Source organism: Spea bombifrons, chromosome 8 (genome assembly GCF_027358695.1).
Source record: "Spea bombifrons isolate aSpeBom1 chromosome 8, aSpeBom1.2.pri, whole genome shotgun sequence".
Classification (NCBI taxonomy): Eukaryota; Metazoa; Chordata; class Amphibia; order Anura; family Pelobatidae; genus Spea; species Spea bombifrons.
This window is the reverse complement of record NC_071094.1, coordinates 33,927,290-34,071,468: the sequence shown is the minus strand read 5'-3', so window position 1 is coordinate 34,071,468 and position 144,179 is coordinate 33,927,290. Positions and strand designations below refer to the sequence as shown.

Genomic DNA, 144,179 nt, shown 5'->3' with positions numbered 1-144,179 from the left:
ATTAATTTCAGTGGAGATACAAAAAATGGAGATGTATTAATAATAATAATCATAATAAAAAAAGAATCACGCAGGATATTTTTTTTTTGGCGGTCCAGTCTAAATGCCTACGTCCGATTTGGAGAGAAATCAACAAGTGCCAACAAGTTGTATTTTTTTTTGAGAATGCAGTGGGACTTCAGCCCAAAGAAACACCCCAGCCTGGCAGAGCGCCGCAATACGCTACTTATTGTCCACTTATTATCATCTTGTTTTTAGTAAAAAATAAATACATTAAAACGTATACCCTCAGTACACCTTCCTTTTGGCATTGGGAGTTTATTAACATGTTTATTTATACCATAGCCTATAGGAAGCCTATGAGCATCTACTTTTGGGGAAGTCATATTTTCCCCATACAAGTTCAGAATTCTGTTCAAAGCCCACTTTGCAAATTAAATGTCAGCCAGGTATATATTGTGCACAATAAAAGGTAATTATCACCTCTACGGATAAGTGTATTTCATATATATGAGTACAGTATATATTGAAAATAAATAGGGAATGGGAAAATCATAGCGCACTGCCCCAAATTAGGGCCAACATAGAAAAAAAAAAAAAGTAGAGTTACATAAGCTTTCCAGACCTCAGAAGTCTCTTCCTCGGACAAAAGATTGTTTTCTTTGTTGGCGCAATAAATTGTAACGACTTTCACTAAAAAGACTTAATTTTATGAAGCTGATAATGAGGAGATTGTTTTAACAATAAAGAAACACCAACAGTGGTAGAGGTTAATACAGTGAGGGGCCTTAAACATACATGGCATAATCCTGAATCTAAAACGAGACCAACGACTGATTAAGGTCCAGGTCTTTACATCGCGAAAAACAGGCGGACTAGATGGACCTTTCTTCCACACGGATCTAATGGCTAAATGGGTTTCAATGAGAACGAAGTACTGGAATACTATCCCATACTTTACGGAGAACCATCATCTTCACAGCTTTTATCTAAATGCATGTTTTAAAACTAATAATTGCATGGGTTTTACCCCCCAAAAAGCTGGGATCTGCAGCAAAACCCAGATAACAGTTTCCTGTTTCTAAACTCTTTCTATTCCTCGACTCATCTTTACAAAGGGAGCAGCAACTTAATCAAAGCAAGGAGGAATCACGCGATTCATGTGAATGAGAATTTAAGACAGCTGCTCCTATGGTTTTAAAATATATGGCGGTCATGAAAAAAACGTAACATTGGTTAACTTAAAAGGTGATTAAAAGATATGTTACTCATTCTTTACTTTGCATAGCAGATTATTTTCTAGTGTTTGCTGGGTGATCTAGTTACAGCTACACTGTATAATAAAAATCAGAGACTGTAAAGATAAAACAAATATCACATATGTTATCATATGATACCCATTGTACAGTGCTACGGAATTTGATGGTGCTATATATATAAAACAATAAATAATAACACAAGAATCGCAGAATCATCATTCCTAGTACTGTAGTGTTGAATGTCCAATCCTTTTCCAGAAATAATCCTAACCATGAAAAACTCTACTTCATCCATAATTTTGGCGGGATCACTTATGTGACGCAAAGTCAGCCACTGTTGCCATAGAAACTAAAAAAGCTTCTTAAAAGTTCTTTCAGCAGACTAAAGCATGCAATCAATGTTTTGTCTAAGTGGAACAGCACCTTTAAAGCTGTATAGAAATGTACAGAATTGCCTCTATAGACCTCGAAAGGCTTCTAGAGATCACACCGCGCACTGTCAGCACTAACTGGATTTATCGGAATCACCTGATCTGTAGTTTGAATAAATATTGCGCCGCAGTCACCTTGTCCCAGACACTCGTTCAATAAATAAACCTGCAAAAGCTAAATGTGCAGATTCCACGACGCTGTGAAAATGTGTTAAATACGGGCTAAACCACGTAATTCTACGCAGCCCAGGGATAGCCACGCGGTGATTTTCATCCCTTTGGAGGGTGCTGGCTGAACAGCGCTTCGCTCTACGATCTAGAACAATGCAGGTACTTCGAATCCATTACTGGCTATTTTTAGTTGCGACGGCGCATGGTGAAAAGCTGACATACCCAAGGTCATTGGGAACGAAACACCGAACTTCCCTTTTGGATATCCCACATTAAAGCTTAGCAGTTCTTCTTTACAGAGAAACACATATATAATTATGCCACAGCCGATAGATTCATGAAACCGCTAAGTGAAAAGTTTTTGGCATTTCGCGATTTATTCATACTTTACTGGAGTCACCACACAAGGATCCGTTATTGGGTACCTCACTATAGAAGAATGCATATTCAAGTACTGCGTGTGCTTCAATATGCATTGAAAGAGCTTACCCGACGCAGGAGCTGCGGATTCCCTCCTCCTGCCTACTATTCTTGCCACCGATTGGATGCTTGAAGAAGCCAATCAGCGATAGGAACGCGTTCCTACTGATTTTATTGGGAATGCTCGATTTCCAGAGCCAGCGCTGGAGCTGACTTGGGGGCTGTATCAGGTGCGGAGAGAAATGCGTTCAGCTGAATGCAGAAGGGGGGATTCTGCAGATCCAAAATGGACAACACGGCTATGCGTTAAAGCATAGAAGATGCCTGGAGTGTTCCTTTAATATATACTGTAGTTTGCAGAGCTTGTCAGCTAGTAACAATAATGCTTCACATTGCACTGCACAATAACATTTAACACTCACTGTTTTCAATAATTTTAAAGGTGAATTCATCTAATTAATTACGTGTTTTAGGCACCAATATATTACTGGGCCGCTGGCTGGTCTTGGGCTAAAAAGTTACCTGCCCTCCGCTGTAAGTACACATCATGAGTGTATGAGATATTATCGGGGGGGAAACAGATTGAAGAACACCGTCCTACAGTATGCCACACTGCATAAGGAACACAGTGTTAGGTCAAGATAAAAAAGGTTTTGTTTCCACCCAAACACTGGAGTCATAAATCCAGGTCTTTTTGAGTCCGGCGTTTTACAATGAGCTCCATTCTTAAGTAGGCTGCCAGTTGTTGTAGGTGAACCCAGCAATTATCTGACATGGCGTGCTAATTGCTGTGCTCCGATTCAATAACAAATTCTCAATAAAGCGAGTGATTGGCAACCATACACTCATTAAGTGTCGGCGCTTGTAGTGACTGTGAGCAGTGTTCTCAGGATACTAGACATGTATTAGTTGTGTCTTAGTTGTCGGAGCATCCCGACTACACAGCCCTTGAAACATATTCTGAAACTTCCCGAGCAGAGTAACTTTGCCCTCGAACGCATTATTAAAGGGCCAGCCCACTCCTCAAAGTGAATTACATCTTACTTCATATAGGAGGGCATGGATGCCAATCAGTTTATTGTGTGCAAATCCACGCATGCATTAGCTGGAGTTAGAAAATGGGACCTCGTTCTCATTTTTCTTCCCACGTCTCTACATGGAATGCACTTAAATACTTAAGAAGTCAGGAGTTAAAACTGCAGCTCACCCGCAAACACCTGCTTTTCTAAACAAACTCCACATTGTGTTTATGTTCTTTTGATAAAAGCAAAGTCTGTTTTTTTGGGGGGGTAACTGCATTAATTTCAGTAAATAAGGTTAACGTCACTTACAACAGACAGCGGGGCTGAAATTCCAAAAGCCAATGTGGAGCGTTACCCTTCTGTCTGCTCTCAGCCTGCCCGTCTATTGCACTGATTGTAGTAATCATTAAAAGCTTTATAAGCACCTTTGAACCTGGTCGATGTTATACACAGTAAGTAGTAATTTCTTCCACTATTCAGCCGGAGCCCAACGCCAGAGGTATTTAATGACAAAGTTATCAAGGCTCAAATTTCCTCCTTATAAAACATGTTAGGGCGTATTTTCTCTCGCTAAATACATTTTTTTTGCATTAGTTGCTTTAATATTTATGCTTCTGCTAGGGTACAAAACATGTACTAGGCATTTAGAAATGACCATAATGGCCTCCGGCTTCATTTAAAAGTTCTGATCACATGAGAAAAATAGAGAACTCCTTCCAGAAGAACAGAATGGAATCATTTGAGGTTAATTACAGCAAAACAAAGTGGGTCTTTTAGAGTAAGTAAAGTGCAGTCACGATACAGCAACCAATGAAGTCTTCTTCTGAACGCACCTCTTTTGACCAGAACTGAACTTTAAAAATAACCCCCGATATGTCTGCTATAGTCTATTTTTTTGTCTGATACTTGGGCAGTTATATTTATTTGAAAATAACATTTGCACAGAAAGGGTAAGAATAGGGGACAGTGCAAAGCTCTGGAAACCATACTTTTTCAGGACTTTTTCTGTAATCTGCTGTAATATTTGACTTTATGAATATTAATAAAGCAGCTGGTGTGTATATATTGTGTATATATTACACAGGTGGTTCTCATGGTACGGCACCACAGAATATGCTGGGGAAAAGTAACACAACTAAAATGATCACTGCGTAAAAAACATAAGCGCCCAAAACTTCACATGTTCCACCAAATCTATTATAGACTTAACAAAGAAGTCCATGTGGTTGATCTGCATTCTACAAAACGTACCTGCTCCGTTGGCCAGAGGAAAGCCGCAGTTTCACCTCCGTGACGGGATATGCCTAGGCAGCCATGAAGTGGGTTTCCAGGGGTTATTTCTTTGAGACAACACTTCTCTGCCATCATATCGCGTTGTGTTGAATGCCATGTGTCAGCATTCAGGTTGGAGCAATCAGGCAATTCATCTTGATGGACAGACTTCTGCGGGGACAAAAGAAGCAACAGAGCTGGAAATACATTTAGCTTTCGGTCCAACGTAAAATGTGCTCAGCTAAAAAATATTTTCTAAAAGAGAAAAGTCCCCGATCTGAGGTGTCTCTCAGCACTGTGTGGGATCCTAAAGGTGGTAAGAGATTCCACAAATACCCCACATCTTCTGGGGGCAGACACTGACATAATGCCCTTGCAAACAGGAAGGACTGGTTTGAGTTGGTAACTGCTATAAATACAGAAAAAAGTCTATGTTCTACCCTAGAAAGCATACTTACTAATGAATGTCCAATATATGGGTGGTGTTGTGGCATCATGGGGCATCCCACCCACAGAATGCCCTGCCTCATCCCCTAGCATTCACAGTGCTGAATTTAGCTATCCACGTTAAGCTGCTAGCGGTCCATGCAACGTACATTGACATGCATTCTTCATTTGTGGGGCTGTATGGGACACCATGTTGTCCCTTTAACTGTGGTCAATTACCATCATATTATTATATATGTTATGATTAATATAAGGAACAACAATTAAAATAGACACAAACAAGGTTCTGCAGATGGCAATCCTCACCCTATGAGTGTTTAAACTCCACATGTAAGTCCCAATATAACATCACAATACTAATAACCGCAGATCACCATGATGCCTAAACTCTCTAACTCCAGCTGCTGTAGGAAACTGCCCCCCAACATGCAATCTTAGACTCCAGGCTGGATGTGCATCATACCAACTGTATCTACCAGCTGCCTATAATGTGAATCTTAGCAATCAAACATCAGTCCATGTTACGATTACTGCTAAACCAGTACTTTCTGTGTTTTTCTTTCTATAATTTATACCAGCCATTCCCATACTGCTTCGCAGAAGCATTCAGGAACCAAGCCCAATTTAGTTAATCTGCCCCATTTCATTTTAATGGCTGGAATACGGTTTCATTGCAGTCATTAGACTGTTCCAATGAATTATTTACAATAAGACATTTAGAAGACCATTCCTATTTGAAAGCATTAAAACTTTGATACTGTGCCCTGCCTACTTCCAATCACTACAGCTCAATCTTCCTGGAAATAAATACATAGGATTTTCAATAGCCCGTGCAGCTGTCATTTGGTTATACAGTGTGCAGGCCAGGTAATAATTCATACCAAGTCACATCGAACCTGCTGTAAGCCGTTGGTCTCTCTGGCAGCTCTCACCTCCCTGCAGACAGAACCTAAAACAAGTGCAGCAGAAAAGCACGTGGTCTGTATCTGTTTCTACCGGAAGTAGGGGGGGCACTTAAAGCAAAACCATCCTAAAATCAATTTAATACAAAACCCAGCTAAACACGTGCAGCATAGTTTACAAACCAGACGTTTGCTTTCCTTTTTTATTTTCTTATTACAACGAGTCATTATAACCAGATTAATGCCACAATCAGATATACAACAGGAAGTGTGGGACATGTTTCCGGGTAAGCAGGGTTTTAAGGGATTCTATAATGGCCCTGGCACCCACTATGGAAGAATATACATTAAAGTACTCTGTGAGCAAGCATGACCCCCTGTGAATACTTTAATATGCATTCTTCCCAGAAAACGTAAAGCTCTTACCTGATATAGAAGAGGCAGCCATGTTGCAGCAGCTGTACCTCCTCCTCCATGATCCAACTGTTTTTACTGCTGATTGGAAAGTGATCTTATTGAGGCAGCACTTTTTGGGCCTGTCCAAAGGGGTCTGAACAGAGCTGCATGGAGAGTTAACTGAGCCAGGCTGGAGCTGAGAGCATCACATGCAGAGAAATGTGTTTGGGGAAGAGATCTCCTGCATGGCATTTAGATGGGGGGATGGGCAAATACATGTGTAAATTCCCCCAAGCATTTGCCAAACAGACCACCCAAAAATGTAAAGGGGTCATGTAGCTTTTATATGCATTACAATAGTTGGAGTTTCCTTTAAAGCTGGGTGGCCCAAGCTTACCCCTTACCTTGTAGCACCGGGGCAGATGCCCCTCTTGCCCTATGGCAGTTCCAGCCCTACAAATCCTCGCTGTTAATCGAGCTGTGATATATTAATGCAAATAAACAACTTAACGTGTAATGAGTCAACTCCATTCAGTGAGTGTGAGTCAGAAAACAAAAATTAGAGGGGCAAAATTACAGGCCAGAAAAAAGAAAGGTAAACAACATGTAAACACATATAAATGGGGACCAATGCAGGTTACTGCATAAACAGCTGCGAAATGCCTAAAAAGCTAAGTTATTGTTGTTAACAGTGGATAAATGTTTTGTGTGGAGCTTCCTGTTTAATAGATAGGAATACCGGATTTATGTACACGTTTCACTGGATCCAATTTATAATTGCATTTTTTATTTGTCCGATAACAGATGTTTGACTTTTTGTTTGCATATCCTGATCATCCTTCTAGTCACTGCCAAGGTTTAGTGTAGGAATGTACACATCTCACCATATGTTCCTTATACTAGATTTCCACAGAACTTAGTACTTAAAAAGGCTAACTTAACAATAGAAACTTAGAATTTGACAGCAGATAAGAACCATTTGGCCCATCTAGTCTGCCAAAGACTCAAACTTCAATCAGTCCTCATCTTAGATTCAGGATAGTCATATGACTATTCCATGCATGTTTAAATTCCCCTTACTGTGTTAACCTCTACCACGTCTACTTGGAGGCCGTTCTATCTATCCACCACTATCTCAGTAAAATAAAACCTCTTTACATTACATTTACATCTAGGTAGAGATGGCCATCTAGTTAATACCTTAATGCGCATGTCATTTTTCAAACAGATGTTATTCAAACGTGATAGGGGTTCCTAAATAAATATTAAAAGTTCTATTTTTTAGAAGAATAGGGACCACATCTTTAAACCTTTCAGTGCAAACCACATGTCCGTTACATATATATTTTGGGGCAAGTAGAAGGCAGTGGCATCAGTACAGGGGTCACAGCTGCACATGGCCCATGCCTCTTGCTGTGGCGACCCAAGCGACCACTTGTTCCTGTCTCCCTGTGCCAGTTCAAAATAGATTAGAAAGAGCCCTTCCAACTTAGATAGGTCAGAAGGGCCCTTTTCTAAACTAATTTGAATTGGCACAGGAACGTATCAGGGTCACATTACGTCACGTGACCCCACGGTGAAACGGCTCCTGCTCACACCAGGCCTTAAATTAGGTATCTGAGATAGAAGATACCATGTACACACAGAAAACCAGTTTTAAGTCTTATAATAAATAGAATATGGGTTAAAAAAAAACAAGCCGATGATGGAGATATAAATTTGCTTGCAGCCAAGTAAATATTAATTCAAATTGATGCAGAAGATGGCAAGCAAAAGTATAATATTTCTCAGCAAATATAAACAGGCAAACATTCTGTAAGAGTCAGTGTCTGCATCTACACATTTTGAAGCAAGTAGTAGCAGGGAGCACAGCTGCAGAAGCCTGAGCTCTTTTGAAATGTATTAGGGTTAATTCATTGAAATAAGAAGATTCATCCACAATTTTATATATGCTTGTTTAGGTACTCATTATACGACCACAAGTATGTAGACACCCCTCCTAATTATTAATTCGGGGAGTTTTAACCATACCCACTAGACAATTGGACCAAAAACGATTCAAACTAATTTTTCGGTTCATTTTTTGCCCATTGCTGTTTTTGTTTAAAGAATTCTGTGTCCTGCCCATTCGTTTCACATGAAAATCAGGGGTTTTTGTAAATTTGGAAATTAGTTGCTTGGCACTCATTCCCTCTCGCACTCTCCCTTCCATTGGCATGCTACCCTGATCATAGAATTGGGTTGGGGCAAAGGGCTCTGCTTTGTTTCATACAGAAGCCATAGAATTGGGGGTCAAGAATCCTGGGAATAGCCTAAGTTAAAAAAAAGCAAAAGTTATACCTGTTTTCTTCCAGCTACTTTATGGATTGCAGCTGGCATTAATAAATTATTTATTGCTCATTTTGTGCTGTTGACATTTTGAGAGGCCATTATCCATCCTGAACAAGGACAGAAAGCCTATGGTACCTTTTTTTATTTATGCTGTTTGTGGAATTCTTTTTTACTGAGAGACATTAATTGGATTGGGGTAAATATCTGATGGATTTAAAGCATTACGACCTTTACCAAGAATTTCTTGAGTCTAAGAAATCTACGAAGTGTGTCAACTGTGAAAAACAAATCGTTCCTACTACTTCTCTACCTAGTACCTTTTTCATTTTAAAAGCATTCCAGTTATGGGTCATCAGTTTACCCCAAGAAGGAGAAAGGAACTTTCCTAATGCTCAACATGGTATGCAGCTGATGTTAATTAATTAGTGATACATTTGCTCTGTCAGTTAGGCATTCCTTTACACTACTGTGTTGAATTCAATCCATTCATGTTATTGTTTTTAATCTTACATGTATAATTTAACAGGGGTAAGTAAACTCGCTCACTACAGTCAACCGCCACACGTATCTCTGTATTATTAGCGTTAATTTATAGTATGATCATTTTGTTGGTATTTTAATATTTGTATTTCTTACCCAAGAGGTCAGCCCACAATCCCACAATCCTACATCCACCACTGGAAAGTTCAGTCTTTAGGGACCCAGCAACACTGGCATTTCCAATGAGCGCCAGCTGTAACCCTCATCCAAAAACAAACACATGTGGTGAGTGCCCAGGTGTACTGAACCTGCGGGCTTCTTAAAAGTTTGTAAGGCGTCCTTGCATCCTCAGCCTTAAGGCCAGAGGATGAAGCTTTTTCTCTTACAGGTACCCATGTAAGCCAAAAATGATGATGATGACGTACAGTTTGGTTATGCAGCAGAACTATGATCCAAACCACACAACCAAGTCCACCTCTAAATAGCTCAAAAAGAACTAATTGAGATTTTGTAGTGGCATATCCAAAGTCCTGACTTGAATCCAATTGAGGTGCTGTGACTTTAAAGTGGCATTTAATGCTCAAAAACCCTCCAATGTAGCTTAATTTTTTAAAAAAATCCTCCACAGGGGTATAAGAGACTCAGTGCCAGTTATCACAAACATTTGACTGCAGTTATTGCTGCCAAGGGAGACGTAACCAGTTATTAGGTTTAGGGGACAATTACTTTTCTTTCAGAAATTGGGAATATGGCAAACACTTTTTTACAGCACTGTAGAAGCCTGTGCACCATGGAAGAGGTGAGAGGGACACTGACACATTCTCAGAGGTGGGAGCTCAGTGGGGTTGTGTAATGCAATGTAATGTGACCCTCCAATAATAGTGTGCAACTCACTCTGTGTGTAAGCAGCTATGACGATAGGCAAGGTCCGTGTTTCATAGTGAGTGCGCGTAACTGTGTGTTTTAGAGTTAGGATATGTTAGTTACTGTACAAGTGTGAAGGTGCCAGTTAGTAGCCCTGCTCTTCCAAGCTTACAATCTAGACGGAGGTAGTTGTGGCTAATCTTTACCACCCCTGCTATTGTAAAATAAAGTTCTCATATTGCACAGGTACATGCTGGTCTGTAACTACTACTACCTGTCATATATTCTTTCCAATTAATGGGTAACTAACATTTGCCTCCCACCAGCCAACAAAGGTAGGCAAATGGGATGAGGTAAGGCTGTATTGGGGTGGGAGAGGGTAAAGGTGGGGAGGATATTTTGCCCCCTCCCTGGAAAAAATCCTGTGGCTGCCCATGATGACTGAGTTTAAGAAAGATGATGTCTGGACTCTGGAGCGTTACATGCGCAGATGAGGTTACGTGTGCATTCTCAAGTGCAGAGCAAGAGCAAATCTGTACCATTTGAGAAACCAGCAGGTAAAGATAGTACTAAAGAGTGCCAGAAGTTCTAAAGTTACTCATCAGCGGGCCAATTAGAACATTACAGACAGGTTAAATCCTTTAAGCCAGTATTGTGTGGGAAAGAGGTGTGGTTTTACTTGGATGGCTTCCACAGAGAAACACAACTCGTTGGAGTATAAATAGTATTGATATCACTATCCCAGGTGTCTTGAACACCTGGTGTAATTCTCCCTCACCTTAATCCCAAGCAATATAGAGCTGCCCTGTGTTTTTTCCAATAGTTACAGGTTCTTGGTTTTGTGTTGTGTGCAGACAAACAATTTCAAACGGTTAGGAAAGCAACAGGTTTTATTCTTATTTCAAGCAATCATATCAACCCTTAAAACACTAAACAAATCCCAAAGCAAAATAGTCACTTTTATTGATCTATTTAAAAAAAGGGAAAATAATAATAATAATATTATATAATAATAAATGAGCACATCTTAAATTCATACGGTAATAATAAATAAAATCACATAAAACAAATCAGCAAATGCTAGTAGTAGTGAAATTCTAAATCGACTGCATTCAGCATTCATGTCTGCAATGACTTCCTAAAAATATGCAACGTTAGTCAAAGACACCTGGTAGTCAGATGTTCAATGCCAATTATTTTAAATGATTTTAAATGTCCTCAACACCTCTGACACATTGTGATCGGCTGGGAGAAAGATCTTAATAGACGTTAAAATACATATAAAAAAATTAGGAAATCCATTAATGTTATGATGACATCATCAAGAGTGGACTTTAGATATAAGAGAGAAGTACAGAGTTTATGAAAAACCTAAGGGCTTTTCTAGTCATGTTAAACTACTTTACAATAAAGAGCAGTGCCGAATTTATAGTATTTCAAAATTTGAATCATGGTTGAACAAACATACAGTAAACATATGGTGAAAAACTCTGGTCCTTTGGGTATGAATTACCCCAGGTCAAGAAGGTGTTAAAGTGAATATCTCCAAAACAATTACACCAAATGAAAAACAAAAAGCAGATGCTGTAGATAGCTTTGAAATGTGAATTTTATTTATTTCAATCAATTTTAAGGTCCTTCTTTAATATAACCATATTCTTTTAAATTAAAATCATGAGTTGGCCCATACACAGCCCTGAATGATAATCACAGAATGTTCAGAGACAGATGTCTTAAAGTCGTACCAGTAAGAATGAACTCCGCATTCTAGTCACAACTTATCCCGAAACAAGAGAAACAGCGCCACCTATGTGTGGGTGTTGAATACAGATATCACACTCGAAAAAAGTATTTACCAGTATAAAGAAATGCAAATATTTATAATTTAATATGTTGTTGATAATGCTACTGCAGAACATGTTAAAATATGCACCTATCTAATTATCTGTCTATATAGTTACAAGGGTATGTAACGGTATTCTAATTACCTACGGTTCACTGCTTATGACGCAACCACTGGGTATTCTATTTTCTGACATAATACCTAATACTTCCATGTTTCTAGATATTTTACTGTATTGCTATATTATTGATGACCCATACTTTATTTGGTGAAAAGAACATTCTCTGACTTGAAAGCTAAGAAAAGAAAATACTTTATCATTTCCATATATAAAAAGGCAGGTACTATTGTTATCACTATATTATTTTAATGTATACTGCAATGGACACAGCACTCTACATACATTCAAAGGGTCCGACAAAACTAGAACTGACAAACTACTAACAGAAAAAACATAAAACAAGAAAAGGAACCATGACAATTACACTTACTGGAATTACTATTCCAGTTCATAATTTTAAACCAATCAAGGCCAGGTAGAAATGAATGTTTTACTGCAGTTCTCATCTATAAGCGTTTCTATGAGTATCCTTAGAACCTTAAGAACAATGTAACTACAGGGGCAGATCAAGTTCTGTGTCATTTCCATCATTTGGTTTTGTGCCATATGGGTTATTTTGGCTCCTTTGCTGCTGAAACAGCATTTATGAGTTGTTTTATTGTAAGTGAAGGTAGGTCACCTGCAGAAGTCCTCTATTCTACTCTTGAAGTATTATATTGTCACTAAAGATCCATTCTTGTTCATATCATACAAAACAAATTTGAGATGCTCAACTAAGAATGGATAACAGCTTCATAGCCTGTCCTATGGTGAGTCCCTGACAGTATCTCAAGTCTTAGTTTTCTTGTGCCATTACAGAGAAAAAGCCTCCATCAACATATCAGTCTGATCCTGACCCAAGCGCAGTCCGGAACCAAAACGTGAGGCTAATTTCCCCTGCACAACCAACAAACCCAGACATACGTTTCAGCCTCCACAGGTCTAGTCAGTGGGGTAGGGTTGGTATCCCTCTAGGTCCACGTTTTGGTTGAACATTGGTTGAGCATTGAGTTGGACCTCCTTGCTCTCTTGTGCCTACAGGGATACCAATCATACTCCACTGGCAAGGTCAATGCTTATCGACATTCTGTTTTTACGAACGGTTGTTTATTGATACCATGCTTATTGAACAATAAATATTCAATAAAAAAAGACTATGTCTGGGGTTGTTGGTCCTCTTGTGAAGGAGAAATGACCTCACATTTTGAGGCTCCACTTGAGGCAGCGTCAGACTGATATGTTGGTAGAAAGTTTTTCTCTGTATCAGCACAAAATAGCTAAAGCTTGAGATGCTCCCAAGCAGGGACGTGCCATAGGACCAAATTTATTAATGCCTACTAAATATATTTTTCCTTTGATAATAAATATTTTTGGAATAACATTTATCTTCTAATACAATAAGTGTCTGTCAATATTTCACCCCACTAAATTAAATTTGGAACTTGTGCTTTCACTTGCTGGTATTGACTTATACCAAGCTGAGGGAACACTTATATGTCTCATTCATTTTCAATGCCAAATGCACAACATTTTGATCAAACTATGTAACCGCATTATAATACTAATTTTAACAATAATCGCCCTGTAATTCTGTTATACTCATTCCTGTATTTTCACAATACAAACAAGACACTTTGCATTGCAGTTTTCAGCATAAGCTGATTTGTTTACACACAAAAAAAGACTTTGTTACATCTATGGATACAAACAAAATGGTTTCAACATATAATGAAAAAAACAGTGATGCAGCCTGTTTTTACACCATTGTCGACAAAAATAAATGTAGCACTTACCAACCATATGGTGATTGAGCATGTAGAAGCCTCTATCACAATGCAGACAATCGGACTTATATAACAGCCGGATTTCTGGTATCCAGGATGCTGGATTGGGCTAAAAGTGAAGATGGAGGTCTGGTAGTTCTCAGAGATTGAACTTTCATAATACAGAACAGAAGCGTGTCAACTTGAGAGTTATTGGGAACTTGACAGTCCCATATAAAACAGCACAGAGCGGCTTTATACCAAAACAAGCGTGTATCATTTGTGCTACAAAACAGATGCGTCCAGTGTGAACCTCTGGAGCTGATCTTGAACCAACATCTGTGATGCTTGGCCAGCCTATGAGATCCTCCATGATATTGTTTAATATAAGTTTGCTATAGTTTGCGTGCTCCTTTGGTGCCGCATTCTGTGCACAAGGCAGCAGAAGCCAGACTACGATACCGAGTTCCCTCACGGAGAACTCGGACAAATTCCAACCCCCCCCCATGGGAGGGTCGGATCTTGAGTCTCACCCCGAAGAGTGAGACTCCTTGCTGGCCTTCTTGAAGAGAGGAAAGGGCCAGAAGGCTCCAATCCTCCTCCAGCAAAGTCCAGACTTCACTGCCACTTAAAAAGAAAAACAGTGTCCAAAAACGTGGTTACAAAACGTGTGCCATAGAGTAGTGGGGGCCAAGCCGTGAATTTCAAAACCGTGAATTCAAAAGAGGGGTAAATTAATCGGCACTCGTGTAAAACGAAGTGAATTATATAAATTAAAGAAAAATAATTTAAGGACAAGCCATTTCTGGCCTGCCGGATTCAAAAATAAAATCTTAACCCCAAGACCAGAAGGTTCATAGGGGAAAAGGTAGTACTGGAAGGCTGCCAGTGAGAACGTGCGCTCACCGTGTGCAGTGGCGTGCAATACCACACACGGTGACTCCAGCATTGCTGCCGGGGCAATTCCACCTCAGGCTCCATTGCTTTCCCAAACCCTAAGGCCAGAGGACCAGTGTCATCCCTCCCCACCACAAGAGGGACTACACCTGGTCTTAGCCAAAAGGCCGAGTTTGCTATTCTAATGGAGATTGTATTTTGTAAATTATAACACAAGTGGGCCAACCCCCCCCCCCCCCCCCCAAAGGCTGGCTGGTGTTAATTTCTGCATTGTTTAATAAGTTAAGGTGGGTAAAGTTGTTGGAAAACCCTGCCACTTAAACTTATGTGGTAGTAGAAGCATTATTAAACACTCATCTACAGACACCAGACAAGCCAGAAGGCTTGTTTTTCCCTCAGAAATCTCATGGTGCTGCCACAACCGCAAGGGATTCTGGGTAGGCGCATACAAATAAGGTTAACAATAATCACCTTTGCCTCTATATCCACTTTATACATGGATCCCTTGAAAGTAATTGCCCGCTGTACAGGACAGCCTTTAGATAAAACTCGGGTAGGAGGTGCAATAGCCAGATCACCACTCCTGGACAGCTGTTAACCTTATTTGCAGGAACCTACCCAGACTCCCTTGTGGTTGTGGCAGCACCACGAGATTTCTGAGGGAAGAACAAGCCTTCTGTCTTGTCTGGTGTCTGTAGATGAGTGTAATGCTTCTACCCCTTAAATTTAAGGGGAACGGTTTTCCATCACCTTTACCCACCATAACTTATGTAATGGTATTTTTGGCTACCCCAAGCCACAAATATTGAGCTTGCATCACAACCTCATGCTGATAAGCCCTGTTAAGGGTGAAATAGCCAGGTTCTATGATTACTTGATTTAATAATAAAAAAAAAGGGGTTTTTGTATTTGAAGTTCACAGCAGTTCAAGGGGGACTGCTGGGTCCTGGTCTTCTGGCAGAATCTGGATGGTCCCTCACAGAAGTTCAAGGGGGACTGCTGGGCCCTGGCCTTCTGGTAGGATCCGGGAGGTCCCCCACAGCAGTTCAAGGGGAAACTGGCCATGGCTTTCTGGCAGGATCCGAGTGGTTCACCCAAAGCAGTTCAAGGGGGAACCGCTGGGCCCTGGCCTTCTGGCAGGATCCAGATGGTCCCCCACAGCAGTTTAAAGAGGAACTGCTGGGCCCTGGAAAAGAAAAAAAAAAAAAGAAGCTGTCCATGAGTGGTGATCTGGCTATTGCACCTCTTCCCAAGTATTACCTAAAGGCTGTGCTGTACAGCGGGCAATTACTTTCAAGGGATCCATGTATAAAGTGGATAGAGAGGTAAAAGGTGATAATTGTTAACCTTATTTGCATGCACCTACCCAGAATCCCTTGTGTTCGTAGCAGCACCATGAGATTTCTGGCTTGTCTGGTGTCTGTAGATGAGTGTTTACTAATACTTCTGCTACCCCTTAAATGCATTGTTTTGAAAATGCTCCATAAGAGTAAAAGTGCATCCAGACATGGATATTTTGCATTCCGAGCAGGGATGTTAAGGAATAGTTTTGTTTAATTTTTGTAAATGTGATTAGACATGCTAGCCTCTAAGGGATGAGCCTCAGCTTACTCAGAGATTTCAGTGACAGTATTGAGGGGACAATCAATACCCACTCTTCACTCACCTGGTCCCCTCTTGAACCTGCATAAGCTTGGTTAACCTGCTGACACTTGTGTTCTATGCAAGTAGACCACTGGATGCTCTGTGTATGGTGTTATTGTGTCAGGCATTTTTCACAACATTGCTTTGGCAGATAAGTATATCAATGTACCTCAGACATACCTCCACTTTTTATTTTTCACCCCTCACTTAAAAAATCCCAAGCTGTCAACTGGAGCTGGAACACTCTCACGTGTAACACTTGCATGTGTGATTTTTAGTACAACATAGTTGGACCTGGCTTCCTAAAGACTTGGCTTTTTTCAGTGGGCAGCATGCATTTCAGCCATTAACCCTACTTGGAAGACATCAGTGGGTCCCTTTTTAAGTGGAGGGGGGGGATATCTGGCCCTCCTTGGTTGAAAGTGGCTATTTATTCCCTTATGGAAAATGAAGACTGAGGGCCTGATTTCTACTGTAGCCCTGCCATTTCAGGTACCCCGGGCTTAAATGAAAAAAAATATTTGTCATTGCGTCTTAGTTTTTTGTAGTTAACACCAAATGAGTACCTGCGAGAGAGGGAAAGTTTGGTCCTATAGCCTTAAGGCCGGCTAGATTGAGGAACCTGGGGTACTCTTCAGGGTGCTTGAAACGTGGCTTTGTTTTTGTGCAAGGACAATTTCCTACTGCCTGGGTTGGTAAGACAAAGGGGCGTAAATACTGTATATATAATTTGGAGAAAGGAGATGCTCCAGCCATCCTTAAGGTTAGCTGAGAAGGGAAGGAAAGGGCTGCAAATCTGAATGCAAGGAGTGAAGACCAAGGAGTAAAAAAATTGGCATATGGGCGCAGTTGTGGTGCAACACCTTTTTTTCCATACAATGAGAGGAATCAAAAGGTACCTAAGGCCGTTTGAAATCCAAAGTTATTATGCTACTTAATGTATCTAACCAACAGAGGGCAGCATTCTGTCCGAACATATAGTAGCCATATATGCTAGTGTGCTTGTTAGAATATTCTTTGTCTTGAATATCTAAGCTTCTCCAGTGATCAAACAGCAATCAAGACCACAGCTTCAAAGTCTATTAATTAGGTTTATTCGATGACAAATTATCAATTCATACAATACCAATGCTGGAACAAATGTTGATAAAAGGTACTGTAGGCTTAGTATCTTGGTGAGATGAAGATGAGAGCGTGGAAAGAGACCTTTTCCTTGTAGTCATGCCAATTTATACCCCTTTACATTTGGTTAGGGTATACGTAACGGAATCCTATTGGAACAGTAATATGATACACCGGCATTCCACAGAAGACCCTCTAAACTACGTCACTTAATTGATACCATATGTTCCTAGCACTCGAGTTGCATTCAGGCCTAAAATGTGCAGAACAAAATAAGTGTAAAAATGATTTCTTACAGTGCTCATTTGCATTTATTCAAATAAAATATATTCCCATGATCCTTTCGTGTAATAGTTGCTGGCACTGTAACCCCTGACGGCGAACCTGCGGATTTCCGCTTCAGTCAACTCCTTCGATGCTGTGAAGATAAGGTAGGCTAGATGGGGAAGGGACCGGGGAGATTAGTAGATTATTCGTGTGTGTGTCTTCGTCTTCGCCTACGTATTCTCTTCTACGATTCTTCGGAACGAACAAAAAAAAACTGGCTCTTCGTGTTCGTTTTCATGTTCGCCTGAATACAAATGCACATGCGTATGAGCATTATTGCAAAAAGGTTTTTTAGGTACCACAAGATGATTTACCAACCATTACCATATTTTTGTATTTAAGTTTATTATACAAAACTGATTATGATCAAACAGACATCAACCTGTTTTAGCAGAAATACATAGATCAGTAATATTGGTACAGATAGTCAGTACTGCGACGCAGCGCAGGGCAATACACGTTACAGTACGACTTCAGTTTACGGAAAGCTCAGTAGAAGTAGTGTACAATTAAGATTTCCATAAGCAGATGCTCACTGGGGGTAAGATCCTTGGTGTAGTCTGTTCTACTTTCTTGACTAACCAAGCGTGTATTTTAGAAGACTTGAGTGCTTCTCACTAAGTCAAATGGCAGTTTAGACTTGCCATATGGATTGCAAAGTTACCATGAAAATGCATGTCACAAAAAAGAGGCAGCAACGTTAGCAGTTAAGGTTTTAATGAATTAAAATATAAAAATAACCTTGTTAAAAAGTCTCTGTAGCCTAATGGCTAAGGTGTTGAATTTGGTGTCTTGAGTTTAGTTTTTTTTGCTAAAGGTTATGTTTATACCTAAAATGATTAATATGTTTGTTGCATTGATTTTTTTTTCCTAAATGTCATTGTTAAATAGCAGAAAAAGAAACATGTCACCTTAGACATAAAAACTGATTTGACACCGTAACTGCACAAATTTCATTAGTCATTCTTTTTAAGTTTTTGAGCCTCTTTAGATTCACAATGAAGCTCTTCTCTCGTGTAGAGCAAATATGCTGCAGAGAATTATTGGTTTTGATGCTGCTACCTCCCACACATGCCCTACGACGTTTCAACTTGGGAACCTGAATATAAGTAGGGAAGCACTTTTCGTGTTTGTCTTCGCGGGGCAGGGGGGGGGGTTGGTGGCACATTTGATCTTTGCTTTCCATGAATATTCACCCGTTCCTGTGTTCGGTTCGGGCGAATATTTGTGTACATTCTTCGTGTTCATTTTTTTTCTTAGTTTGGTTGATGCCAGAGGAGGCCCCTGCCTCCCCCTACTTTAATTACTTCTATGTTGCCAGGTCCAGACAGACTTTGGTTAAGATGTGTAAAGAACAGGTTGCTGCATTATGCTAGTGATATCATTAAGGTCTGGTTTATTTTGTAGTATTCAGTAGACTTGTGCATTGGTTAGATACATTAAGTAGCATAATAACTTTGGATTTCAAGCATATGGAACAATGCTACTCAATGTATCTAACCAATAGAGGGCAGCATTCTGTCCGAACATATATTAGCCATATGTGGCAGTGTTTGCATTTGCATTTATTCAAATAAAATATATTCCCATGATCCTTTCGTCTAACAGTTTAATAAAAAAAAAAAAAATAAATAGAAAAAAAGAGTTTGCAAGTTTGACAACATTAATGTCCGCGAGTGCAGACATTTAACTGTTGCAGCGGGGAGACCAGCGGATCATGGGAATATATTTTATTTACATAATAAAATATGGCTAATATATCTTCGGACAGAATGCTGCCCTCTGTTGGTTAGATACATTGAGTAGCATACTATTCTGCCCAAGAATATATTAGCCATATATGGTAGTGTGCTCATTGGCGACCAATAGAGTTGCTCATACGGACATTTAAACTCCTGGCGCCAGAGCTGCTGCGGTACGCGTTAACCCCGTATTAACCCCTTAACCGGAAAAACGAAGAAAAAACTAAGAATGTCCACGAGTATTCGCCCGAAGAGAAGACGGGAACGGGCGAATATTTGTGGAATACAAAGATTTTTTTTTGCCAAAGACGAGCACGAAGACGAAGAGCCCACTGGTGCCCAAGTCTAGTATTCAGTTGTGAAAAAATGACCTTCTAATTCAAATCTGAAATGCAGTTGGAATGGCGCTGTCAGCAAAAACATATCACTGGTTGTGTTTTGGCAAAAGAATGTTTCAGCACCAGAACCCCTTTCTATGTATTTCCTGAGTGTATAAAAGGTTTTCACAAGCCCACCTTAACTTAAATAGTGTTACAATTTCTAGGTTGTAAGCTCCTTTGAGCAGGGCCCTCCTCACCTGTTGTTTCTGTAAGTCAAATTGTTATGTTATACAGAATTCTGTATTAGCAGTGTTTAAATGGCTATTAGTAAAATGCTCATGGTTTAGATATGAGTACCTGTGAGAGGAAGGAAGCTTGGTCATCTGGCCTTAAGGTAAGAGCACCAGCACCCAGAGCCGTAGCTAGCTCCTTTTGCACCCGAGGCAAGAATGGAAAATTGTGCCCCCAGCTATTTTTACAGAGGCTATTTTATTTACACGGCCCTTACACACACCTGCCCATAAACAAACATATACACATACACTGCCCTAATACATAGCTGCCACACGCGCTGCCTTTACACACACCTGCCCATAAATACATACACACACCTGCCCTTACATGCACCTGCCCATACATGCACCTGCCCATTAACACGCATATACACATACACTACCTTAGCAAACACCTGCCCATAAACCCACATTTACACAAATACCCCACTTACACACCACTGCCCATATACACACTGCCCATGAACACGCATAAACACACAACTGCCCACACACTGCCTTTACACACACCAGCCCATAAATACATGCACACACCTGCCCTTACATGCACCTGCCCATACACACACCTGCCCATATACACTGTCTTTACACACATCTGCCCTTAAACACACATATACACATACACTGCCCTTACACACGACTGCCCATACACACTGCCTTTACACACACCTGTCAATGAACACGCATAAACACATACACTGCCCTTATACGTGACTGCCCATACACACTGCCTTTACACATACCTGCCCATTAACACACATAGACACATACACTGCCTTTACACACACCTGCCCATTAACACGCATATACACACACTGCTTTTACACACATCTGCCCATAAACACACATTTACACATACAATGCCCATACACACGACTGCCCACACACACTGCCTTTACATTCACCAGTCCTGCAGGCTGCAGCTGTTGATCGGCCACTGTGCGCCCCCTCGCAGCGGCACCCAAGGCGAGTGCCTCTCTTGTCTCACCTTTCCTACAGCCCTGCCAGCACCTTTTGGCTCTTTTGTTTTTCGTCTGTCACTAGCCCCAGCCTTATTGAGCTGATCACCAGCACATAAACGCTTTATGATGCCAGCCGATAGGCGGGTGCCTTAAAATGGCAATCTATTCTTTGTTTCTTTTTTGCTTCATATACTGTGAATCTGTATTAAGTATGTTTGTTTGTTTGTTTGTTTTTTTACTTAAAACCTTTATTTAACTAAAAGATTTTTAAGCACTGAAAATGGCCACAGTGGGCCTGAATCCCCTGAAGACTTTGCTTTTTGGTAGGGGAGTCACGGTACCCTTTTACAGAGAGCCCCGTTCTCTAAATGACTTTAGTCAAAAGATCTGGTCTTCTGTAGGCCTTCAGGCCTAGGAGAGACGAAAATGGGTTGTGTAGCTTTTTGGGGACTACAACCCCCCAAGGATGAAGAGAGGGGGAGGATCCAGTTCCCATTATGGCAATTAATGGAGATTTTGGGCGCTGTTGTCACTGTTTTTATTCTTTAGTGCTGACCTCAGAAAATGTATTGCCCTGTGCTCATGTAGAGGAAGCGGATCATTCACCAAAAATAGGACAATTCTTCCTGCTTTCAGACTGTGATAGATAATGAGTAGGTTGGGTTAGCCATTTATCGCAACTAAATAAAATTGGGAAGGTGGGGTAACCAGCAAATGCTTTTTTTTTTTTACTTTATCCCCATCAAAATACTGTCTGGATAGCAAGTCTGTGTATTACATGCAAGGACTTTTTGCTGTCACACTCAGAAATCTTTTTTATTATTCTTATAATCCCTGTAGAAATGGAGGAAGTATATCTGACCTTTTTCATCCTGTACATTAAAACTATGCTATGTCTGCCAAGTGGAATACTCTGAGATATGTTCGCATATGCTACTAATACTATTATAATCCATATGTGTGCTTTGAAATGAAACATTTGCGGCCCCTTTTTTATATTTACCTTCCTTATAGATTATGCTCTTGCAAGAGCTGTGTCCTCTTCTCTGTCTGTCTGTTAATGTTATTGTCAAATTGTATATTGTCGATATTAATATTGCAGTTTGCTTTCTCTTCACATTCGTAACAGCGCAACAGTATCCAATGGTGCTTTATAAATAAAATGTGGTGTCATTTGTGATCTGTGTGCCTTTAGTTCTCAGCATAATTATAAAACTAATGGAAAGGATGAAAGTTGAAAGTTCTGGATGTGTATATGAATTAAAACTTAAAAACCCAACAATTTTAAGAAACAAAGTTCTTTATTTAAATGCGTTATTGATTATTCCAATTCAGCAAGACACAGCATCATTACATGGAGTTAATCTTTTCCCCTTGTGTACAGGTTTATCACTTCTCTATATCTGTGTCCATGCAGGGTAAGTACCAAGCCTCAGACGGCTTTCGGCATCATTCCGATTCTGTATTTGAATCTGGAATATGGCCTGCGTACCACAATTACCTATATACAGTATGGCCTTTTAAAGTAGAAATGAATAAACTCATACTGTGCATAATTACCACCCGAAAACATTATGTCAATGGCTTGCAATTTTGTCCCAAAAAAACAGGTCTATTATGTAATTTATGCCCATCAGTCTACAGATTAAAAAATAAATAAGATGCAAATTAGACAAATTTGTGGCAGGTGGAATAGCTGAATCAATGCAAACGCATACTGTGCCATTTTGTTTTGGTAATAACACAATTCGTGTCATGAAGTTGACACGTGATCACAAGTAATGAGCCCAGCATCAGATCACTGGAGGCATAGTGTTACGTTTAATGTCATGTGTCTCTGTAATGATGCCGTTTACAGCATCGCTAGTCAAGAGGCATGAGATTACTTAGCCAAATGGGCCGTTTTTAGGTTTGCTGTAGCAGTCTTGCATAAAATCACACAAACAATCCTTCAAAGCGCCACATGTCCATAGCACTTAATTCAAATATATATATATATATATATATATATAATAGACTAAGTCTCCAGAACCACTGCAGGATTTGGATGTATTGCGCATAATACAGCTCAGGACTCAGCATCATAATGAATCTTTTATTAGTGGTCTGGGTTATCATATGCAATCCCACAGAAAAGACGCTTGATTGAATCAATACCTTTCACGAATGATACAGAAGTGTGGTTATGATTTATATTATTGACTAAGGAATCTGACAGCTAACTTCACATAAATCTATGTCTCTAGTTTTGGATGCCTAACACTTTAAAGGGCAAGAAATAGAATTCTTTCTCTCGGTAACTCACTGTTGTGTAAGAGCAGGAACCAGCAGACCCCCACCCACATGTGTTTAGAATAAAAATAAAACTTAGAAGTAAATCTCCCCTAAGTAGACAGATGGAACATCCTGAAGACAATCGCGTGGAGTACTTGATGAATATGTAAGAGTCCATTCCGAAACATGTGCTAATTGCCTTACACAGAACAGGAGATGTTTTTCTAAAATAAAATACATTTTCTGACATTACTGATGGTCGGTGTCAGAGTTTCCACTGTTTGATAAGCATGTCTAGAAAAGGAGTCATTTGTTGATTTGTACAGCCTCTCACAAAGTAAATCACATTAATGTTGAAATGTCTCCATGTACAATAATTACATTTAATGCAAAGGCTTCTGCAAAGGCAACTGATAAATGTCCTTAGCTTCAAGGAGTAGATGAAGCTTAAATCTTTTGGACTAGGCCAACTATATATATGTTTCTTCTTTTCATCTTTAAAATGTCATAGTACACTTCAACTAGTGGGTTAAGGTCGAAGAATCTACTACCGCCATTTTTCTACATTCTCTATGTAATCAGCGGTCGAGTTGTCTGTCTCCGCTTTGTGGTTAGCATGTTTGGCGCGGAGAATTTTGCGTTGCTCTTGGCGCTTCCGTCTGGCTTCCTGGTGTTCTTTTTGTCTCATAAATTGATATCTTTGTAAGAAAAGGTCTTTTGCATATTCGTACAATTCCATGTCTAAAAAGTTCAGTGTCTCGATGCGCTTTTGTGTCTCATCGTCGATCTCTACACTCGATGCCCTTGTACTGTTAAACTGGGTGAATGGCGAGATAAAGTTCATGTTGAATGTCTTTTCAAAGAGATACTGGGTCTTCCTTTGGAATTCTGTTAGCCCAAAGAAAGCCATACGTTTAAGGTTTTCTTTGGCGCTGTCTAGGAGAACCTTGTTCCTCTGATCCTCTGGCATCACTGATAAATTATAACATCCAACCAAACTAAGGTCAGACAGCATACGGACTTGTCTGTTGTTGGCCAAGTTATAAGGGCAATCCATGAATTCCTTTAGAGAGCAGCCAGACCAATCATCTCCTGTGTAACAACTTGGAAGTTCATCAGATGTTGGTGACCTCCCATCACACACATGCAAAGAAGCCTTCCAGGTCGCCCCTCTTTGTACATGCCGCCACTCGCTTAAGTATCGAGATACAGGATCACGGAGGATGGTGATGTAGTAAAAGTTCCTAGAAGAAAAAAAATTCAGTGTGATTTATATGCTCTATTGTCTAGGGCAACAGGGAACAAGATCAGAAAATGCCAGTTGGTGATTATATGCTCAAAATACAGAAGACAATAGTAAATAGTAAAATGCTAATATATTTCTATCTTATTATGCCGAAGTAAGCAACACTTCAGGTGTGCAGGTTTAATTAGACGCCATTATTTATTGTATAACCGAATATCTGGCTGCATCTAAAGCAAGCAGTCGGTACTAAGTAGAATGTTTTATGCCTGGTCCTGTGTGCTATGCTTTCTCTTGAAATATGATCATACCCCACCTTGTATTATTAAAACAAATAGGGAGCTTATTTTTATAAGCAACACTAAGTGGTGTCTGTAAATCACATTCAGTATTTATGGAATCCCATAACAATAATTAGCATTATCCCACTTTATATGCATAGTGTCATCAGTGTACAATAAGGCACAATTAAATAATACTTATCATTAGTAACTAATACTAACTAAAAAGTACAGTTTCTGATAAAATTAGCCTTTAATAATAATTTCAATATTAATGTTAGTGTTAATTGCATTTCTTGAAAAATAGTTTTTGAAAGTTATCAATTACAAGATGAATTATGAATGTGCTGAACAATATCCCCATTTTGCGCAAGAGACCACCTTTTTACATGTGAATATTAGTAAATAACATTAGTATCTATAAGACTCCACGTAGTCGAGATACCCAACGCGCATGGGTAATGCTTTGCTAACGCCTGACCACTAGATGTCACCATTGAACTTTCTTTCCATCTCTAATTTACAATTCGTTCACCTATCCGGCACAGTATTGAGTGGTTCTTTGTGCACCATAAGCACATTCAGTTTTTATTAAAAATGCAGGATAGGGTTATCAAGTTATAACTGGAACACCACACTTTGCGCTGTCTAAATGCATTAGGAAGGTTCCGGGCATCATTAATCTTTAAGCGCGAGGTCAAAACCCAAACCATTATTTCTAAGACAGAGCATAATTAAAATAATAATCTTCTGCTTAAGCAAGAACAGCAGGAATGCGAAACCAGGCTTGGTATGGATATTGAAATAATCTTATCGAGTTGGTAATTTTTTTTGATCTGGATTTTGACACATTGTTTTTCACTGAAAATGCCACAGTGGAGGCGGGTCCCTGAAGACTGCCTTTTGGCCACCAACCCTCCTTAAAAACTTTAGTGGCTCTCTTCTCCGTGGGGGGCTAGATGATCGGGCTCTCGCTTGGTTTTAGTTGGGAAGGGAATTGGGGGGGTCTGAATGCTTTGCTTAGGCACCCCAAAAACCGGAAGCCGCCTGAAAATATTCACAATTAATACAACACACGCCCTTTTTGAACTTACTGTGTAGCAGCCATACACTGAGCCTGCTGTAAAATGGAATGTGTTGAATTAAAACTGTTTTGTGGAGCACTATAAAGAATATGAATTCTAAACCCATTGTCTATAAAGCAACAAAGAAGTACAACATTGCCATAATAATGATTTGTGAGAGTTCGAGCTGCGATCCATCTTTATAAAATCCCCACTAGATGTCCCCGCTCGGCTGGAAATGCAGCACAAATGGCTCGTTATACTAATATTTTTTTGCAGTGTGGCACGGAGTGGTGTAGTTTCCCAGCACTGACTCTCAGCACGTCACATTCATTAACCTATGGCACGGAAGAATATTTGTCTATACGTAATGCAAAAGGAGAAAAAGTTTATTTTTCTACCAATTCATTCAGGTTTCTCATTAATCTAATTTTTCTTAGCTGGGGAAAATATAGACAAAAACTACTTTTGAAATGATAAATCATGTTGTCATTATTTAAAGGCTTGATTAATGCCGTCTTTCCAGAACAAGTTTAATAAATTCATTTATCAAAACTACTTGTAACTAATGGCACTATTGTGCTTACAGTTAATAAATGATATTACCTCACTAAACCTGATTTTGGCGGAAAAAGGGTTATAACTAATTATTCTATAGTAAGTTAAAGGAACATTCCAGCCATCATATGTACCGTACTTTAATACATATGATGGCTGCATGGTTCCTTTAAAGGTCCGTGGTACCAGTACACATTGGCCCAATGGACGTTATAAAACACTTTGAATTTCATTAAGAAAATATATCCCGCGACCCATGTTCTCTGACAGGAAGTTACTCATAAGGAAATCAACATAATAGCTAATAAAATCCACTATGCGTCCGTATTGAATAAAACTTGCTGCTAAGCTGCACCTAGCATGTGAGATTTATGTCTTTGTGTGCATGGAAGTCATGCGCAGACTCAAGCTGACTGGGATTTGTTCATTACCCTTCAAGTCTGTACATTATACAATGTCAGTCTGGAGCCGGTGCTTTTAAGTGAAATTTATGGCATTCTCAATGCAAATAATTTTATGGTCAGACAGATACGCAAAAATGACTATACTGGGGTAAGAATAGAAATAGAGAACCTGACGTCAGATTGACGCCTTTTTTGTTCTGCCTCTTGCAGTGTTTTTTTCATCTGTTCTATTCTTACCTCCCTCTTTGGCAATTTCCTTTGCCCTTTTTTTTCCACCTCACGTCTCACTTCTGACATCTTTTCCTCACTTTTTTCTATCTTCTTTCCTTTTTTCTTGTTTGTCTTTTACTATTCTTTCCCAACCCACACATATACACACCCACACACATATATACACATACACACACATACATATACACACTTATATAAAAATACACATGTGTACACACAAACACACACACATACGTATATATATATATATATACACACACACACACACACACACACACACACACACACAGGACATACCACATCATGCTCTACCGCTGATACTGCATGCCAAGAAGTCATTTCCAGACACACAGTGTCAGTGAGGAGGCTGACTGCCGCACGCTGCGGGACCTTTGCGGGCAGGTCAGAGATATGGCCCATTGGCACACCAGGGACCTGTGCCCAATGTGCTCAGCTATTAATACAGCCCCGACCCAAACCTTAAATCAGTCCTTGGTCTCCTCTCACATTCAGGATGGTTTTTATTACCCTACACGTTTCAATTCTCTCACCGGTTATAGTGATGAGAGGCTGATCCACTTGTGTAACACACGCTTAGTAAAGTAAAACTAAATCCTACATTACATTTAATTCTTTGACCCGCCAGTGTTAGACTCATCCTTTGAAATAAACTTCTCTCCTGTACTTTGTTAAAATTACTTTTATGAGTAGACTTCAGCATGCACTATGACAGAAAAAAAGTAATGATTATTTTTCAATATATTTATTCCCCTTCAGGTAAGTTATCTCTAATATTTGGCTTAAAGGGACTATTTTACATCATTGAAAGATGCTTATGCATAAGACCCTATGTATTTACACTGCATTAGTGCACAATGCAAATACGAGTTTCGAAATCAACTTGCAAAATTTTAAAAGTAAAAAAGAACAAACTGACAATTCCCTTTTTATTTTGGGTTGGTTCATTAGGTTGTTTTATTTGGATGAGGGATCACGTTGAATTGAATGTTAATCTTATATGGAAGTGTTTTAACACACTAACTCAGCAGATTGAATTGGTCGTTAATTCAACTGCTGAGTGATAAACAGAGTTAAATATGACAATTTAGACTCATTCCTGCCAAGTTTTAAGTCTGCAATGAACATGCCTGGCTTTTCCGACACAATTTGGCAGGGCTGTTTTCCTTAATTTAGCTGTTATATCCCGAAAATTAAACAACTAGATCGCGAAAAATGGTCTCATGCTATTTGGTAGCCAATATCCCGGGAGCACGAGAATATATCCTATTATTTTGCTTAACTTTATTGAGAACTGCTTTGGAGTGGTGCCTGCGGATTCTATGGAAATCACATCAATGCACTAATTGCTATAGTGCTGGTATTGCTAATTAGGGAGTAAGTACATATTCGCTTTCCTTATTTCCGAATAAGAGGACACCCAGAACCTGCTTCCTTCTTTCAAGCTCACAAGGCAATGGGGCAACCTCCTCCTAAAGACAAAATTAAGTATATACAGATATATATATATATGTCTGTATGTCATATCGGAGCCTCTGTCCCCTCCGTAGTGACGATGACATTCTGGAACATTCAGGAACAGTGAATTTCAAAAGCCTTTATCCTCAAACACTTAATGACAGTCCCCGTTTAAGGGTTCTAGTTTATCCTGAGCGAGAAACCCTAAATAACAACCACTTTTAGGAAAACTAAGACCTTGTGGTTTATGGATAAAATGATATTCTGGCACAAAGTTGAAAGGGGATCGTGTCACCATAGCATCCTATGGAATGAAACCATCACATCGGTGTTTATGTCTCCAGGATTATAATTTCAAACTCTATGCCAGAATCACATTGTATACATTAGTTGAAGGGGAAACGAGGGATGGTTGATGGGCCCTGAAAAGCTGCTCCTTTACCCAAGGCCATGTCTGTGGTCCATAGACCATAAGAGCAAATAACGCCACCGCACAACAAGAAGGCAGAACAGCCCCCTCTTATAACGCTACCATAAAGAATGTCATATAATATATTTTAATAGTTTGTACTCTGCAAGTTTAGAAGGCAGTAAACATGCTCTAGTTGCGACCATCACTCAATGAGTTAAAAAGTAAAGAGGGGAATAAACATGTTTAATGACAGGTTTGCTTTAAAATAAAACAGTAAATGTTGACATCTCTCCAGCAGTTCATTAAATGCCACCGAAAGGCCACCTTAGAGGGAGCAAAGCCAAAACTCCGCTATATGGTCAAGGCCAGCAAAACCTTACATTCTAAGGTCAGAATACCAATCGATGCAGAGTTAATGTAAGAAGGGAAAGAAATGCCTTTGCCAAGATCAATAATGCATATACTTTATCACAGCGTGTCCGAGTATTTAAACTTTTTCACTGGAAAGTCAGATAAGCGAAGCTCAGCACAGTTTTGATCAGTCAGGGGGATGAGGAGGGTTACGATACAAAGCTGTCTCAGTTCCGCTACCATTTTCTTAAAAGTTCCGCTAGTGAAACATTGCGTGGTAGCTGTGCTGTCCAACCACCATGTGCAGGGTCGGAATGTGATAAGGCTATATTTAGAGGTAAACAAGATTATATAATTTTTTTCAATGATGAATGCCATTTTTATAGAATTCTTATTATTGATTGGCTGGACGATCAAACAGACAAATGAATACTTTAAATCACAAGCCACCTGGCAATATGGATTTGGGTTCAAGACACTCCAGCTAAAGTGTGCCAATTTTATGGAAACGTATATCGCATCTTTAGATTGTGAAAGCTAAATTTCTAGCAAAGGTTTTATTTAGTGATTTGGTGAGCACAGTCTATGTGTACATATGTGCTTCTATCTTAAATGGATTATTCAGGATGTATAATAAACTGTATGTTTACATTAATTTTCTACATCTCTAAGGTTCATGACTCCAAAGATAACATAATAATAGACTGAAAAAAAGGACTTAATTTTAAAACTTATAGCCATAGTGATGCTGTATGCCAGGATGATAAAAACACTTCAAATTTGTATCAAAATTCCACTTTTTTATACGTAATCCCCAAGTTTGTTAAATGCTAAGAGATATTACCTTATCATTGATACATTACCACTGACACATATGGAAAGCTTTGAAAAGATTGTCACCGACACTGTACATTTATAGTAGAGAGGTTTATGTCATTTGCTACATGTCTGATGGAATAAGTGCCGAGACCGATTACAGTGTTTAAACTGGCTTCATGTAGTTGGATGGATTATATCAGAGAGTAATGTATCCGCACAAACATGTGGCTAAGCAAATGCTTTTGTTCTTTTGTCAACCTGCTTTCAAGGCCTCCAATGCTCTTCGGTCTCAGTTAATGGCATCTGCCCATAATTATGCTAACTTTGTTATGAATGGAGGACTGAAACTATAGTAAGAGACCCTACATGAAGCACGTTGTGTTCTCTGAGAGCTCGGATTCATTTGCCCTTTCCTACAAACATTCCCCACCTCTCCAGTTCCCTGTCCAAGTAATTAGCGAGTGCGCTTCTGGCGTTTTGCAAGAGGCTTACTAGACATCTTTAAACGTTTGCATGCAGGAGGGGCTTGGCATAATCTACTTGGCTGTATGTGAGGACATGCGAGGTATGGTGGTATGAAGCCAATGGACCTATTTAGATGGACAGCTGTTTCATTAAAGACTGGATAAATTATTTTGTGGTGTTCCTCATTGCAGGCTCATGTTCCCCACAGAAACAATTTAACCTTTTCATCTCAATCAAGCACATGATCTGTGATTGGAGCCATGGGATTTCAATGCACATTGCGTAGCTAAAAAAAGTGATGATGTTTCAAGACAGTGTGTAAACAGGGACATCTGGCTTTATCCTTATGCGGGTGCTCTTGGCTTAGCATCCAGCTGCAAAATAAGGGTGTTAAAGTGAACATGTTGCCATTTACCAACATTTAAAAATTAATATTTGAGTTGGGTTGGCATGTCAGCTATTAGACTATAACTCTCATCATGCTAAGTTAGCAAACACAAAATAAACTGACTTCCAATCTCAACCTTGTACATTAATAATTAATAGCTTTTCAAGAAAAGGAAAGTATCATGCTCTGTTTGACAATTACCAAACCAGCTAATTTCCCATTATTTAAATAATGATTTAATAGTACCCAGAAATTGCATTATTCCACTAAAAATGTCAGGAAAATAAGCAATGATAACAGATGATACGCAAAAACAGCAATAGCCCTAAACTCAAAGAACCCTTGGCTGACACCCAGGTTAAAGGCTTTCCCTGAGTTGATTCACCAAATACCACGGTGATACCAGTATATAATGTATGTCCCTCAATATAACGCACAATTACATATAATAATTACAAAATATTTAAATAAAACGAACCTTAAAAATGTTAATGGCACTAAGACTACACAATATTGACTAACTATCACAGCAATTGGATTATTATAATAAATTGCAATAGTAAAACTCAATGACTGATATAAATCACACAACTGTCTCCCCAGACATGAAGATTGAGGTGTTAGGAATAGTTAAAAGAAATAATCTAAAATTAACAATTAGAAAATTAAAAAAGCCTAATGCCCATACCCTGCATCCGTGAAGAAACCATTAATTCCTTCAACCGTCCAGATCTCCACATAACCCTGGTTACAATCAAATCATCCTCACCCAAATAGTTCTGTCTCATTCCCTTCAACCTGCTAATAGATTATAAGCTTGCAAGACCAGGGCCATCTTCTCCTTCTATATTAGTTTTGCATTGCATGTGTCACCCTTACTGTTGATTTTGTATATTGTGAATCTTCATTTTATTGTTAATTGTCGCTCTTGCCCATTGTAATATCTCTACAGAATTTGTATTAATAGAATGGACAGGAATTCCATAATCCATTAGATAACAGGAGGTAGGTTAAATGTTAGAATCGGAAAACAGCAGCGAGGCTGTCAAATTGGCATATGGTGCCTGAATCTGTACATTCATCTCTGCAAGGAACGGAATCACCAAATTACTACTCTTCCAATATGACATTTCTTTGGTATATCTAGCCATTATCAGTGGCATCTACCTTGGGGTAGGTGAGGGACAAAGAATGCATGTTTACCCCTTCATTTCGAATTGTTTGTTTCATTGAAACACGCCGTTCTGTTCCTTTGTAATAGAAGTAAAGTCATCACAGCTGCACTTTGTCACACAAAAAGCTAAAACACTGCAGACTTTATTTGCAAAGGAATCGCTTGAAATTTGCATTAAAATTAGCTTAGTAAGATGACTATGTCCGGCTTAAACTGCTTGGAGCTTAGTGTGAATCTGTGGAGAATACACTGGAGAAACAGATCTGGAGCCATCAGATCAGACCGTACTCTACTGAGCTCCGGTATCTCATAATTAATACGCTCTTGCCTAATAACACCATTTGTTAATATACCCAGAGGAAATTTTCAGTGTCAGGATGAACTTGATCACTTTACTGCTGTTTTGCAAGGTCAAGCATTCATATACAGAGGTAAATTAATGAGAAATAAGAAAAAAATAAGGAAAAAATGCATTCAATGTGTATAATCACATCTCCTCTTGGGATGCTTATGGAAACTGTATACTGAAGGGCTGCATTAAGACCATGGTTGCCCTAAGGAACACATATTTTATAACTGTCTCTAATTAAGGGGGCAGTCTAATCTTTGTCCTTAATGACCTACCCTTTAAAATTAACTTTCGATGTCTATTTCTCAGTATTTGATAAACAAGAAGGGTCATTATTTAGATAGCTGGGAGTTTCCCAGGTCCTGGACATCTCACGTGTGGAAGAGGATCCAGACTAAGAGTGAGCAGGGTTTAACATTCACCCACTCCTCATCCACAAGACCTTAGAGGGGTTGCAATAGAGGTCCAGCAATTAGTTGGCATACCAATGTCTAGAATGCTGCTCCTAAGATATAAAAAGTATAACTTCTAAAGAGTTTGAGCTTTTTGGTTTACCAATGCTTACCAAGGTTTGCAAACCTACATGGAAACGTATCAATCAACAGAAGTTTTAATCAACCTACATTATAAATTGTGACGGGAACAACCTGTAACCCGACAGGGTATACCCGCCAGACGATCCTTCCTTCTCCCCATGGCCACCAGGAACACGAAGCTTCCACTGTCAGGAAGGACTAGCAACGGTGACAGCAGGAACCATAGCTCTTCGGAACCTCGGTGGCACTGTAGTATACAGATGTATAGCAATACAGTGCTTTACCGCCCTGACAAGGGCAGCACCGAGCCCTTTTGCCTTCAGGGCACTCCCGCAAGGGAGTAACCCCTTTTAAGCTTCACTGCCTCAAAAAAAACAGTGATCCAAAACATGGTGTCAAAAACAAAATCCAAAAGGTGATCGTGGCCTCGCAGTGGGTCGAAGGAACCGTGAAAATCCAAAACCAAACTAATAGGCACACGTGTTACACACATTGTGATAATATAAATTAAATAAACAGGGGTCGGCCATTCAAAAACAATGCCACAAACCCAAGCCCTGATGGGTCAAGGGAAAGGACGTGCATAGAGAGCCGCCTAACGTGACCATGCACAGTGTCCTAAAACGTGATTACAAAAACGTGTGCCAAAGAATCGTGGGGGCCAAGCCGTGAATTTCAAAAGCCGTGAAATTAATACGCACTCGTGTAAAAACGATGTGAATTATATAAATTAAAGAAAAATAATTTAAGGACAAGCCATTGCTGGCCTGCCGGATTCAAAAATAAAATCTTAACCCCAAGACCAGAAGGTTCATAGGGGAAAAGGTAGTGCTGGAAGGCCGCCAGTGAGAACGTGCGCTCACCGTGTGCAGTGGCGTGCAATACCACACACAGTGACTCCAGCATTGCTGCCGGGGCAATTCCACCTCAGGCTCCATTTCTTTCCCGAACCCTAAGGCCAGAGGACCAGTGTCATCCCCCCCACCACAAGGGGAACTACACTTGATCTTAGCCAAAAGGCCGAGAAGCAACATGGCAACTCCAGCATATGTGGCAAATCAGCACTAAGGACAGAGGATCAATGTTTCCCTCTTCTTCTTCTTTTTCTTGTGAGCCAAAAGGACAGCAGCACCAAGCCTTAATCCAATAACAAGATAAGAGTCACATTGAGGTACAACAGGAACTATCTTTATTGAGGAAGCAATCACCACCAGCCTCTTTCGAGACCAAGTTGTTAGGTCCCTTCCTCAGGCATTAAATGCCTGAGGAAGGGACCTAACAACTTGGTCTCGAAAGCTTGCAATCAAACTCTCAGTTAGCCAATAAATGGTATCATTTTAACTATAAGGAAACAAGCAATGCCACAAAATAATTCAGGAACTGAGAACTCCACTGTTGTAGAAGTAATAACAAGGCATCAACTCAATCATGGGTAACCAGTGTGCCAGCATGCAATGGTAGATAGGTGAATTCCTTTTCTAGGTCTAGAATTCCTTTTCCCAAACAGTTACATTGTATTACAAGAAGAATTGGCTAGATTTGGATGAAGACCAGAGAAGAAATGCCTAAAATAGAGTCAGACAAACAAGTACAATCTGCCCATTGAAAATGCCATTTATCCAAAAAACAAGCAAGAGGCTTTCCAAAACGAGACAAAGAGAAATTAGCTTGCCCAAAACTAACGTTTAATGGTGGAGAACAGTATACTGCCGTTGGAGTTTGTTTTCCCCTAACCTGCAAATGGTTAAAAATAAAAAGTATTCTATACTGTAATGGGCTTCTACTTTCATTCATGTAATGTATACAGAGCTTGTAAATGGAGCTGCCAGGTAATCAGCCAAATGGCTTTACAAAGCTGCAGCCTGGGCATTTTATCTGGCGCTGGAAGAACTTGGTACATATTCCAGCTGCTTTTGATAAATAGAGAAGGTTGGCTGGGATACGCATCCCAGAGTACTGCCCGAAATCATTTATTCGGGAAATCTGCTGCCATGAACTGATTTGCATTTAATGTATGGCTCGCCAGATTTGGTACAGGTCTTTTGCTAAACGGCTAAGACGGATATTTCTTTATAGCTGGAATGCGTTTAAAACATGTTTTAAATTGCCAACATGATGAAGAACACACTCCATTATTTTGTAATTGATTTATTTCTATGAATCATCTATACTTATTATCAGTGTAAAGCTCCTTTTCACTAACCTTGATTCAGGCCATATGCTAAAAACACATAAATTCCAGAGGCCCTGGCTGTAAATTAGGAAGAGCTTTGGAGACATTGATTAAAGCAGGAAGAATCGAGAGAATTAATGCGAGTAAAGTCAGTGTATCCTTTATCTCTGTCACATTCACTAAATGCTCCCCTAAATAACTGTATTTAGACTACTATACACGGGTAGAAAATATACGGCTGTCTGGATTTTACACTCCAAAACCCCTCATTCAACATCCTTCTCTCTAACTGGTGCACCATAACCACCCCAGGCTGTTACTGTACATGATCCTTAGTAGGATCGACAACTTAGGGTTCCCTGACTATCATGCCTGCCTACTAATGGAGTGCTGCCTGGGAATCATGGGAGCTGTAGGTTGACAGTAGCTAGAAACCGTTACCTATTCCTTGATATCCAACTTTTTGTAGACATGATACATCAACCAAAAAGGATATTAAGAAAAAACATATTACTTATATTAACAGATAAAAAATGAGATGTTAGTAGCTACCATCTGCATTCTATGTAAAAGACATTATATATATATATATATATATATATATATATATATATATATATACATGTATATTAATATATATCAGATTTTTTATGCAAATGTTAATAGCCCACCCCTGGCCTGCTTTGCCTGTTGGGAAATCAAAATGCACCTGCCGTTTCAATGCATCTATCTATGCAATACAGTAAGACATCAGCAATTTTCATTTCCAGTAATGTCTTTGAGTCGCTACAATGAAGACAAGTACAGTATTGATTGATTTATTGCCATGGGTTTTTATTTATTTCACCGCATTGTGGGGTAACCGGGCTCGTCGAGTCGCATGCACGCTGAGATCTGAAGGATCGAGCTCCATAACTGAGGGTCTGCAGAGGTGGAACCATGGTAGTTTTTCATTTTCTAAAGTCCACTCACCCTGTTCCAAGAATCTTAATGCCTCATTGACTCATAAAACAGTACATGAGATTTCATTTTTCTACACACGGTGATATATTAGGGAGACAATTTATTTTGTCAGATGAAAGTTTGCCTAGCAGAAAATGAAGGAAAAATAAATCCCATACACATCTGTCTGTCTATCTAGGAACAGACTACGGATCATACGTACACCAAGTTTTACTCTTACCGCCTTCCACCCTGTTGTGCTTATGTTTCACTCACAGCAGCATTATAGTTATTTTTATTTTAAGGGATGTTTTATTTCATTTGTAACAAATTTTGGAACTTTATTTTGTCAATTATTATTTATTTTCCCCACCACATACACACTAAAAGCAGTCTGAAAAAGAAATGTGAGGGAGTTTGGCTATCTTTAATATTCATTTGAACACTACTATATTTATTGTATATTTAGCTATGGCTGATTTTTCCCATTTATTCCTTTAAGACGCAAAGGAGCCTGAGGGGTATTTTTTGGAGTCCCCAAGTTAGGTCTACGTGGGTGCTACCAGGACCATTCCTTTGCACTTTTTTGTTTTTCCTGACTCTACCAGTCCACAGTTGGCTGGTGATGGCCAGATTTTTATCATACCAACCATGGGCTGGAGCTGTAATGGCACCATTTTTGTTTATGCATGTGCGTTACCAGCTTGATTGAGTTAAGATGTACACACTGGAAACGACTTCAGCGGTTCTGCTCTTCAGAAAAGAAACAAGAAGATCCAGCCCTCCCTTTGTTCTGCCATATGCCTTCAGGGAGTGTTGCCCCAAAAGAAGAAAGATGGGGACCCAGTGTTCCTCACAGTCACCTGGAACTCTTTATTCATAGCTGAAGTAAAGCAAATTAAATCACATCTATACCTTACTGGAACTCAAACACTTGGATATCATACCTCTCGCGCTTTTACAATATAAAGTAAATAACTTGGGAAACAACTACACAGTATGACTTGATACTTTTTGAAGATCTATGGCTCATCCCAGCTTACTCACTAAAATCTTTGTGTAACTATTCAGATCTTTGAGTTTTCACACGGCCTTTTATGATTTAACTTAAGACTTCATTAAGCTTAAATGCTTGGTTACTAAAGTAAAGCCAGAACTCTTAATTTTACCATTCTTATTTTCTAGTGGCAAGAATGACATCATTTACAAGGGCATAACAAGGCTGTTTATGGAAACATGGAGCACATTAGATTGGTAAAGCGTTGATACAAAAATCCAAATGTATGTCAAACATACTGTGATGATACAATGATAATATTTATATATGAGGGTTCCTTAAATAATTTAATTGCAACTGATTCAACTAAAACAATCTACAATGCTCAAAATCAGTCTGTTTGCTATGCTTGAGAATATGTGATTCCGTTAGAATCTTGACTACTTTCTATCGATCTTTTCCTTAAGGTCTACGTTCCATTCTATAATTACTAGCATTAGTCACTGGTGTCCGAAAAGGAATTAGTCTATCACAAGCCTACATATTATGGCAGAAGCTGCACATAAGGTAGTACATGTTAATGGTTTAGATAATAATTTATCTAGAAAATCCACTTGTTCCCAGACTAGCAGTTAGTCAATTATATTTTAATAATAAATGAAAGTGGACACTTTGGTTCCACTTAAAAAGAAAAACAACATGCCCGCCTCATCTTTTCTCAAAAATGGTCTGCATGGACTAATTATGAAGACACAATCATTATCAAATGCACAACAAGTACATGCTTTCTAAACAATGTGGAAATAAATTTTACGGGCGAGCAGCACATACTTGCTAAATACATTTCTTATTGATATGAATAGACCCCGACCACCAGTGAGATATTCTGGCCTAGGCTGACAGCTGGAGCCCCTCTGCTGCATTACGGAAAGCCAATTGCCCCCTCTGGCGACCAGGCTCTGGGTATTATAACTGGTCTAGGGACCAGATAAAAGGAAGAACACTGACCAGACTGCCACTACCGCATGACCTCAAAAAGCGAATCGCCACACTATGATGTCATATCCTTGTGCTCGGAAGGATTGAGGTGTGGTTGGGGTGGCTGCCCTGGGTTTAGGTTTAGCTGCCTAAGGATTAATCTTAGGTAACTGCCAACCGCTGTCTCCTTCATCACTATGAAAGAAGTTCAGTTTACTGCAAAGGAATGAAAACACCCTTTATAGATGGATCCTGCAAGAGCGTAAATGGAATAGGATTATAATGGAAGGCTTTGGAAATTGATGATTAGGAAATGAAAGTCCAAGGTCAGATGGTAAATAAGATCACGGAATTGTTTGGTTTTTAAGTGTCTCCGTCCCACCTAATGTAACATACTTTACGAGATATTTCTCTGAACAGCCAATTAAAGTCAATGCAATTGCCCATTTGTAATATTAATGGAAACACTAGGATGCCTTGTGCATGAATCTGAATCAGAAAATACTGAATACCGAAGGATCTGTAATTGCAGCGACACATTATTTATCACCAGTAAAAACATTTTAAACAATGTTATTTTTTACATGAAGCAATGTAAGTAAAAAGGTAACTTATTGCATTAGCTTTCTTTTAACAGTTTGGCTCTCACCAGCAGGTGAGTTTCCCGAAACGAAACGTATTGCAATAACTTAATAGAAACACAATTTATGGAACATAAATGAAAAGCCGATTATACAAAATTCTAATAAATACTTACTGATTTGGGTTTATTCCCTAAAAAAGGGTTGAAAAAATGGAAACTACCATAAAAATATATAATTTGATAGCAGATAAGAAGAAGTCGCTCCATCTAGTCTGTCTGTGTTTTTCTTGCTCAAACCAGTCCTTGTTCTCATCTTAGTTTCTGCTGGGAGGCTGTTCTACGTATTTACCACTCTCTCAATAAATTTACAGCTATTATGAAGGATGAACAATTGTTGAGGGGACTTTCTCTTCATATAAACCCATATTATCCTAATAATAGTATATTGGGCCTGTGTGATACAGGTAGAAGCAGAAAACACATGCATGGATTAAATAATTGATAATGCATTTCAAAGTAATACAAAAGCTAAAAGGTTGGCTTTTTTTTACTCAATGTGTCTTTTGAGAGATTATAAATGATATCCGCCATGTGTACGGAAAATGATTATCATCTTCCACAAACAGAAAGTCAAAATAAAAAATTGTATGGTGAAAAAAATGTTTACTTTTCCGCCTTTCACGTTATTATCAGACATTACTTTCAGTAATTCAATGAAGCAAATAGTATTTCTCTATTGTAAACATGTATTCAATGAAGAAATCTGCAGAATGAGCCAAAGTACAAATGCAATATGAAGAACATAATCAAGAGGTCTGGGGCGAAAAAAAAGCATTTCCAAAATCTGCGCTTTTACCTTCAGCCCCGTCGACAGAAGAAAAGAGATTTAAAAAGAAATCAGGTTATCAACAAGACAGGCCGTGTTTTAAAAATGGCAGCTGGAATCAGAAATCATAGCACCGTGACCTAGAGGGCCGGGAAAGCAGGTAAGCCCACCACCAACCCCCATAGTAGCAATGGGTCCACTAGACCAATGGAGACCCAAAGACCATGAGTGCCCAGGTAGCAGGCCACAAGGATCAACAATGGGCCACATGACAGATCAGGGACACCAAATGCCTCTGCTTGCCTGGGCTCCATATACAAGTACCGGTTGTACCCCCTGATACTTACACCTTGTTTACATCCCAGTCCCAGGGTCTCTGGGTGAATGGGTAGATTGTTAGGGTCACATAGACTGGATGTGACCAATTCATATTCCGTTTGGATGATATTTGAGCACCCCATTGATCTTTTCCTAACCAACATATTACCAATTTAGTAAGTTGTCCAGAGCTAACCCTCTCCTGGGGTGGGCAGGATTGAGCATGACCAAACACCGCTCTCCTGCCCAAAGAATCAGGATAGTCCCAAGGGTGAAACCCAACAAGTCCCCCGCTAAGTATTGCACAATGGAAATCCCCTGCTTGAATACAGGTGACTTAGTTCTGAATATCAACTCCTTAAAGAATGAGTATGACTGACACACATACACCTTAACCAAAGAAATATTTATATTAGTTATAGACACTAATAATCAACATTATAGGCCTGCTGCTAATCAATGAGTGCCAGTATTATCATACCTAGAACATAACAATGGTATACCATTTATAATCTAATTAATAAACGTACTTGGTAAACACCAGAAAACTCCCGGTTGTGTAATGTTTATATAGCTAAATCTATCCATAAAAGTACAAAATGTAAAAAGTGTATGCAAATTAACAATATGATTATCACAATAATCTTTTCAGACTGATTATTCCTCGGTGCGTGGTGGTGCGTACACAATAAGGAGTGCACAATCTCGTCCCATGGCACACGGCATAATCATTTCAGCTACTGCTTATTGTACTTAATTCACAGAGATAATATAATCAGAGAGCAGGTCTCAAGTGAACACCATGAGACATGCCTTTCCCACTGATCCTACCTAAATAATGAAATGGGGATTCCAATTTAATTGAACTGGATACTCAACATATAATAACCGAGACAATACATTTGAAATTGAGCACTTTGACATATAAAATTAATTTAGACAAATAATTCCTAATTATCAGTGAGAATATCTCAAGGCTTAGGGGCATCAACCCATAAGGCCAGCAGTAAAGACAAACAGTCTGCATTGGTTCATTAAACCAAAACTAGAGATTTTAAAGGCATATTATACATTTATAGTTGTTCTCTTCATTGGATGAAGAAAAAAGACAAGTACCTTAACCTTGCAAAAACTAATTCTAATATGAAGAATGGAAGTATTTTTCAGTCTTCTCCCCAGTGTAGTATAATTTGGCCAAGGAGGTCCTTGTTGTTAACATCCCCTATGCACACTTAACATAGAAATATAGAATCCAACGTTGGATAAGAACCATTTGGCCCATCTAGCCTGCTTCATTTTTCTGTATGTTAATGTAATGACTCTAGCCTTAATCAGTCCTGAATCTTAGATTCAACAGCCATATGCCCAGCCCATGTATGTTCAATGTATTAATCTACCGTTTCTCTTGTGAGGCTGTTCCACTTATCTACCATACAGTGACGTAGTACTTCCTTACATTAGATCGAAGCCTCTGACCCCCTAAACTATAACCTCTTTTTCTAACATCTCTCCTCCTTTGAAATAAGCTTCCTTCCTACACGTTGTTAAATTCCTTTAAAGTATTTAAATGTTTCTCCCCTCTCTCTCTTCTTTACTCCAAACTATATATATATAGAGATCCCATTGTCTATCTGCAAACCCAGAGTCCCATCCCATTAATCTATAGTATCCCCCGCTCATCTCAACTCGCCATTCTATGATGTCATATACAAGGTTCTTGCTAGACTAAAACTAAAAAGGCACGACTGTCGGAGAGCCAGATGAGATCACATTGGTTGAAGAGAAATGGGTCCTGAACAGCTGCCACTTTTTGCCCTATGGACCTGGATATGGACATGAAAATATTACGCTAATAAATGACTCTTTGTGAGCCATCAACACTTACTGAACAGTTAGTTTAAGTGATTAATGGTCATTAAAAAGAGGATGTCCTATTTTATTGTGCCCCTGAATGCCAGCGTCACGGCACCGCTCCATGCATACCATTCTCCGGCTAATGTCTGATATCTCTATACAACACAAATCATTACAGCTTCAAGACAGGAGGCATTAAAGGAAGCTGCATAATATTCTCATGTCTGATTATCTTTATAATGTAAACAACTCTGATCCAATCTTACTAGTAAGGATTATTCCGCTTAAAAATGTGCGTGACATTTTAATTATCACATAGAAGTCTTGCTGCAAGCGCCGAGACAGATGGTGTCCTGAATTTTATAGCCTTGCCAGCACTTCTGAGGCAAAATTTACTGTTTACTCATCAGTAAGCTTTCAGGTCTCACACATCTTTTTTTTTTTTAGTTTAGCTTTTTGGGTGACTGAGTCACAGCAGTTACAGATAATCAACTCTGATAATAAAAGGAAATCTATTAAATCTCATTACTTGTGTGAAAGGGAAAAGAAGAGTTTGATTCAGCAGGAAACATGATCTGTACGTCTCGTTTCGCTGAACGGCACATCGGGGGTAATGTACAAGGAGCAAAAGCGGAGTAATTAGCAGGAACATTCCATTGGTCGCTTTGGTGATTGCACCAATTACACCAGTTTGCATCACAATTGCACTTTATTCATAATCCACATTGTGAAGAAGCGGTGCAGAGATCAAATCATGTGACTGAGCATCACGGCTTGTATCTATATATGAATTGGATTATGGCTATGGATTGATAAATAAGCTTTATACACGTTGCCTATGTATATACCTGGGAACTCTCGGGGTTCGGCCTGGAGAACTCCGGAAGAAGTGCCGCTTCTCCAGTTGTCTTGGTCAACACGCGAATCCTCAGGGTCACGGCAGACACAAATCTTAACTTTCCCTTTTTAACCAAATTTCTCAATCTGGGACCCAAAACCTGCAAGTGCCCAGGTAGCAGGCCACAGGGGTAAATGAAGATGTCCATAAAAAAGGTTGCCCTGACTTAATGAAGTACAAGCAGGAGTTTGGATGAATTAGGTATTAGGTCTTCCAGTAAACTACTACAGATAGCGCCTTCACTTCCCTGTTTACTCTTGTGTGTTGGTAGATGGAAACAAGTAAGTGCTGCGGAATCAGAATAAGAATAATAATAATAAGTGCCTGCATTATCTTTTTTGATTATTAAATGTATGCCTTTCCATTTCTGCCTTCTTCGCGGTCTAGATCTGAACAAACGCCTGGATGCGCAAAGCGATAAATGAAATGCCGCAGCCCACTTAAAACTGGAAACCAGTGATGTCACTAGTGATGTCATTTAGTGGGCAGCACCAAGGTAATTATGAGGGAGCTTTCTTTATGAGATATGACTGGGGTGGCTGCAATGCAAGAAACAGCTAATAAAAAGTAACAGCAAAGCAGATCTATATTACAGAGCCTAGCAGGATAGCCTGGACTACGTTCACTCTGCCCACATCTGCACAAAAATATTATGTGCCTAAAACATCCTGTAAATTGTCTCTGCAAAATGTATATTTATGTAAATTTCCCATAACTGCGACAACTAAACCAGGGGTTTGCGTGTTGGTTAAAGCTTTATCTCGTGTGGGGTCATATTTCCAAACGCAGTCTTGGCTAATTTTTTATACTCTGTCATCGAAAGAAGGTTTTTCCTTCCCTGGAATGTTCAGTAAAATCAATAACGTGCGTGAATAAATGGGTCACGAAAGCAGCTTTTATCTAATTATGTAGATCCAAGTGTTGCTGGGATGGCATTAACACAGGCGTCTAGTACAAGATGCCACATATCAAGGATAAAACACATGCACAGATGGCTGAAGTTCTGCACGCTCTGATATACTGCGTACCGCGTGATGTAAAACCTTGGCTCTTAAGTCTGTCTTAACACTAAGCCCTGTGTAGCCTTCACTTGCTTGCAGACATCTTGCACAGGTAGAGGAATCCTTGATTGTGTGTATGCATGAAAGGGATTACATCTGTAATTCTGGTGCTAGAAGTAGCATAACTGTCAATATGGGAATGGCAAAAAATGCTGAAAGGTGTAGGCTCCTTTGCTGTAGAAGACATCCCTCAACACAACATGTCGGGGTAATATTTACTCATTTTACACAAAGAACTTTGATACAGGTAACCAGGAATGGAAGGACCAGTGTAGCAAATTATAGCAGTCCATCCAGATCCAAACATTTGGCTGATGTGTAGCTAATGAATGAATAAGAACCGGTTAAATATAGTGAGAGAACATAGGCAAGCAAGGGGTAGTCATAAGGCCACCCGGCGAACATAAGACAAGGCCTTGGATCAAAAATATGTTGAGGTCTTATCACTGGTAAAATGAATGAACATACTGGATAAACCAAAATGCCCCTTATCTGCTCTTAAATCCTGTTTCTATGATGTTTCTATCAATATGGGTATTAATGGTCTCCATAGTGCCCTTAAAACAGATCTGTACTTTACGCAACCCCTACATTTTTTTGTTCAGTTCATGATCAAAACCAATGTGCATAGAATGAGAGCATACATATTAAAATGGACGCTGCATCCCTATTTTAATGTTAAATGCTTATTGGAGTCCATTTTGCTGCATGCAAATAGGTGCAAGTATTTTTTAGTTATTGGTGTCCATTGATATATTTTCTCGTCTCCTCCAGCCGCCTCTATTGAAAGCAGGGAGCGTTTGTCAGTAAATGTCTTACATGCTCAGAAGAACTCACATTTTTGTCAGTTTGAGTTGTGGCAGCCACTCACATATATGATGTTTAGCATACTTTTCAGAATTATTTCAGATTTCAGCCTATTTAAGGGTGCTTTGAGGGAGATGGACGAAACATCAAATGGATTAGATAATGCTAGTTGTGCCACATTGACCTCAGCTTCCCCTAGGTAAACTTTTAAACTAAATACATCCAGAACAATGACTCTGAGAATACATTAAGAACAAACTATGAAGTCATTCTGTTAAAATAATTTACTTATACCAAATGACACCGTGGGCAGTTTGTATCATTCCAACAGTATTTAGCTAAACTGCAGTAAAGAATATTATTAAAGTTCACATTCAACACATTCCAATATAATTAACAACGTGTTACAAATTCTTATTTCACAGTCATAACTCGGAATATACAGCTCACTAATTGCTTTAACAATGGCAAAGAGGTGTCTGTTATTTTCACCAAAAAATGCTCCCCCCCCCCAATCACACTGCTCTGGAGATCTGTCACTTTATCCCTTCACAAGTACCAAAGATGAAAATTTTAGCATGGATATAAAAGCTTAATATTTTAAACAAGTTACAATCAGCTTCAAGTTGTAATCTGAGCCATTCGTCTTTTTTTATATTGTCGTAAATATCTCAAACGACACATTTAATGAAGGTTGAACGTGTTTAGGGGGGGTTAGGAGGGAGCGTTTGAATACATTTTTTTTTATACTTGCTAGTTATGGACAGAATACAATAAGCACATTTACAACACAGTTTAGAGAATTTAATGTTATATACAAGTATATGAAAAAAAACCCATCAATACTCCAATAACCATCATTTGTTTTCAACCCCTTTAGGAGCAAGGCTGTTTTACATGTTTTTACACAATTTTTTTTTTTTTGCTTATGCTACGTCTTTATTCAACTGTGATTTCCCATTAACTCTTTTAGTTTACCCCTAGAAATAATATTCGTTTTTTTCTATACCTTAGATGTTAGGGTTAGGTTACAGTTACTGTATGCAGAAAAGACTGAAAATGCTGACAGAATGGCTATATGAAAAATAATAATAATAATAAATACTACAGTTACTGTACAGCGTTAGTGATAAGGATGATCATAAGGTTAGGTCACTCGGTATTGATCGGTGAGACTGATCAATGATCAGTGACCTAAAGAGTCATTAAGTCATTAATCAGTTATCGCACATCATATGACATATTCCAAGTCATAGCCATATAGATCTAACATATGTAACGAGGAGCTTCTTAATGAGAGATAGCAGTGAGAGCCCAACATTTCGGTTACCCCACCGGGGAGGGGTACAACTGCTACCGTAAATATTTCTGAGATGTTAAACTTTATATATAATCAGAATGTTACTATATATATATTCATATTTAATCACCATTAGATCTTTCAGGGTCCACAGGAATGAGCAATGCCTTTCGACGCAATCCAGCAGTCAGAGTGTTAAGGACTTTGTCAATTTCTCGCAAACATAGCTGTGAGACAGGTCAAGCTCCCTATCAACATTGTGCAACCACAGAGTATTACAGCCACATGTCCTATTACTGTCTTCCGAGATTGCGTCCTTAGCCGCAGCTGCGGGCGCCTCCTAATGGAATTACATAATAACGGTATGTCATCTAAATCGGGACAAATTGGATTTACTTGTCAAGTGCCATGAAGTCAAAATGAACAGAATATCAAATATGTTATCGATAGTAAACTACAAGCGGCGTGCTTAGCATTTGCCGATGCCTCGGTGCACTTTGCCAACAAACTTCTGGTGAGTGACAATGTTTTACAAACTGGTAACATATCGTCAAGATGTATTCACAAAGGCTTAGAAGCAATACACAAAACTCGTGAGAAGACGTCTGGATCCTCTGAAAGTAAGTCAATAACACTCTCATGAATGAAAGACTTAATCCAATAAATGGAGCGGTAAATTACGGCTGAAATTCTACTTTTTTTGACACACGGGAAATATTTTGTTCTTTGGAAAAGTCCAAACTGCAGATTGTCAGCCAAGAACTCTACCTTTCGGTTTGACTTCACAATATAAAGTGTTTTATTGCCTGTCAGATATAACTCTGGATTCCAAATCACATACCACAACAATAAATACTTCATGAAGACGTACGCAGAGCCTCTGGCCCAGTCTCGATTGGGGTAAGAAAGGAAATGATTTTGTGGCAAATCGATCTGACCGTTATTAAGGACTATAATAACTACATGCGCGCAATGCTGGGGGCTTAGCCATAAGGCAGAAACGGGAAAAGGGTTAAATTATGATCACAATACAGCGAAGCGTGACTGTTTGAGTGACCTCTAGTCACCCTGTAGGTAACCCGATATATAATGAGATTCTTATATACACATTGATGGATAATGTATAATGACCTAGTGGAAGCAGAGGGATTATATGAACATGAACAGTCCATAATTCAACCCACTCTACAAATAGGACTGTCAAAAACTGATGAAAGATAAAGGTGTAGACTTTTTTTCTTATTTATTAAGGTGCTCTTTCCTCCTCCTGGCACCCCTTTTTCATTTCATCATGGTGGTTTGGTGAGGCCATCTATCAATGTGGTGCTCTGCATGGAGGATTCACAAGACAAGGTATTCTTATTAAAAGAGAACTGTTAGCAAAATGCATGATTATATAAATAAACTTATAAAAACGGTGATTGGAGAATGTACCTGTATTATACATAACAGATAATGGAAATGATAAAACCGATCAAAGTAATGTCCCCCCCTGTAGTGTGCGCATGGAGTGCCCGCCGCTGGAGGTGCAGGGTCGTTTGGGGAGATCATGGATCAACCCACCAACGTGCCCCCTGCTTTTTGTGGAAGGTGATTGAATTGGGCTGTTAGAATAAGTAGTAAGAAGCAAGAAGATTATTTTGGGACAAGGATATCTGCCCCACGTGACACTGAGCTCGTGTTCCTTGACCTTAAAAACAAATCTGTCTAATAATGTACAACAAAACATAACGGTTATAGGTTAATATGATAAATACATCAGATGACGCATAACACACAGGTCTACTTTATGCAAACTTCAAAGGGAATATTTTAATGTTTTACAGATCAGGCAATCTCCAATGGCAACTTAGGACAGGCGGCTATTTAAAAGTGTATTTGCAAAAAAAAATAAATCAAGAGAATCAGATGACCCCTGGTGTAATCCAGAGTAATATATTCACAAAGCAACAGATTACATAAAAAGATTCAAATGTAGCAATTAGGCCAATAAACGATTTGATGCTACATACAGTCCTATTAGTATTCTCTACAGAATCAATTGCGGCTACAGAAAAAGCTCATTTGGAGACAAGTGGAACCCGGCCCTCAAGTTCCCTGGCATTTCTTTTGAACTCCTTTTGTCCTCTATCCCTCTGCCCCTTTCAATTACGGCGACAGCTGACTTCTTTTCTGAACAGTGACAATGCTGACTGACCTTTAAAAGCCTCGGGGAGATATCATCAGTTTTATTATTGTTTTGTATGCATATGATTAACACAGTAAGGCCACGCTTTCAAAAGAGACTTTCCGTGGCTGCACAATAGCTTCTCATGTAATTTAATGTCTCCTTTTTGACAATCGAGAGGCCAACAATGTATTCATTTACGGTGATCTTTGGATCGCTGTGCTGCCTGGGCACATGCCATTAAACATACAAAGGATAGACAAATGGATAAAGCCCTCTGAATATCTGACTTGATCTATTTAGGACTGCTGTTTACAAAAATATATTATTTACAAGTAAAAATAGAAGCATAGATAATTGTGCTATAAGAAACCATTGTCCTGCACACAAATTATCCGCCTAAATACTCCTATCTTGTAACCGCGCTTTACAACCATACTTAATGCTAAAAATAATGTGTTCTGCACAACAGCTCTATACACGTGCCAAGTTTTAATTATCAATTAAGAAACTCTGTTACCAAAAAAAAATCATAGTTTTATCTTTCTCTATATAGATGAAGGATGGAAGGCATTTACATAAATCCAGTACATGCCACATGCCTGAAAGCGCCAGAGCTCATTTTACATCGCAGTCTAATACTGGTGATATGTACTGGTCTGTTCTGGCTCCTGATATTACTATCCGAAATGGGGTATTTGCCTACGGCAACACCTGATGATGTCACAAATGGGGTGAAGCCAACAAAAGTTAAATCTACACATTCGTTTGCAGTTCTGATGAAATAACTTATAATTAGTTTTTATGTTCTACATCCGAGGTGTCAAGTTCAAGGCTCGAGGGATGAAATTGTGCCAGAGTTGATGGATTTTTTTTTTAATTAACGTGTAATGGAACTATCAACATTGGAAGCGTGGCAAGCGTTATCCCGAAAACATTGTGTGACTGCGGCCCTGGAGAGCTAGCGTTTGACACCCCTGAAAGATCTGCGAAAACAACAGAGTCTCTTTAACTGAAACAAGTCATCTATGATGACAGAGGCTTAACTCCGGATAGTCTGAACTCTTTATATGTAAATTAAGAGTCCTCTGACCTGCAGTCTTACCCAATGTCCTCCAGCGGTTCTTTACACCGTGAACAAATTCACTAAACGTCTTGGCGGTAGAATTGATAATAAACATACATCGGTGATATTTATATTATGTATCATGTTTATGATCACAAGACATCCTTGGCACTTTCAGTCCAGTGGCCGCCTGATGGCGTGGGTGCGGGCGATGGCTGGATGTGTGCGGCTGCACGCTACGTTTTTTTTCTTATCCATAGGCTGCACACTATGTTTCTTAATCATATAGCGTGTAGCTGGGCATATCCAGCAGCTGCACTAGATCTGCCTCTGGAGTGGCAAATCAGGTGAATATCGAGCGCCGGCAGCCAGCTGTCCACCAGGCATTTGCCCGGTGTGCCAGAAGGCTAGTCCGGACCTGCTATGTTTCCAAACTTACACACAATGATTATCATGCAATGTAGATACGATGATATTGCTCCTTTAATTGCTGATGCTTGTAGAAAATGTATACTACAGAGCTGCATTAAAATCAGTCCCCATGATAGTACTTTTTCTATAAAAATGTCCCTAGTTAATAGAGCAATCCAGTCAACCTAAATACATCTCCGGGAAAAGGGAGAATGCGATCAACGTATTCTTCTCCTCTCACGGAACACGACAAAGGGCACTGCAGTCTATGAATTACCAGACCCTTATTCCGAATGCATTGGAGTTTCCTTCCCAGAAAATTGTAGCTCCATTAAATTAACTTTACAGCACGCGAATTAGTGTGTGGGTACTGCGAGGTTTGAAATGCTGCAATCAAGCCATAATGACTTAGATTTGATTTGTTACACTGGAGCAGATAATATGCTTCACAGATCAGAATCTATTGACATTCTTTGTTTATGCAGTTGTTATGATGAATTGTGGATTACTTGGCACCGCGGGACAAATATTCCAAAGCAAAAGAAAACCTCTCTTGAAATATTGGCCTGGGATTGCTTTTCATATTTCCTGCTAAGAGTTTGGCTTCTGAAAGTCAGCGGCCAATCATCAATCCTACATATTTCCACACGCATAATGCATAATATAAGTCACCGCTGACCATATCACGTTTTTATCACTATGTAAAAAAAAAACACAAAGCAACACGCTGGAATCCTCAAGTGCCCTACACAACATCTATCGTATTCGCTCAATCCAAGCTGGAAGGCCAGTGGATTACAACTCCCGTCAGCCTGAGCTTGCCATGCTCTATTTGGTGTTGAGGATGAAACCGTGCCCTGAGCTACTATATTAATGTCTTTTTTTCCCATTATTGTAGTGAAGAGTTAAATAATTCATCCCATTCAGCCAATGGTGTCTTTAGGAATGGTCAAAGGAGACAGCTGCCCCAGGCCTAGGGTTACCATGTTGGCCCGCTGCATCTGCTCCTGTGGGCCTCTTCAACAGCTGTCAGGGGCATACGAAGGTTGCATGAAAGTCTTCATCCTTGCGGGACCGTCTACTGATATCAGCGGGACCGCATGTAACGCCAGCAGGACCCCTTACCAGCATCCCGCAAGGGCGGGCTACGGATAGCCGGAGCCATAAAGTTCCCAGGTATGAGTACCCCGGCAAGCCCTCAGGTGCCTTAATCTGGCCTTGTTGCTGGTGCTTCCAACTCTTCTCTAAAATATAACTTGAAAGAATTGATGGGGGTTACATATAAAAAGTTAGTTTGGAAATAGCCTTAGCAACATAGCAACCAATGGAAAGGCCCAGTTAGCAGAATAATTATATTGGCTGCTACTGTGATATCACTTTTCATCTTTTTGGCATTACCCTTTCGCAGTGGAAATCCTTAAACAGTCACATATCGTGCAATAAGACCAACCATACTGCACACGCACCCTGATATGCTAATATTTTCACCGTCAGTGCATTATTGACGTGTTTTGTTTAAGTAGCTGATATGCTCACAATAACCAATTCTATCATTTAATGAGCCATAATCAACGTGTGGGCAACACAATGATTTTCCTTTAACAAAAAAACTACTTTGATATAAAAAAAGATTATTTTTGGTCCGAAAAACCTCAGATTTGTGTCAATTACATGACATGGTAAGTGTTTGGTTAATTAACTGCAATTAGACTAAGCCTAGCAATTGTTCATTCTTCAGCTGACAGTAATTGAGCAGCAACAAGTCACATTAAGGTAAAAAAATAAATAAATAAAAATAAAATAAATAGACTTATATTACCAAATGGCTCCGGGTGGCATGTCGCATAATTGATAATCATTCTGTTGAACCATTTTCTTGAGAAAGGTCTGGTGACGAGAAGAAGCTCTTCTTCAAAGGAATGTTAATGTTTAAAAATGAAGACATATGCTATGATATCTCATTTTCACACCAACAGACTGCACGGGCGTATTTTTGGCTTAGAGATAAGTTTCTATTGGAATTTGACTTATTTCATGGACTTATTTCATCGCCAGCATGAATTTAATTTTAAAATGGAGAGAATTACATGCAAAAAAGCCACAGAAATCAGAATAGATTTAAGTAATCAACACCACATATCACATAACAAATGGAGATGTAAGATTCAGTGAAACCCTTTGCTTAGTCTACATATATACAGGGGATACGGTATCGAGGTCCATTAGTATTAAAGCGAAGAAGCGGATGTACTACCATACACCTCAAGTGTCCTGTTTTCCATAGGACAGTCCAAATTTTCAGGCATTGGGGGTAGTGGGCCAGTTGAAGAGATCCTTTGATCTTCCCTAACTTGCCCAGTGAGCTTTGTGCTGGGATATGACATCATGTCCTGGCATTCAACTTTACTACCTCACAAGAGGTAAAGCGGGTGCCATGGCCCACTTATAGCCACTTACACCAAAGGTGCCACAATTTGGATGCCTGAAATATTTGGAGGTATGCACTACTATATAAGTTATTGGGGTCCCCATACCCCCAAATCTATGTGTCTCTCTTTCCTCTACTGAAGTCCACTTTTTCTATCTGCGTATAAGAAGATCATAACTATGAATGCTCATTCTAGAGGGTGTAGCCCATCCAGGACTCAAGAAAATCAGTGTATCTTGAAGGCCTAACATTGTTATTTACGATAATAGAACACAGCGTATGTGATGAATACAAAGGCATTAGCCCAAATACTATGGGCAGATTCAGATTTTGTTCATGTACATTCTATAGCATTTCAACTTTTGTAGGAAACTGTATCCTTTCCCACTCAAAACGAAACACAAAGACAAATAAATGGGTCAATGAACGACAAGCCAGTCCACCCGGCCATAAACTAGCAAAGGTATATCGATAAGGAAATTCCAGATGATGGTCCTGGTTACGTGGGTCTGATTAATGTAACTGAGAACGGAGGATTCCTGTAATCCTTACTCTGGAATTGTCAGCCAATTCCCACCAAATACTGTCTTTAATACCTTTGCATTCTGGTTTCAAGGTCATTTTTAAAGCATCTTGGAAGGTGGCTATTTGATCAGTTAGGAGAGAAAGCTCCCGGGAGATGGATTCAAATTGGTGAGCTATTAACAACCCTTCAACTCAAATGAATTCCTCTACAGGCACTGTAAACAAGAGAATATAGGGAGAAGGGGACCAGAAAAAGCAATATACCAGGGACGGACAAGGAGCGCATTTAGAAATTGCTTTCATTTTAACTTATCTCGGTGCCGCGGAACGCTTGACATACACAGGCCAGGCTGAAATGCTCAATGAATTGGGTTTTCAGGAATTGTAACAGGAGATCTATAAAAAAAAAAACCTGGAAATTAATCTGCTTACTTTCCGGTCTTTAGCTGCACAAGATGACTAGAAGGACATAGGAGTCTATCATATAACATACTGAGCGATGTAAGTGGCTCCTAGGAAATCAAGATACTTGTAGATAAAATAACAACATTCAGATTTTAAAAGTATGTAGAATGAAGTATACAAACATACAAAAAACATCCTAATTCTTTGCAATTAGAACTATCAAGGGAAAACAGGTGCCAGTTTGTTTGAACTACATAGGCCATATCTCACACCCACTGTTTTGGGGTTTAAATATGAATTTTTAGATGTATATAAATACCTGTGAACGTCTAGGCTCCGGCTCCTAGGGATTGATGATGTAGGTGGGCGGGGATAGCCCAGAGTTCTTTAAAATTGTATTGGGGTGGGCGGGGAAATGGGTGGGGAGTGGGCGTGCCTAAATGATGCGATGCAGAGATTCCGCGCTGCGACTCAGAGAAGCGGCGCTTCACCCGGAGACTTCCTAGGTATGCTTATATATAGTGGAATCTTCAAATTCCATGCATTATACAACTCGGACCTTTTTGCAGGAAAAGCTTGCTGGGGATAGCCCTCCATATTTTATACGTAAATTAGTCAAATTAAATGTTTGACCTCTACTCACAGTTTATGAATAAACCCCAGAACGGCAATCTTAAAACAGACGTTTTATTTGACTCCCCTTTTTTTAAGACCGAGCGGGCCATCTGCTCTGTCTCTGAATATGTAAAATATTTAGCGCTGATCAATTACCTAGAAACCTTTATTTCATGTTAATCAGCAGAGTCACATTAAAGAAAATATTTTTGGACGCGTAGACCTTTACAGGTTTTTTTTTTTTTCACAGCTTCCTAATTTCACGAGGATTAAGTGTCGCTATTACTTTGCTACAGACAAGGCAGGGGAAGAGGAAATGCTGCAGACATTAATCTTACGCGGGTCTCACCGTCCTGTGGATCTGGCAATTACTGCAAACAACACAGAATGGAGCTCAATAGCAAGTGAGTGAAAAATTGGATCTGACAGCACTAATTGAGCCCAAAGTCCCATTTACTGAAAATGATCTGGTATAATTAAAAATTCACAACTGGGGACTAGTTGTGGCGAACACTATACGTTAAGGGTTCCCTGAAATACTCCAGCAAGAGTCTCTCTGAATTGAAGGCTCGCAGACAAAACACTCTGCTCTTGAATGACAGCCTGACTCCTCTTTTCGCCATCTCGGCTGAGTGGCACTTGTCTGAGAGCATCGACTTTAAACGTGTCAATAACTAAATGCGTCTATTTTAAAACTCGCAGGGAGCGTAACAATGGAATGGCTACCCTTGAAGAATACTTGATTGACACGAGCCAGTGATTTACCGGCCAATTGCTTTTCACAACTCAATAGAGAGAGACCGCCATTGTTAATTTAACCCATTCAGCAATACTGGATTGGGCCATACACCAGCAGTATATGTAAAATACATAGCCTACCTGTATAGGTTAACAGAAATAAAAATAGCTGTAGTTAAAATGTTGTAATTTTACATTCATTTTATAGAAACGGAGGATAAAATGATAAGGCTATTTGTTTCTGATTTACAAATCAGATATAGAAATATAAATAAATAGATGTGAACGCTTTCGATCCAATGGATTCTGTTAAATTAAATCCTGTGTTCTCGAGAATTTCAAGGGAGCTGCTTTTTAATCTCTCTCTGTCTGAAGGACACAGAAACCAGATAAGTGACAATACACCTCATGCTCTTCGCGCTCAAGATATGAAGGTCCAAAGCTTGTAACACCGCGCGCTCCTACGACTTTATTTCCCCGTATACCGAATCTTATTTCCCCATATACCGAATACTTGTGAGACTACCCGCTTGCTTAGGCTGATTATACCCATTCAATAAGTGGGGGGTTGAACACACAGAAAACATCTGTTCATAAAGAAATTGTGATATTAGGGATGAAACCAGCCTTAATATTGACTTTCATATAAGTATTTAATTAATTAAATAGTGTGTTGGATAATTCAGCGATAATTAAAACATAATTCAGTATCACCGTTCTGTATTTCAACAAACTATTCACAGTGTAATAAATCCAAAGTTGGTTTGAATATTCTTTGGCGGGAGCAGGACAATTAGCTTTTTGCATTTTGCCACTTATCGCCACTGAACTTGAATTTACTGATGTAAAAGTCTTTTATTTGAAAGCAAATATCCAAAACCGTGACCCTGATGAAAATGTATGTAGCTTTAATGTATGGCTTGAAGTATGCTAAAATGTATTGTTAAAGACCCTTTAACACTGTGTGCTTGGAACCATCAGAAAGTCCATGACATGAGGGCAAAGATGAATAAGTGAACTTCTAGTGAACTTATCACTGTGCTTGCGTAAGAATATTAACGTTGATATTTGTTTGCAATAGACAATTACGATTGCAATATTAAAGATCACATAGGTACCAAATAACACACAACAGAGCAGCTGGGATAGGTAGGTTACGGGTCTGCAACTGTAGTGGGCTACATACCCCTTTTGGGTTAATCGTATCATTTTTTTAACCACAAAAGACAGTTAAAGGGGGATAAAAATGTTATAAAAAGCGATGGGGTTGTCCCTGACATAGAAAGTCTTGGTACCGCAGGCAAAAAGGAATGAATTCTTTTCGATCTATAACGTGGAGCTTCGTGCACCATTTCTATTCTAGAAGGATTCAGCTTTTGCATAGTGGGAAATTTACGAGGCTGAGTTGTTGTCATGCGTGTCCGAACTATAATTCTCATCTGAAGGATGATGCTTTGCTGTACAGCTCTGCCGAGTTAGCGTTCTGTCGATTTAATGCTCCATCGACATTGAGCTGGTCTGCCATGTTCTACTTCACATAGAAAGCGGATTTAAAAAGAGAAGATACAAATCTGGAATGCTTCTAGATTTTACCATAGATATCATTGTATATAGGATTTTTGGGATACATTGGAAAGGTTCATACACAGCAAAATAGTGGAATGCGTATTTTCTTTACTAGTGCAGTCTCGAGGCGTTTGCAGCAATGCTTAAACTAATAGATATTTCCAGCTTCAGCACAAGCAGGCAGCGAAGAACGTGATACAGAAGTGTAAGCGAGTAGCATCTGTATGCATTAAGATGTTTTGGGGCCCATGAAAAATGGACTACAATTTGTATTTTATTTAATTGGGGGTTAGGGGTGGGGGTAGTCAGGGCCGGCCTTTGGGGTGTGCGACCTGTGCGACCGCACAGGGCGCCACACTCCAGGGGGCGCCGCCGCGGGGTCCGCCGCCGCCAGCAGCGTACCCAGCAGGGGGGGGGCGGTCCGCACCCCTCCAGGTCATCAGGGGGGCACCCGGCACCCCTCCAGAGACGGACAGTAATGTCCGCCGCTGGAGGAGCAGGCTCACAAGGGAGCGGTATCGGAGGTCTTTAACAGACCTCCGGCTCCCTTGAGTGATTTTAAGCCGGTTCAAGGATCTCCCTTGAACCCGGCTTAAAATCGCTCAAGGGAGCCGGAGGTCTGTTAAAGACCTCCGATATCGCTCCCTTGTGATCCGCGCGGCAACAGCTTCTGTGCGCCAGGGTTTGTTGTGAGATCCCGGCGCACAGCACTGAAGCCGCGCCCACAGCTGTCCGTGCCCTCTGACCCGGAAGAAGACAGAGAGGACAGAAGAACTGAAGAAGAGGAGCGAAGAGGAGGAAAATAAGCTGTAAGGAGAAAAGAGGAAAGGTAGGAAAGCATTCAGTGAGAGTGGATTGGTATGTGTGGATTAGTATGGGTGGATTGGTATATGTGTGCATGAGTATATGTGTGGATTGGTATATATGTGTGTGGATTGGTATATATGTGTGTGGATTGGTATATATGTGTGGATTGGTATATATGTGTGTGTGGATTGGTATATATGTGTGGATTGGTATATATGTGTGAATTGGTATATATGTGTGGATTTGTATATGTGTGGATTGGTATGTGTGTGGATTAGTATGTGTGGATTGGTATATATGTGTGGATTAGTGTATATGTGTGGATTGGTATACGTGTGGGTTGGTATACGTGTGGATTGGTATACGTGTGGATTGGTATACGTGTGGATTGGTATACGTGTGGGTTGGTATACGTGTGGATTGGTATGTGTGTGGATTGGTATACGTGTGGATTGGTGTATGTGTGGATTGGTATATGTGTGGATTAGTATATGTGTGGATTGGTAAGTGTGTGAGAGTGATGGGTGTTATGCTGTACCATTTCCAATGTCTTTTTCATGTTCTAATTATGCTCTAAAAGTACATCATAACTCCCATCACTCTATACTGTTCCATACAGTGGCAGAGCTGGGAGGCAGAGGTCTTGCACCCCCACCGCAGGACTCCTGAAAGGTAAGTGAACTTCAAAGAGGGAAAGGGTAGATAGTTAGGAGGGGGTAGATAGGGAGAAGGGAGTGAGGCAGGGGAAAGGGGGTAGATAGGGAGAAGGGAGTGAGAAGGGGTAGATAGGGCAATCATACTCCTATCATGCCAAGTCTGCGAGTACATCCTGGAATCTGGGTATGCCTGGGCATGATAGGAATGTGATTGCTGTTAATTATATATATATATATATATATATATATAATATTGTTATTTAATTGTTTTGTCCTATTTTGGTGTGTTACTTACTTTAAATAAAAGTGTTAGATTTCTTTATGGTGTGGGGGGGTCATATTCGGTTTTGGCCAGGTAAATGCTGCACTTTCGGTTTCAGTCCAGAAATCGTTTCGGTGCATCCCTACTACTAAGCCAGACAGTGAAGTGGTAGGCCTACACCACATCAATGTTTGGCGTAGTATATAGTGATTGGGGTTTTGTTACAAGTTTTTATTCCTTTCTTTTTTTGGGATGGGGGGGCGCCAGAGGAGTAGTCCGCACAGGGCGCCAGAACACCTAAGGCCGGCTCTGGGGGTAGTGCTCCTTTTGATGTGGACCGCTCCAAAAAGCCAGCGCACTTAAGCTTCCAGCTACATTCCCTGCATTTGGAGCAAATCAGCAGATATTCCATGGAAACCAATGTTTTTCTATGCATGGGGGTTTTGCCAAACTTAGCATTTAGCTGCCCTTGAAATTAAGACTCTTAAAATATGTTGGTGGCCGTACTTATATAAGCTAATATATTATTGCTATGTGCAGGGCCACAGGATGTACATTCAAGTTTCACTGAAGCATATCAGCCTTATTGGACTGAAGCCATTCTGTGAGCACTGAAAAAGATTGCTGAATGCACAAACACCGTATCGTGCACTTTTGGGGACCTGATATATGTCGTACAGGACACTTTGAATATTCCTCTAGCTGACAAGTGCGACATGAGAACCCCAGTCAGAGGGCAGCATCCATCTCTTCAGCCCCTTAACCTCACATCTCAGCACCTTACCTGATCCATAGGAGGCCCTCCTGTAGGCTTCTAAGTAGTCCTTCAACACTAACACATTCTCACCAACAATAAATTGCATAATACCTTAATACCATAAGTAGATGACCTGTATGAATGAATGACTGAATGAGTGAATGAATGAATGGTATCATGTACCGAACATTGGTAACTCTTCCCAGATGGGGTGTGGACCAGATTCACTGGGCAGAAGACAGACAACTCTAGGGAGGTGATATTTATCCAAAGGATATTCCCACGCCAACTTGCTACATTGAAAACAGACCAATCTCTTCTCTAGGGTATGAGTTTCGTTGGCAGGCTGCTTCCTTCCTTCTATGGCCAATAGGATCAGCAGTGAATGGGTTACATAAAACAATTTAACAAGACACTATTAATTGGAATCTAAATGTGTACATGCATAAAAATTAATCACTCCAGATATCAGATATGAAGAGCACTTCTCTCTTCTGCCATGAGAACAACTTCCAAATTGATCAAGTACTTTATAATTCTTAAGCTGGCTTCTTCCCAAAATTTGCCTAGGTGCTTTTTTGTTAATTAATGATTTATCAAAGATGTGGGGAGAAAAAAATCTTTGCATAGAACACTGGGGATGATATCTAATGACTTTTAAATATGAAATATTAAGTTACATCTTTTGGCCAATGTTAAAACCAACATCAATTCTAGTCTGCTTATTCATGAACAGTCACCATGAACAAAGGAAAGACATAAATTTTTAGATATTTAAGGGTTCTTCTTACTAACCATTTTCAGACGCAAAAGCTGCAATAACATTCCATACAGTCTACAAATCCGTTCTATGAGCATGCACTCATCATAATGTGAATTGTATTTCAGTACTTCAAGTAGTTTCAAAGCTGCTCAATACAGAGAATCATATAGGCTTCGGAACCTCAGAGGTCTTTTCTTCAGATAAAAATTCCAATACTTTGAGGTAAAATTCAGATGATTGCAGAATAAAACTAAAGTAGTTTGAGTACCTTAACATGCATTCTTTGAAAACATTTTAAAAAGTAACCTAGGGAGAAGCTGCAGCTCCCCATCTCCATCATGGTTTGACACTGACTAGCCATGTGGTGGGAATCTTGTTCGCATTCACGAGTTGAAAAGGGTAAAAACATATATGGGGATTTAACAGAAATACATTGGCGGGGGGACTGGAGTGCATGTAACGCCTGGAGTGTCCCTTTAATGTAAGGAAGTTTTACTTCCTTGAGAGGGTGGTAGATGGGTGAAACAGACCCCCTAGAGAATGGGTAGAGATTAATACAGTGAGGGAATTCAAACATGCCTTGACGGGCCATAAGGCTATTCTGAATTTAAGACAAGACCAAGGAGCAACTAAGTTTTAAGTCTTTACAACAGGAATAGTGGGCAGACGGAGTGAATTGTTCCTTTATGCCATCAAATTCTATGCTTTATGTCCAAAACAGTTACACAAAAAAACAAAAAAGCTGAAGCTAAAGATTATGTAAATAAATCCATTTAATGATGGTGGAAGCTGTATAAAGGGCAGGATGAACTGAGTACACGTCGGAGAGTTCTCATTTTATCTCTTAGAAGTGACTAAAGCTATCCAGAGACTAAAGGCTTGTGACTATACGGCCTTATGGTCAACGTGTCCCTCGGCACTTCTAAAACTTTGTTTATTAATACCATGAACAGCTGTAGGTACATTTTGGGGAGAACCTCTCTCTTTTTCACTCCATAAACATTACTTATAAGTTTATGACTACAAAGCACTAAGGTCCCTATGAAGGAAGGACTGTCGTTAACTAAGCAGCAGTATCTGTGCATCGTTTTATTACGGCTTAGCGCCGCTGACATACGAAAGGACTTTTACATCCTGAGCTGTTCAGATAGCGCTTCAGTCTCACTTTAATCATTAGTTTGATTTTGATGATCTGTATCTCTGGGATTCTGTGCATTTTTATCTTGGCTGCAGTCAACTTTTCCTTCAAAAACAACCGTGCCGCAATGTAACCTCATATGTCTGGGCTTGATAAAAATCCAATTAATAATTAGCATAATTTAGTCATGGCTTCCTTATTCCCAAATTAACAGAAAGCAATACTATTTGTACATATATATATATATATATATATATATATATATATATATATATATATACTCACATCCATAGACAAATACAGAAGGCTTAATAACGGAAACCTTAAAAGAATTTGACTGCATACATATAATATCAAGGATAATCGAGAAAGATGTACCTGACCGCCTTCCTGTTATTCTTAGTATCTTTTTAATCAAAAGGTAGGACACACTTGTTCTTAAAAAAATAAATAAAGAAACTTTCTTCCAGTACTGTATATAACTTATTTTTTTCCCAGTGTGCCGTTAAGCTGTGTGAGACAGGCTAATCACACACTCCTATCATCTCTGGCAGAAAATAATTAAAACTAAAAATACCAGGGAGTGGGTGTTTGCATCTTTTAACAAAACTTTAGAAGATATGAGAATTATGAGAATTTTTTTTTTATACTAAAGTGCAGAATATAAGGAAGTAAAAATACACAAATATATTAATAACTCATGATCAGAAATGTTTAACAAGTGTGTACATATATATATATATATATATATATATATATATAGTGCATATAAGTACATAGTTGTTCCAGTACCATTCCAGTATTCAATATAGCAATACATAGAATTGACTCCTCTATTTCCTAAGCTGATAGGACTTCTCCTGTTACACGTTTGGTTTATAAACGGTTCTCAACATTTTCACATACCTTTAATGCACTTTTTTCATATAAGACGGCACACAATTCCCCAGTTCTACCAGGGCAAATAGTAAGAGGTATAGGAACGAATGAGAAACAAGTCAATGGAAACCATTATAGGCCAAGTACGTTATTGCGTTATAATATACGGTATATCTATATATATATATATATATATATATATATATATATATATATATATATATATAAATGTTCTAAAGACAAAACACTTTTCAGAGATTCCCAGACATGACGAGAAACCCACTACAGCCAGTCCTTTCTACGTACTTAAACACAGCAGCTATTTCTGTATCAAGGTGGCAATCTGCTCCCAAGGGTGCGGGTATCCCTGTTTATTTATCACATGTCAAAAATGACCTCAGCAGTCTTCTTGGCAAACTTTCCTCATGACAGTAACACGGTTTGTTATTCTATTCCCAGATGCCCCTTTTCATTAAAATTACCCCAAATTGTGTAGTGAACGGGGTACTTGTGTTGACCGGGTACCTGTAGCCATATTCAGGTCTAGAGAAAAAACACTGCTCCTGAAAAGAAGTTACTTGTCAATTCAACATCACATAAAACAAATTGGTTATACTTTGGTCATCTGTAATGTTGGCTGATGCAGTATGCCAAGCGAGGAACCAGATAATAGCAACGTGATTCTAGCTTCCCAGGAAGACTTATTACCCGCTAAAAATGAAATGTCAGCCTTTTCTGTCTTCTCCCCTCTAAAAGTCACTCAACAGCATCACTCTCTTCGCGTCAAAAAATAAATTAACAATTCTGCTTAAATGAGTAATAATATCCAATAAAAATCGGATTCTATTTCCATCGGTGGGGTCATTAATCCATAAAAAAAAAAGTCAATGGAAATTTGATTATTTACAACTAATTAAAACATGACCTTTTGACCAGCTCAGAAACGTCATTTTTAATATGATCAACATTATTAGTTTTTACCCCCAGAATGCTGACGAGCTCGTAACGATGTTGCCTTCAGCGAATCAATACCAACGGCGCTATTAAACAGCATGCATGGTGAAAATTGCTTGCTACCACTCAGGTAGACTCTAAGTCACACGAAAGGGCGCATAATTGAATCTTGCACCTAATTACATTTCAATCTATAGACTTACATTTGAAATCATGACCGGCTTATGCAGCCCCCATACTGTGATAATGCAGGTAAAAGACCAGAATTTAGTTTAAACCTGCTGGGGTTTTTTTTTTTCCTGGTGGTGCGCTGGAAAAATCCATTTGCGCATTTACCCCTACAACTAAACTGATTTGTAAATCACAAATGCACATTTAACTTATTTGTACATCTTTCAAGGCACGGAAAAGAAAAAAAAAATACTATATACATAATTGTAATAATATGGGTACATATATGCTACAAAATAGTTTATTGTAACATGATAGCGGGATATCGTTTATTTAAATATATATCAATGTAAATAAATGTATATACAGTGTGGCTGTGTTCCTGACATTGTTAAAGACGGAATACATGATACAAACTTTCAACCACACTTTTTCAAGAAGAATGTGAAAAAATGCATAATACAAAGATAAAAGAGGCTTTTCCTAAAAGAGGTCTTCCTTTCGGCAATGGAGGGGCGGCAGGGTTGGATACCTCCATGCTAACAGGTATTTTCTGTATCTTTGTATTAGACACTCACACCGATCAGATCCCTATACTTACCATGCTATTCTGTACATACCATGAACTGCGTGAATGTGCTGGGAAGCCACGTGTAAGTAGACATTGACATGCCACCTACTGTCTAATGCCCCAATGCATCGAGACAGCATGATCATTAACTCCTTCACACAGGCTGCATGGCAAACGGATTGCATTATGCTGGGATGCTAACATGGGCTGTTCTGTAAGAGTCATTCATTTAAAGCTCTCGGTGATGACTATCAGAGGAAGATTAATAATCCTGCTGCCTCTTTGCATGGTTGGCTGGCCCAGAAAAGCTAAATCAGCAGATATGTGTCTTATGCTGTAGGTGAGCTCCGTCTCATCATCGAGCAGATCTTTCTCAGCACGACTATCAGGGCTATCAGTTCCTCTGCAATGGTTTTTTTTTTTGCTAACTCTTTAGGTACCATGAACAGGACAAGCGGGTTCTGGAATATTCTATGATACTCTGTGTTTGCTGGATAACCATTATTACAGTCAATGCCAACCTCCTGGTTAACAAACCGAGTTTCCAAATCCTCAGTATGCTAGTTAAAATACCCCCCCCCATTCTGCCTTTATACAAATTGCTACTAATCAAAATGTAATATCACATGAGCAATACACTAAGAGGTGCTATTCACTAAAAAGGGGATTTAAACAAACCACTAAGAGTTTTTTTCCTGCAATATGGTCTGAGCTGGCTTGTAATGTACATAACTAATTGGGGGGGGGGGCGACTTCTTGAAAGTTACTTCCAGGGGTAAATTGTGATGAACAAAAATTGATATTCAAAGGCTTTGTCATGGAGATCAGTTTCTAACATGGCCATCGCATTGATTTAAATATACATTCATGTGCCTCCAACTCAACCCTTCATGCAGAAGAACACCATTGGGGTAGGTACTTCATAATACAAAGTGGCGGTGAAATGTTCATTAGCGAATACATCTATGAAAAAAGAAGCTAAAACATAATAAAGCAGCTACAGGAACCTGCAGATACTTATATACATTAAAATAACCCCGAAAGCATCCCTGTCTGGGCCCTTAATCCCCCCATGCACCTCCTCTGATGCCCCTCTTTCCCTGGAGCTCAGACAGCTTGCTACGTATGGGTATATGTGGGTTTGGATGTATTTAATGTTCATACATAAACAAGTAGCTTGCAGTACAATATTTTACAATTTTATGTACAAATCCTCATGTTATGCATAAAGCTGTAAAAAACGTAAAAGCTTTTATAAACATCTATAGTATAGAATTGTAATTGCCACCAATTACTCTTGAAGTGAAGTATTAAAATCTATGCCGGTATTGTTACTCGCTACTGTCAGTTTGAGATCTGTGTCTGCATTAAAGAATGAGATCATACCTTAAATTTGTTTTATTAATCATCTTAATTCCGCAGCAGTGCTGCATCAGTCACAAAGGGTTCTAAATGTATTAAAAATGAAGTTTTACACCATTCTTTAGTGCTTGTGATCTTTCTTTTTTGTTGCCCCAGTAAAACCTGATTTATTGAATCTTCTACAACATTAAACAACATAGAAAGCAAATGTCTCTGGGGAACAAATCTGTCTTGTTTCAGATCAATGTGATTTTTTACTAGCAAGCAAAAAATAAGTTACCCGATAACCGTTATATGCCTTTTAAATATATATATATATATATTTTTAAATAATAAATAGGATACACATTTGGCTCAAGTCACCTATTGCTGTAACTGGACCCTGGACCCTTTCAATGGAATTTGTGCGGTGATGTTTTCATGTATGGAACACATAAGGTTTGGAGGTTTGGCCCCAAATTCAGGCTTTGAGGAGTTATTGGACGAGTTCCAAGACTGTTAGCAAGCGCCTAAGTGCAACTCCAACGTAGACTTGCTCATGCTGATTGATTTCATCCTGGTGCATTTTTTAATTAATCTATACTAATGAACTGACTTGGCCTATGATTATGTCAAACCGGTAGTCATACAATAGAAGCCGCTGCCATTTAAAACAAGCAGATTTGGTCCTTTTCCACCACTTAGGTTTCCATGCTCCACTTAGGGCTAGTACCCACTAAGGGTATTAAGGTTTGACCCAGAGTCTCCAGGTGAAGCCCTGCTTCCCAGGGTCTCTTAGGGGGGTTCTTTTTCCTCTGGGCAATGGAGCAGTGTTTGGTCGCACCCACTCTACTCACTAAATGGTGTCTGGAACTAGCTTCAACCATACATGCTGATGTCCCTGTCCCTTTACAAACCCACTCCCCCAATAGAGGAAGAGCGGGTTAGCATAGTCTAAGAAGTTCCCAGATACGGTCAGGGCGCTCAGCACATAAATCAAATTATTTTTCCAAAGAATATACTAAATTGGTTCATTCATTAGACCCATAATTTCAACTATTAAATTAACTGGCTGATCAGTCCAGTAAAAATGGTATGACCCACTGTTTGGGGTTTACTTGGTCTATCTATCAAATATGCATTATTTGGTAACAGCACAACTGGATTAATCAGGCGATTAGTCTCCATTAGATAATCTTCTTGTACCTTTTAATTGAGAAGATGCTATGATCTCAGCACATTTTCTTGCTGTGATTCTAGCATAAGACAAATAATCTTCTAACATGTTGACTGCCAGTTGTTCTTCCTGATCCCACCACTGTTCTGCTCCACGATAAAGATGTGGAACCTTTTCCTTTTTGTCATTTCTTGGTCATGTTAATTAATTATAAAGCGTGTGCTTAAATTACAAGATAATGAATGTTTGTGATACAGCTTCTTCTGGATGTCAAATCACTTTTCGACAGACATCAGACAAGCATACTGTCTGGGATTCCCATGACATCAGGGTAGAAACACAACACAAGGAGATTTGCTCAAGCTTGAAATTATTATTTTAATGGGCTGGGAGCGAGCATGTTCATGTAAAAAAAAAAATCAGGGCAAAAAAACGATTTGGAGCTGCTTTGCTCTGTGTTCACAAGAAGTTCTTGAAAGGTAACCCACAATTATTTTTCAGAAAACATTTTGTTCTGCTTACAATTTCTCTACTGCTGGTTTAATTAGAATGATGTTCATTAAAATCTGATTGAAGACAATATGGAGCATGAATAGTTTTGTGTTGGGCTTGATACCTTAGTGAGAAAGCATAAATAAGGGGGCAGTTTGTTAGCATTTAGAACATTTAAACAATGCTAGTTATTGTATACAACTTAAATTATAAACAGGGAAATAAGCTAAAAACTCCTAATACATCAAAGGAAGATACAGCAGCATCTCCTATGGGACATCTTTATTGGGGCGTAGTTACAATCAAGTGGGGGCTTGGCCAGAGGCAAGGTCAAGGGAAGGACTTACCTTTCCATCTATTGATGTATTGAACCAGAACATAAGGATATGACATCATATCCAGGCACGTAGTCACAGGGATGCCACGGGGGAGCTGTCTATTTCACATGGTACATTTATTTCACTCTAACAGGGCCATGATCCTATCTGGATCATGGGCCCACATGGACCCACTCCCCTCCAAAAATGCTGTGTGTCCACAGACGTCAGCGGGACCTCCTCCCCGCATCCCACAAGGAGGAGCTCTGGATAGCTGGAGCGAGACGGTTCCGATGATCCCCACTTCCAGCAAAAGTAGGACAGTTTTGCGAGACAGAGCCTGGAAATCATCTATTGTAGTCACATAGGACTAGTAAAATTGGGATTTCTATTCACAAAGTTGCAGGGCCAAATTAAGACAATTTTACAAAATCAGGGCCCTCATGCTTTGCATTGTTGTAATGTATTCAGAACACAGAGGCAGCAATCAACATGTTTAACATCATAACGAGTGCTCTGGTTGGTATTGTAGATAGGCTAAATTGGGATGTATGGTGGGCTTGTTGGAGGGAGGTATATTGTCTGTTTATTGCTGTGCTGGGCCGTTAGTAACCAGCACGCCTCTGCTCTTAACGCTACAAGATAGATTTGGCTTCTGTGAACTAACAAGGTTAAGACAAGACTGGTATTTTTTGGCAATCCTTTCAGCGTCACGCTGAGATGAAACACTAGCTTATGAGTCTCATTATACTCTGACTGCAGTAGTGACCTTCACCATGCAGTAAAGGAAATTCAGGATTTACTGCTAGCATCGATAGAGTGATGAAGCCGCTCAGGGGAAGGGCATCTAACTTTTACCCAGTCCAACAGCTCATGTACCCAGAACAACGATGGGACCGTGAGTGGCATTTGACCCCATCCCACAATTATCTATACTGTTTTAGATTAGTGCACATTTTTTCCCAAAAATAGTTTTTTGTGTACACTATACAAAAACGCATTCCTAAGTGTAGAATCAAAAAAGGAACACAAATATAGCTAAATATGTTGAATTGTGGTATATGATATGTCATGTTCGTATCGGCAAATTCCCAGGGTAGGCTACCTAGAGAGTTCCATTTTATGGGGGAGTGGCTGGATGTAGGGGGTGGGGCTAGCCACAGACATCCTTTAGTGGGGAAAACTGGATGCGGAGGAGGGGAAAATGGGTGTAGAAGAGGTGTGGTCAAATGCCACTATTCATTATGGAGAAACAAGAAACAGACCCAGAGATCTAGGGAAGCAGGGCTTCACCAGGAGACTCCAGGTTGACCCGGAAGAGTTGCCAGTTATGACTATTTATATGACAAGTCCACGTTAACATATTGCAAGCAGAGGGCAAATCTAGTACTTCCATCTCCCAATACACATTATGTGAGGTTACATAGGGAATCCACGCTCTTACAAACACAATAAAATCATATAAATCGTGCAATCACAGGTGGCCCTCCACCACCCACGGGGCAATACTCCTGGGTTTATTAAAAGGGATCAACAACTTTGTCAGTTCTTATTATTGGAAATTCCCTCCCCCCACACACCCCAAGGAATGATGCACAAGATGCTTATTTTAAAATCAATGTCCATTTCATGACATGCTGAGATATCTGGCCAAAATGTGGTCAATATTAAATTCCAAGACGTCATTATGGGATTATGTCTGTGCTATGGAATTCTTTCTCCTGCTATTAAAAATGTATCCAGTAAAAAAAACTCGTGTTACTACAGTTTACCAGCAAATACGGAAGCCAAGTCAATTTAACATAAACAGAAAACAGGTTAACAATTCTATTTTTTTAATAAAACAATTTCATTAAATGAATCAGTCGGTCAATAGATATCTGTGTTGCAGTAGAGGTATCCAAATGTTAGCTCCACCAAGCGACCCAAAAAAATGCACTAGAAAAATGGCGGATGAAAAAAATGTATTTAATTTACTGAAGATAAACTCTAGAACTGTTTATAGAATTCTTAAAATAAGAATAAAATAAGGATCAGCTCCCCAAATCCAAATAATGAATAAGACATCAGCATCACAGGCAGCTACAGGAGGGACTGGTAAGACACAGCCATTAATTAACTCAATCCCAAGGTATGAGATTTCATTGAGAAGCAGGTGTACTTTTCATGTGTAATTGTATATTATAATATTATACATCTGAGTCAATAAAAATGTATATCCGAAAACTTTCTCCTGGGTCTGCATTTCCATCTCTTCATTCTTTTGGTTTAAATGGAATATAATGTTTACAATGGAGTGGGTCTAAGAAAATACGCATGGACTATGAGTGCATAAAAGTTACAAGGGTTCGATTCAATAACCCGTCTAACGCTAACCTGGTGTTAACGGTGCTGAAAAATGCACAATTTGCAATTCAACTACCTTTCTGCAATTAAATCTAAACTACAACCACTAGAAAGACTACATAGAGATCGGTAGGAACTAACTTCATCTAAGTAATTGGGTCTGCAAGATATTAACAGACCTTAAAATTTTCGATTTTAGAATTTCTACGCAAAACAACAAGTAAGCCTAGAAACTTTTAGACAGAGCTAAACTCATTTAACGCATCTTAGAGGTGTAAAGCAAGGTATACTGCACATGCACCTTTCAATATTAGATTCTTAACATATGTGGCAGCACTGAAATGGTTACATTTTACCTGTAGTAGAATCATTTTTCCGCCTTCATCTGGCCCTGCACAATGCATCATTTAATGAGTGTGAAAAGAGATGCGTTGATTTTACTATACATTATACAGGGCCAGCCTAGCTCTTCCTGCAGCAGAAGCTCACTGACCCTTCATATTGAATAGCGACCGTTATAGTGATTGGTATAGAGGAGCCACCTATACATGATGTATTGGTTTGTCACACACTATGCACTGGAACAAACCCTGAGCAAATTGTTGATGTTCTTCCAACAAATGCTGATAAACCCTTATAGATTAGAACAAAGAGACTGTCTCTTTAAAAAACATTCCATTGGGCTCAAGAATGGTCGACGTGAACAAAAAGAGACAGACCATTCACGTGTGTCTCATATATGACTTTCCGGCAAGCAAGTATTTTTGTTTCCAAAAAGCAATGTTTATTCAATGCTAATTTGAGCAGATGAAAGAGAGGAAGGATAAAGTAAAATGAAACGGCTGGAACGGCACCTCCCCATCGCTAACCACGGCCAACATATTCAGAAAGAGAATGTTAAAAAAAAAAGTACAAAATGACTTATTTATGCTGAACGGGGACGCAGCAATAGAGCTTATCAAACTGAAACGCTTTGATGTAAACCCAGAAATTAATTTTGCAGCCAAAATTGTTAAAAAGAGAGCGGCTCGTTCTGGTTTGCAAGGTGCTTTCCAACAGAACCTGCCCAAAGCAATAAAACAAAAATATATGAAGTCGTCTTTTACGGCAGAAGTGTTTTCTGTGAGTACCGTTTTACAGGTCTTCGCGGCGATGACTTACACAGAACATCCAATGAGTAGCACAATTTATAGTTTATGTTCAACGTGCAATAAACCTGAATTGGATTTTTTTTTCAAAAAAAGGCAAAACCTTAATAGTTCAAGTTTTATAAGAACTGTTGCGATGCATTTTTTTTTAATACTCACATAAAACTGGTAAATTATGTTTATGCAGCTCTGACTTCTAACCATTAAAAGGAGATTTTGTGTTTCCTAAAGTTTAAAATTATCTGACTCTGCTACTATATTTTTCTTCATGGAACCAAAGAGAAAACTAGATTTAAAGAAATATCAATGTTCAAAAAAATGTAATTGTAACCTCAAAAGAATATTCCTCTCTCGTTGTTGCATAATGGGTGACCTCATCATAAAGCAGAAATCCATTTAAGGTCTGTAAGAGGACCTTACAGGGCAAATCTTTACCCCATGAATAGCGCATATAACAAGAAGCCGCTTGCTACAATTCTAAGTGACGTGGTTCTATCATAAACAAAGAAGTTGTCATATTTTTTACACTGTTGCACCATTTTGGATAGGTGAATAGGTCACTTGGGTTATTTCCAACCCAACACACGTGCTTTTTTAACCCATATAACTATGCAACATTGACTTTAGATGTGTGGTCCATATGCTCCACATTTTCTAGGAGGTATGACCTGGATGTAAAATTTACATACAAGAAGTCGCTGGAAGAAACAGATCCTACCAAAATCTCTAGGGTGGCTGTATATCTAGAAAGGCTACAGGGGTGAAATGTATCTCCAACCACCCTGTCCCATTCCATTTGCAAACAATACATGTCAAAAATAAAAATACATACATAAAACATCAATTCCATATTCAAGAATAGCCAGGAATTCACAGCAATGTTGTTGTATAGATCTCCTCTTTCATCTCAACATAGGAGTCAGCAAGGGTCAGACCCAACATACATGACGTGTTGGTATCCACCACAGATGAGAAGATGCGGGAGATGGATAGAAGGTAGGCGCTCAACAGTAAACATACTGAGAATGACTGCATACAGGGTGCACTTGGGACAATCCATTAATAAATAGTCTTCAAAATTTGACATCATAATATACATTTAGAAGTCACGCATCAAGCCACAATAGAAGAACGTGAGGGGAAAAAACTGTTTTTTAGAGTCTAAAGCAATTTGTAATTTTTACTTTGCAGACCCCATAGAAGTACTAGAACTATTTATAAATAGAGAGCATTCTTCCGGGTGCGCTAATGCCTGTTTATTTGTGAGCACGGAAAAATACATTTCTGGACATTTTGTGAAAAAATATTTTAACGCTGCATGTGAAAATGATGGCAATTTATAGCAAGAAGCAAGAAAAGTATTTGCACAGATGCTTCTTTTTACTCATCAGTTGTGAAGATTTACTTACCAAATGTTAAATAATATCATCATTGCATCACACCGTGGATATATATATCATATGAATGTACAAATTAACGTGTCTTTTAAATGAAGGTTTTCTGTAGCACATATACATATGATAGCTGAGAGCATTAAGATTTCGCAATCATTGATAAAAGAGCTTAATAAGAGGCTGCGTTTTGCAACATTTTGCTTTTTTTTCACAGACCCTCTTAATTTTTGATTGGATAAAGTATTTATTTCTCCATCCAAACCGAGACAAATTATTCTCCATCCATTCTAAGAAAACTTGCGGGACATTTGTGTTGCTATTGCCACTTGTGAGGCTGTCTGAGCTGGACATAATCAATAACAACCAACGGGAGTGATTCCCATTTAGCCCCCCTACAGTTTTAACTGTGTTAACGACCATTTGGTGAGGTCAATTAAGCTTAGCCACGCTAATTACTCACTAAAGTCAATCATGTTGCACTCCAAACAACAGATCATCATTCTATATCCTCACACAATCATATTATTGTACACATATTTTTTGTATTTATTGGGAATTTCCACTTCAGTTACAATAAAAAAAAATAAACAAAGGTAACAAATGATCGTACTTGTCATTACAATAACTATAGAAAAAAGTTTCATGCCAGTTAAAACATACCGATACTTGAGCAGATCTAACATTACATGGATGGCATTGTGATGTCATAAACCTGCCCACATTATGGGGGCGTTGGCATGATGTCACCTTCTCGAATCTTCTTTCCTCATGCAGTCATCTCTTCCTCCTTCAGTAAATTCTCTATGGGGACTACAGTAACCTCACTATACTTTTTTGCAGCAGCCAATAAACTCAGTTTTCTGTTACATCATAGTTCACATTTTAATAATAAATAATACCCATCACGCTTTTACATCATTTTCGTTATTGTCCTATGTTTGTATAGAATATTTATGGATTTTTTGTTGCAGAAGTCACAAAAATAGTAACTTTACATTGTCTATGTTTCATGAAAGACCCTCTTCTATTTCTGAAGCTTGTTCTTCGTACCTGAAAGCCTCTTGGTGATCAGAATACAGCTCAGATTATGTCACAGGTGACACGGGCTGCAATGTAACCATGTAAATATTCCTATTTATATTTCTTATTAGTAGGAAAACGGTACACCTCCTTGTGACAAATATTTCAAATGCTACTTTAAACCAGACGATATTTCATAGTCGTTTTAAGGAACAAAAAAAGAAGAATAAAACCTTTGATACAGGCAGATCTAAGAAAGACCATTACAGAATTACTGTCCTTGCTGGCAAGGATACATCAACAGGTGCCACGCTTCTTCCTGACATTTTCTGCTATTCTAGAATTGGCCTTTTTATACTGTGCCTTCAACTGACTCTAATCAGATATGAACTCTGCAAAAAGATAAAAGCGCCCAACATCTTCTGTATCAAGACTTCGGTAATAAGCACAACACAAGGAAACATGTATTAAATGGCAACCGAAAGCAGAGCTACAGTATTTGTGTAATGAGTTCTGTCACTTACTGGACCTTTTCTTTCCTCCTCGGTAGACCTTAAGACCATCAATCTATTTTTAGCTGCCTTCAGGCAAAAATTGTCTTACCGATGAATTCCTTGTTCAACAATAGCTGAAAATTGTCCGCTAACCTTTGTATTGTCAGATTGAGAAAATAAAGGGGGGGGGGGGGTCACCTATAGATCATCACTTTGTCAAACCACTAAGCGGTATTAAGTATTGCTTACGGTTCACAAGACAGTTTAATAAAGGGTCAAATCATCAAACCTGGCCTCGAGACTAGGTCATAGAGGTCCTAATCACTGACCTTCTATGCAATAATTTCCACGTTACTGAACACTGCTTATCTTTTTATTTTATAGAGATGGCTTGGCTGGCAGCCACCCCCCAGTGGATCCACATTCAGTGTCTCATCCCCAGAAACGTACGTTGTGGGTTTTTTTAAATGACTGTTATGGACCGCGGCATTTCACATCTGTAACCAATGCCCAGCGGTCTATAGTGATGCTAACAATCACACAGTATAGGAAGAGATAGTTCAGCGTTAGGTGAAGACCAAGCAGCCCGTCTTCCACGCAGGCCCCGGAACATAGACAGAAACAATCTACAAAGTACAGAAATACCTCAAACAGATTATGGTTGTTCCTGGTGCATCAAGATTTAACGCACGGCACAGCGTACACAAAGTATGAAGACATTTATTTTAATTCGACAGGGTATAAGAGCTGAATTCCGCAAGGGTTTCAATAAGCTTCCAAGTTAATTGTCTTTACTCCATGCCAAATGCTCAGGTCTATTCTTGTTATTCTAGCCGCATTGATAAGCAATCTCTGAGGTTGTGTGGATCCCTGGGCAAATGTAAATTTTCGGGGCATCTTTACCCACCCTTAGGGCAGCTATAGCAATACTCAATAACCCCGTGAATATGTGTTTACAGCATTATCTCACTCTGGCCATGGTAGCATGAAGAATATCTACCCCAAATGTCACGGGCAAGGCCCTGTATCATCTCACAGTGACTTCCCAAAAACCTCACGGCTGGTTCATTTACAGCAACATGCTGGTCGTGCCCTGTTTTCCCCTATATAAAGAACATTCCAGAACAAAAGAAAAGCACACAGCGCCAATGATCACAAGATAACGATGAAGCCATGAAATATTACATAGCCTGGGCAACTTCTGGCCCTGAACACCGATGAAACTTGCTCTACACCCTTAAAGTACTGTTCTAGAATTTTACTAACACCTATAGCATTTTTAAATGGAAAGACTAATACATTTCGGAGCTGTCCACAAAAAGCCAATACAGTATATCACCATAATTTGTTTCCTTCAACAAGAGCGATTTTATTTATTTTGTGATCAGTGCGCTGCTATTAACTAAAAAGACGTGTTACCGCTTCAACATTTTGGAACTGTGTCATCTATTTACTTTTTGCTTCCAACATTAGGAAAAAAATAAATTCAGACGGCTTAATGAATCTTTCATGATATGGATAGGAAGTGCTGCTCAAAGCCAAAAAAAAAACTCCCTGATAATTAAAATATTAAACATTTATACAATTCTACAAATAAAATGTCACTCAACTGGCTGAGCTTCAGTTACTCCATCCCAGAAACAACAATTTTACCAATTCCGCTTATCCACCTCCGTGACATTTAAACAGATGTTAGTAGGTGACAAAATTACCATATTTATATTTAAGACAAGGTGCCAACCACTATGCTAAATAATTTAGCAATCATTTCACACGAGCTATTAGCGATTATACTAAATAATTTAGCGATCATTTTACTTTGATTACAAATTCAGCACGGTGAGCATTTGATACCTTGAATTGTTTTTATAATGCTATTCTTGACGCACGATGTTACTGAGAAAAAGATGGAAACAATTTTAATTAAAAAGCCCAGTATTAGTAACTTCTCATTTGTCCAGCTCTAATACTTTAGCCAAATCTACCAAACACCCTGTCCCCTTTATCATACTGCCTGGGGGAAACAACATAGTGGCTCGGTCTTATTCAAACAGATAAAGGACGTTTATTGGAACAAAATACGGTATAATAAAAAAAGTTTTCTTCAGTGCTAACTACATTAGTACTAACATTAGAAAATTATTTATTTTTCCGCTATCATGATTATGTTGTAACTCATTTAATTTATTTTTGTTTCGTTAATTGATGTATCAGCACCAATGTTACTACATCATAGTGTCCGGTGGAGAGTATCATCTTTTTTTGTTTATATTTCTCTTATTTATATTGCATCATGTTTTTTTTTTTTTTTTTAATTAATTACATCCTGTAACAAAAAAAAAACATATAAAAAATATTCATATTACCGTAATGAAATATAATCATCAAAATGACTTTGTTAAAAAGAAAAATTAAAAATATTAAAACATCTCCTAAGGCATCTATTATGGTGCTGCTCTATCAGCATGGACACAAAGAACGTCTAGTATAAAAGGACTTAAAATGTAAGGTGACACTTTCTCACAAGTAATAAGAAGCGCTCTGGATGGCTCACAGATTGAAAATGATGGATGCTGCTCACTCTCACTATAATTAAATCTCCTTTCTCAGAGAAGAACGACAATCTATGTTCAGGAAAAAATAAGAGGAAATGCTGTCTCATGGAAATATAAAAGATAAATTGAATAAAAAAAAGGAGGAATTGCCAGGGAGTCTGACTATAATACGGACAGACAACGCAGAGTCAAGAGATTAGTCTACAAAAAAGGAGAATTATTGTTTTTTTAACATTCATAGATGTCTTTATGGGTAAACTGAATGCCTGGGAGCACATAATCCTGCTGTAGTTTAGACGCTTTGAGTGACTCCAATATTCACTTGGTCACAACGGATTAACTCAGCAATTAAGGGACAGCCTTTCAAAGCTGCAGAAAGACATTAATACTTTTCCATAAAGCACAAAGATTTATGTGTCGCTTCCGCTCTGATCAGACCTTAGAGTGAATGAGACATCGGTGAGCAAGAGGGGACTCTCTAACAGGACACCTCTCTGAATCACGCAATCCCTAGCAAAACCTTTTCTGGATCCTGGACCTGTTGCTTGTCAAAAGACACACGCAGGTCTTTAGAAAACTTTTATCAGTACAGGACAGTAGTTTGCTGCTTATGTATTTTATGGTTACATAGTTATTGGAGACGATAGGTACTGCGTGTATCATAATCATGGTCTGTAAAGTCAGGCTTTGGTCATGTTAAACAGGCAAATATCAGAAATGGTAGTTTACATTCTATATTAATATCGACAGCGTATTCTTACCTTTTGAAGACAAGTGTGACAAATTCCATGGGCATCACAGGAAAATGCAACGACATTCGTGAAGGAATGGAAAAGAAAAGAAAAAACAGACAGTTAACACCAATTAACATCCACTTTATCATTTTTTATTATTGTCTAATAATAATAATAATAATAATTATTATTATTATTAATATATATAAAATATATATAAACACTTTTACACAGAAATAATGGAATTCTATGTGAGACTAATTAATAATACAAATTGCACATCCCACACAGTATGTCTCACACCAGCAGGTAGAAATTTTGGTGAGCATCTTGTAATAAAATTGAGGTACTTTCAAGGTAACATCCAGAAAGAAATCTTTTTCTATACCGTAATGTAAATCCAGATAAACTACTGTATACATATCTCTTAAACACACCGTTCTGTATTTTATTCCCCCCCACTCCATTAAGGCGTAGCTCAAGGCCCATTCACTCGCTTCACTCCTACAATACAGTAACTGTGATGGCAGTAAATACGGACTAAAATATTAGGTTTCCTGTATTGTTGTCAACAAATGTGGTGTTCCCACAAGACTAGGGGCAGCCTACAGGCGGGGGTATGAAACAAGGCATTACAGTATTTAGAACTGAAAGTGCGTTAGCGTTAGTGTGTTTTTTATTATTTACATGTAATCGTAGCCAATAACATCGCACAGCCTCCAGTAATTAGCCTGATTAGCATTGGCCTGGAAACCCAGTGTATCTGCAGCCCCGGAGTTTGACGTCAATGGCCTGGAGCCAGAGATTAATTGCTATGTCAAACCTGACAGAATTTTAGACATTCTCTAATTAAAATCTACTTAACCAATTATAATATCAATCATTTTCTCCAGTCTTATTCCTAATCCTCACTGTGTAGCTAAACAATGGTATATCACAGGGGTGTAAAACTCCAGGCCTAAAGGGCTCCATTTTAGGAGCTTCCCAGTTTCAACATAGATCAAAATATTTCAAATTCAGTCAACTCATATTTGGCTATATTTTATAAAGAGTGCGCAAATGAACACTGCAATATCGTTTGTTGACTTATAGCTTTTCTTGGTGTGTTTAGTACATTATGAGCTAAATTTACAGATTGAATTTGTCAGCTGAGCAAAAGGGGTAATATGCCCTGAAAATGCCAAAAACCACAAATATAAGTGGGTGAGCTATATATCCAGCTCTGCTCGTCCCTTGTACCATTCAGTGGTTAGCCTGCCTGCTTCATAATATAATAATCATATAATAATCATAATATAAACCACTTTCCCTACCTGCCCACCCACTATTAATGCAGTTCTAGATATTCAGAATGTTGCTTATGTTATATTTTTCATGCCAACCTGAATATGTCTGACATGAAATTTGAAAGAGATGAAAGTCCTTGAAAGTCCTTGAAACACACATAATATATACATACATGTGTTCATATGCGTAGAAAGAAACCACACTTGGGTTTTCCTAATTCTGAGTTGCTAAGTCAGCCGGGTCCCGTGGTACTCAAACGGGCACACAGGGAGTGTTTGGAAATGGAAAGAGAAGACGGTATTATTTTATACGTCTACAGGCACGGCTTAGGCAAATCCAAAATGATGGTCATCTGTCTTTTTACTGAAATGCTAGTGCTTTTAAAACATTCCCAGAGACAGAAAAGCTTTGGGACTCCAGAAGCTGTAAAATGCAAGTCCCACGGAGCGCAACCAGGCTAAACAATAATCAGAATCAAATCCAAAGGAACTGTGATGTCCGACCCCCCGGGGTAACTACAAGACTTGCATAAACCCCAGGGACGGATGCTCTTTTGGACCCCAAATTTTATATATCATATGAGGAGGCAACGGGTCAAGAAGTTCTTATATCTGATCGATCGAATATTTGTGTAGTGATTTTTTTTAAACTACGCTTAAGATCTTAAAAATCTAAGTTACTCATTCAATTTAGTCCAAAATTTCAGATTCTCAGTACCCTGTGTATATATATATATATATATAATTTTTTTTTTTGCAAGAAAAACACATTATTCCTTGTTTAGTTTACAACTCAGAGGGGTGCTAAAGATGCTAGCAATAAAATGCAATTTAATTCCCAGAAAATAAAATCAAAACACAAAACAGTATTCTCTTATTTGTAACGATTTCCGTTTTTAATCCTCTTTGTCTTGGTAGATAATGTGTATTAGTTAAAGTGAGAATTCTAGAATCTAACGAACAGTACAAAGTACAGATTTTACATAGTATGTGTTTGGAATATTCCAGAAAAAAAAAAACTAATCATATGGTGAGCCCTTTTTTGCCCTGCAAAGCACAGCAATAAAAAGCCAACACAGGCTGATGTTGTATGGCTCCCCGTGCTCGCATTCGGCAGTGAAATCCATCCCGTGTATAATTAAAAAGGAAAAAAAAAACGAGACTCGCTCTTTTGTCATTCCGAACAACCACCAGCCTTAAATATGCTCCAAGGAGTGTGGCGTGCCTTCGATAACTGCATAATTTGTGCGTGGTTCTTATAGTCCTATTAAAATTGTGTGTACAGACTTGTTTATCACACGCTTGTCGTCTTGCGTTTCTGTGGGAAGAATTAGTGTAATTGCATGCTACTAATATTACAACAAGACAGTAGGCAGCGCAACATATTTTAACATCAATAAATGATGCCATCTGCTAAGCGGGCCGAAAAAGGGTACATCAAGAGGTAAACCTTAGAATAAGAAACAGCAGCCGTATACAAACGAGGGAGCGCGTGTAACATGATATACCTTTCCATTAGTATATTTTATGTCCTTAACGTAACGTTAGTATGAAAAAATAATAATAATAATGAGCGGTCCACTCTTACTCAATTGAGGGGACACAATCGCCTTTCCCCACCCCATATGTGGTGCCTTGGGGGTAATAAATTGTGCCCTTTTGGGGCCAGTCAAATGGGGACTTGGGGTTCAAATACATGGCTGCTCCATAGGAATACTGTGCCCATAATCTCAAGCAGAATTATGAGGATGTGTATAATTATGTGTATAATTAATTTAAATCAATCCTGGCTTTGATATACATTCAACACTTTTTATGGTGGAAGTGCTAACAATTTATTACTTAACAAACTGGCAAAGAAGCATTTCCAGGATAAATAAAATGAAGCCAAAAATAATTTTAAAGCATAAATCATTGCGGCTCCACGTGTCATCGGTTGAGTTTCTGCCTATGTTGCACTATACCTTTAACAGTGACAGCCACAACTTAAGAAGATTAATGGGCTTTTCAATAGAAGATGCCCCTTATTTTGGTGTCTTTTGCAAGTAAGTGTCTGCAAAATTTGTTTTAGTCTCCAAGGAATTTAATGTAATTAGTGATGGAAGATGGTAAAGACAAAACTTTAAAAAAAAAACCTCAAAACGATAATATATTGTAGTAACAAACAGCTATAGCAGCCAGAATACGTTTGATTTCTGCCAGCGCTGCCTGCGTAAATTGTAGTGATTAGGAAAGATGTTTTTCATCAAATGTGACAATGGGATTAATAAAAGATCTTTCCAACTAAACGATACCCTCCCTTCACCGTCCAAAGCACTACACAGGTAGTCAAAAGCGCTACAAAACAGTCTTCCAGGGCTGGCAAGTGGCCAAAAAGGTATCAGGTAAAAATGTATCACTGCTCTAGCCAGTGGCGTATTCCTAGGGCGGCAGGACTCGGTAGCCCCTCTGGTGGATAGCCCGGCATTCAACAGATGGCGCGGTGAGGGTGGCTGGTGGAGCTGCCCTGGGTTAGGCCTAGGGCAGTGCCAAAGGTGAATATGCCACTGGCTACAGCACAGGCATGTCCGTAAAAAGGTCTCTACCTTCCACATACAAAATACGTACATTTAATTAAAACACACATTATTTAACCTAATTTTGCTGTAGTGCTTACCAACAGTTGGAATCTCGTAAAAAAAAAAAAACCTTTTCAAAGCTTCTTTTCCCTGCGCTACACGCAATTATGCTTATATGTGAAAAAATAAGTAGAAAAAAATATTAGCAAGAAGGATATTTTTTTAAATCCCGGGTTGGGTTGACATTTCATAACTGATCATTGTATCATTAATACATTACTAAGTTAGCTACGAACAAAGAATTGAATGCTTAATGTTGACATTTTTTAAATGTAATTACGTTTTTTTTTTTTTTTTTAAATCACGTTTAAAATGTATTATTATTAATACTTTTAGAGATGCAGGAAGAGTTGGTCCCATTAATAACTGAATGATAAAGCAAGTTAATACAGCGTAAGAAGTAAAGATTGTAGCCCTCCATCACGTAGCGAGACTTCTCCATCACGCACAGCAGTTAATTGTTTTCCAGTCACTTGGCCAATCGTAGACAGTCTCTCATTCATTTGTGTCAATACATTCTACTTAAGTTGACTAATCAATTTAATTTCTTAGATCTAAATCTGAAGTGTTATTTATCTTTACCCTTTCCACGTACAGCACCTTCAGGTCATTTTAAATACAGCTGCTGTGATTCAATTAAAAGTGCATTAAAGCAAATTCAATTAAAAAAGAAAAAAAAGGCTCTTGGTTTTGCGTGGAAATAAAGAGATGCCCGTTGCCTTCTGGGAAAGTAATCTAGACTGGCCCATCCACGCAGGCATTAGTTTTATAGAGCAATGCTGTACCATTCTGACATGCATTATTTATACCTTAATTACGTATTTCATGTTTGGAGCGTTTTCTATGTCCATAAAAATAGGAATAATGTTTATCATAACAGCTTCTAGAACGTGCAAAGCTATTAACAATCATTTATCAGGTGTAGTAACAAACGACTATTTTGTAAAGAAAAAAAAAATATCAAAAAACGAATTCAGCAGGTTTTGGGGTATACAATTTTCAAGTTAATAAATGCATGTGTGCGCATGTATTCAATTATGTCCAGAAAAATAATATAAAATAATAATACTCCTCTAATTTTTTTTTTTTACTAAAACTACAAACCTGATCAGTCTGTTTTAGATCCCATTCTGTTCTTTTATTTCTATGTATAATAGGCGGAAAGTGTTTTTGTACTAGAAAAGGTTGTTAGAGTAGCCCCCAGCTTCCATGTGTTCTGCTAATAAATGACTGATTTATCATATACACGTGTCCAATAAAAATGACACTTAAGGCTGCAATTATTCACAATAGCTCAATAAACTGCCAACCGTAAATGTGGACCCAGAACAGGTCAGAGAGCGTTGTAGTCCCCATAAGAAGAGTTGGGACCGTCAGACTATCCGTAGCCTTTGATGTCTTTTGCACAATAATAAAGCCTTGCAGCACCACTATGACTGTACGACTCCTTCTGCTCTTTCTTTACTACTCACGTAAAAGACAAGGTTACAAATTATAAGTAGGGTTTCTAATAGTCATGCCGCTAAATTGTGTTACCTTGAAGGCGACCAGCAAAGCGACTGCCCCATACTGACATATGTAATGTTCAGCTCTTCTGCTGCTTAGGATGATGACTCCCAAAAGGATCAATCAGGTTTGTCTTAAACCTTATAATTCTGGTTACTCTTGGGTCTTATTCAATAACCATAGAATTTTCAGGAGAGTTGTGGTTTCAACTTCTTCACCTCACCGAACATTATGAAGCCCCATTCTCAGCGAGCTTCTGCTGCAGGAAGAGCTTGGCTGGATCCCTGTATAATGTATAGTTAAACCAATAACACTTCTACACACCCTCGCCTATTAAATTATACGTTATGTGGGACCAGCTCAGCCTTTCTTTCAGGAGAATATATCCAGTGCTAGCCCTTTATAAGGAATTGTGAACAACAATAATGAGTTGAAACTACAACTCTCCTACAAACTCCCTTGACCTGAATGTTATCTCTCCATCATCACCTCTTCTCACAAGCAGTCCTATTTTACACTGAGTTCTATTTTAAGCTTTCTATACTGGGCTGCCTGTCTTCCTAGGATAGTTCTGTAGGGGGCTTATAACAAATACAAATACGAATGAGGAGAACCATCAGTAAATTCATGGAAAAACACAAAAACGTTATTTAGATCATATTAATTACACAATGGCAGTGTAGAACACATAAACCGTCCCTAATGCATTTCACACTGAAGAATGCTTAGTGACAAGCAAATTAAATTGCCACCCAGGTATATATATAATATATATATATATATTACAACATCCAATTACTCCGGAAGTATCTAGGTGCAGCATGCCTTCAACACATGTAACAATGAATACTTAATTGCTAAGCTGGACTGATTCAGAAGCCAAAGGACTGAGCAGCCATTGTGTTTGTGAAATAGATTTTGTTCTGTAGACCTCATTCGGTATTTAAATACTTTAAGTACCCCTGTTTTGTGGTCATTGCCAGTCGGCTTTTGTAAAATGTCCCTTTCTTGTACAGACCTCATTTGATCCCTGCCCTTCTTCTCTATTCACAATGGCCTTTCGTGTATGCCAAATTGTTTAGGAGTCTGAGACTATTTTGGTCCATACCAACTCTGCTGGAAAACGACTTCACGAATCTATTAACCTTTCCATAATGATGGTTGTAGAATAAGAGGCAGGTTATATAAGTGAAAAATTCACTTAGTACTAAACCGGCAATGTGAATATCAAAGCTGTTTTATCTGCATTGGCTCATTGTGAATCGTATCGTGGTATGTATTTATTTCAGTGCTGCCATGGTAGCGTATTGTGCAGAATTCCGTTGCTCAAAAGGTTCAGAGGTAAAACTAAACCGGCTACTTAAATAAGGCACAATCACAGAGAAGACACCCTGCTGGTCTTGATAGCGGCAAATTCAGCTTTGCAACATATGTTTATAGCAAGTAGCCCTTACAAAAATGGTCAAAACAATGACCTTAACGGGCTGTCCAAATATTGTTTGCAGGGTGAAAGCCCTGAATGGCAAAAACTTCCTACGCTTTATGAAAGCATAACTGCATACAAACAAAAAGAGCCATGCCGGGCCATGTGCTAATAAACGATTACAATTAATAATGGGTAATTTACATACTGGGTTTCCCAAGAATGACACAGATGTAAAACATTGTTTTTGGTGGAATTGTTGGAGGAGGCTGATGATATAAAACCGTCCAAAGGTTTGGACGGGGTTGTTGGGGGATACTCTTCCTGGGTCATGCACATTGACTACAGTAACCTTTAAACTGCACCTGTTATGTAGACAATCTAGACAGCATGACTATGAATGTGTATGTCTATATGTGAGAGCATGGATGTAAACGTTTAGTTGTGTGTGAGCATGGATGTGTATGTGTAAGTCTGTGTGAGAGAAAGTGTGACAGTGCGTATGTGGCTTTATCTGCCCCCTTGGCCAGAAGGTGCCAGTCCTCCCCTGTATCAAAGAAGCATAGTGTAGTGTGAAGTGTAATTCATTAAGAAATACTTGACTTAAGGTTATTTGCATATAGCATGTATATGGATGATAGGAATTCAGATTACTTCTGATCTGTATAACTCGTAGGACGAGAAGAACTATTTCACCTGTAGAGTTTAGGACAAACGGTGCAGATGACCCCTTGTGCGATCGTGCACCAACAGTTCTTAATAAGCAGCCATTTACATCGCACTATTCAAAAGCTCTTGATGTACGGATATAGTTAACCTCTTAAGAGCAAGGTTCTCATCTTTGCTTTAAGAGGAAGGTTATAGCTTTCCAATCAGTGGGAAAAAATCAATTCTAAAAGCTATACCGCTCACGTATAACTTACTGTGGCTAAAGTGTTCTTTGATTTTTTTCCCACCACCTTGATTGCTTTTTAAAGTCATTTGTGGCCACTTTTGCAGCATCTGGAAAGCAATGATTTTTAGTGTAAAAGAGAGATTCTTTGTTCATCCTGCGAATACTTTTTTTTTGGTAAGGCACATCATTAAACGGTTAAGCTTCCTCTAACCACTTTCACCGGCGTGCAAGAGGGGAAAATGGTGCGTGCATGGTTTTCTCAATAATATCCAAGCGAGATCTGGCCCTCTTCTCTGACAATTTTTAGTGAGTTATATGTTATTTGGGCCAGATTTTCCAATGACAATCAATATACCTGATCAAAAAACAGAGAACCTTTGCTGATGGAGCAATCATATTGATGGGAAGGAGATTTCCATTGATTTCCATGGCCACTGCTCCAGAACTCCTTTTCATATATTTACGGCCTGGTGTCTCTCGTTTAATAATGTGTCTGTTTAAATATTTAATATTTACTTTATTACCAGCATATTATTAATTTCTAAACCCTATATGCAATGATTTTGTGGCTATATCAATGTCTTCAGCTGCACTGATTTCACACCATAATAGTCACCTGTATTCAGACCTACTAAATAAAAAACTATCGTTAAGATGGGTTTCTTGTTTGGGGGTAAAGGTATGTAACCTATAGAAGAGGTGATATATATATATGTATACATAAGATTTTAAAGTCTTTCCCCAGACGATGAAAAAAAGAAGCGTCCTTACTGCGCTATTATTCAGTAAGTTTGGTATCATAGAGTAAAAAGATCTCTGCGCTGCCTGCTTCCTAGTCTTGTCATTTCACCCTGTAGATCGGGAATAAGCTTGTTGACTTGAAGGTCAATAATTAGCTAATTAGAACATTTAAACGCAAAGAGCCTTCCTGATTGCTGCATTCTTCAAAGTTCACTTTTTCATTTTCATCCTCAAAAGCTGGTCGTGCTAAAACAAATGGCTCAGTGAATGTTCTAGATAGAAATGAACATCAATAATAGACTTTAGGACATGAAAGGCTTGCTGATGAGGAAACACACTGATAATGGATCTGTGGGCTCCTCAGGTGTCAATAGGGCTTGTGAGAAGCTGTCGGCCTCATATCCATTGCAAAGGCATTTTGATCTCTGCGGTGGAGTTTATTTGGTCTTGAATGGTAAATGAATTCTAACTGGGAATCCATCTTCATGCCCGTCTACACTGGAACAGGAATGGATTTCTCTATTCATCACAACATTAGCAGCTAGCAGGTTTTTTTTTTCGGATTTTTTTTTTCTTACCATATGCCATTGGGGAATGAAAATAAATGTTAGCGCTTTTCTGTTTACCGGAATCTCAATGTTATAAGTGGATGAAATGTTAAGCTGCTTAGGTCTGGTATATTCCTTTAAGTCTTTGTAACTTTGTACCAAAGGAGGATCGTGAGAGTAGTAGTTTCTCAACGTCCGGAGAGCAGGTAGCCTGTTTCTTGGAGATGCGGGAGGGCAGGAAGGTGTCAGATCATTATTATTCCACACGTTCTAGGACAATCATCCCTTTGGCAAACATCCTTTACATCAGATAATTAACCCACTGCAATATTAATAACTGTAACAGTATGCCACCTGTCTCATCCTGACTACCCGTAGAATGTGCATGAATGGCCAGACTCACACGAAGCAGCAAATACAGACTGTGCCAAACCCAAATCTGCCAGTTTACTGGGTATCTTTGTAAAAATCTATGAAATGTCAGTACCCAAAAAGGTCATAAATTTGGAATAACCGTATAACCAGGTCCAGAAATCAGCCCTTGGTTCACTGTTTAGTGCTCATCATTTCTACGTTACTCATTCCTAGTGGAAGCATTGTGTCTGAGGCTGTTTTCTATAAATAAGAATAAATCTAATTTGAATATTTTTTTTACTGTATATACCTGGTTTGGCAGCATGAGTAACTCTTGCTGTTTCTGGAATGCTACAATCTTCACTCATTTTTGTCTCGAGGGGACGGCGGCCACAAAAATAACATCAAGTATTCGTACCCCACTATGGATAACGTGATACTGCGAATATTTTTTTCTATAAAGGCATAAAAAAACAGTTTGTATGATAAATAAAACAATTTTATACTCGGTTGTGTAAATTAAATCTGTTATTCTAAATGCTTGGTAGCACCTTGGCCCAGCTTTATGTACACCCCTAAAATAAAAACGTCCCCATTTTGGGCACTTCAGATGTTGGGATATGCTTCTAATATAACATAATCTTCACCTGCGCATAGTGTGTGCCCTGGCAATGTGGATTTTAATACAGGCTAGCATTATATTCTGTAAAGCGTTGCTTGCTACCCACATTGAACTACAAACCAACTTGGCTGGGACTCATGAGATTTATAGTTCTCCATTGACTGGCCCTGGTATCTCTGCTGTTTTCTGACACTCAGTCCCTGTACCAACGCTTTTTTTTCCAGTCTCAAAGAAAAAGATATCATCGATGCAACGCGCACACGGCTTCACACCGGCGGGGGTACAATGAGTAACCATCAGCCTGTTACAGCTAATTGCTGGGGGCAGAACAGGAGAGTGAGCAAGAGGCAGCAAAATCAGCAGCACCTGAGTGCAATTTCCAAACAAATGGGAGATTATGTTACCCTGCAAATTGTCATCCATCAGAAACAAGAAAGAGAGCTCACCCAAAGGAGTAAAATCAATATCTATTCACTTTAATAGCAGCAGATACATTTTCTCCAAAACAGGTCTTAATCAGGATGAACACTGGAGTATTGTGTTTACGTGGAATGTGAATCTCAGCGAGGGCCGGTGTTATCCGAAATGTCAAATTTGATTTTGCTTAAGAAGAAAAAAAAATCCACAGATAGAAAAAGTATTAAACCCATCTGTTTTCCGCACGGAATTCAATTAAGGTCACATACCGTCATAATATTTAATAAGCACCGGGAAAAAGCTCTAACGAGAGAGCAGGAAGCTGTGAACTATGATTATGTTCAGCAACCCTTGCCAGGAATGCTTAGTTGGCTGTTACTTACGGAAACCACTGAGTCTCGCTTTAGCATTGCCCAAGGATGGGTGCAGTTTAAAATGCGAAATATGCTGCTAAATTCTGGGTTTGTATTTTTGCCCCCATGTTCTCTTCCTGCCCGATGCCATATGTCCCCTTGTTTCATCTTCATACTCCTTATTTGTCTCTCCTTTCCATTGCGTGGCTTTTTGATTGTACCCCTCTAATGATGCCCCATTGTGGCAGTGTATGTGGCACGTCCTTGCTTTCCCCGGCCCAGACTGGCCATCTGACACACAAAGCGCCACACACTCACTGTGCCGGAGCGGCAGATCGGGTGCTGTGGTGTTTGGCTGGTTGTGCTATACATGAGTAAGCAGTCCGACCCTGGGCATGCCCTACTAGCTTTTGGCTTTAAGCAGCCGCCTATGTCTCATATAATAAAGCTGTCCCTATGTCTCATATAATAAAGCTGTCCCTATGTCTCATATAATAAAGCTGTCCCATTTCCTTTAGAATCTGCTTGTTTGAAACATGGAGATTTTGGCATTATGTATAAGAACTTACCTGGGAACATCTGGGCTCCGGCTACCGGGAGCACACCCTTGTGGGACGTGGCCAGGACTGACATTGCAGGAAAGACCCCCATTTAAAGGTGAAGTGGGGTGTGAAGACCCCACTCCTATGACCCGGCGTTCTCAGGTATGGTAATACTGCTGCGGTTTAAGAAGTGATCTTACCACTATAGCAACCCATGACATTTTCCCGCTGATAAACCCGAAACATTGTGCTTTATGGTGATAAGACCACTTTTCAAACGTTGCACTTCACTTTCCATACATATCGCTCATTGTATATACAATATCAATCATAAATGTATTTGCTGAAACGGTTTGATGTTTTTAATGCCCTTATAATATTATTGTTCTCATTTTAACAAACCTCTGAACCCCTATCAGGCTGGATAGAGGAATGCGTTCCTGGATCGGGATTTCAGTATTCTGTAAATTAGTATGTTGCTAAGGCAACTTCCATTAATGCGATCGTTAACATCTACCTGGCATAACCGTGAAAATACTTTGAGTCAGAGGTGCACAACTACCTATGATAATAATAATAAAATAAATCTAAAAATGGAGCATTCGTTTTACACATCGGTGCTTACGTTAAGCAACCTGATATACGCCGAGAAGGAAAAGGTCACAGGCTTCATTATAAATTAAATGGAAAACAACGTATATTGCTCATTTAGGAATTTCTATGCCAGCACCATCCTCATAAACACCTGGCAACCCATAAGCAGAAGTATTTACAGACTCTTTTATTTTATCAGATAAGCACATAAATAACTACACAATTCTGCTTATAAGAAATATCACTAAATAGGACATGCTTGGCGGAGAAGACTATCTATCAAGAGATACCACAATGGTTTTCTCATCTTAATACACCATAGCTAGTCAAAAACATGGAGAATATTTCAATACAACATTGGTGTTGTAGCCTATAAAAAAAAGAAGATCATGAAGATAGATCAAGCTCTGTGTTCGATGGATAACCCACATGTCCATTTCCTTAAACCCTTTGGCTATCTATGCAGCAGCCATTGTTGGAGATATCTACCAAGGTATATATTGCATATAAAAAATGCAGCCCTTTAGTCGTAGAAAGAAAAAGAGCAAATTTGGTAAAAATAAAAAAGATGCCCTTATTGCCTATGTGAAGAATAATTTGTTTTACTAGTTAGAAGCTGTTATTTGTTTTTTTCTCAAACGCTTCTTCAGTTTATGCTCAACTGCTGCCAGGACAGTCTACCTGCGAATAGATTTCCAGAAGAAAAAAAAGAGCCATCCATAAAAATTTACCATCCGTACAAAGAAATCCAACACTGAATTAAAATGCGATTGTTAATGAATGCAGAAATAAAAATAAAATATAACCTTGTTTAATGCATACAGAAGCTTCATGAATTTCATACAGAGGTCTCTAAATACGTGCGAATCAGGCGGCTGGCTTAGTTGTGATGCGGCGTGGCGCACTTGGAAGCGTGACACGAGAAGCATACACACTAAAGTGACTTCAGAGTTAAATGAACAGGTGCATCTGAAACTCCAGCTATCCCCCGAAGACCCGAAGGACGTCACTTGGCACGCAACTCAGGGAATAAGAGGTGAATAAACAGTAAATGAAATCAGGACACAAGAGCTGAACAATGGATTTTATTCCTGTTCTAGGGTTGGCCTCCTCTGTGAGATTACATCTAATTACGAAAACAAAGGGGGAGCACGGTGTCACTCCTAGAAACACTTAGCACAGAAGTGCTTTGCCTTATGAGATATATATATATATATGTCCAAGGACAAATGACTATTTTCATGCAGTTTCCAGTATATGCCTTTAGTGTTCTCAAAAAAATCATAAAAAAATAAAGGATCTTAATGAATGAAACAGTTCTTATATACTGCTCTTAATCATTTCTCACCTCCTACACAAAAAAATTAGAAGCAAGAAGAAAGAAGAAAATGCATTCAGTGTTCCTGAGTCATACGACCCAGTCGATGACCTGTCAGTTTTAAATGGCTTCAGAGGGACTTTGATATCACTCTTAGGCAGAGAATATCAACTGCAGGGCTTCCCTGAACTGGAACAGGGGACAAGGTCTCTCGTGTTAGAAACACATTCTGCTCTGTATCTCCTTAACTCTGCTTCTCCATGTGGCGGAAGAGGTATTCTATTAAAAAGCTATTTGATAGGTAATAAGACAAATATTTAATTTGTAAGTAATAACATTCCTACCATTCCCGTACAGAAATGATATCACAAATATCATTGAGAGAGGAAAAAAAACTTGCCTTGTCAAGCTTCTCAGAGCCATTTAATTATAATGACACAAATCCCATTATATATATTGCTCGGTCACTGACTCCTAAAGAAACGCAAAACAGGCATAAAAGGGTGCTCTACAATGCTTTTTCTTTACCTCTCTGAAAAAGAAAGAAAAGGCAAAAAAAAAACACTAAGTAGCAGCAAATCAAGATTTCTAAAACGCAAGAAAACTTCAGGACAGATAACGACATCGTGTATTGTAGTTCACCTTTTCTAATTCATCGCTCTACGCTGAAGACAATGTCGGATGATTGATTGGGACTGATCACATCATCGACCGGCCAGATGGACTCCAGGATTCAAAGCAATCACTATAAATAACCAGCTAATCTAGCAGCTCTTCTGAGAATGCTTTACTGTAACACATTTCATCTAATATGATCCAAGGCTTCCTTCCCTAAAGGGCAAGAGGGGTAGGTGTCAATGGCCCAGCCAGTTGCATCATTTGAACATTAACCTAATGGAAGTGATCTATTACCATTAAGATAAATAGTCTGGTCAGGGCGTTTGAGGAGTAGACCAAGAGACCATAAAAATTAATTTCCTTACATATTCTGGAAATAAACTGGACACTCAAAATGTTATACATTCTGCACAGTAACATGTGTGGAAGTTGAATTGCATTTTTAATGTATATTTCCCCAAATATCTTAGCAATTAGAAGCTAACATATCTGAGAGACTATAAATATTATAGGACATTTGTCAAACAGCTGACCTACGTAGAATGTTAAAATAATTATTAAATTCAGATACAGAAAATACTTTTCAGAATGTGAGATTATCAGAAATATATATTTTTGATTCGATTATCACAATACAGGTTGTAGAACTAAACTGATATTATTTTAATTTATTTATGTGCCAACAAATATAAGCAGAGTCAGAAGTGGCTCACTTTTATTACTATTGCTCTATCACACATCTATAAGGGTACATTTTCCCGTGAAATCTAGACATCAAGTGCTTTGTTTAGACACTCCTGAAGATATTTAATGCACCGTGGAAAGTTGAAACAAACACCCTACACATCAATACAGTGTTGAACATACTTTATTTATTTTTTTATCTTTTATTTCATTGGAGGCTCAGTAGTTTGCTTTGATCAGATTAGACACGCGTTGGTTTTGATGTTGAACCAGAGGACAATGGCCTTTGATTATGCCGCTAAACTTTTATGTGCATCTGTGCGGTTAGTGATGGAAAGTCTAGTTTTTAGACAGGTCATTGAATTAAGCGGCAGACGTTGGAATATAACGCACTGGAAGCTTTGTCGCAGATGCAGTCATTCATAACTGTAAAAATCATATAACTTTGGGATTTGGGTAAGTAAAAAAACAAGATATTTTGTCTATACATCTCTGAAAACAACTGAAAAAATAATGGAGTGGAAATTAAGAGAAGGCAGCTTGAGAGCTCTAAGCTACCTGTAAAACATATCAAAAAAGCTTCTGTTATTCCTTGTCTCTCTAAGATAGCCTGGTTACAAATTATATATAGAGAGAAATAAAATACGTTCTTAGGCTATAAAACAAACAGGAAGATGGGACTAGATAGAGTGATATCATCATCTTATTATACTATGTGACTGACTAACACAACTGTTGCAATATACCATACGCCTTAATGACCCAGGACTTTTGTTACAGACAGATACAATCTTACCATTGAAAATCCACCTGGATTGGATTGCATCACCGCAATGCTCAGGATGTGAAACCCTTCACGTTGAAAACAATTGTATTGTGCCACTCTTTAATTAAGTCCCTGTGGAACGTATAGTGTGTTTTCTACAGGGATATTGTTCTCGACTTTGTGGACTCAGAAAACATCCTGTAAACATCCGCAGTGATAAAGTCACCAGGGACCAAAGCTTGCTAGGTGCAATAGGACAGAAATATTTTGGGGAGCCAAGACGGGCAATTAGTAAAAATGTTTCAGGGTACCACTTAATGATTTTTTAAGTACACATGTACTCGGTAGCAACGAGGTCCCAACCAAATCAGAAGCCTGACTTCGTGAGTTTGCTGTCTGGGATTATGTAGACTTGGCAGAGCTTTATGGAACTTGTCAAATAGTGCATTTGCCAAGATGTCTGCCAAGGTCAGCCCAAGGGCACCCAGACTACCTTCAGGTTTCACCTGTCTAGATGTGGAACTTGACAGGTTTAGTAATGATTTTAGCAAACCATCGTGTGTTAGCTAAATTAAGTTTACACAAAATAAAAAACATGACCCCAATGTACCTGGACAATAATGTTTTAATTTGGAACGGAATCCCTGTTGTCCCATAAGGTTTCTCCGATGGCCTACTTCTTTAGGGCTCTCAGGAAATCATATCTAAATCATTTGGCCTCAGCAGCTCACAGCAAGTCCCCCAATGACACACTGCTAAACGCCACAACCTCCATAGTAAAGCACATTGGCATGTACAATAGTAGATATGGGACATAAACCCACAATATGCTCTTAATATACTACAGGAGATCTTACAGTTTTATGGGTGTTGTTTGAGCTTAAACATAGAGTCGAGGGCAGGAAATTAAAATAAAGAAAATGAAAGGGTGGGAAATCATTTTTCATTGCAAGAATCGGTGGAGCAAACTCTGACTAGCAGCGGCGTATTCTGGCAAAAGTCAAAACCAAGAGCAGATTGCTGTATTGAATGATCAGGCTCCCTGGTGTGCCACTGCTGAGTGGGATGGTTACAAAAGACATCTCTGATCTCCCATTTGCACCATAGAGGACTGTGGCCAACACAACCTCCATGGCATATTGTATCTGGCATCATGCAACCTTAAGAGGCGTAGAAAAACTATAATGGTGGAGGGCTCCCACTCTAAATTTATCCAAGGAAACTACTCACCCCCTTGTGGGGAGAACTGTGGGACCGACACAATTGAAACAGTGCTTTGTCTTCTAACCAACAGGCTGTAAGATTGAACCCTACCAGCAGCCGTCCATGCCATCGGGCAAGCTAATGTGTAACCAGCTTTATACTCTGCAGAGCGGAGGGAGTAGTACAAAACTATTCCTTTATATAGTGGGTTTTTATTCTAGATTGGTTTTTCTTCTGTAATAATAAGGTGCTTTAAAACTACGGCCCAATAGACATCCTCATGCAAATTCCCATAGTTCCGGCTTTGTGACCCGGCTCAGTTCTATACCTTAGCAAGCTGTACACAGGCAATAATAATGTCAAAAGCTTGGGCTGCACGATTCCCTTTGAAGTATATTTGTAACATAGAGGAACAGAGATGTATTTTATAAACACAAGTTATTATTATGGGTCCTCACTGGACCTCTGGTGTTTAGATGATGAAACTGGGAAGAAGAGCTGAGGCGTGAAATTGGTTTGAAATGATGAAGTGAAGATCTGTTTTTTTGTAACATCAAATCTTTTCAGCAAATACTGACAGCAGGTCTATAAAATGCCAGTGAAACCTGATCACTGGTATTGTTTTCCTACCGTTACATTATATAGTCTCGGGTTCTGGGGTGAAGTATCTGCTCTTTATTTGATTATTACATCATTCTTACGTACTCAAACCACAGAATAGACAAGGCTGCCTTTGCTCGCCATTCCCAATGTGCTCATAAAATAAGCCTGGTACAGTTAATGGTGTAGGCTCCAAAACATTACTGAAAAGCCATTAAACTAATATATCATTGTACAGCGCTACCAAATATGATGGTGCTATATAAAATAGATAATATTATAATTTCTTCAGCCAACACAGTCCATAAAATTATTATTGTATTTATTTTGATTACCTAAAATAGTTTCATTCATATACAGACAACAGACTATAATAATGGTCTGAAGATGTCTCGAAACATCAGACTGCTACATGGGTTGGCTTTCCTGCATTTCCAAAACAACTGCATGATTCATTTACCTAATAATACATAATATATTTTTAGATAATTTATTTTAATCTCAATCGTGAAAAAATAAACATTGTTCAAAAATTAAAAAAAAAAAATCATATTATTAACCTCAATAATTCATTTTTATGGTTAGGAAAACATGAATTAAATCCAAAGGCAGGTTAAGCTAGGATGAAAATTCAATGTTTTAATGAATTAACATGTCAAAGAAACAAATTAAAATGTTTCTTTATTTACCTAAATCCAGTTCTATTTCTACATGTGTAACACCTATATAATACATACTTTTTGTTGCTTTATGTTCCTGTCCGTAAATAAATCTCATACGTAAATTCTACATTATATAACATTATTATAACAAAAGAATACATTAATGCAACTAAAATGGCTATTTGCAATTCACATTTTTTCAATTACAATATTTATTAGGAAATAAAAAGATTACAATTGAAGAGTACATTAAAATACACTTTCTCAGAGTATGAATATCAAAAGTATATTAGTATTACATTAAATATAGAACGCGATTAGTCTAATTATTTTGCTGCATCTATTTTTAAAATGCAAAACTATACTCAATGTCTTAATCCTATTATTTACACATTTATAGACATATACACAGATATCACAGATAAACAGCTTTGCAAAAACATATACACACACACATATATATAAATAATAAATTGCTACATTTGTTGAAGAATAAAAGGAAAAAACTGATGTATATTTAAAAAGCATAATAAATGATTTCTTAAAAATTGAAATGACAATATAAGGATGAGCATGGCATTTTTTAATAAATGTGGATCCTTTAAGTTTCAGAGTTCTCAGAAAGCAAAGTACAACATAATTTAATAAAAAAAATATTTATTTATATATATATCTATATCTATATCTATATCTATATATATATATATATATATATAATGAAATACTAAGACTGAAAAAAGACATTAATCGATCAAGTTCAACCACTCCAAGCTACAACTAATTGCACTGATCCAGATGACGGCAAAAAAATAAAATAATAACTGCATACTCTAAATGAGGCCCAACTAATGTTTTAAATAATCACATAATTAAATTTTTAGGTCTCACACTGGTACTGCTTTTAATGCATTCTACTAATTTCCAGCAGGCGCTTTACACAGCATACAGTTAATGAGCTTGAAATTAAAATGTACCCCTAAATTTACCCAATCTGACCCAAGTTACCTCATAATTAGCTTGTATATTTTTAATGGTTTATGTAAATAATATTATTATTAAATAACATTTAATATATATATATATAATAAAATGATTACTAATGTGTGTTTTTAAGAATGCAATGCTGAGGCTTGGTAGCCATTCAATGTTTTTAATCCAAAGGGAAGAAAGGAACCCAATATGTTACTTTAGGTTTTACATATATTTTAATACATTACCAACCAGAAGATTGGTCAGGATAAAAAGAGTCTACAGACAGCTAGGAATGTGAAGACAATAAGAAAATAAAAAAGTTACTTTTTTGGAAAAAAGAAATCTAGCCTTTGTTGTATGTCAATCTAGGTGACAGGCTAATTAAAAATGAGTAGCGTTCAGCTTAAATGACAGAAAATAGCACAACTGCTGGTCTTCAAAAGTGACGGGGTCATAAAGAATTCTTAGTAAAAAGAACTATATTGAGAATGGTCGTGGGCGCAGAGGCCTGTGTACGGTTTACTGATCAAGCATGAAACAACAAAAGAGGTGGAAGTAAATTACAGAGTAAATGATATATTAAGTTTCAGTGAACTAAAGCGTGTGTAGAACACGAGAAACTCTCCGATCCTTTCATTAAACAACCAAAATATATTTCATATACCATTATATGACATAGGGGTGAAAATTACTATAGGGCATGTCAACATACCTCCCAAGTGTCCCAGTTTTCAAGGGGCAGTCTTGATTTTCTGGCAGTGTGTGGTTGCTTTGTGGGCAGTGGGGAACGTGGGCCAGTTGGGGATCCTCTGATTCCCCCTGACTGGCCCAGGGAGCTGTAAAATCAATGCGTGTTGGAGGGTCATTAGTCCCACGGCAGGGTAGATATTGCTCCATCCAAGCCCCCTACTGGATTCAGTCCTGCTCCCCACTAGCCATGCCTCCAATGTGTTAATCCATGCAGGCTTTATTATTATTATTATTATTATTATTATTATTATCCTTTATTTATATAGCGCCAACAGTTTACGCAGCGCTTAATACAATACATAAACTTTAGATCTTTTTGTGTAACAAACCCATGTGATAATGGTAAACATTGTAAACACTTTAATCTATACGATAGCTGAGATGTCCCTTTTGGTGTCTCCCTTGGAAATGTGTTGGGGGATTTTGCAGAATCACCCCTTATACAATTGCTCCCCAAGCTATTTACTGTACAGGAGATGCCAAGAGATCTCATGACACATGATGTATATACCGCCAGTCAGCTCCAGAGCTGCAGCTTCTACCTAAAGTACATATTTTATTTATGCTCTTTAATTAGTGGATTAAGTGTCCACAATTTTTGGTTGCAAGTGACCTCAGCTAAGTTTTAGCTAGAAAGTAACACAGCTAAAATAGTTCATAAAGTCTTAATGCCACTCAAATGTATATACACCAAAAAGACTATTTGAAACACTGTTGAATAATAGTTCAAAGAATTATTATTTATTATGAATATAGACCAAAGATGAAAGCAGAACGATAGACAATGGTGATGAACTGTACAAAGGTCCGAGCGTTCACACCGAATGACAATTAGTCAACATTAACCTGTCATGTATGTTTTATGCATTCAAAGCGATTTTAATTGAATTCAAAATACTATTCAGAGCAGACATAATTACAATGTAAGATGATGACGACGACGTTCATATGAATTAATGACACTGCAGAATCAAATATCAGATAATGGATCATTGGAGCAGTTAATTAACCAGCCTATGGCAGTGTCTAAATCACCGAGGGACATACATAGTCAAGAAGAGATGCCAATTTGGAATAAACTGTGACATAACATGAAAAATAGTTTTCTCACAATCGCTGACAAAGTAATCGTGTTTTGATAAAGATTCAAAAGTAAACATATGAATGCACTAGATATGGGTTTTTTAGGCAAAACCATGCAAGAAGAGAAGGAACCTGAAACACTTTCTGATCCCAGTCCCCGTCGCACACTTTTGTGCCCATAGATATTTTTTGTCCAGACTTTCATAGGGTGACGCTCATTCCCGCTGGCCAAGAACGAAAGAGTGTCTGACTTTTCAAGTGCTGGGTGTTTTACAGATGACAGCTAAGATGTTTGATTTAATAGAGAGTGTGGAGACACAAGAAAGACAAAAGAGAAAGGCATGAAAAAAGATAAGAGAGAGGAGAAAATAGAAAAAGGAGGAGAGATGAGAGAAAAGGCGCAAAGTAGAGAAGTCCCAGTCCCTGAACCTCCACCACCTCAGCGTTTTCCAGGACATAACGATGTAGATCTGGTTCTATATGAAGACTTATAGAGCCTACAGAGTTCAGAATTGTTTTATTTTTTTTGAAATGGGGTAACATAATATATGAAGATCAGCAATATCCAAACCGGATAACTAGGAAACCATTTTTCTGCCCATTATGAAAAGCGAGCAATCACTTGCATCGCAGCTCTGTGCCCATGAAAGAATAACATTATGATTAACATTATAAATCTATCATTATCTATATTAATAGTCTTTTATTTTCTTAAGCACCAAAGAGTAAATGGCAGTTGGGACCTTTTAGTCCCCACCGCTCCTCCGTACACTGGAGTAACTATACACAATATAAAAATAGCTTTCACTTCAAGCCATGATTATGGCGCTACATTTAATTAATGGCATTGGGAAAAGGGTGATAATTTGCAGAAACTTGACATTAACACTTGTAAAGGGTGTTGTTTTTTTAACCATGCTTATGCATCCCGATGGAGAACTTGAACATTATTTGTAAAACGTGTCTTCTACGGCTTCAAGTCATCCAAAGTGAGAAGAAAAAACTATATCCCGCGTGTCATGTTATTCATATGGGCAAAGGCTATACGGTGTCTTTGGGGCAAATAATAGGGATGGAAGATCCCCTTCTTTCACCTGAAGTAACTCATAGAACCACCAGCTAAAACCAGGACTGTTGGGAGGTATGATGTATGGTAGGTCTGCTACCTTTATTTGCGCTATATTGTGCTGTATTCTAAATCTACTCCATTTTTTTTATATCCTATATCTTAACCCCAGCGTGGGGTATCTTTATGAATTTTCTCCCCTCTCTAACTACATTTCCACGTTCAACACATACTTTAATGTTGCGCATGACCTCTTAACATTATTGCACGTATTTAATTAAGCTGTACGTCGTTCACATGAGCAATTCATTTAGAGTTGCTTCTCTTTAAACTGGAGGCTCTTCGGATTTACTTAGAATAACCCAAAGACAAAGCAGAGTTGTGAAGTGAACACATGTATAAAACATAAAGACTTAGTGATGATAGCAGCCAAGTTAATTGCTTGTTAATTAAAGTGTTTGCTTTAAGCTACAAAACAATCTTGTTAAAAGGGGAATATTCAGCGTGACCCCCTCCGCTTCCTTACATAACAAGACTGCAAATCAGCGGGTAGGGCACAGAAGGTACTTTCATTATACCAACGTCCTAAAGAGAATAGCCCGGTCCGGGATCCCGAAACAGCAGCCATGGTGATGTGTTTGAGAAATGGGTCCTTTTCTTCTCCCGTTTCATTGTCACTCTAAAATCATCATTTTACTGCTATATTCCGGCAATTACATCTAAGGCGTGCTTCCTGCAGAATATAAAGTATTCCTTTAGGAAGAAGCGACAGAAGTTCAATTAATCAGAAATATGTATAATTGAATGTTAAAACATCAGTGAGCAGGTTGTGTGCACCATAGAAGAAATTATTGGTGTAGCTATATTAAGGAACAAAGCCGAATGCTCTGCTGCACAAAAGATTCACAAAGTCATCTTTCTCCGTTTCTCTGCATTAATATTGAAGGGCACCGAGTGATTCATCGAAAGCTCTTAGCTGGCTACTTTAAGTCGGACACAGTTCTGCGGGCAGCCCGAGAGTTCCGCGATATAAAAGAACTTCTTTTTGCAGTAATATATGGGTTGGCAATTTCGATAAAATACAAGGTGTGTAGTAATAAAAGAGAATCTCATTACAAAAAGTTCGGATGGCAAGCGGTTTGTCTTAAGGTAGAAATTTATACCGCGAAGGCTGTAATTATTCATTCACATGTCTTGCAGAAAATTCAGACAAGGTTGCCAGATGTCATAAAGTGTGCTGATCTTCTCTCAAACTTTACACATGAACTATTATTCCACCAGGAATCAAGATACTAAATCAGATATTTAACCTCATGCAATCAGAAGACTATCATCACGGCAAAGTATAGGCAGAAGCGGTGCTCTTAGACTTTTATTAACTAAGTGAAACATCTCTATAACGATTAATCAAAGAGGGCAGGGAGAGGTTTAGTTTTTCCAGCTTCTTCAGTCAGGCGGATTTAACCCTGTGTAAACCATGCGGGGTCTCTAAAACCATGAAATTCTGAAGAACTGTGGTTACGGTAATCTCAAAAGGGTTAATGTGGTCCGGGGTACACAAAAAGAAAGGATAGTGATTTAAAATGACGTTTCTGTTTCAGACAAAGGGTCGTGGGAGTGTCGGTCAGATGTACAGGACAGGTCCTAGAATGATTGTAGGATTATATTACATAGAACTAAGCTAAACATGGTGAAAGTGGTCTGCAAGAGGGAACGGATGGCCCATAAATGATCGTTCTTTATGTGACATCAGGTAAGTGAGCAAATAATTCTTCTATTATAAGCAGGTTACTAGTACTGGGTCTCCATGGATGTGTCATGATAGGACCAAAAACATTTTTGTTCTCTATAGCACACTGTTCTATGCTATTTAGGTGAAAGGTTCCACTTTTCGACTCTAAAACATGAAAATGTTCTCAGTGTTTAGATGTGTATCCTGTTCAATTCATAAAAGCTAATAAATGACATCCAAGCAGCGCAGAAGAAACAACAGAATAAGCTTTATGTCTCCCTGTAACCTCGATAAATATCCGCCATAGTATAACTCCTGGGAACAAGCGATTTGTCACCTGGAATTGCTAACAGATACTCTGCGTTCACAGTGGGGCAGTGAGTGTTCCCGCTGACACCGTGCAAACGCCGTCATTTAAAGGTGGAAATGGGCAGGGATTGGGGCGTGTGGAGTCCCCCCTCCTGCGGCCTGGAGGATTCAGGTGTCAAATCCAGAGAGTTCCCAGGTATGCAAATGGCCCCCTTTGTAAATGCATAGGGGGATACTGCAGAAACCCCCATATGCATTTGCACCCGGCTATTTGCCATGTAGGAGATGTGTTCGGCACAGCAAACACCCACAGCTGGATGGCCCAACGCACAACACAACTGGCCACCATGTGTGCACCAACATGAGTCCGCAGGGGATCTCAATGCTACTTTCCAGGTATTAAATCAGTTAGGAGAGAGCACATTTCTTGTTAGTAAATATATATGTTCCTTGTGTATATACTTTAAATGTGCTAACAGATCTAGACAGTAAATACTTACTCTTCTCCTTAAAATTTAGAACATTCAGGTAAACAACCCAGGACTGCTTCTTACACTTGTAACGAAGCTCTAGAGTATTAGGCATTCATGCAGCTGGTGTGAAAAATAAATTGGGTAAACACAGGTTTTAAGCTACAGTGTAAATTGATCATGAAATTCAGTAATGAAGAGCCAGCAGGTATTGCAAAATATAGTCACTGATTAGTACAAAAAAATACATTCTTAAAATGTATGCAAATTGTCAAATCATCAGAGAAAGGTTAAAAACTATGATAAATAGCTTGCAATAAAACCATTATGTGAACAGCAATAAATATACATATTATTATATTTTATTTATATAGTGCCAACAAATTACTGTACATTCAAGGGGTATGACAAAAATAGAATTGACAGACTAATAATTGTAACCTTATCACCCCAGGAACCAATGGAAAAATCCAATCAGTGGGATAGCACTATTGTTTTCTCTGTTAAATGGACCACTTGTAAATCTTTGCATCACAATAACTTTGTATATGCAACCCAATAGCGTTATTCACACAATATATACGTAAAAGGTGGGAGACACTTGTTTGTTACTAATGTACCTGGGTTTGACCAGGAGTCTCAGGGTAAAACCCTACTTCCCTGGCACTCAGGGGAAGCCCATGGCAACCTACATGCCCAGGTGCCATCTACTCACCAAACATTCACTGGGGGAGAGCTGTAGGTAGCCAATCCTGGGAAGGCTCCAGATGTGGTGACCAATGAACCACTAGTCAAAGCATAGATGGATCCTCAAAAGCAGTCACGATAAAGTATAATTTACCATAAATGTATTTCGATATTAATTTGGGACCAGGCCTATGAAGTGCCTCATATAATTGACTACTACGAGCAACAATGCCTCACTTTCTTTGACCTCACAGCAGGTGGAGTTCATCTTCACAATATACTGTCCTGATATCGGAAGCTGAGAATGAGAATCCGTGTATAATGCCTTGTTGCAAAGCTCATGACAGCACAAACTTGCCAAGCTCTTTTTTTTCCTAGTGTAGCTACAGCAGAGAATGTCAGACTTTACTAATTAAAGCAGAAACTTTGCTCATTATAAGCTATACTTTTCCATTATGATGATATTTTGAGGTTAGTAACGGGCAATTATCACCAATTCCGCTCCTTGGAATTTGACAGGAGGCTGCATTACTCTGCACATAGTGGCCGGGCCAAGGGCCCCCAATCTTTCATCTAATAACAGAGGCACAAAGGTCGCACCGTTATATCCAAGGTCACACCTCACATGACAGTCTTAAAGGTGTAATTCCACCTGAATTTATTTCTTACATTTACATTTATAACTAAATGCAGCATTAAGATCTTAATTCCTAGTACTGCTGAACATAGAAACCCTTCCTCAACCTAATCATGTAACATTTTAACACATTTCAGAATTTTTCTAGGAATGCTAAGTTTGACCTGGAGTCTCTGGGTGAAGCTCTTCTTTCTTTCTCCCAGCGTTGGACCCACCTACATGATCAGCTAGCCCCACCCATCACATGGCCACTCCCCAGAAAGGGGAGAGCTCCGGGAGCCTACACTGGGAAGTTCCTAGGTATGCCTATATGTCAGGGCCGGCCCTGCTTTTGGGTTTTTCAGCAAAGCAGATAGAAAGCACAATACCTACTGATGTCTCCACCTCTATATAGGAACAGAGTCCATCATAACCATACGGAAAAAATCTACTTTGTTGCTAAAGGGGGAGAAAATGTGACAATAACAATTTGTGTGAGTGTTACGTGATTTGCTGTGCCCACGAAAGCTTTAGTAATGTCTTTCAGCATTTTTGCATTGTAACTGCGAATAAATTGAGCCACGGGAAACTTTTTAGTGGCCATTTTGTATCTCCTGTCTATCCAGGCATGCTGAGAAGCTTTCCAGATCCTTTGTCACCTCAATAACAGGCAGTGAAAGCTCTGTCAGACAGTCCACACAACACTGAACAGATAAGTCGGTTAATTAAGTAAGCAGTGCATAGCGAGGAGAACTCGAAAGCATTTACTGACAGACAAGCAAACGCAAACCTGGGGTCATTTTTTTTCCCTTTCCTGTTTTGTAGTTGTTCTCAAAGTAAAATGCCTCCCAGGTGGCCGAGACATTTTAAAGTATATAAAATAGACGCAGCATTTATAACATAGCATTTTGCTGAGTGCTTCCATCATTTTGCTGTCAAAAATTGACAACCGCGAACAAGTGTATTTCAATGTTTCTCCTGCTGGCTCAGGGTTAGCGTGTACTCGGTGTGACTGACTCAGTAAGTAGCAAGAACTATGGTGACTTTGGGAATAAACAGCAACACAGTCACACTTATTTATATACATGGTAATCAATACAGCCACATAAGGATAATAAGGTAATAAGCAATATATGGCCATATAGTGTTGTGGAATCCCCAATATTTATGCCTCAGACAGATTGCTTTTAAATAGTATTTGTGTGGTGTGCACCAATTCCTTGCTTTTTCGCAGTTACTTATATGCCTTTTGTTTCAGGTGCTAAAAAATGAACTTTTTATTTTGTGTTATGCCAAAATCAATGGCTTTCAGGCAGACTCTATGTATAGGACAAACACAGCAAAAACCACAGAAATCCTACATGTATATGAATCATGTAAACTATCAACATCCCCAATAATAAATAATAAAATAATAATAATAATAATAATAATAATAATAAATAATAAAACTATAATGTCCATTGTTAAAGTGGAATTCAATGTATAAGGTTGGGATTATCAGAAATTCCTTGATAAACTCACCTGATTCATTTGGGGAACATAAATTGGGAATATCCTGCTCCCGACATTGACTTACTGAAGGCTTAAAAGGAGGGGGAAAAACCCTTATTTTGTTACTGCTAGTGAACTCAGTCTTTAAGACATGAATCAGAGATAAGCTGTGGCAAAAACATGCCATGTACTCCAGAATGTTCTTGTCTGTACAATATAGGAACTGCATTCTTTTTACAGTCATGGACTGGTAGTGAAGCCAACACACCACGTGCAGCAATCCCTGACCTCAAGGGTGGCAAACATACCCTCAAAACCCCTGCAATGAGCCTTTCCATAGAATAGAGGGGGCAGTAAGTTTTGCTGGAGATAAAATCAGGTCATTCTTTAGGGAAAACAAAATATTGAGTGACACTGTCTTCCTTCTTTCTATAAAAGATTTATGGAAGAAAACCACTTCTTACCCAAGGCCACAGATTCATGTACAGTGATCCACTGGTGGTCACTCCACCTACTGCTTCAAAGCTTTTATTCTTAGAATACTCGGGGCATTTTGTGAACGGCTAAAGCCTCGAAAAAAAAGCCTAGTGCATTATTTATTGGTCAATGCCTCAAAAACAAAAAAACGAAGAATGCTCAAGGTATTTTGCCCTTCACAAAACCCTTTGCCCATATCTTCATACCTTTAAGTCACAACAAAAGGGTCCTTTGTTGTAGCTCAGAAATGACTGACAGAGGAGCCGTCTTTTGTCTTGTTAAGGAAACCGTATCCTTTTACCTTCTTTCTTTGATGTTTCCCGAGATACAGATCTTCACCACAAAGCTGTGCAGACATTTTGAAATTTTTCCACCTGACAGATCTAAATAAGAAACTATGGCAGAAAAAAATGAGTTTTTACAAGTTCTCAAACATATGCGTAAAAGGTTCCCTCCACACGGCTATTTGAATAGATCTTCCTAGTTTCCTGCGTGAATGGGAATGCAATTTGTATTTCACTTCAATTCCTACAGTATGTTACTGAAGAGCAACACAATTGAAAAGTGCTTTCCCCCGGAATACATAAAATTAACAATGTAATTTCAAATATATTTCAAGTGTATTTATACACGGCATGGCTCCATACATTGGCACTGAATAACATTCACGTGAAGTCATATTCCTTCCATAATATCAGATGAAGATCTTGCGTTTCAAAAAATTGCTAAAGTACCAAATAATAGTAGCTCACAAATAATAACTCTTAATTGTTTTAGCAATAGGATTCCATAAAAGAGGGACTACAATAATTTCCGTGATGGACAGGAAAGGAGAAAAAGCAGATACGTCGGCAATATGGCAGCCTCCACAGCATTTCATAGACAGATCCAGAGAAAAACATTTGGTAGAAGACTTTATATATATAAAACATGATATATACATGATCTATACGAGCAAGAAAGGCCTGGCAAATGGGACCTGGACACTTTCTCAATGGGCTGCTTTGATTTACAGACTTGGGACCACTACTTGAACTTTTTTGTATTTTACCTGCAATGCCACATATGGCCACCAGGGTGTAGAGAGTAACATTGGCTTTCGGCAAAACTTACATAATGACTGGATCTGTTTTGGCTCCTTTTTTACGGCGCCATTTGGATAGCCTCACCCTGTAGGTAGAACGTTGTTACTAGCCCCTGAATATATACTATATAATTGTATAGTTACCCAGCTTAACCACGTCCATGCCATCGGCACAAAAGCTTGTGAAACATGTGAAGAAGATCTGCCGTGTGCTTCCAAGCAGGGAGCATGGAGCTGGAACATTTATATTATTTACCAAATACAATCTGACTTTAAAAATGGGTTACTGTTCCTTAAATATAAATATTCAATGCCTCCCTTATAATGAAAACTCACAAGTGACACCCAACTTATTTACAAAGTAAACACATCCATAAAGTATCATATTCAGTCCCAATTCCATGCACATACCAAATTTAAATAAACAAATAGAAAAATTAGATTTAGGATAGTTGCATCCAGCAAGTAATAAATATTTCAGTTCTCATAATACTGAGGAAGAGCATCTTATCTCTTATTTTATTCAATTTTATTTATTAATTAGTATTCAGAATACCAGTTTCTTCTTGCTTTCATTTGCAATTATGAAATAGTCTCCTGTAACATTTTCAGATTTTTATTTTTTATTTTTGCTAAAATTGATATTTATGTGCGAGGGAGAACAAGTGACATACCCGGAATATGAAGTAGAAAAACATATCTGTTTGTTAACTGGAATTATTTCTCTGTGGGTTGGCAGTTGGGTAATTCATAATTCAGTAAACCAGTTATTTACAGTGCAATATAGATTGGTAAATAATTCACCATGCACACATGTTTTCTGCATTCCGAGGGAATATATAACCCATTTCGCAAAGCGAAATGAGAAGACTGTGCGATGGTGCCCCTCATCACCCTTTTATTCAAACGTCTTCTGTGGGATTTAAATAAACCCCATCTCACTGATGAGACACAGGAAGGCTAAAATGCACCACTGGGATCGTTGGTTCCGTGGATCAGTTCAGTGATGGAGATATTTTTCTCTGTAACAGAGCTGAGGGAGCTGACCCTAGTGCATATCACAAGCTAATCCGGCTCCGTCAGACCCCGGGGGAGTCACACTACATTCCCCCATAATGTCGAGACTGCACTGTACTGTGTCGGATATGCCCTGTACATGATGTATATGTTGTGTCCTGGAATAAACTCAACATTTCTCTTCTTTTGATCAACTTGGCCAAAGTAGATGTTGGAAACACAGCCATGGTGGCCCACCAAGCTTGTCATGGCAAAAATGAACCTTTTTGGGGAGATGGAAGGTGCCTTAGACAACAGATGCCCCACCATACACAGAAAAGATTGCGTATCATAAAAATGGCCAAAGACTATTCTCCAAGTGTTTGAGCTGAGTTTCCACTCAGTGCGCTGAACTCAAAAGTTGGCAGTTTGGCTAAATCACTAATTGCCAGCTTATACTCAAGATGCAACCAGCTTTCTCAAAAGTTTGGGGGTTTATCTTGTTTTCTAAAACACCTGTTTAGCAAATACTTTTTTTTTACGCTTTAGACATATGCATCCTATATCATGGTGAGACTCGATTCGCAGTAATGAAGGAACTACTACACATAACACTATTCTACAGAACATGACATACGAGTTCCAATTAATTTTCCATCTATGAACTGTTCCTTTATAGAAAAGAATATAATTAGCATATATGCCATCAATCTGTTTGGCGGCCAAATGAGAGCTTAGGCTACTGGGTAAAATAAAAAAGGGAGAAGGAAAGAAAATTAAACATGTTCAAGTTCAAGGATTAATAGTAGAAACAAAAGACATTTTGTTTATTTAGAGCACATAAAAATAATTGTTATATTATAACCCATTCAGGATCAGGGGTGTGTGAAACACATTGGCCTATGTTGTAGGAAAAAAGAAAAAATAGAATGTATGAGTTCCAAGTGCTGTTTAAATTTAGGGCAGGATACGGGTGCCTAGAACACAGACAGAACACAGACAGAACACAGACAGAACACAGACAGAACACAGACAGAACACAGACAGAACACAACAGGGCTGTCATTTTTCTGCAACTTACCGTTCAATTCATAAAAAAAAACCTATGCAAAGCTCTTTAGAGCGTAAGAAGAAATATACTTGTATTTGCAAACAGAGCTAAATTTAGTGGGACAGTCCTGACTTCGTGGGCAGTGGTGATCATGGGCCAGCTGGGAAGGTCCTCTGATCGCCCATGAATGGCTCATGGCGCTGTAGAATCAACAGAGGTCTGCGCTGTTGCACATGATTTGGACGCCTGAAATGTTGATGGGTATGTATTAGAAACCCACATTATGTGTATACCACGGGAGCAGCCATCTTTGGATTTGTTTGGCTATTTTTTCCCATTACGTTATTTCTCCCAGTTTGTAACATCCCCACCTCTGCTAAAAGCTGTGCTCGTGGCAGCCCCAATTTCAATAATGTCATTTGTTCACAAATAACGGCTCCATTATGTCTTCTACGGCCCCACGGCAGGGCATGCTACGTTGCCTTAAGACTAAGAGACCATGGAGTTTACTGATTTCTGCAAAAAGGACATCAGCAAGTAATTAATATAGCGTAACGTTATATTATGCGTTACGCTGAAAATTCCTTTAACACCTGTGCTTTTAGAAGAAAAAATTCTGGAATGCCCTTGGTTTTTGTACACGGTAAGTATTCTGGTTTTCCTTTTTATGGTGCCAATAATAATAAAACTGCTTGACTGGTATTATTATATTCTCCTAAACATTTAACTATATAAAAAAAAATCCATCAGTCATTTGCAAGATATCACATAAAGAAATTGCAAGAGACGTAGCAGCCTTGTGTGCTCGCAGATCTGTTTAATTGACTTTTATTATTATTATGATCATTAATGCATTTAATTTATAGATCGCTAGCAGATTTCGGAGTGAAAACAAGATTAATAACATAAAAAATTCAGAACACGAACACACATAAGGCATACTGGAACAGAAGGAGAAGATGGCCCTGCTCTTCGAAATTTACAGTTGATTGGCGCTAACACTTTTCTTGTCCATGTCATGTATATCACTAAATATATAACACATAAGAAGAAGCCTTTATGGTTTCTATAATCAGAACCTATAGGTGTCTGCTTTTGTGTCACATGACAATTACGTTTCCCCAGCAAAAAATTGTGAATGTGCCAAAAATGTACTTGATGAAAGCATTATTCCTGAGGAAAAAACTGGCACTCAACAACACCAACAAATGATGTTTTTAATGCTGAATTTAGTTACAGCAGCACCTTTAAAACTCTAGAGTAGGAAAATGCCTAAATATAAAAATATAAAAACACCTAATACACATAAATAATATATATCACAATATTTATGGATATATATTTTATATATTTTGGGTTTTACCATATAAAACATGCTGCACACCTATACTTTATTGTATTGCATTTATATTTTATTTATTATCATGTTATTAAGTTCTTATGCCCTGTTTGCACATTGTAGGGGAGTCTGACAGCACTATATAAATCAATAAATAAGAATGATTAAAATGAGCATATATATATATCTATCTCTATATACGGTATATATATATATAAATATATATAGAGATAGATATATATATACTTCAGAAATCAATGCAGATATTCCCTGCAATCAGCAGACATTTTTATACATCATTAATGAATTATTATCACTCTCTAGTAATGCACAGAGATGTCTCTGTAAGAAACGTGGTTCTCCATTTGCTTTTTTACTTATATGGAGTGTTTCGTTGTAACATTAGAACACTGAATGGTTTTTAAGCCCGTTCCACTTGTATTGATCCTTGTCGTGAACGCTTGTCAACGCAACATAACAGCATTTTTATACACAGCGTCTATAGCTTCAAGCTAAACTGTCAATGGCAGAAAAACAGGACAGCCTTCAACCGAGGTAGGCTTAAAGGGATGTGTCTCTTCACAATGAGATCACCCACCTGCTATGCGATTCCTAAGGAAGCTTAATGAATATGAAACGATCAGACCCAAACACCAAAGAAAAGTAGGCCAGCTGCTGCCAGATAGAAAGCCGCCTACAGAGATGTGTCAGAGTGACAAAGAATCTCCCCAAAATGTGCCTGCTTCCCATAACGCACTTCTACAAAATAAGGTACACTATTAATAACAAATTAAGGGCAGGAGGTAGCAACACACCTACTGTTTAAACAAGAATGTTCTTTGTGACTTTACAAATGCTTTAAAATGTATTTCTGAAAAAAAAAAATAATAATAATACAGTTCTTGCCTTTGGTAGAAGCTGCAGCTCCCCAACTGCTTCCCGAGCGTGCGCATATAGGGTCTTTAGACATCACCCAGAGACATCCGCTACGCCTGTGCTGGAGCTGACTGGGGGTAAGTATATTATTGTCAGGAGATGCATCTCCTGCATGGCAAATAGCAGGGGGGTGGGAAACGGGGCAAATGCAATCTCGAAGGGGGGCACCAAGAAAACATAGGATGGTTGGATTGGCCCTTTTAATAATGCAACATGAAAAAATAAGTTTCCATGCAAATTGAGTGTAATAATAGCCAACACTTCCCACTTTTATTCTTAGGGGATATGGGTTTATTTTTCTTACACGGACTAGACAAATCAAGGCTGGAAGAAAATAAAACTTGGTTCGAAAAATTGTATTGCGAATTTTCACTTTTTTTGTATCCCTTTAAAATGATTGAACACATTGACCTCTGCAGGTGCCGATGCCCTCCTCAGCACTCGCCCCATTGAAGCCGGCAGAATTTAGGGTTATGGGACCCATTGCCGGCAGATGATATAGGTGTGTCTGTGAGTTCTGACCCCTGGGAGCGCTAATTATCACAGATAAAGAGAGAAGAGTCGGCAAGTGACAGAACATTGATTGAGCAATTAACCACCTACATATTAAAATGGATTGAGCAACCTGTTGTTCTTTGTGACTGAATTTGGCAATTCCTCCCCGGGGACCCATTGCCCTTTCCTCCTACACCAGCCCGGGAGCTGAGGTTGTGTGATTACAAGAAATTTTCAGAGCAAGGTTATGTCTATCCTCCTGTCTACACTGGTATTCTGTATCAATGCAATGTGCGTATTCATTCACAGCAGCATGTGTAGGTGAAGGAATGTGTTACTTCAGGGTGGTAATCTGCTGGCACCCAGCCTTGAAGACCACTTACACCTGGCATAGACATACACATAGACATAGACACTTTAACCAATTCAACCAAAAACTGTGCTGCGCTGAATTTAACACTTTTGCAACTAAATGCAGAGCTAGAAACATCATTCCTAACACATTTCACATTTTTATGTAATACATTTTATTTTTCTTTTGCCGTGTCTGGAGCCGACTTTGAATCCTTATTCCAAAAAGTGGCCGAGCTGACATTTTACAGGAACTGCCATTTGATGGTTCACGGCTAAACAACAGATATATTCTAATCTAATAATACAGCCTTCCCTCGCTCACAGTACACATACTGCCATGGTAACCTTTGGCATATAACCTGATGTTGCTATGGCGATAGCAGCTACAACGGCACCCAATTTTGTTTTCCTTCAAATGTTCACTGAACATATCCAAAGGAGGAGGCATCATATTAGATCCAGTGGTTGCCCCAGGTATGACCCGGGACAACTTACCAGCCACCCCTTAGCTCAGCGCCACTGTCCTCTCTAATGAGTGCCGGGATGTGACATTATGGCAGACGCTCTGCTGACCTCTGGGCCTGCTCTAGGTCGGAATACACCACAATTACATCATACAAGCACTACCTTTCAAAGGTTTGGTTTGACATATGTATTCTTTCAGGGTATGGTAACAAAGAAGAGCAAACATTTGACAGAAATGGCACGGCTGTGATATTTAAAATGACCCCAGAGTTTCATAATTTTCAGCATAAAGGTGAGACTTCGTTGTTCAATCTAACAAACATATTTAACTCTTCTCATAGGATCCTGTCACCGCTCCAGAGCTGCCGGCAGTATCCTTGTCACTCACCGGATAACCTTGTCAGAGCAAAAGAAAGCTGGAAAGTGATAGTTTTGACGTCCTGTCGGATGCCTGGTGCTTTGCTATTCTCCTCATCTGATCGCTATCGCGCTGAACCTCTGTTTCTCCACACGGGAGTGTAACCGGATGCGGACAAGCCTCAGTCACGAGAGATAGCAAATTGGTTGCGATGGCAAGTGGCTTGTTCGGGTTTTTTCACTGCGTGCTTTAGAATTCCAAGATTAACCCTTCCAGCGGCTAAATCTAACGCTGAGATCATTAATAACACAAACCAGGAACTCTGTGGGGGGGGGGGTTTGCTAATTTCTCTATCATGGCTGACGAGAAAAAGCCAACAGCAAACAAGAACACATTTTGGGAAGCGATAAGGAGCACAGGTGTCGCCCGTGAGACAATCTAAAGCAAATATTTGAATGTATTTACCAAAGGCTAACTTAGTTTACCTATATTGGTCTACCGAATTAATGAAATTTCACTGAATATCAGGCAGGTGGGAAAAAAAAGAACGCAATTGCCCCAAGTAGTGGAAGGCGTTTGCCCTGCTGGATTTATGGTTTGAAGGCCCTGGGGCGCACCACAATTATGGTTTCCTATCTTTACACCCTCTTATTGATGTCAATGGGTACAGTCCTAGTAGCCAAAACTCACAGGAACGGCGGGCTGCGGAGGGAGCCTACAATAGTATGAAGCCTACCATGGATTATCACGCCGTCTGGAGAAGGGCACAGATATGGGGCCTGGGCACGTCTATCCCTGTTAAGGATACCAAGTAAAAATTCACTCGCAGTCTTCTAACATTTAACTCTGTAAAACGTTAGCTGTGAGTTATTTGAAATGATGCCAGTGAAAAACAAGTTGCCCTCTCAAAACATTATTAAAATGACATCTACTCTTAGAAGCCAACTTTTTTCAACTTGAATGGACGCTCCAGACAGGATTTTCAGCAAAGAATGCATATTAGTGGAAAGAAGCAAAGGGCATTCCTCTACCCCCCCATGAATTTGCAGACACTATTAAAATTTAAAGGGACAACTTAGCTATCATATGAATTAAAAGGCATATTAAAGTATATTAAAATGCATATGATGGCCAAAGTGCCCTTTAAATATCTTAAACACAGATTAAAAAACCCAGGAGTCAGAAGACCTTTTTCCATACAGAGGTTTCAGTACAGACACAAATATATATTTAAATATATATATATATATATATATATATTTTTTTTTTTTAAATGCCTATTTTAGTTGTTGCACCTACATGCATAAGAATATAGTCGTGCCTGTATCTTGTGTGTAATCTCGCACCAGTTTAGTGTGAAAATTGTATCAAGTGACACTGGAATATTCCATGCAACTCATATTCTATTTTCTACTTAAAAAAAACCTTTGGATTCTAAATTTGTGCATTCAGTGTAAAATTAAATAAATAATGGGGACTCATAAATCCTTGGTTTAAGTGTGTATATAATTCATTTTAAAGGCCACCAAAAATAAGTCCACAATATCTTAGCTATACTGAAAAGCAGCCGTGGCTTTATACTCATTCTTCATGATTTTTTTTTTACTTATTTGCTGGATTTTCATATTTGTCACGGGTGAACGGACCAGAGGAGATTTCTAGCTGTGCACATACACGCAATATATATAATAGTGACTTATTACTGATTTTGACAGCCTGTAATTTTTTTGGGGGGTAATAGGTCTAATCCTGAGGCTGGAAGGCCACACGTGGTCCACAGCTGGTTCAATAATTACAATCCTTTATAATTCAATTTTTCTGCTCAGGATTTAGCGATTAAAAGTGATAGGTTTTGCGGCTCCAAGTCAGCATTACATAAATAGCCGAGTAATATGCGAGCTATCACCTCCCCATCATTATACGTAGATGTGCTAACACACTCCAGATTGCAATATGTTCCAGACCCCCCGAGCGCACCGATCGTATTTGTGTATGTAATAAAAATATGTGAGCTGCTGCTAGAATTAACACATAATTAAGTACTGTTAAAAGGTACGACTGGAATAAGTAAAATGTACATCTCTGCGTTTAAGTAATAACCCAGCGTTGCATATTCCTTTCCATTTTAAAGGCCATAATAATAGCAAGTTTAAATTAAGAGAAAAATAAAACTTTTTTTTAAAAAAAATATTTGGTTGCAGCCAAAAAAAATCCAAACCACTCCTTACGCGTTTTACCAAAAAGTAACAACAGTTCGATAAGTGTCAGAATGAAAATAAATAAAATCCTTGATATCCAGACTCCAAAAGTTAGAAAAAAATACATATATATATAAAAAAAAGATCCATGACTGGGGCTGATAAAAAACATATTTGATAGTTCCAGGACCATGGAGAGGGATTCAACCACACACACACACATATTCTGATCTAAACATTTGAAAAAAAAAAAAGTGCTACAATAATGCACAAATCATGAGAACCCCAGGATCTCGAACGGCTCTTGGACTCCCATCACCACCAGGCAGCCATGTCAAGCCAGCTGCAGTGAAACAAAAAAGAGCTTCAGGTTGTTTGGTGTTGGCATACACAGTTTTAGTACTCTTGCACGGGTCAGCAAATAATTTTTGGGTGTCAGGTTCACTTTAAACGTGGCACTTCCATTATCTTTCTAACCGGCAGTATTTAATGGGCTCTTAAAAAAAGCAATCATTGCATGAAATTCTTCCAATAAAAGAAATAATGAAAAATCGATCCAGAGTACATTTGCAATAGAAAATGACACATCTCTTAGACATCAACCATAGATTTATTTGTGCACCAAATGACGTCAGTCTCATGTTTTATGTCTATACTAGTGTTTCTCCAATATAACCTTTCGTCAATCTTAGGCTATTTCGGGACTACAATTCCCAGAATGCTTTTTCAGTCTTTTTTTTTTTTTTACAGTGACTAAATCTTATATGCTTTGGCACACCACTTTGTGAGTATGATTAGATTGTAAGCTCCTCTGAACTGAGACTTCAGATTTCATTTATTAAACGTACTTATGTTTCATAATTTCCAAATAACGCATATCTCATTTCTGTAGCATTTTGAGTTCTCTTTGTACTATACCACTAACTTTCACTTGGAATAAAGAAAGCAGAAATGTATGAATCTTCTGTAGGATTTTGTTGCTCCCGAAAAAAACTGTTCCTTCCCGTATACCTTTCACAAATGAGACTGATGAGACCTGGTATATAATAAAAATGCTTTCAAATAAGTCCCATTGATTCAACTCCTTGGTAATGTAGCCATGAAAAATTAGATAGGACTCAACAATCTTGGGGTACTTTGACGCAGTGGGGGGCTAAATAATATACGGCCATATAGTGTGACAGAATGCCCAATATTTATGCCTTAAATAGGTGTTTTTTGAATGGTATACACTGGACATGCGCTGAGTTCTTGCTCTGTTTTGTGTACAGGAATCTGATTTTTTGGGGTTTTATGCTTTCTAGGTTGTGTGCTCCTCTATTTTTGTAAATTTCTTGTGCTATCAATTAAGTGTTTTCAGGCTTAGCCATTCGTTTTTCTATTTATCGTTGTAGGAGCGTGGCTAACTATCCAAGAAGATTAATACTTAAAGGGTAAGCTATCCATTAAACGCATAATATTAAATATTAAATACGAGCATTAAAAATCTGCTTTTGTGAGCATTGTAAGATTGTGAGGACCCGCCAGCTGGAGCGTACACGTTCCACGCCTGTGACGTTCTCCTTGGCTACCACTGTCATATTAAAAGAATTAGAACTATTCGGCTCAGCCAAACTAATGGATGTCCGGCCATCCACTGCAGCTTTCACAGGTACACGGTAATTGTGATTTATTATCTCAATTAGAAAAGTTCATCCTAGCTCAACCTCTTGTCCAATGTGCATAACCTTTCCCAATTATTTAGACATCAAGCTTCTGGGATCACCGGAGGGCAAGAAAGGCTTTTGCAGGGTCACAAACTTTGATTATAGTCTAGGCGCGTAACCCTTCCATGCTCGAGAGATGTGTAAATGTTTTGTTCTTTCACTTGACATGTGAGACTGCTAGATGGAATGGCCTACAGAGTGGTAACTAATCTGAAGTCTATTTTTAAAAGACAGCCAAGCGTATCTAATGACAGAGAAACTTCGATGGAGCGAGCGGTGCAGGTTTTCCACCTGGAATATGTGACCACACAGTGATGCAGCCAAGAGAGAGGGCAAGCGGCGGGGCAAATCCTCACTGTTCACTGCTCTAGCCAACGTTTATCAAGGGAATGCATAAATGAAAATGTGAAGGGCCGGGTACTATTAATGAATTGTTTACAGATTATTTTGAAAAATATTTTTAAAATATTTCTTAAATAAAGTGTTGGAACTGTAGATTTTATTTAATGTATAAAGTTGAGAGTGCAGAGAGGCCAAAGATCTGTTTCATGTCCTCAATGTTAACGACCCTGAACCAGGTCCACCAAACAACACACATGACTACAGTGTCTACAGGGGCTTAGGTCTGTCAGGCAGTTTGAGCCAAGGTATTCTGTTCTGGCCATGTTTCTTCAAGAAGAGTCAAGACAACCCCACCGTTCCAGTGCACCTAGGAATCCACATAGCTGGCCTCCCAGCTCTGGACGCATGTAACAGCTGTACATACAATCTCTCGCCCTTCTTTGTTTTCTGTAACTCTCTGATTGTTTTCTTCTATGAGCGCATTCAGTTTTACTTGCGTTCTGGAAAACAATTTTGCTATCTCATGCATGTTCAATATTGTAAAAGTTTCCTCTGCTGCAAGACCCTCGATCCCCTGCAGGACAGGTTTCAAAACGTGCTTTCCTTCTTGTTGTTCAAACTTATTGATATGAGCCCGTATTGCCTTTAAATCTGTCCTATTCCAAATGGACATCCCTGACCCAAAAAGTCCCGTGGCTGTTCCAATTATTCCCTCTCACTAATGTGAGTTAAATTTACCCTTTTGTTATTTTCCTTGGGCTGTAAGCTGTATGTATCTAATATTCGTAACAAAACGTCACATAAACAGATCTCAGATCAGAATCATGGCACTGATAACAAAAACCTATGTAGCACTCATTGCCAGGTACCCTACTGATAATATGAATATGGCAGCTCCATTCAACATTGAGCAGCAGTCCACAAGCACTCTGGGTATCTTCAATATCTTTGTATTTTCAGTAGAATTTCATTGATACTGTGATATTACAGGTAGGCTGTGTTTAGTGCAAAGGGTTGTGATTTAGAGCCATTAGAATACGACAAGCTTGTCTCAGCTCCCAATTATAGCAGTAAAATCAAATGGAAAAAAAGTTTCCAGACTGCAAGAATCACAGCAAAACCATAAAACCATTTTTTCATACCATTATGATAGGGGTAAGTATCCTGTAGCATTCCCAGGGCTTTAAAAGGTTACAATGGCCTTTGCAAATATCACACTCTGTGGATTCTAGAGCATTCTTAATAACTTTTAGGATGCTCCGATGCCTTCTACTACATCTTAACCTTTAAAAATAATGCCTGCCCTTCTTTGTCTTGCTTTAATAAGCCGTTTGTTCACCTTCCATAATTTGTGTCTTACAAAGGGTACTCTGGTTAAAAACACAGATAACAAATAAATGTATATGTAACAGTGTTATTAATTGTCAGGGGCCTGAAGGAAATGCTGATTCTTTTTTACTTTCATATTGTGCAGAGTCAGAGTAAAATGTGTGAATGTATCTGCTTGAAGACTGGTGTGGCATTTGAGCTCTCTTGTATTCAAGCAGGGTTCAAATTAGATATGTCTGTGGTGTGAAACTGGCATTTTGTTGGCAGCCTGTGGCATATCCAGCATCATCTGATAAATGTCCTGTCCTGATGTCTTCACACTTCATCTCACCCATATTACAAAGGCTCCTTGAGCCAATCAACAAAAATCAGCAACTTAACTTCATAGGGAGGAACAATCATGTAGATCGGGGCCGTAACTTCGATGGGGCAAGAGGGGCAGCTGCCCCAGGCACTGCAGGGTGATGGGTGATGGGTGCACCTGAGCCACCTGGCAACAATGCCCCTGCGCCCCTTCCACATGTGGATATGTCAGTCTGGGACGGAACCTCTGACCCAGCCTTAGGAATGCTCTTGCTGACTACATTTTTTTATGCAGAATGCATTGCAATGACACAATTATAAGACGGGGCGGGGGGTTGTCCATCCTAGTTTGTACTTAAAAATATATTGTGTTATATTCTCTGTGGAGAGTTTTTGGTCACTAATACAGTGGAGATCATGTATGAAGAGCAATTCTGGTACACGGACTTCTATGGAAACTGCTCCACTTGTACAAATTAGACCAGAATTGCTCTTTTTTACTTAATCCCCAGCTTCTCCACCAATATAATTTAAAGAGCTTGTAGATCCAGGGCCCAGAGCACCTCAGTATTTAAGTAACCTGATTGTAAAAGACTGCAGAGTGTGCTGGAGCTTTATACATAATTGATATTAATATACATTCTTGCATCGGATTCATTTTTTGCCTATAACCAGTAGTATGAATTGATTTACTTTTAAGCAGACTCGCATGACTGGTCACAGCTTCTTCCGGGACCAACTATTTTACTGGATGTTTAAAATAAGAGAAATCTAATAACCTAACCTGTTTTCTATGCTGTACTGTGTTCAACACAATGATTAATGTTCAGTAACAGTTCCGATCACTTTTTTTGGGCTGTACTCCTGTAGAAAGGTCCATGTTGATAAAGGGCACCTCAATAGGACATGCAAGGTTAATGTTAAAGGGTGCATACATGCCAAAGTTTAAGGCAGTGGCTACAGTTCCCATAATGCTCTGCTACATGTTGCAAACATACACTACCAGTGGTTCTGCAGTTATTGATTAACCACAACCCCTGATCTTTCATCGGCTTCGAGCAGCTGGACCTTCTTTGAACTTGATGCTCATTAATAGTTTGACCATTTCCAGCTGCTCATCCATATTTATATAAAAAGGCTCACATTTATGGGTTATTCCAACTGAACCAATCACTTGGTGTTCACCGAAAAGGGCCAAAAGGGCTTGTTGTTGGAGAAAATCCCAGAGGACCCCATTAAAACCTGAAAGCTTGTAAAATCTTACTATGATTCAATCACAGAAAAGGAAACTAGGAAAGCGTAGAAAGCTCTGAGAAAGCAAAGTATTTCTGGGCACTGCTTCTAATGGTCATGACGAAGGGTACAAGGATCTCGCAGAGGGTGTTCCACCTAAAGTCAGTAAATAAAAGCCTTCATACCTCTCCAAACCCTTTGTAAGCTGTAGTCTACTATGGTAAAAACAGACGTGTGTGCGTGTGTGATAAGCGCCCTTCACCAGGTAAAGTTGCAGTCCTAATGACTGACTATGAAATGAGCGCATAACACACACTCTCTGCCTTCCTGCGAGTTGATTTAATGAACGCCATCAGAAGACGGATTTCCATCACCCTCAGTCAGCCAGCTGGGAGTTGCACCTGAGCAGCAGCCCGAGTGCTGAGCATATGCCTGGTTTTAACCAAGTGACTTAAGAGTATTTCTTAACATAAGGCCAGGAATGTGTATTCTCAACTGATCACTTAGTGTTCAAACACAAACACAATGGAATGCTTGCCAATAGCGACTCGGAATCATCGGAATCATGCTTTTGCAGACGTATCAATTATCTCCCATTCAGCAGGCCTGCAGCTAAGATCAGATGAAGTCATATTCTGCGCGCTGAAATACTACATTGATATCTCTATGCTCTGCCGACTACAATCGCAGTATGATCGCTGTAGGTTTTGCTCTACATGTCGTGCTATCTTGGTAACTCTATGCTCTGTCGACTCAAATTATGTTACATACTGAACTTGGTTTGATACATTGCTGTATTAGGATGCCGTTACTTTCTGTATTCCTTTCCCACTCGCACGGTGGTTTAATGTGTATATAAGTAGAGCTCAACATGATTCTTCATATCATTTCTTTGGCTTATGACTATTTGACTTACTGTCCTTTGATTCAAGCTATTTTGATGTATGGGGACATGACATTTAAATGATAACGTATGTGGAAACCAGAATGTCACTGAAATATAAAGCCTAAAATTTAGAGCAAATTGCAGTCATTTGTGTGTTATATTGATCCGTCAAGTTGAAATATATGGTCAAGTTAAGTTAAAATTTAGGTGTACTAAAATAGGAAAAAAATTGTACCGTATATATCCATATACAACTTCAATATACAGATTCTGAGACCAGCTCAACTGACATGGGTCAACACTTAATAGCTTGCCCTACGTTGAGATGGCTCTAAATTGTTACCTTGTTATGCAATTACTGATTCAAGTGATAAGGAGACTCAAAAGTGCAAAATTTCCATTGCACAAGAGAAACAACAGCCTCAGACGCACCTTGTGGCCTTTGTATGTGAACAGAACTTGTCATTTTCAAGGCACAATGGCAAGGAACCCATTCTACGCTCCTCAAGAGCCTTCAAGATAATGGCACTGGCTTAACCGAGAATGCACACTACTTATTAGCTTCTCCTAAGCGAAATGCCACTTTTTAATGGAAAGACAGACATAAATTAAATACATTTTGCTTTATTGATCCAATCTTACCATGACTTCACATGATGAGCTTTTGCCTAAAAATGTGAACCTCATATCATAGAATTTTAAAATGTTCTTAGAAGTTTAATTTACAAACACGTATTCTGCTGTTTCTATGAAGATCATGGTGGAATTTAGAGCTTTAGAATATTGTAATACTCTCAATACTAAGTTTCTAGTAAGAACTTCCAGTGCTTCAAAGCCCCTAGAAATTTGATGTGGGCCAACATTGGCTGGAGGTTAGACAAATGTTTCCGTTCTATCATTACAATTCACAAACATTCATTTGTTTCATTATTCCGAAAATTTAAATCTTTCCATTGCAATCGTTTACAGTTTTTTTCTTAACCAACCCTGAATTAATCAGTTTCAGTAAAAGAAAGATCAGTATCAATATTATTCTTTTGTAGGAGCAACTTGGGAATGATTGAACCAGATATTAGAAAATCGCACCATTCTCATTCATCGCTGAATTTGTTTATATGAATGAGGAGAACATTTTTCTGAAGCTAGTATATTAAAAATGTCAAACTACCTATGCAGTTATAATTATGCAAGTTTAAATCCATATTACCACATGAATATATAAACATAATTACCACCTACAAATGAAAAGATCAATTTACAAATAAATGTTATCGACATGATTGTGATAATAAAGTGTGCAAAATTGGGCATTTGCTTAGGGATTCGTTAATTATGGTGGAGCAACCAAATTTCTATACAATTAATTTCTAGACACCCACAATTGCCGGTGTCCCTGGTCACTGAAAGTACCGGGCACTGTCCTGACAGTCGGCAACTCGGGTCTCTGGAATTAATGGTACCTTTTTCTACACGATGCCACTCTGATAAAAATCAATTACGAAAAATTAAAACAAAGCACAATAAATTGAGCAGAATAAATGATGTTTGCTGAGTAGCGGTGGAGACGTCTTGTAGGAATACCAATGCATTTTCTCCCTTGCAGAGAAAGCATCTGCTTTATGATTTATTTGAAATCAGAACTTCTGTGATTACACAGTGGATTTAAAGTGGACATGTCACTTCCCAAAAACCTATCATTTTCGGCTTAGCACAAACGAGATGCATAAGTAAAGGGTTTTTACATCAACTTATTACCAACAAACCAACACGCATGTAATGGAAATCCTCCTTATATTATTAGTACCAGTATGATTACTCTTAGTTCTGAAGGCCTAATAAGAAGGAGAGAAGACGAGGGAGACGAGTTGTGATGTAAATACGTGACACGGGAAGCAGGTTTAGCTAGGCTGAGCCACAAGCCTATATATGAAAGGCAGACCATTACAGGGATCAAATGACCGCGGGTTTGATTAATCATTATGCTGAGCAGAGTTTTTAATAAACGGAAGCAAATATGGATTTTTAATTCTTAACTTACGTCCCATTTAACGTGATAACAAGAACATTTTTACCCAAATACCCCATATAGTACACCATTTAAATAATTCCAAAACGCTTGTTTGTCATCCTCCTTTAGTGTTAAGGTTAAAGGCAATGTGTAGCAAAATCATTTCATTTATTAATGCCTTTCTGTAAATGTGCGACAGCCTACTGCTTACCAAATTGGGATGATTTGCAGTGCATTTTTGATGATTAATGACTGAATTCTTAAAATCCCTCCAGATCAATGGTTCCAGCAGGGTGTTTCTGTTGAAATGATTCAGCACGCGTGGTAAGATAAAGAAGCCATTAATATTAAGCAGAAATGTTTAAACATTAGTTATTAGCCCAAAGAAAAAGGGATGATCAGCTTTAGACACTTCAAAATTTAGGCTCTAGAATTATCAAACAAGACATTTTTTTTACAAAAAGGCCAAATACGCATGGAACAGCCTTTCAGCAGAAGCGGGGGAGGGACACATACCTGGGAGACCTGGGAGCTCTTCCTCATCTATTGGAGTGGCTATCCATGTGTAGAGGAAGAACATGAGCAATGCTTGGCATGGAGTTAGCTATTGTGGACTACAATTCCCATGATGCTTTAAGTGTCTTTGTTGATGCCCCCTCCCTGTCTAGAAAACAGGTCTTCGGGATACACATAATCCTGTCCATCTAGAGACTTTTAAAGACAGCTATGTGAAATTATTTGGGGAAAATGTTCTGATGAGAAAAATGATGAATATATTTTCGTGGTGATAAAGCTCAGATGAGATTAACATTGGATAACAGCAAAACAAATTGATTGTGATAAGTTATTTCCCGTTTTTCATTTTTCGTCTTTCTTCTTCATTAAAAACCTGCTGGTAGGACGCAGCACGGCACCACATCAAAAGAGAAAACAAAGCCGAATAAAGAAACCTCTTCTACATGCTTTCTTTTCAGAACATAATATGTAATACATTTCATATAGAGATTTATGATCACGAAAGAAGAAAGAAAAGAGAGAGAAAAAAAAAGATTTGTATTATATTCCCCAAGGCAGAGAAGCGTATCAGTCCTTCTCTAAATGCATTAGGAATGAAAAGACATTATAGAAATCCTGCTTACAAAGAAAACAAAGAACTTTAGTATAAAGCCTCTCTCTAACAGTGCGTTCAGGAGCAACATGAATGAATTTGTGTTATTCTGCAAAATTCTCAGCGTCGCTAGAAAATGACTGTGCCGGAGCATTTTTATAGAGAGTAAGGGTTTCAGAAGTGGCTGCAGAATGCCAATTGACATCCTTATGGAACCGGACACACTAAAAGGAGCTCAGAAGGTGGGACAGGTGAAAGAGAAGCAGGGCAAGGTCTGCACATTTCTCAATACAGCATCACTTCATTACATATTCACAATTTTAGATGTGTTCCGCGCCAGCAGTAACATTTTAGGTTCAACGGGTGCTTAGCCTCAGCGACTTCTCAAACGTTCATTGCTTTGATCCCCACCTACTCTCCTGAATGTAACACTTTTAAAATAATAAATCCGACAATGAAAACATCATTCCTAGTACTGCTGAGTTCATGTGACCTTATCACATTTAAGTAACATTTTACTCCATTTGTATTTGTCACGTGAAACAAGAGCAGACGCTTATAGGCATACCTGGGAACTCGTGGGCTCCGGCTACGCAGAGCCTACCCCTTGTGGGACGCGGCCAAGTCTGCCCGCTGACGTTACTGATGGGAGCTCAACACTGACAAAAGGGACCACAGGCCCTCAAGGTTTTTTAACAGGTTGAAGAATGCGTATAACAGGACAAAATATTTTAACAACCATTGTTTGTTGGCGACGCTGCTTGAGACACTAAACTCTCCCTTTAAACCTTCAGAGGAACTTATAAAACAGACCTGCTAAGACTTTTTTTTACAGTATACAGCTACATCATGGATCCTACCATTAATACTTTTACTTCTAGCTTGAATTGCTCTGTAGTATCCTCATCATTTCTAACCTATCACTTTACCTTCTTGCCTTGGTATGGATCACATTAATTACAAGCTGGCAATTGACCCTGTACCTCTGCCAGCGATGACCTTGTCCTTAGAACCTCGTTCATTACTTATTGACATTTTTAAAATCAGAGCACTTAATTATATGTCTACAGTAAGGCAAACTTGTATTTGTGCTTTTTTGGCAAATGAAGCCAGCCCAGCATTCTAATTTGATGCTGACATTAAGAACACAGGTCAGGCAGCAAATTGGAAATACGGGCTAAATTAAAATGCTCATTTTTTTTTCCTGCTACTTCAAGTGTAACTGAAAAATGGTTACAAAAATGTGTTTTAACAAAAAAATTGTGTCTTCGCCTAAACATACTTTTTGAAATACATTTTAGCTGTTCAAGTAGATTTCAGAATATTTTTAATGCAATGAACAGCTATTAGGACCCCAGCAGCCAGACAGCATTGGCTACTAAAATGTTACTGGCTGGTCCTGCCTTCTTTGAGCACTTCTTGTCTTGAAAATCAGCTTGAATCATAAATTGTATACTTTTTTTCCAAAACAGAAGTATGGGTATGGGGTTATTGAAGGGCTAGAGGTGAGGGAGGCAACAAGGAACAGGTATCAAGAGGTGAGGAGCAGTGGAGCTACGGAAAAGATAGAAGGTCAGCTAAGAGGAGTGATAGGGCACTGGACCAGAAATATGGAACCGGGCAGAAGCATGCAGACATGGAGAATGGACTAGCGAAGAAAAAGGACAACAAACAGAATGAGGTCAATAGTAAGAATAACCAAAAGAGTGGCCAAGAAGAAGAGGTCCCTAAGTTCTACTGCACATAGAGGGAGAGATCATTTGGGACCAAAGGCATAGGCAGGGGTCTGATTAGGAGCATTTATAGGGTGAGGAGCCAGCTGGGAGCACAGATAGATAATGGGGTTGAACAGGAGCACATAAAAGAAGAGGAGATAACCAGGCACAATGTTAGAGAGAGGAATTGGCCAGGAGCACACATGAAGCAGTCAGCAGTACTCAAAGAACAAGACTCAGCCAGAATGTCCGAAGCTCAAGGTGTTATTAAGTCCCCCGGGTGGTCCATACTAAGTGTTCTTATTTTGATCTAATTTGCTCCTTTTGGCAGGCAATTTCTGTAATGCTAGCCAGATGGCTGGGGTCAGTAACAACATTCTTTATTTATTTTTTTATCTTCCCTTGTGATTGCATTTCTGTTTCTTTGCATCTATTTCACAGGGGAAAAAAGGAAATGGGTTGAAGCTCCTTTGGAGTTTGGAATAGGACCCACCTCCTATTTCTGCTCCAGAAGGCTATTGTCTTCTTTGCCTTGTACCTCAGAGAAAAGAGAAAGCTCCCAGAACATTTACGAGATCTCTTTATTTCCTTTCCTTGTCTCCTCTGTTGGATTTATCTGACCTCCTGCTTCCCACAGTATTATATATGTGGATCTGTGCTCGTCCCTGGGCATCATAAGGGCCTCAGCAAGCATTATGGCACCTGAGTGTAATTTTAGGTGATTATCTGCTAAACACCTTTACTGTTAAGGGTATTTCTATGCAACTTGATACAGCCGCCTAATACTGTTCTACTTCGAAACAGACGTCCCTCCTTAGCAACAAACAGGAACTAAATCTAACCGAAGCATCGCATTTCTGATTATTGTTTTCCATCCACAGCACCTTGAGAGCAGCTGCAAAATTAACCAAGTTAATTTCAGCAAAATGATCATTGACCTCTTTAAACGAAGAATCTCGAAAAACAAGACCTTGTTTTTTCAGCCAAATTGTCTGTTCTCATTTGTTTTATAAGAATAATTAGTAAATACGTTAATTATAATCACATTAGGCCCTCAGGTTTGCACTTAGAAACATACACACATTTCCATTCAATTATAATTCGATTACTGCCTGTGACTTGTGCCATGGACAACCGGCAACAAAAAAAACCAATGTCTCAGCTATGCATTTCCCATCAAAATGTGATGTGATGCTTTCTGTAACACATTAACATATGTCCTTTATACACCAACAAACACACACAGACAAAAAACACTAATAATACTAATAATAACAAACATAATTACAAAGTGCTGTTATACAGTTTCCCTTTAAATATGACCATGGCCTGGATGTCAGTGGGTGTTCCTGCTGCCATCAGTGAGCGGTCCCGCTGCTGTCAGGCGTGTCAAGACCCCGTTTCCGTGACCCAGAGGATTCAAGTCTTGACCTGGACAACTGGAGAGGCAGTGCTCCTCCTGGAGTTCTCCAGGCCAAACCCAGAGAATTCCAAGGTATGAATATGAAGCAGAAACCACTCAAAGAAGGAAGAGGAACTCATTAGCAATATAGTACAAAGAGTGAAAATGTGTGAAATCAGCAGTGACCAGCCAATCCAAGCTTAGTTCATATTTGACACCATATTGCCAGGATGCTTCAAAGTCTTAAATAACCGAAGGGCATGTTACAAAGTCATACCTCCAACATTTCTGGTGTCCAAATTGGGATACGTGTGCTCAATAGTGTAATTACTTTTGGCGCTGCCCAAACCCTGACCCAGATCAGTGCCCGCTCTACAGCCACCAACTTCTGTGTTTTAAAGGTTCACAGTGTCTTTTAATGCAGTCTATGGAGGCTGTGGCGAGCAGCCTCTATTTTGTAAATGTGCGGGTTGGGACGCTCCCTGTTACTGGTCCATGGAGCAGCACACCCAAAGCCTAGTCCAGGATATGTCACTGACTGTGTTGGAATGAGAAAGAAGTGGCATGGCCACTCACCCAATGTGGGAGCTGCAATGGAGGCCTGTATTGATTTTTCAAGGAAGATCATAAGGCCCATAAGCACCACTGCCCACAAAAACAGTGAACTACACTGGACAGCAGTTCATTCAGAACGTATTAAGCATGCAACAGAATCATAGAACATTTTCTATAAAATAAAGTACTTCTACTGGAGGGGTTCAGCAGTATATAGGTTCTGGGGTACATGCAGCTGTTAATTTAGATATTAGGAATTGTATTAGTATGGTGCTTAATACTAAATCAGTGCGGAACTCTAAAGGTTTTTAATTAATTCCATAGTGTTGGGTATATTCTAGTTTCATTTTATGTGAACCCGATGCATGCAGAATTTATTCATTTTGTCCTTATAATTATCAGTAAACACAGGCCTGTGATAAAGTGCCTTAGGCCAACTGGATTTGTTCTTCATTACTGGTTGGTGGCCCAGTCATTCTATAATAATATAATATTTTTTTTAGATTTTATTGCTAGACCAATTTGTTCATGCTCCTGATTTACTGAAAACAGATAACAGTGTTGAACAACTTTAACAATCTTGTTTCTCTTAAAATTTAGATTCTAAAGTCCCATTAAAACTTAAAAATTAGCCATCTTAATTCCATGTTCTAAGGATCTGCACGATTAATCCATCTCCCCATTTAAGTTGCTGATTGTTCTTGATTGGTCCTGGCAGCCTATGTAAGGGTATGGTCAGCAGAAGGGAGCTAATACTAGGTTACTAGGTGTCCACTAATGTATCCCTCAAGTGCGACGGTGTATATGTATATATTTACTACCATTTAAAAGTTTGGAGTAACAAATTTCCTTTTTTTTAAAGCATTTTGTCCATTAAAATAACACGAAACGGATCACAAATAATTATTGTGGCTGGAAACAGCTGATTTTTAATGGAATATCTACATAGGTGCACGGAGGCCCTTTATCATTCTCATTACTCCAGTGTTCCAATGGCACATTGTGTTGGCTAATCCAAGTTTAAAAGGCTAATTGATCGTTAGAAAACCCTTTTGCAATTATGTTACAGCTCGAAATTTCCTCGTTAATGACCCCATACTTTTGTTTTATACACACACGCGCATACATACACAATTATAATGTGTAATGTGAAATATACTTCCACAAGAATCTTGCAGGTTATTGCTTACCAGTACGCCAATAAAAGATTAACACGCTCTCCAAAAACTCCATAAAAACTAACAAGATTTTAATATCGGAGTACAACGAATCGTTCTCTGCCTGAATGCTAACGGTGCACATGTTCTAACCTCAGAACTACCTTAGGGAAATCAAATGTTGAAAATAGCATTAAGTTTTACAAAGGAGAAAACAGCATCTGTTTGAAATGTCATCCAAAGGATAACACACTGAGCTTGTCATTTACTGGGCAGGTAAAGATGGAAACTGTCCATTTATTGCAACATCAACGGCTATGTCTGGAATAGAAATGTGATGTACGTTCCCTTGTATTTACAACATACATATATATAACTTTTAATTTACATAAATCAATGCTAAACGGTGATTTCATCCGCAATGCCATTTCAGTAAAACATATGTTTTTAATTTTAAATATGTTTAAAATAGACTAGCGTAAAAACACAGTACCTACAACTATATTAATCAGCGCACATCTGTTTATTCCAACACAATGGGCAGCCTCCGGTGTCAAATCCTCTGCCGAGACGCAAGGAGGTGTTAGTGAATGCCCATGTTCATGCACCAGATCCAGTATGTAGCCCAGCACAATGTGATCCAACAGATCTTTTACATGTTATCATTAATGAAACCAAAAGTATGTTTTATGTCCTATTCTGTTTGGCTTAACTGCGATAGAATATCATCAGACTTATGAAGAGCCACTCATACTTATCCTAAAACATTCATGAAACTGACGATTGTATCAGATGCTCTATCTATTTTCTGAATAAGTTCCCGTGCATTAAACAGACATGACCCTTTAAGCCAGTCGCCCTAAGTCTTTTTGACTGGATCGCCGAAGCAGAATAACAATATAAAGCTGGTACCCGCTGCAATGTGCGTTTCAGAAACAGTAAAGTCCATACTATAAAGGGAACAAGCCAAAGCTGCGTATAAGCATGACCTACGACCCCTGCAGACAGTCTTCTTCATTCCATTGACCAGGCTTGTGCCTCAGTCTAGCCAGCTCAACCACATCTCATGAATCTATTTACCATTATAGTAAAGCTATTATGCTTCTTACATAAATAACGCTGGAGCCCAAGCAGCAGTTTTATAAAAGTTTTATGCGTTTCGTAATCTGGTAATAAGCTCATGAGGAGGCACCAGATCAACGTGTGATTCCACTCACTGTTTCTTATCCTGTATGGGCGTTGGAGTACACTGTCCCCACTGTGAAATTATAATAAACCTTCACGAAGATCTTATGAGTGTTGTCTCATTCACCGTTTGATTATATTGGACATGGGCTGCTAAAAACCCAATGTCATCATTGGTTTTCCTTTTAATTGCCTCTACTGGGGTGTCTCTGAGATCTTGGGGGTACTTGTCCAACCAATACCATAATACAGTAGCATACCGGGGGGGGGTCCACACTGGACATATGTATTAGAGTAATGTAGGTAATGTTTTTCATATTGTACAGAATTTCAAACAATGTACAATGAAGCAAAAAAAAAAACTATTAAAAATATGGGCGGTACGGATTTTACTGCCCCCAAAAACACACTGAGTGCTATTTTTATTTCTAGCTCACTGAGCCGCCATGTTGACAGCCAAAAAGCAGTTTGAAAATCTGCTAATTGAAGCTTCAATGAAGTAAAAGAAAAGGTGAAAATAAGTTATGCTAAACTGTTATTTATATAATTAGTTTGGACTGCGAATCAATTTTCTTTGGCAAGCGAATGCTCGGAAAACTGATTCAATAGTTCAAGCTCGGCATTACCCTACGTCTCTGCCAGAATTCAGAAAGACAATGGAAATCTACGATGATGTTCATTTTTTAGTCTTTTAAGGTTATGGTCCCCCCCCAACTCTGTGGAGATAATTTGTAAATTTCCATTACGATGGCATTACCTGCGGTAAAGCAGTTTAGAAGAATTATAAAATACCTCTCAGAAGAGTAAACAGTGATTGGATTGCATCATTAAGCTAAATTACATTTTATGCATCACAGTATCAATAGCAAGAAAAGACCGTAAAAATAATTATTCCGGTCTTTTTTTTTTCCCTTTTTTTTGTTGTTGCTATCTTTTCAAACACACAACCAATTTTCCACTAATTCTAAACAATGCAAACAAGCCTTTTCATTAACTTATGACCACAGACTGACAATAGTGTGTGCAAAACAAAAAACATAAAGAATCTGACAGTATATCAAAAAGCTTCAGTGTATAAGTCTATGTCGTGGACACTTGAACGCCAAAGTAATCTTCAACGAATGTTCTTCAAGTATGTATCACCATAGCTGAAGTGGAACCACTTTATATCATTACGCTGTAACCTATATATATATATATATATATATATATATAAATGTACCATCAGCCAAGCTTTCTTGTCCACAGAGTGAATTAAAGGAGACGTCCATCCTCAATAAGTCTTATCTAAATTTTTTCAATAAACTTCCTTTATCTGCAGGCCTGGAGGCTGCCATTGTTGTCAGTCATGGGATTTTTTTAGGTGACTTTCCCACACTGACATACCTGGGAACTGTCCGGGTTTGGTTCGGAGAACTCACCCTGCCCATGTCCCCTTTAAATGGTTGTGTTTCCGGCAATATGAGCAGGAGTGCCCACTGACGTCGACAGGAATGCCCACTAACATCAGCGGGACCGTCCACCGCCAGTGGGTAGTCTTGGCCGCGTCTCGCAAGGGTAAGCTCAGGGTAGCCGGAGCCCACAAGTTTCCAGGTATGCATATTAAGCTGATTCTTTATGGCAATGCTAATGAAGTCCGTGCTTCCGTAGACTTTCAGCCATTCCATTGTTTACCATAGGCAGAATGATAAGGCGTTTGTCGAGTAGATTGGGCTAAGATAACAGAGTAAAAATTAAAACATCACCATTTTTGAAAACGTATTTTTCTTTCTGATACATAATTTAAAAAAAATGGTAGAAATAAGTTTTTAAGGCTTTGGAAGATGTTCCATGTCACCGCTTTTCAACAGGCATCTTTCTGACGACTTCTAACTGGCTCTCAAGTGATTGGCATACTTCACTCAACAGAAGGTTGTTGCTATGGGTTTACTAACTAGGTTTGTATCCCTCAGCCGTAAAATTATTTTCCTCCCTTTTTTATAGTCCCTAAGATACTTACATTTCTTACATTTTTGTAGCAGCTCCCAAAATGAATAATCACAAATATTTTTGGCTTCCTGAAGGAAATCAGGTATTTTTTTCAGGCCAGCAGAAACAAAATTCCAGGGATACATTTTTAAATATTTATTTTAATTTATTTTGTTTATTTACAGCACTTTTTATGCATAGTTTCACAATATGGTTTGTGCGTAGCACTTGTTCTCATGGAATTTGCTCTCCAAGTAGCAAAACATTCTGATGCTTACACAAGGCAACTGGCCAAACACAAAACAGAAGAGGCAAAAAATGGCTCAACAACTAAAAAAATATTAGGTGGGGGGCAGGGTGTTGGAGAGCCATCATATGTAATATAATGCCCCCCCCCCATGTCTGCATGAACAGAAAGCACTCAATGGGAACGCATTATTGCAGTTTTTGGCTGTTTTGGGGTTTTTTTACACGTAAAGATTGCGTATTATAGTATTTACAATTAAATGTAATCCGCATGGCGGGGCTCTGGGACGATGTCCCTTTAACATTTCAGAATGAAAAATGGAAAAGCAGATCATCTTTTAATGAGATTATTCAGACTGATTACATATCCTGTAAGATCATTAGGCAGTAAAAAAATATTGTTTTGCCAGACAGGCTAGGTGCCTGTATAAAAGCACTGAGAGCAGCATTTGGCCCGAGGGTTCCCAGTTGGACAGCCTGGATTTGGCCATCAGTCCCATCCCAATCACCGCCACCCGTATCACTTTGCTGTTGTTGATGTTAAACTAAATCCAATTACAATGCAAGCAGCAAAACACTTCTCTTCAGTGCCGGGCAAAGGATCATTTGTATGGCGCGCAATTATCTTCCACTCATATCAAAACACAAATGACTTGTTCACGTCAACCTTTGATTTGGAAATGTTATAAAGCAAACGGTAGGATTTCTATCTCTGTAGCTGAATTCTCATGAAATGAACCAAAGGGGGGGAAAAAATCACAATATATATTACAGTCTTGGAAGAACCTGTTAAGAGTATTGATTTTTGCATTAATCAAAATGAGTAACTGGGAATTAAACAGAATATAACGCAAGCCAGAGCAGCACGGAAAAATATTTGGAGAAAGGCAGGGATTTGTTATCCACCCCTATCCAACCAATTAACTGCAACTCTCACAATCCTCAGGGACTCCGGCATATTGCAGCCACATTCCAATAGGTAGAGAGTTACAGCTTAAATACGATAAATAAATATATAATTTTGACAGTTAATTGTCCCTGACGGCCACAGTAAAGAAGAATCCATTTTAAAGTACAATATGGGTACTTAAATATGCATTCTTTAAAAAGACTTGACTTGGGTGGAAGCTGCAGGTATAGAGCTGCTCACTTCCTCTGTGGTCTGATGATCCTTGCCCCAGATTGGCTGCTGGAAGCAGCCAATCGGTGGCAGGAAAGCGCTCCCACTGAAATCAACGCTTGACCGGCGGTAAGTATATCAGCAGAAGTGTTTGGCCAAATATATCTCCAGCGGGGTAAATATCTGTAGATCCACCTTCTCCTGTGCTTGGAAGCCATAGCAGAATTCTCCTTGGCGAATTGCTTGTTATTTTAAATCGTTGTGTCTAGCTACGTATTACATAAATTAAAGTCCCTTTTAGACATATGCAAATTTTGACTCAATAGTACATTGATTCCCTGATCCCTTCTTGCTCTACAAGAGAAGATATCATTGATTAGAGACCTTTCATCTGCTATACTGTAAGTCGGTATTTTGTAGCATCATTTTTTTTTAGCTTCTTGTAACACATGCAAGCTGGTCTTCAGAAAGCGATTCTCCAGGCAACAAAACAGAACGTACTTGAACAAATTTCTTATTTATTTAAATTTTTAATAAGCACTCAATGTTTTTGAGCATCAAAGAGAATCTGAAAAAGAAACTAAAAAAGGGTATTTATGTCTCGCAGATTCAGGCTGGCACTAATAAATTACAAAAAAAAGAAGAAATTAAAGATTTACATTAATAAACAATACAACGTTCTAAGGTTAGCGAGAAGAATAAATGGTAATTGGTTTCATGTTCCGTAAAATATTTACTGAGTCTTCCGAGTGTATTTCTAACCAGTCAAAACAGCAATCGTGGAAATTTTATAAGCCTGCGATAATAAATACTGCAAGTGCAGCGGATTACTTCTCGATTAGGCCTGGGTAAGAAAAATACATCTTTGCAAATGATATTAATAGATCAGGTGTGTGTCGTTGATGTAACGCAGAACAGATGTTAGCTCCGGAGTGAAATATGGAACAACGGCACGCAGGTACAAAGGCTAACAGGATATTAAGCACATTCAATTTTGACTGCATTGCGTACATAATCCTGCACAAGTGTTATTATGTACAAATGAATACGTTCCCCTCTTAAATATCTCAACCCATTGTTTCCAATACAAAGCTTGGAGTCTGAAATATTTTCTAAAAGGAAATGCTTTATTATGCACACTGTATAAAGGAAAACGTGCCACGTTTAATAAATGACTGAGGCTATATACGGTATATATATATATACTGTATATCTGCAACAGAAAAACCACAACACACCCAGGTAAAGGTTCAAAGTACAATGTCAAAGAAGGAGGGGTATACGCGACACACAGCACATATATGTGCGTGTGCTTGTGTTACGTGTGCTATGACATTTTTTTTTTGTTATGAGGCCATAGTCTGCTGTGGCCACCGTGTCCCCTGTATAAAAATGTATTATTATTACCTTTTATTTATTAATCGCCAACAAACTACGCAATTAAATGGGACGGTTAACACATCCGTAACAAATATACATTCAGACACATCAGGTGTTGATAACCCTACCTGTGACTTGCTATCTAGTCTCATGGAGTGGTGGGCTTGCATGGGCCCTGCTCGAGAGCTTACAATCACTTAGATATATTTTTACTTAAATGTTAAAATTCGGTACATGCTTTCTGAGGAGCTTAGATCGGTGTGCTAGGTCTTTCTCTTTCATGATAAATGTATATTTTTGAAAAGCTTGAGAAACTGTTCCTTTATGCCACTTGCACCCTTTACTTTTTGGACTAGCTGCGGCCTTGCCAGATTACTTTTGTTATGTGTGACCTTCTGGTAATTACCTAATTTCTGTGAAATTACATAGTTACCTGTATTTCTTCCATTCTCCTGACTGCTGACTTTCCGTTGCTCTTGTTCATTAAATGACAGGCCGCATTCACAAAGACAACAGCGAAACGTGCATTAAAATGTATTCCGGCGGGAAGTTTGAAAAGTGGTTGCCATGTTAATAAGACCCCTTTACAAACATTGTACCAAAATCCCCCTAATATTCATAGCGGCCGGTTTCTGATTTGACATGGTCGACAAGAATATGAAACATTAGCAAAAAAACAAATAAAAAGTCAAAGGTAGCTTCATTGCCACTCGGCACCCGCAACGTTAATTCGGTGCCGAGACATAGGACAGAGTTGGCACAAAATCCTTAATAATTCATTAGACCCTCCTGGATCTTCTCACGTCTTTCCTACAAACATTTGCTGTATAAACCAGATTAAAATACCCAATTATTTCAATTTTTGTTCTTTGCCCTTCTCTCTTTTTTTTTTAAAGTAATTCTGCAACAATCCACAGCAGTTAATTTGAGCAGATTCTGCGGCGAAGTGCCATCTCCATCATTACAGTTGCTGCAGAAAGTATATTAATGCAAGGGATTGCACACTAAGGTCTAATCCATTTGATGTAAATCAATGCATTGCACATTTAAATGGCTCTGCTTTGCTTCAGAAAAGTACATTGAAGTGATTCATTAGCCACTGAGCTGCTCACGAGAAATAGAGCAATTCTCTTAGGCATGGCGCTGCATCTCCGCTAGTCACATTTAAACAGCAATCAGATCTACTAATAAGTCCTTTTTCTGGCATTTATATCATTGAGGTACATGATTCTTGACAATCCTGATTATATTAATGAGGGAGAAATTCATTCGGGGTGATCTAAGTACAGACGTAAAGCAGGAGTTAGCAGATATACTAATGCCATCACCCAGCGCCATTAGTAAAAGCACTTAACTAGTATTTGGCAATACAGCAAATCAAACCCTTCATAAAAAAAAATCAGGCATGTCGATTAGGGCTGCAACTAACGATTATTTTAATAATCGATTAATCGGCCGATTATTTTTTCGATTAATCGATTAATCGGATAAAAAAAACAATATGCAAATTTTTCGTTTATTTAAAAGAATTTAATGAACTGGATGTTAAAAAACAACTTAAAATTTACATTAACATTCTTATTTTGTTATGATGTAATAAAAAACAATATTTTCAAAGTACAAGAACCCAAACACAATATTTATGAAACAAAATAACCCCAAACATTCTGAAAAGAGGTGGACTATTACTGTTCAAGAAACTTTGCCCCAGCACTTTGCACTTTGCACCCAGCACTTTGCACCCAGCACTTTGCACCCAGCACTTTGCACCCAGCCCTGGCACTTTGCACCCAGCACTTTGCCCCCAGCACTTTGCCCCAGCCCTGGCACTTTGCATCCAGCACTTTGCACCCAGCATTCAGCACTTTGCACCAGCACTTTGCACCCAGCCCTGGCACTTTGCACCCAGCACTTTGTACCCAGCACTCAGCACCCAGCACTTTGCCCCAGCCCTGGCACTTTGCATCCAGCACTTTGCACCCAGCACTTTGCACCAGCACTTTGCACTTTGCACCCAGCACTTTGTACCCAGCACTCAGCACTTTGCGCCCAGCACTTTGCCCCAGCCCTGGCACTTTGCACCCAGCACTTTGCACCCAGCCCTGGCACTTTGCACCCAGCACTGGCACTTTGCACCCAGCACTTTGCACTGTGCCCCTGCACCCAGTCTCCAACTCTGCCCTGCACCCAGCCCTGCCCCCACATTCTGCCCTGCCCCCACACTCACACTCTGCCCTGCACCCACTCTGCCCTGCACCCACTCTGCCCTGCACCCACACTCACACCCTGCCCTGCATCCCCACCCCCACTCTGCCCTGCACCCAGTCTCCCACTCTGCTCTGCACCCACACTCACACCCTGCATCCCCACCCCCACTCTGCCCTGCACCCAGTCTCCTGCCCTGCACCCCCCACCCCCACTCTGCCCTGCACCCCCACCCCCACTCTGCCCTGCACCCCCACCCCCACTCTGCCCTGCACCCACACTCACACCCTGCCCTGCATCCCCTGAAACCCCACTCCCACCCCGCCGTGGACCCCCACCCCCGCGAATCGCTCTGTGCGAATGGAGCCACTCGCACAGAGCGAACCGCTCTGTGCGAATGGAGCCACTCGCACAGAGCGAACCGCTCTGTGCGAATGGAGCAACTCGCACAGAGCGAACCGCTCTGTGCGAATGGAGCCACTCGCACAGAGCGAACCGCTCTGTGCGAATGGAGCCACTCGCACAGAGCGAACCGCTCTGTGCGAGTGGAGCCACTCGCACAGAGCGAACCGCTCTGTGCGAGTGGAGCCACTCGCACAGAGCGAACCGCTCTGTGCGAGTGGAGCCACTCGCACAGAGCGAACCGGAACACGTCACATCCGTCACGTAGCTAGAAGAAGGCGGAGACTGCAGAGCGTGTAGCAGAAGCGGGGAACGCTCGCGGAGGTAAGTAAAAGGAGCCGAGTGCTCCAACAACGAATTGATCACTCGATTAATCGATAACGGAAATCGTTATCGATGATTTCCGTTATCGATTATTATCGATTTTATCGATTCGTTGTTTCAGCTCTAATGTCGATCATGGAGTCATGGAGTGAGTTCGTGAATTACAGACTCCAATAATGAGAAAATCACTATACGGAATATGAGCGGTGATCTTAGCAAATGCTAGGTCATCGCTGCCAGATGGATTTCTCGACGTTATTAACGTTAAACCATTCCACCAATTTGGTTCCACAAATAGACAAAGCCACAAAAATGGTGAGTGCTAAATTTTTCTGTTCTTGTGCATAATTAGAGAGTTATTCGGTACGTGGCCATTATGGAACTCCAGCAACAACAGCTAGAACATACAAAAGAAAAGACGCACAGCCGTATATAAGAGAGGAGGTGTTGGTGATCATTTAAATAGACATGTTTGGTTACTATATTGAGTTGATGATATAGAATACTACATTTTTCACATTTAAGATTGTTCCACTATTCAGTTGTAGAGTAAATCCAGCGGTGTAGTGCAGGTGGTGGTTATCTTAGGTCTAGCCAGACGCCATGCGGCAAGTGCGCCGATTGATTTCACACTGAGATCTTTATTGCCACTGATTGGCTGCTTCATGCAGCCAATCAGTAGCAAGGAATGTCAGGCCACAAAGAATGAAAACAGCTGAAACAACAAAGCTAGAACTTCTAGGTCAGATAAGTGCTTTATTATTATTTTAGTACTTTAATATGCATTCTTCTTTAATGGGTCTGTCCCTTTAACCGATGGCAAATGTTTTAGATCCCAGTCACTAGAATTAATAATTTTCTTTAAATACATGACTTACTAGGGTCCCTTTTTTACTTTAGTTCAATTCTTTTTAAATAACATTTTAAAAATAAAGTCTTTAGGAAAATGGCAAAAACATTGAAATATTATACCCTCACGAATCGTGTTTAAAAATGTAAATTGTGTTGGTTTTTTTTGTTCTTTTTTATTCAGTTTTTCACAATTTTAATACAATCACATGAAACAAAGGTCACATCGGAAGCCGAAGAGAAAACCAGCAGATAATTTCCGCAGAACAGTCTTACAGCTTCCAAATAGAAACATTCTTTCCAAAAGCAACCCCCCCTCAAAACCCCACTACCCCCAACTCCCCCCCAAAAAAGAACATTTAAATAGAACCAAAGTAAGTAGAACTCTCAACATGTCAGAAATCAGTCAAATGTCAGACCCGGAGTAATTAGGGAACACTAAAAATTCTGATCGGTACGTTGACTTTAATTTGTTGAGTGTAAATGTAGTTTTAATATTTGTATAGTATGATGATATATTTCACAATAGCCCGTTACTGGTAATAATACATACGTAAATACCTTTAAGCGCCCTTTTAATTGTGCATTACTCTTGGTCGCATTTTGTGAACAGAAGGCAGGTGCGACGAAGGAATGAACAGAATGATTGTATTAGGTATGCAAACCTGATTGATCCGAAGTCAGTAATCATTATCCATACTTGTCAGCAAACCCTTTGGGAGTTAATTGGATAAAGTGTATATAATTGAGTTAACGCTAGCAGAGCCGGTATAGTGTTTTATTTTATATTTTTTATGATTGACGATACACAGTAGATTGATACTAAGATTTATTTTTGCACACACTTGAAAAGCCACATTGCAGTTGAATCCCTGAATACTCTGCTTTCTGGTGGTGGAGTGAACTTCAGTGGTTCCCATGGTTGGAGGGGGAAGGAGAAGATACAGCCCTTCTGGCGGCCCTTTGGCCAGGGAGGAACGGGTTGCATGTGGCCCTACACTAGCAGTTGGTCACCCACAAATTTTTAATGACCGACAGCTTAAGCATTGCTCGTCGGGCCCTTCACGATGCATCTTTTCTATGTGTCTCAAGCTAAAAGGCTTATGTGGTCACCCCAGCCTCATCCTCCACATTCATCTGCACTCACCAGCCAATCTAAAAAAAAAAGATCATAAAAAAACCTCTTCATACACACAAAACTGTGTAACGGCTTCAAATCACCATGAGTTATGGGTTGGGGTTTGGTGCCCGTCTGTGACAGCCCATTCCTTCCAGCGGTGATATTCATGTAACTGGGGCAGATTGTCATTCTGACGAGACCCCTTCCGTATGCCAGTCACGTAGTGCTGTTAATGCAAAGAACTGATCCTCTTGAAAACTGTGTGCTAAGTGCAGTAAAATGAAGCCACTTAATTACATATAGAAACACACGCGCGCCGCTGTGCCAACGTTAAGACAACAGAGTTCTCCCTTCCCGGCCTCAGAAATAATGAAGATTCAGAAGGATAGCCTCATAAATTCACCGGCCTGAAATGAACTCACACAAGGTGCGAGCAAATCATTAAAGGTGTTAATTAAACTCACTGCCGGATGGGCCTTTAAAGCTTCTACCTAAAAGCCCCCGCTAGCAGTGAAAGGGTTCCCCTCGCAACAACCTGTTACATAAACTGCCCAGTTACAAATCATTTAACCCATTTTCATTTCAAATTGGTACTGATGACCTTCTCGGTATGTGTAATGAAGCAGGGATATTATGGGGACTGACCTGAGATAAAGACAGCATAATGCACTAAGCGTGAAAAGAGACAGAGAACTATAATATTAGCCATTAGTCAGCATTAGAGCTTCTGTCCCATCAGTTCTGCTGAATTTAACACTTTTGCAACTAAATGCAGCTTTACAAAATATCATTAGATAATATATTAGATTGAATGTCCAGACGGCTCTCAGAAATAACGCTTTAATCAGGTAAAATTAGGTCTCGCCCACAATTTTAACGGGGAGACATTTGCCACACAGCACAAAAGTGGGCACGGAAAGTAAAACAGTGGAACAGCACCTTTAATAGACCAAGAAAGTTTCAGAGGTTCCATGTGTACACCTTAAAGCAAACTAATAGAGCACTCAAAGTAATAGTAATAATAATTCTGATTATTATTATTATAGTGATAATAATTAAATCAAATGTTGGTAGAACATCTATTCACAGGGCTCCTTCTTTATATTTAAGGGAAAGTCCAATGGTTTATGAAATACAAACAAAATAATTCACCTCTCGGCAATCTTCCAAACAGTACCAGTAGCAGAACTGTTTTACTAATGCTGTGGAAGGGGTTTTTGACCATAATACCTGAAAAGTAGTAAATACTAAGATAACTTCACTGACATTTCCGCATTTTTAAATGCAATTGTTAGGATCGATATCCCATCTTGGCTGCTTTTTAAATCAATTATATATAATTATTTTTTATTTATATAGCCCCAATAATTTTCCGCAGCTCTTCTTCCAGTCCATGCGTTCGAAGGAAAGGGTCTGACCAAACTAGAAGTGACAGACTAAGATCAGCCGGTACATTAGGGAAAGAGAGCGCTCGGCTCGCAAGCTCACATTCTAGAGAATAAATACACACATACACGCACACACACACATGTATAGTATAAGACTCCATGATTTCTCAATAGAGAAAAAGTAATCATATCCAGAATGTTTATATTTATAACACCAGACGTTTTACATTTTAGAATGGTTTTTTTATAGTATAATATTCACATGCGCTTTAAAAATCCAGTTAATGTTTCCTAAAAGCACAATGATCTCCTACTTTCAAATCGTTTTGCAACGGTTTTTTGTGAAATTTGGGGTCAAATAAAGTGAAAGATTTAGTATATATATATATATATATATATATAAATAATAATACATTTTATAATGGTTTTATACATTTTTGACTCCAGCCTCTTGGAGATTCTGCACTTAGAGCGTACAAACACTTCCAGTTTTCCCATGGTCTTGACTTCATACATGTGCGTATTCTTGGCCTGCTGTGGGTCACGTTAAGGGCCTGATGAATCCCAAGAGCTAGGTAGCCACAACTCCTAAAATTGGCCGACTGGATCTTACATTTTTTTAATACACCCGTCTCTATGGAGGCATCCTAGCCTTGGCTCTTAAAAAATAAAGCTGGCTCCTAAGAATGTTCTCCCTTGCTCCTGAATTCATCAATACTAGCGTGTGCCTGTGTGAAGCGATGAGCTCTTTGTTCAGGGTTTGCCACGAGCCCCGCTGGCGTGTGGAATGTAGTCTACACATCATTATATGAAGTTGCCTCCTGCACCGAGGATGCTGAGCGTATGTTAACACACCAGCGCAGGCGGCTTCCAGCCAAACACCTTTAATCGGCTAAACACGTTGTGTTAGAACTTCATATTCCAGACAAATACATTTACAGTGAAAGATGAAATATTTATTACCTCTGGTGTTAATTAGCTCAAAAGATAAAACAAAATCTACTATACATTGCATTTTCTTGTTCTTTAAAGCCTAAACAATGCAAAAAAAAATAAATTACATGAATAATCCACATTTTCCTGATTTCTCTCATCCTAACCTGCCAGTTACATGCTGGCAGTGAAATGGTTCTAAGTGCTTTCACATCCTTAGACTGACAAGCTTGAGTAATGTATTAAAATCCTTTCCAGCAATGAACGGGTTAAGCCACAATTTGTAACCTGTCTGCCCTAGCCCAAGATATGCGAGTCTGTAATTAGATCCTAAAATCTATTTTATATATAAAGGCTGGAGTTATGAAATTGTCTAACTACGCAGGTAGACTGATCATTAGTGCATGAGCAACATCATTGAGTATTTGCATTAAACATATGTTTTGCCATTCCCCCATCCACACTCTGTGCCTGCACAGCTGCATGGCTTATATATGTGCTATATAAAATAAAATGCAATTATTAAAAATAAAAAAATATTGTTTCAGTGAATAAAAACATATTTCATAAAATATTATTATTATTATGAATATTATTATTAATTATAATTAATTTCAGTTGTATTAGAGGCTTCAAGTTTGAGGATGGGTTGCTCTCATTTCTACACCAGTTACCTGCCAATTAGAAGAAGGCCTTGGACATTATACCATGTATCATTCACCCACCCAATAAATTAAAAAAACACTATATTTTTGACTGATGACATCACATTTCCATAAATGTTACCTCCAGATATATACCAAGAAAGCATCACTGACTTAAATGATGTAGGTAAAATTAATAGAAAACATACAGTATCAGCATTTTATATCACTAGTTGGTGTAATACAATGTAACAGGCTTCTTCATTCACAGGAATTAACATATGTTAGCAAAATATTTGAATTACATTTTTTTGTCTCAGATTATGTTGTCAAGATTCCACAGCTCTGAACAAAGGGATTTATCCCTAATAATAACCTAGTAAAAGACCGATTTAAGGTATGGATAGTTCTGCTCATTAGAATTCACAACCTAATTTACAATCTTCTCCAGTCCACCAAGTGATGAGTTTCAGGAACCGTTCTACCAAAAGCCATTCTTATGGGTTATAATTCTCACACCTTCAGCAATAACAGATTTTATTACAATTATATTTGGGGATTAAATATTTGTCATGATGGACCAATAGTTTATATACAACCCAAATTCCTTCTCTAGACTGTAAGCTCTGTGGACCAAGGTCTTTATCCCCCAGGTGTCTGCACATACTGTACCTCCCAAATACTATACTGCGATGTTAACTGGACCCCCAGGAGCACATTATTTGGTGTGATAACAATAAACATTGAATATTGAATAAGATTTTGACTAAACCTCCTAGGACTGAAAGGGGTTAAATTCTCAGAACATCAGTATAGTCCTCTTGGTGTAAGAAGCTGTCAGAACCTGGACCGAACCCCTTGCAGCAGGGGCAAAGGAGCAGGGGTGAGAAGGCTGAAGAAGGAGTCACTCACCTCAGGGGTCTCATCTTCATCTCCTTCTTATTGTCCACCACCGCTGGGACACAGTTGGTCAGCTCTGTCCAGTCTGCATGAAGCCCACAACTCCATCCAGTAGAGAACCTGGAGAAGAGCCAGGTCTCCTTTTTGCCTGGTCTATGGCAAGTGCACTTCTTCTGGCCGGCTTTGCACTCGCAAGGTTGCTCCAGTTGGATGTTCCTGACCAGGTGGCGACCAAACGTGGTCCCCCCTGTCTTCTGGATGTGAAGGAACACGATCAGATCATCTCCCTTGATATTGAAGTCCACCTTCCTCATCAGGTCCTCCGCCGTGAAATTGAATTTGGGGATGAATTTGGCTGGGCTCTCATCTTCAGCCCTGTAGGGGTCCACCAAAGACGAGCTAAAGGCTTGCAACCTGAGCAGCTGGCACTCCGTGCCCGGGCACACATACTGCAAGACGATCACGGCGAACAGAAAGACCATTACCAGGGCCAGCAGCAGCTTGTTGGATTTATCATCCATGTTCTGGGTGAACCTTGAGATCCAAGATCATTACGACAAAGCCTGGTTATTACATGGGGGGTCTGTGAACATGAAGAAGGGGGGTCTGCTTTACAGCTCCGTAACGACACACTGATTCCTGCTCCCTTTCTTCCCGGCAGTCCAAGCGATCAGTCCCCTACAATAATACACACAGAGCGCTCCGCTCCTCCCACTCCTCCCTCTCCCACCTCCATACCTCCGCAGGACACGCCCCCTTCGCACTGTTCTTTATTCTTATTCCTCCAAGCTGGGAAGACCCCTCCTTAGTGCCGCCCCTGAACCCTACAGAAAGCCGGCCCCGAACCCTACAGAAAGCCGGACCCTACAGAAAGCCGGACCCTACAGAAAGCCGGACCCTACAGAAAGCCGGCCCCGAACCCTACAGAAATCCGGACCCTACAGAAAGCCGGACCCTACAGAAAGCCGGCCCCGAACCCTACAGAAATCCTACAGCTGTGTGTAAAGGTGTCATAAACGAGGCTTTATTAAAGAATGTACATGTAGATGGAGAACAGACTGCATGTAAAGGGAATGATGTATGAACATGCACACATGTATGTACAGTGCAGAAGCTACACTTCAGATCTCTGATGATGAAGTTTTACATTAAAAGCCCGTTATATCCAGCCCGTTGGCTGCACTTATGTCATTACGCGACCACCAGCCTTAAAGCTGCAGGATCACCCCATTATCCCAAATCCCCCAATGGGCCCAACCCCAGCGAGCTTCTGCTCCATAAAGAACCTGGTTGGCCCTGTATAATGTATAGTTACATTATACTTTCATGCATTATACAGGACCAGCTCGGCACTTCTTATCAGAGAAACACAACTCTCCTGACAACTCTCTCTTTACATTTACCATTTCATGACAGATAAGAACCATTCGGCCCATTTTCCCTGACGTGAAGACTCAGGGTTCTTAATCGGTTCTTGGTCTTGTCTTAGATTCAGGATAGCTTTCTGCCTATCCTATGTTTAAATTCCCTAGGTTTATTAGCCTCTACCACCTCTGCTGGGAGGCTGCTCCATTTTTCTGCCACCCCGTTATTAGTGAATAAACCCCCTTGTGTGAGGCTAATGACTCTGTCACATCCCCCCTCCCCATGTAGCTGTGTTTATTTTGGACATGCAAAGCAAGTGATCTCCATTAAGCTGCTCAACCTCCCCTTTTGTGTGAAGTCAATGAATTGTCTGACCCATTTCCCTGCCGTTTACTTTAAAGTTGCTTCCATTATCATCGTTGATCTCTATACACAAAGGCGACAAGTTAATCTCCTGTCGCCATCAGCTAGCTTCCCCTCATAAAAGGACAGATTGCTGAGATTCATGAGAGTTGTAGTTTCACAGCAGCTGATGTTTTGCTGTCCCTGCTGCAAGCGCCGAGCTCTGCTGATGTAGGAGACGTCAGGAACTCGCGCCTAGAACTGAAAAGAAAAAAATGGCTCTCGTATGTTTTTTGGGGGGATATTTCAGGAACATCCTGAGGGTTAAATCTCTAAAATGGGATTTTTTGCCCTTTTTTTCCCAATTAGATGAGAATCGGAGCTGAGCAACAGCTGGAAGACGAGCTACCTGGTCAGTTTCCCTTCTGCGGTGTAACGGACGCGTCTGCTGCTTGCGAGGCCACAATGCAGCTTTTGAATTTAGAGGTCATTGAATAATTTGGAGATCGGAGTCCGGTATCAGGATAAGACCGGGTGATAACGCCGCGCTGACTCCAACCAAACGTTTGTTTAAAAGGCTGTCATTCTGTGTACAGAGATGAAGTGAGGACAATACGCGTTAAAACAATGGATCAAGGAATTTATACATAAGCTATTTATTAATATGGGTAATTTACATAGTTGCCAGCAGTCTCAATTTGTTCAGGACAGTCCTGGCAGAGGTGTACTGCTGGCCAGCTGTTCCAACCAGAATTGGTGAATACCTTGAAATGCCATTGCCTGGGCATATCATTTTACTACTCATGATGTGAATGCCAGGGACGAATCCAGAGACTGACTTCGGAAGAGGCACTCACACCAACACACGCTAACAAACACACACACACACACACACACAGACACGCAATACTAAAACACACACCCAGATGCTCACAGTAACACAACCAGACACACTTCCACACACAGACACTCAACACTAACACACATGTATACACACTAACACCCCCTCCAAACTAACACAACCAGACATACTAACACAACCAGACATAGTAACATAACCAGACATACTAACACAACCAGACATACTAACATAACCAGACATACTAACATAACCAGACATACTAACACAACCAGACATACTAACATAACCAGACATACTAACACAACCAGACATACTAACACAACCAGACATACTAACATAACCAGACATAGACACAAACGTATACCCCCAAAGACACGTTCACACACTAAAATACACTTTCACTAACATACCTAGACACACGCACACACTAACACCCCCAAGCAAAGACACATGTTCACACACTAACATACCCAGACACACAAACGCAACTCATTTACCCAGCAAAGCCTCAGCCCATCTTTGATGCAGCTCGCCCGGCTCACAAAGTGACCTTGCAAGCAAAATAGCATGCCGCCCTGACAACAGAAAGAAAAATATTGCCGAGTATACCTTTATTTACATTGAGGTACCAGCAATGCGGTACATACAGAACATCCAATGTATATGATTATATGATTATTAACGATGAGGCTCGTAAAAGCTTACAGACAATCAGACAAGTCAGCCAGCGGAGCATCGCAAATAAGATTAACCAAAACAAGGAGTCTAGAGCTAAAAAATATTACCGTATTTAATGAATTACACGATATGGATCTGCAGTACTTACACGGAGGGCAAAGACTCATCAAAATGT

General features: G+C 39.1%; 1 protein-coding gene across 1 annotated transcript; it reads right to left on the bottom strand.

The window, feature by feature from the left end:
- Window positions 1–23,763: 23,763 nt before the first annotated feature.
- HS6ST2 (heparan sulfate 6-O-sulfotransferase 2) lies at window positions 23,764–141,383 on the bottom strand. The gene is made up of 2 exons (XM_053473452.1): window positions 140,770–141,383; window positions 23,764–24,526 (listed from the first exon to the last, which is right to left on the bottom strand). The coding sequence occupies exons 1-2, from the start codon at window positions 141,276–141,278 to the stop codon at window positions 23,830–23,832; spliced, it is 1,206 nt and encodes a 401-aa protein (XP_053329427.1). The 5' UTR covers window positions 141,279–141,383; the 3' UTR covers window positions 23,764–23,829.
- Between the last annotated feature and the right edge of the window lie 2,796 nt (window positions 141,384–144,179).

What these genes read in the sequence shown, in the direction of transcription:
- HS6ST2 (XM_053473452.1), bottom strand. Translation starts at nt 141,278, where the DNA reads ATGGATGATAAATCCAACAAGCTGCTGCTGGCCCTGGTAATGGTCTTT. An exon ending in ATGAAGATGAGACCCCTGAG is followed by an intron (nt 24,527 to 140,769) that starts GTGAGTGACTCC and finishes TTTTTCTTCTAG; the next exon opens with GAACTTTTACTACATCACCA.